Source organism: Mangifera indica, chromosome 13 (genome assembly GCF_011075055.1).
Source record: "Mangifera indica cultivar Alphonso chromosome 13, CATAS_Mindica_2.1, whole genome shotgun sequence".
Lineage (NCBI taxonomy): Eukaryota > Viridiplantae > Streptophyta > Magnoliopsida > Sapindales > Anacardiaceae > Mangifera > Mangifera indica.
In genome coordinates this window covers 13,133,652-13,255,547 of record NC_058149.1, presented here as the reverse complement: position 1 = coordinate 13,255,547, position 121,896 = coordinate 13,133,652, and the positions used below count along the sequence as shown (strand labels likewise).

General features: G+C 35.1%; 17 protein-coding genes, 1 non-coding gene and 2 pseudogenes across 28 annotated transcripts; 11 read left to right on the top strand and 9 right to left on the bottom strand.

Annotated features, from left to right (window-relative positions):
* Positions 1-1,467: 1,467 nt before the first annotated feature.
* Positions 1,468-8,227, top strand: LOC123195018 (protein EMBRYONIC FLOWER 1-like). The gene is made up of 7 exons (XM_044608570.1): positions 1,468-1,719; positions 2,625-2,823; positions 3,279-3,694; positions 3,779-3,895; positions 4,007-5,484; positions 6,012-7,698; positions 7,817-8,227. Exons 2-7 carry the CDS (start codon positions 2,666-2,668, stop codon positions 7,825-7,827), a joined length of 3,867 nt encoding a protein of 1,288 aa, XP_044464505.1. The 5' UTR covers positions 1,468-1,719; positions 2,625-2,665; the 3' UTR covers positions 7,828-8,227.
* A 1,815-nt stretch (positions 8,228-10,042) lies between these two features.
* Positions 10,043-13,667, bottom strand: LOC123194448 (L-gulonolactone oxidase 3). The gene is made up of 3 exons (XM_044607644.1): positions 12,905-13,667; positions 11,419-11,674; positions 10,043-11,020 (listed from the first exon to the last, which is right to left on the bottom strand). Exons 1-3 carry the CDS (start codon positions 13,571-13,573, stop codon positions 10,191-10,193), a joined length of 1,755 nt encoding a protein of 584 aa, XP_044463579.1. The 5' UTR covers positions 13,574-13,667; the 3' UTR covers positions 10,043-10,190.
* A 912-nt stretch (positions 13,668-14,579) lies between these two features.
* LOC123194818 (ER membrane protein complex subunit 1) lies at positions 14,580-21,256 on the bottom strand. Its single transcript, XM_044608251.1, has 12 exons — positions 21,033-21,256; positions 20,827-20,954; positions 20,653-20,715; positions 20,063-20,184; positions 19,607-19,722; positions 18,707-19,511; positions 17,345-18,067; positions 16,526-16,747; positions 16,343-16,438; positions 16,070-16,264; positions 15,830-15,943; positions 14,580-15,077 (listed from the first exon to the last, which is right to left on the bottom strand). Exons 1-12 carry the CDS (start codon positions 21,125-21,127, stop codon positions 14,817-14,819), a joined length of 2,940 nt encoding a protein of 979 aa, XP_044464186.1. The 5' UTR covers positions 21,128-21,256; the 3' UTR covers positions 14,580-14,816.
* A 1,081-nt stretch (positions 21,257-22,337) lies between these two features.
* On the top strand, positions 22,338-26,413 carry LOC123194915 (probable beta-1,4-xylosyltransferase IRX9H). Of its 2 annotated transcripts, none has more exons than XM_044608421.1 (4): positions 22,338-24,086; positions 24,816-25,065; positions 25,610-25,818; positions 26,078-26,413. In XM_044608421.1, exons 1-3 carry the CDS (start codon positions 23,194-23,196, stop codon positions 25,778-25,780), a joined length of 1,314 nt encoding a protein of 437 aa, XP_044464356.1. In that variant the 5' UTR covers positions 22,338-23,193; the 3' UTR covers positions 25,781-25,818; positions 26,078-26,413. The 2 variants fall into 2 exon arrangements, with proteins under 2 accessions (XP_044464356.1, XP_044464355.1); XM_044608420.1 differs by having other exon boundaries at positions 22,340-24,086; positions 26,017-26,413.
* Positions 26,414-26,740: 327 nt separating this feature from the next.
* On the top strand, positions 26,741-26,822 carry TRNAS-CGA. Its single transcript has one exon. It is a non-coding gene; the product is annotated as a tRNA-Ser (tRNA).
* Positions 26,823-27,369: 547 nt separating this feature from the next.
* On the top strand, positions 27,370-31,216 carry LOC123194913 (tocopherol cyclase, chloroplastic). Of its 3 annotated transcripts, none has more exons than XM_044608417.1 (10): positions 27,371-27,744; positions 27,846-28,090; positions 28,164-28,243; positions 28,879-28,955; positions 29,092-29,261; positions 29,401-29,504; positions 29,954-30,061; positions 30,380-30,496; positions 30,671-30,820; positions 30,904-31,216. In XM_044608417.1, exons 1-10 carry the CDS (start codon positions 27,479-27,481, stop codon positions 31,078-31,080), a joined length of 1,494 nt encoding a protein of 497 aa, XP_044464352.1. In that variant the 5' UTR covers positions 27,371-27,478; the 3' UTR covers positions 31,081-31,216. The 3 variants fall into 3 exon arrangements, with proteins under 3 accessions (XP_044464354.1, XP_044464352.1, XP_044464353.1); XM_044608418.1 differs by having other exon boundaries at positions 27,377-27,744; positions 29,401-29,498; XM_044608419.1 differs by lacking the exon at positions 29,954-30,061 and having other exon boundaries at positions 27,370-27,744; positions 29,401-29,498.
* Positions 31,217-32,634: 1,418 nt separating this feature from the next.
* On the top strand, positions 32,635-37,527 carry LOC123194912 (tocopherol cyclase, chloroplastic-like). The gene is given in 11 exon segments (XM_044608416.1): positions 32,635-32,998; positions 33,261-33,286; positions 33,289-33,504; positions 33,760-33,839; positions 34,847-34,923; positions 35,081-35,250; positions 35,402-35,499; positions 35,970-36,077; positions 36,570-36,686; positions 36,906-37,055; positions 37,202-37,527. Coding segments are annotated over 11 exon segments (1,359 nt in total). The 5' UTR covers positions 32,635-32,858; the 3' UTR covers positions 37,379-37,527.
* On the bottom strand, positions 37,506-39,778 carry LOC123194911 (protein NRT1/ PTR FAMILY 1.2-like). The gene is made up of 4 exons (XM_044608415.1): positions 39,621-39,778; positions 39,330-39,547; positions 38,491-39,044; positions 37,506-38,405 (listed from the first exon to the last, which is right to left on the bottom strand). Exons 1-4 carry the CDS (start codon positions 39,715-39,717, stop codon positions 37,532-37,534), a joined length of 1,743 nt encoding a protein of 580 aa, XP_044464350.1. The 5' UTR covers positions 39,718-39,778; the 3' UTR covers positions 37,506-37,531.
* Positions 39,779-40,080: 302 nt separating this feature from the next.
* Positions 40,081-44,255, bottom strand: LOC123194910 (protein NRT1/ PTR FAMILY 1.2-like). The gene is made up of 4 exons (XM_044608414.1): positions 44,040-44,255; positions 43,717-43,934; positions 41,529-42,079; positions 40,081-41,002 (listed from the first exon to the last, which is right to left on the bottom strand). Exons 1-4 carry the CDS (start codon positions 44,149-44,151, stop codon positions 40,135-40,137), a joined length of 1,749 nt encoding a protein of 582 aa, XP_044464349.1. The 5' UTR covers positions 44,152-44,255; the 3' UTR covers positions 40,081-40,134.
* Positions 44,256-46,167: 1,912 nt separating this feature from the next.
* Positions 46,168-48,845, bottom strand: LOC123193851 (annotated as a pseudogene).
* Positions 48,846-59,056: 10,211 nt separating this feature from the next.
* LOC123194637 (splicing factor 3B subunit 1-like) lies at positions 59,057-63,391 on the top strand. Its single transcript, XM_044607957.1, has 2 exons — positions 59,057-59,182; positions 59,266-63,391. The coding sequence occupies exon 2, from the start codon at positions 59,291-59,293 to the stop codon at positions 63,071-63,073; it is 3,783 nt and encodes a 1,260-aa protein (XP_044463892.1). The 5' UTR covers positions 59,057-59,182; positions 59,266-59,290; the 3' UTR covers positions 63,074-63,391.
* A 692-nt stretch (positions 63,392-64,083) lies between these two features.
* Positions 64,084-70,664, top strand: LOC123194639 (casein kinase 1-like protein 3). 5 transcript variants are annotated; one of them, XR_006497312.1, is made up of 18 exons: positions 64,084-64,364; positions 64,467-64,507; positions 64,961-65,030; positions 65,108-65,256; positions 65,458-65,553; positions 65,649-65,719; positions 66,542-66,603; positions 66,692-66,755; positions 66,947-67,031; positions 67,410-67,536; positions 67,679-67,761; positions 68,210-68,276; positions 68,843-68,973; positions 69,155-69,331; positions 69,457-69,566; positions 69,850-69,913; positions 70,025-70,132; positions 70,568-70,664. XR_006497312.1 is itself a non-coding variant. In XM_044607958.1 (15 exons), the coding sequence occupies exons 1-14, from the start codon at positions 64,289-64,291 to the stop codon at positions 69,326-69,328; spliced, it is 1,296 nt and encodes a 431-aa protein (XP_044463893.1). In that variant the 5' UTR covers positions 64,085-64,288; the 3' UTR covers positions 69,329-69,331; positions 69,457-69,745. The 5 variants fall into 5 exon arrangements, 1 of the variants encoding a protein (XP_044463893.1); XR_006497311.1 differs by having other exon boundaries at positions 69,782-69,913; XR_006497310.1 differs by having other exon boundaries at positions 64,085-64,364; positions 69,457-69,694.
* Positions 70,665-72,440: 1,776 nt separating this feature from the next.
* On the top strand, positions 72,441-75,091 carry LOC123194640 (VAN3-binding protein). The gene is made up of 8 exons (XM_044607960.1): positions 72,441-73,123; positions 73,230-73,286; positions 73,457-73,525; positions 73,602-73,974; positions 74,162-74,326; positions 74,432-74,481; positions 74,672-74,729; positions 74,809-75,091. Exons 1-8 carry the CDS (start codon positions 72,866-72,868, stop codon positions 75,003-75,005), a joined length of 1,227 nt encoding a protein of 408 aa, XP_044463895.1. The 5' UTR covers positions 72,441-72,865; the 3' UTR covers positions 75,006-75,091.
* LOC123194641 (probable lactoylglutathione lyase, chloroplastic) lies at positions 75,069-78,859 on the bottom strand. The gene is made up of 9 exons (XM_044607961.1): positions 78,618-78,859; positions 77,814-78,018; positions 77,495-77,619; positions 77,261-77,325; positions 76,949-77,161; positions 76,800-76,847; positions 76,138-76,245; positions 75,835-75,975; positions 75,069-75,339 (listed from the first exon to the last, which is right to left on the bottom strand). Exons 1-9 carry the CDS (start codon positions 78,802-78,804, stop codon positions 75,298-75,300), a joined length of 1,134 nt encoding a protein of 377 aa, XP_044463896.1. The 5' UTR covers positions 78,805-78,859; the 3' UTR covers positions 75,069-75,297.
* Positions 78,860-85,417: 6,558 nt separating this feature from the next.
* LOC123194199 lies at positions 85,418-90,429 on the top strand. Its single transcript, XM_044607354.1, has 6 exons — positions 85,418-85,637; positions 85,746-85,987; positions 86,087-86,458; positions 89,134-89,266; positions 89,487-89,728; positions 89,901-90,429. Exons 1-6 carry the CDS (start codon positions 85,511-85,513, stop codon positions 90,276-90,278), a joined length of 1,494 nt encoding a protein of 497 aa, XP_044463289.1. The 5' UTR covers positions 85,418-85,510; the 3' UTR covers positions 90,279-90,429.
* Positions 90,430-94,427: 3,998 nt separating this feature from the next.
* LOC123194528 (protein JINGUBANG-like) lies at positions 94,428-96,171 on the bottom strand. Its single transcript, XM_044607763.1, has one exon. The coding sequence runs from the start codon at positions 95,958-95,960 to the stop codon at positions 94,608-94,610; it is 1,353 nt and encodes a 450-aa protein (XP_044463698.1). The 5' UTR covers positions 95,961-96,171; the 3' UTR covers positions 94,428-94,607.
* Positions 96,172-99,516: 3,345 nt separating this feature from the next.
* Positions 99,517-100,749, bottom strand: LOC123194198 (putative RING-H2 finger protein ATL12). The gene has a single exon (XM_044607353.1). The coding sequence runs from the start codon at positions 100,747-100,749 to the stop codon at positions 99,517-99,519; it is 1,233 nt and encodes a 410-aa protein (XP_044463288.1).
* A 1,664-nt stretch (positions 100,750-102,413) lies between these two features.
* On the bottom strand, positions 102,414-105,840 carry LOC123194196 (annotated as a pseudogene).
* A 4,812-nt stretch (positions 105,841-110,652) lies between these two features.
* On the top strand, positions 110,653-115,168 carry LOC123195092 (probable glycosyltransferase At5g03795). 4 transcript variants are annotated; one of them, XM_044608694.1, is made up of 5 exons: positions 110,653-110,869; positions 111,714-112,450; positions 112,549-112,679; positions 113,500-113,848; positions 114,275-115,168. In XM_044608694.1, exons 2-5 carry the CDS (start codon positions 112,166-112,168, stop codon positions 114,938-114,940), a joined length of 1,431 nt encoding a protein of 476 aa, XP_044464629.1. In that variant the 5' UTR covers positions 110,653-110,869; positions 111,714-112,165; the 3' UTR covers positions 114,941-115,168. The 4 variants fall into 4 exon arrangements, with proteins under 4 accessions (XP_044464629.1, XP_044464627.1, XP_044464628.1 ...); XM_044608692.1 differs by having other exon boundaries at positions 111,518-112,450; XM_044608693.1 differs by having other exon boundaries at positions 110,653-110,997.
* A 633-nt stretch (positions 115,169-115,801) lies between these two features.
* LOC123195094 lies at positions 115,802-120,036 on the top strand. Its single transcript, XM_044608696.1, has 4 exons — positions 115,802-116,115; positions 116,549-116,662; positions 116,770-116,840; positions 119,583-120,036. The coding sequence occupies exons 1-4, from the start codon at positions 115,948-115,950 to the stop codon at positions 119,830-119,832; spliced, it is 603 nt and encodes a 200-aa protein (XP_044464631.1). The 5' UTR covers positions 115,802-115,947; the 3' UTR covers positions 119,833-120,036.
* Positions 120,037-121,896: the final 1,860 nt, after the last annotated feature.

Genomic DNA, 121,896 nt, shown 5'->3' with positions numbered 1-121,896 from the left:
GAGGGCCCCTATCCTTTAGAATGTGGAAGTTGTGGCATCCTTTTCAGTTTTCAGCCATTAGATTTATATTTAGATCTGTGTCATATTTCACTAAATTCAACACAGATCTCAATGGCTTCACTGACCTGCCTCCTGTACCAGTGATTATATACAAGAGCTTCATTATCACATTACAAAATACTTCTCTTTTTTCCCATTTCACTTTACTAACTCTTTCTCTTCTCTCTCTCTCTCCCCAAAAAGCTTGCTGTTGTATCCATGGCTGAGTAAAAATGAAGCTCTATCTCATCACCCTTTGGACAGATTTAAAGAGAATTCAATGTTTGTTGAATGTGGTCCTTGTAAAACAACGGAGATTGTGGACATTTTGCTAGAAGTGGAAAAGCAGAAATAAACAAAAAATTAAAAAAAACATATATACAGAGAGCGACGTTTGGCATATTAATTTCTGAGTTCTGCAATTCTTGCATAGAAATTTTTGTCTTAGTATAAGAAAAATGCAACTTTGGATTCAACAATTAATATATGCATGTGATAGTTATAATTATATCCATATATCTTCACATTTATATGACATTATTTTAGGGATTTGTGCATGCAAATTCCCCTGGATTTTATTCTTCTTTTACATTTTTTTTATCAACCCCTAATTTGAGCTTTTTAAGAATATGAATATTAAGTGTGCATTCTTATATGTATAAGTTAAGGTATTATCTTTTAATAAAATAAACATTTATATCTATTAATCATAAATTATTATATTAATTTGTTAAATTTATTTATACCCATAATTTTGTTCGAATTTAAAATTTTATAACCTATTGTATGCATATATTTTAGATATGAATAATATTATATATATAATTTTATATATGATCAATAATATATTATTATATAAATTATTAAAAATTAAAAATAAAATAATATATAATTATATTATAATATATTATTTTTTATATAAAATTATACGTACATAAATTTATTCTTTGGAAAGAGTTGGAATTACTATTTGGCTAGGCCAGGCGTGGGGGGCTGGCTAGGGTTAGATATTTATTTATGAAAAAAATTGGCTAGGGTTTCATGTGCCAGAATTTTACTTAGGGTTTTATGTCAAACTAACTCCACTTTCTAAAATAGTGCGTTATGTACACGATCCAATCACAGCCTGTTTATGTGATAAGGCATATTTGATCTAAGATGACACGACAAGGACTATTAATTTATCCTTGCCAACAGAGCGTGCAAATGACGCGTGGTGAATAGTACTTGCCGACTATTCCTTTAGGGTTTCCTTTGTAAATGGATGGTGATAAGAACCGCACCTGCCTGCCACGTGGAAGTATTTGATTAGTTGCTTGTGCTTTCTCTCTCTAACTTTAGCACATGTCTGTGTGGTATCATGACATGGCATGTCATGGTGAATTGATGATTTTAATACAACAAAACCTTCTTTCCAAGGACAAAAGATAATAAAACTCTCTCTTTCTTTCTATACTCTATCTCTCTCTAAAGAATCGCAACCTTCCTTTCAAGGTCTAGGGTTTATCTGAAATTCGCACTCTAATTCTACTGAGCCTGCTTTGAATCTATTGTCACTTCTTATCTCTTTGGCTTCTCCGCCAAATGCTCTATCTGGTGATGCCATTTTCTCGGCTGGCCGTTAGGAATCGGAGCCCCGTCGATGTGAGATTGTTTTGACTCTTTGTTAATTGTGCTCAGGTAAGTTTCTTACTTTAATTATTCGTCTGTGCCTTCTTTAAGATGTTTCTGATTGGTTTCATGTTAGATTAGCATCGGTTTTATGAGTTTGAGCTCGTTTGGTCGAGATATTTTGGTCTTTTCACTGTTTTTTGTACGTTAAGTTCAGCTAATTCTTTGTATTCTCTTATCTGGGCTTTGTTTTGTTGATGAATCTATTCATTTTTTCTAGATTTATGTATCATTTTGATTGTTTTGTCGTGTTACTACTGGTGTTAGCTGTTCACTGGTTGTGAAATCGAAACAAAACAAACCCTAACTATTTCATTTCCGGATCGATGTGCGTGATTGTACCAACTAGAAGTTTTTCGAGTGAGTCGAAGTGGGTATGTGCTTTTTAGCATTTATATTGAGAGATTCAGCACAGCTTTTTCTTATTGTAGAAAAAGTCTATTATTTGTGCTACGAAACCCTAATTTGTGCTTCATCTTTCTTTTGTTATTTCATGATTTACTTTAATATTAAATGGGTGGGTTTTTTTCTATGGCTTATAGTTGTATGATTAAAGCATGAAAGCTGAGATTCCAAACATCTTTCTGTTTAATTTCGTCGAGAACTAGGGTTTTAGATTTTGTTCCCTTTTAAGACTATGTGCTGGTTTACGCTAGAGTTTATTATTTTATGTGCCAAATCACTATTCTTCGGTGTACTTCAGCTTCTTTCTCTTTCAATCTCAATTTTAAAATGAAGTTCTTATCTCGGCTTATGCCTACCAGGAAGTTGTTGGTTAACACAATTATTGTTGTTTGAAACTTTGCCTTAATTTAGACATTGTTCTTTCCATATATGTGTATTCAATCTAACCGTATCTTATTATGCCTGTGGTGATGATGCCACTAAAGATAATATTTGGATTTGCGTTCTAGGAAATTGTACATTGCTTGTTGTGCTGTTGGTTGCTAATAAAATGGAGAGAAATGCTGTGGTGGTAGAGAATCAGCACACTAGCGATTCAGATCTTGTCTTGAAGTCTGTGGGATCATCCATCAAGATTGACTCAATATCTATAGATCTTGCGAGCAATAATGAGATTGATGCAGGAAAGTGTGAACATTTTTCTATACGGTAAGCCTTGATCCTAATATCGAATAATCTTTTAGGATTACTTTGAAATTCTCTCTCGATTGCATCTGTGTAACTGCATGCTTCTGTGAGTTTGTTTGTGTGTACATGGATGCACATGTGCATTCTGGTGTGGATTGATGTGTATTTGTTGGGATTTCTACCTTGTAATGACAACTGAGCCTTGCTAGCAAGTGTGTGCTGGATATATATATATATATATATATTTTGCTTTCTTAATTACAACTTTGAGGGTTGGGTTTAAGCTAATGTTGTAAGTAATAAGGATTATCATTGAGAAAACAAATAGTTGACAAGCTGCTAATCTATTAAAGACAACATGAAAGCGTTACTCAGTTATCTTGATAATTACTTTGCCAATAACTAGTTTGTGTTCTATAAAGTGTGTTGATACCGCATTCACACTGTCTTCTGTGCGTATTTTGATATTGCTGCAGTGGTTATGTGTCTGAAATTCGCAAAAAAGACTGGAAAATTTGTCTGCCATTTGCTTTAGATGGTAGTCATGATAAATTTGAGGAGCAAGCATGTACACTTCCTCCGTTACCTGTTTCGAAATTCAGATGGTGGCGTTGCCAGAACTGTTTACAGGAAGTTGGTGCTGAAAGCATAAAAATTAGTAATGGAAATGCCTTTAATTATTGTAGTGCTGCAAGATTTAAATCTGGTGGCACTTGTTCCCTTGCTCCATTGCAGCAATTGGATTTTCAGCAAGGTCCAAAATTAAACATTCTTGATGGAACCAAGGTTAATGGTACGAATGCCACTAATCTGAATGATAATGATTGCCATCCTTCTTCAAGTAATGATAAGAAAGAAAAGAAATCTGATTCTGCAAACACCCCCATCAGAGGTAATGCTCCAATCTGATTTTCATTATATTCTTTTATGTGTTTACTATATCGCAACAACTGGTACATTTCTTGTGTTTCTTCAGAGCATGAGATTGTTTCGGAAGATAAAACGAGTCTGGAAATCCTTGTATCAGCTGGTGCTGTAACAGGAGGTATTTCTGGAATGACGACAGCTGGAAGTAAAAATGCTGATGACTCAGGTCAAATTAGTTATCATTAATTAACCTGCTATGCTATATAACAAATTATTTGATTTGAAAGTAAAGTTGGAACTATATTTGACATAATGTTAATCTTTCTAATTTAAACAGCAATAGCACTTAAAGCCTTTTGCAATGGATCTGTTGAATTAGCCAAGCTCGGCTGTGGAAGTTATGAAAATACTGATGTTGAACAACTTGCTGATCAAAATCTCAAAAGCGTAGCTAAGAATTCTTCAGGAATTTGTCAAACAGGAAAACAGCCATCAGCTGAAGTTGAACGCTTAAATGTAGTGGTAAGTTGTGGGATGTCAGAGGTAAATGAAATGGTTAATGATGTGATTGATGCTGTCAAGAGCACAAATGAACATCCTTGCCTGGGATTTGATGAGTATGATAATGCATCATCTGAAAGTGCTGAGACATTGCCTGGAAATGATCTTGAGGATCATCATGATGACTCAAGTGGTTCACATCATAGAAAAACTCGAAAAGTGCGTCTACTGACTGAGTTGTTGTCTGAAAATGGAGATGCAAGCACTAACCTAACCAGGGATGAAAAATTTTCATCCAGTTGTGCTCCTGATGCATCTGCTGAGGTAGCTGCACCATTTACACCCCAATATCAGGTGGCTGTCCAACGAAATGTTTCTCAGGTTTTTGATCAAAACAGGAAAAGGAAGTTCCCTCATGACAAAGAATGGAGGCCTGTAGAGGTAAGCTCCCACAATAATTTCTATAAAAGAGATAAAACCTGCAATGAAGTTGCGGAAACAGTTGGTCGACTTGCGAGTGTGGATTCAGATGAAGATGCTGGACCTGGCGTACAAATTGGTGAAAAGAGCCGTTTGTCTAAATTCAGGCCCGTTAGAAGTCCGACTATGAGTAAGAAGAAAAACAAAAAAGGCCAGGCTGTTGATGATTTTTTGTCCCTGGCATTACCATCCCAAGAAAATGTGCTGAAAGAATATCAGAATAAAGCTGGGGATGTTAATAAGGTCAGGGTTGCTGATGCTGTCTTGTCTGAATCTGGCCACACTACATTTACAAGCGGGGGGATACATCCTTTTCATTTGCCTCCCCAGAAAACAGAGAGAAATTCCAGTTTATGCAAGAACAGAAGCAAGATGCCACTTTTTGATGATGGGCAAGCCTCTCTAATTTCTTGGAGTAATGATCTTCTCAGAGGAAGTCCGTTAACAAGGAAGGATACAAAAATCATACAAATGCCATCTGTGACTGCTCCATTTCAGTCAGTGCAAGATGTATCCACCGAAAAGGGACCACATCTTACCCTAAACAGCTGCTTGTCCACCCAAGGATATGACAGAAGATATATTTCTCCATTTGAAGACCGCATATTGCTTCGGCAAGGGGATATCTCAAAAGAAAACCAGGTCACGGGGAGAGATACCCAGATAAACTACATTGGAGATTCTTATTTTCCATCTAAGTCAGAGCCAGATGCATATCAAAGAAAAGTGAATTGTGATCTCAGCACTAATACCTTTAGAACATCTTTTCTGAATGAGAAGCAAAAGTCCATATCGCGGGCTGAAACAGGGAGCTGTTCCCTCATGCAGCAAATAGTATGACCTTTTCTTGTCCTCATCTACTGCTTGAGAATCATTATATTCTTGCCTATATGTGTGCAGAAGGACATTTTCGTTTACTTCTCTTATGTTCTTTCTTAGCTTTCATGCTTCAGTTATGATATGTCAGTCAATTCTCAACATTGATAGATATTGGCAGATTTTGTCTTCTAAACCATTTTGTGCTTTAGAATCTGCACAACTGATGGTGCTGCAACCCCTCATAAAAATTACCTCTGATTTTGATGCATTATAGACCAATAAAACTGACTACAGCAAGGCTATATATAAATCTGTATTTTAGTGTCAGATTGCCTGATTTTCATCTCATTTTGTTCTAACAAACTAGGGTGGGTAAATGTTGTTGCAATACTTAATCCTTTTTTTGTTTAATGATAGGATGTTGAAATTTCATCTTTTTCTATGAACTGTTGCCTTCCACAATTATCCTGTATCTCTGTCTCTTTGGAGTTCACATACTGAAGTGCTAGATAGTTCTGTGAAATAATGCCAACCTTTTGCAGGATTTTTCTGGTAGACATAACAATGTGAAATCTACAGAAACACTGGAACATTCAGCACTTACTAAGAAACATTGTGATCAACATGCTGATGAGGTGTCTGAACAAGGCGTTATCGATGACATAACCATGGAAATTGTTGAACTCATGGCAAAGAATCAGTATGAAAGGTGTCTTCCTGATGTTGTCAATGATAATTGTCAATCAGCAACAACCAGTAACACTAGTGACGCTCAGATATATGCAAAGGGGGAGTTTAACTTATTGTTGGGGCAGACTGCTCACAAACCAGAACCTCAAGCTAAAAGTAGTAAAAATGGCAAGATACCAAGAGTTGGAAGTACCAAAAAGAAGTCAGTTGATTGCTTTTCTCATGTCAATAGAGAACCGCTCAAGTTGCACCAGTTGGAAACTAGTGCCCCTACAGAGTTTGGGGCATTTCCTCACTGTCAGGAGAGGCTACCAAGTGGAGTCAAATTTTCTGATTACAATTTCTGCAAGCATGGAGATTCTCAAAATTGCAATTGGAATGGGAGTATATTGGGGTGCAGGCCCTCTCAAGCTACTGTGCAGACTTTAGGAGATTGTAGCACATACCAAAGTGTTCCACAACAGAATAAAGGAGCAGCTCATCTTTTGTCATCCATGGTGCCAAATCACATGCCATTTGTATATAGCATTGCTCAAAAACATGCAGATCCATCAAGCAACATAGATGCACTTTCACATTATCCCAACAATCTGTCCAAGGGAAACTTAAATGGAAATCACAGTTTAAACTTCCTGAATCTAAATGCTACTAGCTCTGAAAAGCATAATAGAAACTCTGATTCTGAAAATATCAGCAGGCCACAAGCTGAGTATCCACTTGCATGTAGACATAGCAGGATGGGATCACTAGATCTGTATTCTAATGAAACTATATCAGCAATGCATTTACTGAGTCTCATGGATGCAGGATTGCAGTCCGGGGCACCAACTGATACTGATGGGACACCAAAGTTCCACAAAAAACCTTCCCTTTTTCCTGATCATCATTCCAAGGACTTCTCTGGGCTGTTGTCTGGCGCATACAAGACCAGCAGTACCATGAAATCCCCATTATATGATTTTTTTGGTAAAAATCACCTTACAGGGAATTCTCATGGATACATTACTTCCATGTCAACCGTTGGTTCTTCTGGTTTTTCACTTCAGCATGATAAAGGTGTCAAGAAGACCACTGATTTTATAGCTCAAGCGTCACTTCGGTCCCAAGAGGACGAGAAAACTAATGGCTCCAATTCACCTTCAAAAAATAAATGCCATAGATCTCAAAAATCGGTGCTTGGAACTGGTGGTTCAAGCACAAATCATGGGTCCATTCCTTTTAATAAGCAGAAAATGTTCCTTGGCACGTCAGATTCTATGGCCTTCCCCTTACAGCGCCATGTAATGGAAAGTGCATCAAAACGTAAGTTGGAAGCCTGCAATCGTACTAGTGGTGTTTTGCCTCTGAAAAGCAGTTCCAAGACTGATATATGCAGTGTTAACAGAAACCCTGCTGATTTTAGCATGCCAGAAGCAGGAAATGTTTACATGATTAGAGGTGAAGACCTAAAATTTAGAAAGCCAGACTTTTCTGAGAATAAATCTGGCTTAATTAAATTGGATCGGCACAAGCGACAAAGGAAGCTTACTGCTGCAAAAGGTTGAAATTCACCTCTTCTTTAAACTTTTGATTGCAGGGCTAATCCTTCTAAATTTGGCACAGAATTTTGTTATTTCTCCTTTATTCATTCAGAAATTGATTTTCTTACTGTGAGCAGGTAAAGTCTGAAGTATCATGCTAGCTACCTCAATACAGGAGCATTGCAAAGGTCAGATAGCAAATATTGTAATCCTGTGCTGCGCAGAAGCTGATATTTATAAAAAAAAAAACAATAATTCCATTTCCACCAACTTTTGATCAAGTTGGCATTTTTAATGTCCAAAGCTGGCTGTGGGGTGAGGCCTGTATATACTTACATAGACCTTAACCTTTCAAGAATACATATAGATGCATGTACCTTTGAATTTGGTGTTGTATGTTGTACTGTAGTAGGGTTTGTAAAAGCCAACAGCGCTTGTTTGTTACTTTTGACTGTTTATTTCTGTGCTCAGTCCCGGGCCAAGAACTGGAATTGAAGAGAAAAAAGAACAGGGGGTTTCTCAATAAACTGATATAATATTTGGATGCATATTTTGGAGTGCTCTAGCTAAGGAGTGTATCAATAAGTCTGTAGTTGTTGATTATACTTCCTACAGGGGGAAATTGAAAATATGTATCTGAAAGCCTGAAATAAGACTGCCAGATACCTGATTCTGAAAACAGGAACACGTCTAAGTTAAAGTTAATATGATTTTCCTTTGATGATCTTGTTGAGGAAAATTATGTTGCTGCTTGAATTGCTCTTGGGCGATTTGTATTTCGACATTTCTCTATTGAAAGATCTCAAATACTAGTCTCAGAGCGTAATATATGTATCTATAAAACAATGTGATGTGAGCTACTAGGTTGAGCTTAAGTTGTGTTTTGTATAAATAGAATGACAAGAAGGAAACGGTGGTAAATTAATAATGGGTATAGTATGGTTAATGGAGTTTATGTGGCTTTGATAAGTGCTTTCCCAAAAAGTAAGTTGGAAAGTAAAAGTTTATACTTTCTTTCCATTACATGCCGTTTTCTAATCTTCCAAAGAAAATGGGTTGCATGCTTTCCACATTCCAACAACATTAAACTGTATATTATTTTGTATACCAAACCATATTAATACTCATAGTATAATTTTATTTGATGGGTTTGAATTGAAATAAATTGTTTAAGTTGTTGAGAAGGATAGATTGAGTAATTTATGATATGCATGCATAGAATGTAATAACAATAAAATTGTGTATATCAAGTTTTGAGTATTTAATTGAGTATGTAGATAATGTATCATCATTTGTTGGGATGATTTTTAATTAAAAATAAAGTAACATATAATGACATATCATCTGAATATTAAAAACTGGATATACAATGCATTGCTCATAGAATAATTGGTGAGATGGTAGCCACCTCTAGCTCTTCATCATTATACTATAGATAAAATTGGTTAGCACTTTATGTTAAGGCGACAAAATAATTAGAGTAATGTTATGTGTATCAAATTGAGTACTTAAATTATGTATCATCATATAATTAGGTGTTAATTTATCTTTAATTTAAAATTATATAATTACATAATAACATTGGGTATTCATAGTTTTATTGAAATAATTAATAGCTCTCAACAACACAACAACCACAAGGCTCATTTATCATTTTGGCCATGCCACAATTAAGTTACTATGCATCTCTTGAAATCCCACTTAAGGTGGGGAATTAATTATAGAAAGATGGATGATGTGGAAGGCTAGCTGTTGTTGATGGTTCGGCCATGGTTGAGTTGGGCATGATGAAGCACAAGTGAAGATCACCTTTCTGCATGCATGCCATTGCCAACCTAAAAACCCCATAAATGGTTTCCTTTCTCCTGTAAACTAATAAAGTGAATCATGGTTGATTAGATTTTAAAGTTGGGAAAAGAAATGCTAGCTGCCGGAAGTATTGCTTTATGCATTGAGGTGTGCCATAATTTTAACAAAAGTAGCAGTATATCTATTTATCACATTCTGCTACATCAATTAATGCATTGGTTCAAAGTTGATGAGGAAGTGGAAGATCCCATCCAGTTTTCGGTTTTCCTCGTCAACTAAATGGAATTTAATACACAAACTAAGCATTAATTTGAGATTCCATTGACATTTGATGAACTAGTGTTAGTTAATGTTGAATACATGTAAGGTTTTTTTTATACAAATGTCTTTGTCTGTTTGTGAACGCATTTCTTCTCAACACGCATCCATGATTCAAATATTCAATTGTTAATGGTAAAGATTGAACTTCTACATCTCCATGGATCCATCTCATGCTTGTTTTTAACCATCTTCTCCTAATATATGTATATATATATATATATATGTAGTTATACTGACAAATAAATCTTATGAATTTATTTATAGTTGTATGTTGGGATTGCTTTCGAGAAAGTTTGTATGAATGACTTGTCCATGGTCCAAGGAAAAAAATATATCTTGACAATGGATTAGAATAAAAATATAGGCTGAAACATATCAATACTACACCACCAAAGCGGAGGAAGACGATGAATATCTGCAAACTCTGGCTTCACTGTAAACTAAACCCGGTTTGCAAAAGTACCCTTTGCTTGGGCTGCAATGTCTGTCTTCTGAGCAGATGCATTGTCCCTCCAGGCCACATCCGTCGCCTTTACCGCCTTCTTTTCCTAGCACTATCTCATCCGACCATTCACTGGAGAAAATATTTTCCGGGTCCAGTTTTTTCTTCACTGCAAGAAACTTGTTCAACTTCGGATACTTCTCATTCACTTTCAAGAAAGCTGCGTTCCTATTCTTAGCCCAGTGAGGCCTCGCTCCATACTTGAAAAACGCCATTTGTTCTATTTCTTCCCATACATCTTGATTCAATCTCGGAGTTGCAGCATCATCAGCACGATAGTAGTTGAAATCAATCACCACTGAATCCTCAGGCTGACCCAGATAAGCCTGGGAGGCCTTGATGAAACGGATTAAAATCCCATTATAGATATCGATCCCACATAGATTGTCTGAGTGAATCAGGTCTCTTAGTTTCTTCACGTCGCGGATGAAATCTGCAAACTTTTTAGCAGGAAATATGGCTGTCGTCTCGTAGAAGAAGAGGCCATTGATTCTGGGATCCCAAGCACAAGACGAATCGATTCTGAAAGGAGGGGAATATAAACAGGAACCAGATGTCTGCATTTTTCCCTGGCGACCGACCACTGGATAACCAGTAAAAATCACACCATTTTTCTTTAATCCATTGCCGATTAATTTCTTGAACCCCACAAATGAAGCTGCCATTGTACATTTTCCATTCACGTTTCTTGCTGCCTCGAATCCTTTCTCTGCAATTCATACAATTTTCAGCTATTCAATATCTCTACGTTAGGAAACTTAAGCCCAATACACACTTAAAATGTTATGATAGACAAATAACATTAGTATGGTTTAAAATTTATTGGATCTTTTGATTAGACTTGATAACATATTCTACGTTGGCTATGTTCTCATTTTGAAACCATGTGTAATAATTGTTATTTAGCAAGATTTTAGAAGTACAATACCAATTACTGTAATATAGATAATTTTGAGAGTTTTTATAGATTCAGATTATATAATGTTTCAGATATTTTTATAACCATAAATCAATGCCTTCTATTCCCGTTTATACAAAATAAATCTAAAACTTGCAGAAATCAGATAGAAGATGGTAACGGAGAGAGAGAGAGAGAGAGTTGTATACCTGTTGCTCTTGTTGCTTTGGAGACCAAAATAGAATTGGACTGAAAGCCAAGGAAGTCGTAAACTCCATCGCCAGGTGTATCGAAAGGAACTCTGTTGTCGTATCTGTAGACAGACGTATTTCTTGATGGGTACCAGGTTATATCTGCAAATTCATATTTCTTTGCATGGTCCATGAATAAATCTTCCATGTGAGCATCATCAGTGAAATTGTAAGTTATGCTTCTTTTGAATCCTTTCTCCAGCGACAGCTTCACCTGTAATCATAATTTGTTTCAGATAAAGTCTTTCAAATAAAGCCACCCAACAATGCTAGAGAACATTAATTAATTAATTTATAAGCATAATAATATTTTAGTTTTTAGCATGTTCCTGCTTCTACGCAAAGGTATTATATATATATATATATATATATATATATAGAGAGAGAGAGAGAGAGAGAGAGAGAGAGAGAGAGAGAGAGAGAGAGAGAGAGAGAGAGCACAATTGATCCTCATGTTCAAGATATATATTACAAAGTCGACTAAAGTCGAGTATTCAGCCAACTTTATTCTCGTAATTTATTTTGAATATATAAATAGATACATATTTAATATATATCATTAAATGATTAGATAATTTTATATTAAAAATAAGGTAATATTCAATTACATAATAATACATATGTGTGTATATATATATAATATGAGTAATGTTATGTGTACCTATTTTTTGTGCACAATTCATGTATACAGTGATGTGTCATCATGTAATTAGATGATTTTAAAATATGTGTCATCATATGATAAAGAAACATTCAATCACATGATAACACATCATCTATGTACACAAATTGTATATCAAAAATAAATATACATAGTTTTATTGATATAATATTACTCATATTCCCTTTTAGTTATGGTTACAATCAATAGTAGATAGGGATAATAGAAATCACTTTATAAAAACACAAACATTTGGTTACCTTAATAGAATCATAGTTAGTTATTTATTTTAAGCAAAAACAATAGAATTATTGTAATGTTTTATTTTAATTAAACAGTCAGAATTTTCTTCATACTTATCATAGTAATTAAATTGTATATTGTTTTATATATAAAAAATCTAATTTTTTAATTATATATTATTTTTAAAAAATAATAGAATAAAATAATAAAAAATTATAATCAAACACTTAAAAAATTTTAATATTTTTAGATACACCATTTGCACGATATTATTTCTCTGAAAAATATTCTACAGTACACCAATCGTATATTATTAATTAATTCCATCGTATGTATCATGCTTTAGCATAGAGGAGGATACTAATATCTAGCCTATGGTCCCTGCCAGTACTGAATTTGGCCCCCTAAATAATCCCATTGATGGTCAGGCCATCAAAATGTTGGAATAAAGCATTTATGTCGGTGGCTGGCGAAAGAAAGTTTGGCAGAAATCGGCATCAGAAACTGTAAAAATTCACAAAAGAGACTAAAAAAACTGACCTTGGAGATGACTCCCAGCAATCCTAAAGAAACTTTTGCGGCATTAAGGAGTGGATCCTCAGCTCCAATTCTCAAGACTTTGGCGAAGCCTTCAGATTCATTAGCCGGAACGATAAGGCTGAGGCCGATAACATGATCATGAACAGCTCCGCCTTTTCCCCACCAAGAGCTGCCGTGTGCCCCCGTACTAATCAGTCCTCCAACACTCACACCTTCCCAATACGGCGCCGCCACCAAACTCAGATTGGCTTCTTCGACTCGATCAATCAGCTGGCGCAGCGACACCCCGGCGTCTGCCGTCACCTCCAAATTGTCCACATCGATTTCAATGCCGGAGTTGTATTTCTCCGTGCTTATAAGCAACGCGTTTCCTGAATGTGGACAGGCGAGTTTGGGTATAGTGTGTGAGAATTTGCTTACGACTTTGATTTTGAGCCTTTTTTTATTCGCCTGTGCGACGGCTAGGCTGAGGTCTTCTTCAGTCGTTGGATATGTGACATTTGGGACATGACAGTCGATTCTATCTCCCCATGCGCCGTAAGAGTTGGACAGGATGCAGCCGGTCTCGTCACATTTAACCGGAGGCGGCGGTGGCATGGCGTAGATGGTTAAACTTGAGCCCCATATGAGCAGAATCCACCAGAAAGAATGCGCCCATCTTGGCACCATTGCTTTGTCTGGTAAGCTGATACAGAAACTTTGAATCGCAATGCTTTGAAGGGATTCAAGGGCACAATACTTGAATTACAGATTAAGATATACAATAAAATACAAATTATAAAATGTCATAGTAATTCCCCAATAAAATTACACAAAATAATATATTATTATATAATTAAATTATTTTAAATTAAAAATAAAATAATATTTAATTATATGATAATATATTATTTATATATTTAAATTATATATTAAATATATATATATATATAAAATATTATTTATAATTTATTTTACATTCGTAGATAATAAATTGTAATTAGTGGTTGTTTTGGTCATGAAAGATTACCTTTCTTGATCATGCCAAATTGCTGAATATACATGTCAAAAAATTATTTCCATTACCTTTAGGCGTTCATACTAGAGATCCCAAAACCTTAAGTTTTGCGTGTGAGATTTATTTTGTCTAGATTGCACTTTTCCATTATTTTGACCAATTATTTTTATATTGACACTCTTTCAACAGATTCAAAGCTTGGTTTCTTTTAACTTATTAAAGTTTCTTCAATAGTTTTGGGGTACTTGAACCTCTTTCTTGACTTTTGTGATCAATTACGAACCTTCTCAATATGGGCATCTTGATTATTAAGGGCATTTTAATTATTTACCTTTCATTTGGGGTGATTTTTATTTTTAGAGTCAACCGGTCTATCATATTGTTGATGTGTCATACACTTATCTGCAATAGTACTAACAAATTGTCTTGTAGTAAATGTTTGCATTTGACAATTGTTTTCCTCTTTAACTTATAAATGAATTATCCTTTGAAATTCTCCATCACATTGCGTTATGGGAAGATCAAAACAGGAAGATACTCAAGTGTAGAAGGAGATTCAAGTCCAACATACATACTTAGCATATATTTTTCCACTGTTAATTTAAACTGCTCTATGGCTATTAGTAATATGATGATAAAAACGAAATTAACTTATGGCATGGGCTTCCAAACCAGAGAGAAATCAATGGATAATCCAAACAATTTGCCGTTGTAATGTTAGATTTACAACATGAGAAATAAATTTAAATGTTCCAGGCTAAAACAGCGACAAAAATGCTTTTTAAAGCAAAGATGCTACAAGATTATGTAAAACTTACGAGTCAAGAGTGAATCATCTGATCTGTATTCAATCGAAAGTAACTTATGATGAAAAAACCTGTTAGGGGTACAGACATGCTTACTGTAATGACTATCTCACCTCCACTTATCCTGCAGTTCTTTCCTCTCTGACAAAACCCATGTCACGAAGATAGCCCCGACAAGTGCAACAATTGTGATGAGAAGTAGAGCGTAACTAAAATCCTCTGTGAGCGAATCATAGGTCCTTGAGGGTGCAAGCTGTGTTAAAAAGAGATCCACTCCATATGCAAAGACAAGGGTTGTCGATTCCAGCTTAGCAGGCACTGTCACTATGTTTCGGAGACCTTCCACTTTAAGAGCATGCGTAACGTACGACTGCCAGAACAATTTATGGATCAATATTAGTGAATGATCGACCTTCAATAATTCACGTATATAAAAAAGTAGAAAGGAAAAGGGTTACTATCAATTGGAAAACACTTCTAAGAACTAGCAAAAAAAGCACAAGTTTCATTTGCATCAATAAACAGGCACTTTTACAATCAATTGAAACTTTCCTATTAATAAAGGACATTTTTTTTTTACACTTTTAATCAATAGGCAAACTAAAAAGTGTCTTTTGATTGATAAAGATGTTTGTTTATTGATACAAATGAAATCAGTGTCATTTTAACTTGAGATTTTTTGTTTCTTTAAATAGTGTCCTCCAATGGATAATAATTCCAGGAGAAGCACTTGACATGCCACAACCAAACTCCACTATAGCAGCTTACTTGCTCAGCTCGCTCGGATGGATTTAATTAATATACAATTTGAGATGCAGGAGCAAATTGCAATCCCCAATGTACCAACAGATGATGGGATCCGTTCATAAACATGTCATTAAGTAGTAAAATCATCAGGCTTTTAGTTAAACAATCCTGAACCTACCCTCTCTAAATGTACAAATAATGCACAAAACTGACAAATCAGAAATAATATAAGCATCTTGAGCTAGTAGAATTGGCATACATATAACAACATAAATTTTTAATGCAGAAATGCAGTAGACGGACAGTCTTGGGAGAATACATTGAACAACCGTCTTAAAGAATATGATAATACAGAAAAAATATATGAGAACTGACCTGAGGAATGATTGGCAATGAATCTGTAAGGGGTATAATTCCTTCTTCTTTCTCAGCTTGTGAGGGGTTCACTGTTCGGCGAGGATCCAGAAAACGCTTATCAAGTGCCAAAACCTGTAAAAGTATGAAGTGGCATTTTCAAAAGGCCCATTTTTGCAGGAAAAACCACAGAAATAAAAACATACAAATAAATAATAAAATAAATTCAAGGCATCTGGCTTTTTCAAAATCTTAACCAACCTGATCACCTATTGTCCCAATAAGAAGCTGCTTTGAAGTTATACCCTTTGCCGTCAACGTCACTGCTATAGCTTTCACAGAATGGGTGAAAAAGTAGGACTGAGACTTTGTTACAACCTCAGGTCTCGAATAAGAAGACACAGGTGCCGTAAGATTATGCTTTCCTACAACAAGCTTCCAAACATCTTTGTTTTCCTGTAGATATTCAACTAGCTTAAGTATCATATGCAGCAAATGTACACAAAATTGCAAGATTCAAGTTCATAGGCTTACCGCCCTAGATTGGTCATAAATCTCAACGACTGACATCTCATATCTGTGTGCTCTAAGATTGAAATAGTGGTACACAACCCAGTTTTCACTAAAAACCTACAAAAAGGTGCAAAAGCATAAACCAATATATATGATGATATTTGATACTGACAAGACATATGTAGAAATAAATAGGCAACTCACGGCATGAACAGGACCCTGTGCACCATGATGAGTCATGCGGTGCAAAATACGGCCAGTTACAGTATCAATAAGATATGCAACCAACAATGCCTCCTCCGGGTCAGTAGATCCAATTTCACCACTGGCCTTTGGAGAAACAGTTGCCACAAAGAGCAAATTTTTTGATATATATTTATACATCACATCCTGGTCTGATGTAACCTTGGCTTGAGTATGAACCACCTGGTAAACCCACATTAAAAAATGTTACAACTCATATACATAATACTGAAACATTAATAAAACTTGCAAAAACCTACAATAGATCATTGCCAATTCAGAAGCGGAGGGAAGACTGCTGAGAGGAACATATTTATCCTAAATGAGATATTTATTTACCATATGGCATTGACATGATAATAAAGTCGTCTATCACTGGACTTAGAATTAACTATCATTCTTAGGCAATGATTTAAAAAAGAAGCAACAGATAATTAGACATTCTAAACAATTAAGGGAGATTCAGAACCATGTATAGGAAAGATCAACATTCTAATTGAATGAATTAATGCCAGAGAAATGGGGCAAGATCAACGATAAAATTTTATAATTGTTACTAGTCAAATTCCTGTTGCTGTCTAAACAGCTTTGCTGCCTTCCCCTCTTTAGCACCGACTGACATAAAATGTTGAAGTTACCAAAAAGTGAAATATAATAATTAAAATCACCATGATAATAAGATTATCAATTTTTTGAAAACAATGAAATGTCTATTAAGGCCTTGGCTGGAAATTTCCTATATAAAAAAATCTACAAGGATGATATTTGGAAAAGAAATACCTCATTTGATTTTCTTGATACAGTTGCAATGATCTTTTCTGACTCCAAAGGAAATACAATTGACCATAAATCCCCAGACTCAAAGCAGAAATCATCACCATTGCAGTTTCTCTTTATCACATGACCTTTTATAATGCCATGATCAGCCTCAACAGAATACCAGTATATGTTTGAAAACTCTTGTTGAAAAATATTTCTAGATTCAGGAGTTCTGGGATATAAATGCACTCGCCTATTTGCATCAACTAGTAGATGGAGGCGCTGTTCAGTTGAATCTGTAAATGGCAGTGGTATAATTTGCACAACAGAATGACCAAGATCCAAAGAATTAAGCTCGTTTCCAGTGTAAGTATCAACAAATGATAGTACAGCAGGTGAATTTGAACTATCTCCGCACTTGCCAACAACAAGAACAGATGGATTATTATCCATTGCATGATGATGGGGAACCTGCCACTGAAACAAATTTAGCCCAGTTGGACAATCACAAACTTCTGACTTCCGTAAAGATGGCAGTAAAAGAGACCAGACAACCCGTCCATCTCCACTGTGTAAAGCAAAAATTTTCCCTGCTTTAGTAAGTACTATGAGTAGCTTCCGGAAACCATTGTGGTCTCTGGTCAACTTGCTCTTCTCAGAACTTTTTAACCTAATTGCTTGTATGGCCACCATCTCCTCAGGACTTGCAAGCATTAGCGTCCCTTTAAGCTTCAGAAAATGTCCCTTTCAACACCAACACTATGTTAAAATCTCATTGACAGAAAATCTATATATATGCATCATCGATTTCAAGGAATTAATGAAGCAGTTAAGATATAAGCTGGGGAGATAAATAACACAGCAATGTCACTCTTAGATTCAACAAAATATATTCTTTTTAAAAAGGTCATATATAATTATTTAGGGAACTGGTTAAGGTTCTGATCTTGTCTATATCATTAAACATGGGAAACTAAGAAGTGGAGAAAAAATATAATAATAATTCATTCTTCATTTTCCTTCATACATTAGAAAAGGACAACAGCACATCTTAATCCATGACTTCATAGCCAAAACAAAACAACATCGACCAACTAGACAACAAGCTTTCTTTGAATCCAACTACAATAAAATGTCACTAATAGGTCAAGTAAAGCTGTTTCCTCTGCAAAATGCAAGAGCACAACAAATATATATATATATATATATATATATATATATATATATATATATATATATATATATATATATATATATATATATTTCTGCCTCCATTTAAGTTAAAGTGGAAAGATATGGTATTTCACAATGAATATTTAACAGTTAACACATGACTATACAATCATAATTTTATTGAAAGCATTTAAAGTAAAAAGTGCATACCTTAAGCCAATCAATGAGGTTATGCTCCACTTTGGACACTGAAACAGCTTTATCCACAGGGAGTTCTGATGTTGTGACATCTATGATGGAGGCAAGTGCATCCTCCCTATTCCAAACAATCTTACCCTGTTGCAGCAACAAAAGTGAATGATCTTCCATGACAATCAAGGCCCTAAATCCGTGAGACCTATCTGTCCTAATATAATTGTTTATGAAGACCTTATGGACAAGCCCCCTTTGCTGGTCCATTTCAATGCTTTCTTTACCCAAATCACTGTCCCAGTCATCACTCAGCTTTACTTGAAGGTGAATCTTATTGCCTCCATGCTGAACCACTGCAAATGCTTCTTTGTCTTCAGAGATTGAGAGAATATCACTAACTACAGTTGCATGATCAAAATTTTCCACTACCTCCAACTTGTCTTCACCTGTCACTCTTATAATTAGCTTGAGGGTATTGAGTTTTAAAGTAAACATCCCTGTTAGTGTTGAAGGTAATATCATTGCTATCCCTGTAGAATCCTTCACAAGGCTTGAAATGTATGTTTGATGAAAGTTAATTCTCCCATTTTTTAAGCTTATTGTCACCAAAATTGACCGAGTGGTATCCAATGCCACAAATGTCTCACTTGAAATTAACGCAAGTTCCCCAACAAAGCCACCAGAAAAATCTGCAGTTTCATGCTTCACCAACTCCCCATTCATGGCATTGATTTCACATACATGAATCTTAGTCAAACTGGAAAACCCGACCACATATATTTTATCACTATCAGGAAGTGGGATCACCTTCTGAATCTCTATACTGCAGACAGAAAGACCACAAGATATCAGTGGCACTCTGATGTCCAACAAGTTGAACTTAAAGAGACAGTTTGAGAGATGAAACACCAAACTAACCTTTCAGCCGCAAGATCCTTTGTCCAAAGAACCTCACCATCTATACTTGAAACACCATGAACACATCCTTTACCAGAGACAATGATCACATTGTCCTTGTCAACTTTCAAAATTTTCTGCATTATCAGTTTCAATTACATTATTTTCCAAACTTTGGCAGAAATTAGCAATAAAACTTAATAGATAAGTGCATACTACCCTAGGGAATGCTTAGAAGAAGCAATGAAATTCCAGGGAGGTTTCAATAGAGAAGGTCCTTATGACAAGTTGATAGCATGTATATTCTCCACATGACCCATGACATTTTTAAGTCAAGGTTTGGACAGAAATAATAAGATTCAAGAACAATTGGCTCTGAAAGAAAGACAATAAGAGGGACAGAGAATTCACAGACAACAGAGCATTAATTTAATAAGTTCTAATTGATGTAACATTCACTCAACGTTATTTACTGACCAGCACCATTAATGATGACTTTGAGTGCTTTGGGCCATGAAGAAAAGATTCCCACACCATCTGCCCATCGGGAAGGTTCCATGCTCTTAGAATACTTCCATCTGATGAAAGGGTGATAACATCTGAAAAAATAGGATGAAACATTCAAATTTCAATGACTCTTCCTTTTCAATACTTGCACCTCCCTTCAATAATGCCAAAAATGAAAACACCATAATATTCTAAAACAGAAAAAAGTCTGAAAGAGTATCACTGAATGACATTTAACATCATACATATGAAATAACCATAAAATATTGAAATTCAGAGGTCTAAAATTTGGGGATAAAAGTGATCATCCTCCACTTTCCATTCATCCTTCTAACAGCTAAACTAATGAGCAAGAGATGCCAAATTAAGCATTATTTTCATTCAATAAAAAAAACCCCATGCTGCCTCCATATTTTATACGAGGAAATTAATCTATGGCCAAGTAACTACTTGCAGAAAGCCCCTTATTCATATCACTCATATATATAACTAGGAAAAACAAAACATAAATAATTTATACCATAAAAATAAAAACAATCAGAATCCGTGCGACGACTTACATTTACCCAACGCAATATCAATTCCATCAATAGCATCATTAGTCCCAAGAATATGTCTCCAAACTGAAAAAGCACCAGCGAAGCCAATTTCAGTGCATTAAAAAATTGATAAACAGCTCTCATGTATCAAGATGAAAACAGCATTAGTTCACAAATCGGGGAAGAGAAACTAACAAATCTCGCCGTGACGGAGATCAAGCGAGGCTATAACATTCTCTTCAGTGGATACCACCACACGCTTTCGACCGGTCTTTTGTGTGTGAAACACAGCGTGCTTCACTTTGCCTATGTACTGTTGATGCCTATATTAAACAAAATCAAAACGTAAACCTAACACAATCAACACAGATAAAGATTTGAAGTACAATTAATTGACTTACCAATCCATGAGGCCGACTTGATCTTCGTAAAGCGAAAAGATGGAAGTTGCACATAATAAAAAAAGTATAACAAGAAGAAAAACTCTAGTCGCCATGGATATGGCAAATTACTCTCTTCTTCTGTTTGTACCAGTGGAGAAGAGACGGATCTGAGAAAACGAGGACGAGCAGTGTTAAAGCCGGCCGCTTCTTCTAATGAAATTTAAAAAAAAAAATCGACAAAAAAATTTGGATAATCATAAAACCCCCCTTGGTTTCAATAATTTCATTTGTCCCCTCCTTAATCTTGATGTGTCGTGCATGTTCAAAGCCAATATTGTTGCATGTTCGAGCTAGGGATGACAACAATGAGGGGCGGGAGAGATCTCTATCCCCATCCTCGTTCCTATAGAGATATCAATCATTATTCTTGACTTGTTACGGTGATAAAAAAAAATTTCTATTATCTCCCTATAAAAAAAAAAAATCTCCTTTTCGTTCTTATTTTTACAAGAAAAAACTCTCTTTCATATCCTTTAAACATAATATAAATAAATTAAATAACAAAATTAACTAAAATTAAAATTAATTAATTATTTTAAATATTACAAATATCATACATTAACCATCTTAATATGCATAATAAAAATATAAATAAATTTAGAAAACATAAATAATATAAAACTATAAAAATATGTCAATAATTTAAATAAAAATATTAAATAAAAAAACAAAGATAAAAACAGGACAGACTAAGAGGGAATGACACATATATTTTTATCTCTGATTATATAGATATTTTTTATTTTTTATTTCAATTTTTTTTTATTTGAGAATTCTTTTTCTATTATTGTTGAAGGGGATAAAAAATTTTAAATTTATACTGAAATTATCGTATCTAATTAGGGCACATTTTTCATTGAATGGTCAAATGGTGCTACCAAAAGTTCATCACCAATGCCATTTACCTTTTATTTTGTTTGGGGTAGGATATTTGTAAACAAAAATTTGTAAATACATCAATTTCATTCGATATATGAATTTTTAAAAATATTTTTTAATTATTTTCTATTCAATTAATTTTTAACTAACAGAAGTATTATCATTTGAAGTAGAAAGTGTTTGAACCATTTTTTAAGAGGACAAATCCGATTCCAACCTAAAAGCTCAACGTATTTATATGATTCCTATGACCTTATGATCAAAGCTTATCCACAGGTATGGTCCAATGACCCGTTGCCACATGGATCATTATTCTAAGTGGCACACAAAATCCATTAAACTGCTGGTGGAATAATCATCCAGATGAAAAGGCAAAACAAAAATCTATTGTTTTTACTTGTGTCTGTATGGTGATTGGGAGAGACTCGGCGGTGAAGTATCACTGTCTGTTTGTTTCTTTTTTATGCCACTTGAAAAAAAAAAAAACCCCTCTCTCAGATTCCAAAGGAACCTTGCAAATGCTATTTTTACACTCGCTTTGACCTCAAAGCTGCGAAAAGTCTCGGCTTTACTCAACGGGACGATCCAAAGCGTTGACGCTTGTTGCTGGTGAGCAGAGCAAGGCTGTCATTTTCGCCGCCGTTAGTGATGCTTTGTTCTAAAGATTGAAGACCCTTTTTGCCCTGTACGGTAATCTGGTTTCCCATTTCATTTGAGTTAGACTTTTAAGTGTTTTGCTTCCGAATCTCGTTGTCTCAGGGTCGTCATTGATGGTGTTAATGTTACTGTGGTTTGATTTGAAAAGGTATTGAAGGGTCCTTAATACTCCGATTTGTATTAATTTTGTTACGTTTGTTGTGAATCAGAGCCTGTCTAGATTCCCAGCACATTGTTAAGATAAGAGAGAAAAAGTTTCGTTTTTTTAAGAATGAGTTGGATTGAGTTTTTGTAGTATTCTTGAGAACGTATGCAATGGGACAACTTATGTATTACCAGCACTGATGTATTATTGAGAACGTAGACAATGGGACAACTTATGTATTACCAGCACTGATGTATTATTGAGAACGTATACAATGGGACAACTTATGTATTTGAGAACTTTAGTTTATAAATCAAGTCAAGAGCGATGAGAATGTGATAGATTTGAATGTTTTTCAGTGCAATGATAATGTTAAGATGCTACTAGGAGCTATTGAGTTAGTGAGAAACTAGGATTGGATTGGTTTTTTTTGCTTTGATGGCTTCTATTAGAAGAACCTTGTCTCCGGTTCCTACAGCCGGAACTTTATTGAATGGGGATGCTTGTTCGGTTGCTTCACCTTTATCAAAGACCTCATCAAGTACTCAGAATCACCCTCCAGCTTCCAGTGGACTGTTATCTTCTCTTTTCAGTTCACTGGATCCTCAAACTTCGATTCTTGGTGTGTCCTCACCAAGACCTTCCAGATTCCTTGACAGATCAAAACCAAAGGGGCAAATATGGAGGAGAGCTGTTTCTCATTTCTTGATTTGTTTTGTGGTTGGGGTTTTTGCTGGGCTCACCTCATTTGTTTCCATGAATTTGTCAACAAATCTTATATCAGAGCAACATGCGTTCACCTTTGATATGGTTTCTGCTGTTGGGACATTTCAAACATACAATGGTACAAGCAATGAAGGAGTGCTGATAAAAAGTGATGGTAATGAGAGAGATGCAAGGATAGAATCAGAAGTGAAGGAACTCAAATCAGTAGATGTTGTATCTAATGATAACTCTGCTAATCAAGATTCAGCTTTGGTCCATCGAAAGCTTTTAATAATTGTGACCCCAACAGATACTCAAGCATTTCAAGCCTATTATCTAAACCGTTTGGCACAGACATTGTGGATGGTCCAACCTCCTCTGTTGTGGATAGTTGTGGAAATGACCTCCCAATCTGAGGAAACAGCTGACATCCTAAGGAGAACTGGGGTTATGTACAGGCATCTTGTTTGCAACAAAAATCTAACTGATGTGAAAGATAGAAGAGTCTACCAAAGGAATGTGGCACTATCTCATATTGAAAATCATCATCTTGATGGCATTGTCTACTTTGCTGATGAGGATAATGTATACTCTCCTGATCTTTTTGAGCAGCTGAGAGAGATCAGGTACTTTAATTTGCTAGAGGGCTTAAGATTATTGTTGGGACCCTTATTTGAAAGCTTGCACTTTTAGATGAAATAGTAACTTGTTATTAGTATTAAAGTTGTTGATTTCAGATCCCCTGTACATGATCACATGTCGGCGTATGTATTTGCATTTTTAATTGCTACTGCATCTGTCTGTTTTGTCTGAATTTAGGCTGTTAGCATATGAGGGAGCTGTTAGAGGCTTAAAACTATTGTCTGGGTAAGGCTTTTGAGTGAAGTGGTAATTGATAGTAAAAAAATGGATGCCTCTGTTGGTTGATACTTACTAGATTACTGTTTTGGGTACAGTGGACCTTAAGCATGTGCTCCACTATCCCACAATCTCCATCATATAGCTGAAAGTATTTTATCTCCAGAATTTCAAAGATTTGTTTCTATCATGTGGTTTAATCAGCTTTAGTGGGCATATCTGTCCGAACCTGTACGCATGTGCATTTGATTCATAACTTCTTTGAAGTGATTGAGTTTCTCTCTACACATTCTTCTAATTAACTATATGTGGCTGTTGATGTTCCTTAGGAATTTTCTCTTTAGCATGGTTCCTAGTTGTCATTCTTTGCTCAGAGTCTCATTGGTTTTAGGTTCTAATGCAATACCCTCTCATCTGAAACGAGATAATCTAATACAAATGCATCTTTTTCTGGTGCATCTTGCCTTCAGTAAGGTTCATTTTTATTTAACTTGCAGGCGATTTGGAACATGGACGGTGGCCAAATTAACAGAAAACAGAGTCAAAGCTGTCTTGGAGGGTCCCATTTGTAATGGAACTCAAGTCATTGGGTGGCATATAAATGAACCAAGCAGGAGTTTTCGAAGATTCCATGCTGAAATGCAAGGGTTTGCCTTCAATAGTTCTATTCTCTGGGATCCAAAGCAATGGCACCGACCTACCCTTGAACCTATTCGGCAGATTGATACAACTAAGGATGGGTTTCAAGTGAGTGTATCTTTATAATCTTGGTCGCTTATTATCCATTCACTTGGCAAGTTGACTATTTGTCATGGGACAAAACAAGAATCATCATACTACCATCACAAAGAGTGTTATCATATAAAATAGCGATTAACTTTTCAACCACAAATGCTAAATGAATTTAGTAACCTGCTATACTGGTTTGTGGGTCTTTGGTTGCATGCCTTTATTGTGCTAGGTCTAGATGTAACAGGCATTCTGTTTCCCTTAAAGAGATTTCTGTTCAAAAGTATCATTATATATTCATTATTGAAAATGAATATGGAGGGGTTTATTTTTCCAAATAAAGTTCAAATTCTGGATAATTGCAAGCTTACTCTTCACTATTTGATTGTTGGTGATTTCCAAAAGAAGCTAAGATTGAATCTTCTCCTTTCATGAAGACAAAATTCAAAAAAGAAAAAGGGAGAAAAGTTTATCTTTTGAATTTTAGTAGGCTCACAATAATTACTCCTTAATTTAATATTTGAAATTTTCAACTAGTAAGCTTATTGGTTTCTATTTTCAGGCAAGCACATTCATCGAACAAATTGTGGAAGATGAAAGCCAAATGGAAGGCTTGCTGGAGAACTGCTCGAGAATCATGGTTTGGCTTCTTCCTTCAGAGTCATCTAACTCATTCTATCCTCAGAAATGGTTCTTGAAGAATAATCTTGATGTCATTTCCCCACTTGCATGAAGTTCCAGACATGGAAGAAGTAAATTTGAATGGTGACAGTAAGTGATTTCATTTGACATTTATTTTGCATCTCCATACTATATTCATCTAAATTAGTTGGACTTGATATACATATCTTCAGATTTCTCACTTTGAGATGTTTAGTTGCTGAATGGAAAAGAAGTGACATTTCGAACATGAATATGTTCATATGCTAACCCAATTCGACATTTCTTTTAATTTTCATGTTGTGATAGGATAAATCAGTTGAGTAGTATGGTCAGAGACACTCCTAATTGTGGTTACAACTTGTCCCAGATTTAGGCTGGCCGATGCTTGCTTAGAGTTCTCACTAACGTCAGCACTAAGGCTGGTTCATACACCCCTTTTTTAGATTGTCGAAGAACTGCAAAAAAATTGCTGAGTAATCTTTTTTTTTGGTACATGTATGAATTGCTCAACTTGTCCACTGAGTTGCAGCCTATGTTCAAAGAGGTGAATTTAATGTGGCTTAAGTTAGACAGGATGGACCCATCCACTGTTTATGAGTTGCATAGATGTAATTATTTTGTACGCCCTGATTTTCATGTTATACTTTCCGTGGGGTGAAAGCTAAAGCAGTACGCTTAGTAGTTTGTTCTCGGATTCATTCAAGATAACAGAGTGTCGGAATTTGGATTAGGCCAGACCAGTGAGCTAAACGTTTTAAAAATTGGATTGGACGAGTTGGTTTGATCAGAAATGGAGAGCTAGTGTGATCCGGAATTGATTAAAACTTCTTTTAGATTTTGAACCACGGTCGAACCTTTATGATGTCATCATAAAAAGTTGCAAATTAAATTGTAAATATCATTTGAAATCCGATAAGAATTGAAAGTTTGACTATGATCTTCCATTTGAAGGAAAGGGAGGGCGGCAGTCGGCGCGAAAGCTCAGACTTATCAATTTAAATATTCAGTATGCAGGAGTTGTTGTTTAGAGGTCGATATGTCCGAGTGGTTAAGGAGACAGACTCGAAATCTGTTGGGCTTTGCCTGCGCAGGTTCGAATCCTGCTGTCGACGTTTAAAAATTTTAGTAAAATTCTGGCTCTATGCCATATACCGAGTGCATTTTACTTGGTTCTTCGCCTGGAATTACTTTCTGTCCGTCAACAATCCATGATGATAAACTCTTATTTTAGGCAGCTTGTTTTTCTTCTGCTTTTCTTCCTCAGCGTCATTCTCCGTATCACTCTTGTCAAATTGATTTATACACAAATTTTTCCGGTTTATTCTTTTGTGTTGTTTCGGTTTCAGAACCATGGCTGCAACGCATAGTCCTCGAATCCAAAGAAAAGGCCAGACCCGCATGAATGCTTCGCTTGTTAAGGCTTGAAAATATGAATGAAGTTCTTCAGATTAAATAAACTTTGCTTAATATTACTCGATGATTGCAGGGCCTTGAATTGCTGAACAACTTTGGTCTCCATCGTTGTCAGTCATATGCAAACTATAAGCTCTTCGTTATTTGCCTTTGACTATTTACTTGTCTATTAGTTTCTGAGAGGAGCAATATAGATGGTAAAGAAAGTAACTTTACGAAACGGTACCGTTTGTCTTTTGCCCAAATTTGGGCGCCACCTCTCAGCCACCTGTTTCACTACGAATCCCATCCATGCACTTGTTTAAATCCAAACGCAACTTCCATCAGTGTTTCTTCTTTCTCTTGCACAAATCCGATGAAAACAAGCCTTTGTTTCTCACAGAACCTAGGGTTTCCAGCTCTACACCCTTGCATTACTCTTAACCCCTCTCTATCGTCAAAACGATGGAGTTTTGATCCAGAGTTTGGGTCTCGAACAACAAGTATTAGAGTCTCGGCTTCCAGTTCTGTTATCAGAAATGATTCTTCCACATCTTCAGCAGAAACAGAGAGCAGAGTCTCCGTGAATCCGGTTTACTTGCCCACGCCGCCCAATCGTGATCTTCGGACTCCTCACAGCGGGTCTGTTTTGTTTTAATTAACTCAAAAATGATTTAAGTTATCTACTTGTTGTTACTGGTGTTTTGAATTAATGCTTTATTATACGAAAAAAAAAAAATCAGGTATCATTTTGATGGGACCACTCGCAACTTTTTTGAGGGATGGTACTTTAAGGTCTCAATTCCAGAGAGGAAGCAAAGCTTTTGCTTTATGTATTCTGTGGAGAATCCGGCATTCAGGGGAAAACTGTCGACATTGGAAGTGGCACAGCACGGCCCTAGATTTACTGGAGTTGGGGCTCAAATTCTTGGTGCTGATGACAAGTATATATGTCAATTCTCTGAAGAATCTTCTAACTTTTGGGGAAGTAAGTTTTTCCCACTTATGTTTATCTCAGGATTTAATGTTGCCGTCGCTTAATTGAAAAATTTATGTGTTAGGTAGGCATGAGCTAATATTGGGGAATACTTTTGTAGCCGAGAAAGATTCACGACCTCCTAATAAGGAGGTTCCTCCTCAGGTTAGGATAGGTTTTTTGTGTCCTAATCTTTCAATTATAATGTGATGAATTCTCATCCTTTGTCAATTTTCATTTAAACTTAAATTCATTTTTTTTAACACTTGTATCAAGGGAGCCTGGTGGCCTATATGTTGACATCACATAGTTGGTTTAGATTTGTCAGAGTAAAAAGAAAATGCCTCCATAAAAGTTGCCACATTAAAGCCCATCATGTTTGAAAATGAAGTTTCTCCTTATAAATATGAAGTGATAACAGTGAATTACATTATTTAATAATTGCTTTGAAGGCATAGGTGACAACATGTTGATCTCAATTATTATGGATCTGGCTTCGGCAGTGCCTCTTTATTGATGTTTGATTTGTTGCATTACTTGCTATCTATCTACTCTGAAATCGAAAGACTATTGTCATTTTTCTTTCCAACCATTTGAGATCACTGAGGGTAAACATTTTATTTTATTTTTCTCCCTTTTTATTTCTCTCACAAAAGAAGTTAATATCTGCATAGTAAAAGAAACCAAGCAGGATGGTTTAGTTCTGTCATCATCATTTGTAAGATATACATGTTATAGTTCATAATTTGGATTCTCAAATTTTAATTGCTTTTGGCTGCGGTTTAATGGTTGTTATGCAGGAATTTAACAAAAGAGTATTAGAAGGTTTTCAAGTTAGCCCATTATGGCATCAAGGCTGTATTTATGATGATGGCAGGTACATTTTTTTTTGCATATATGTGGGGTTTTAATATCTTGCATTAAGTTTCGAAACGGGGACATGTTCTTATTAGAAGAGCCAAACCTTAGTTGACCTGTTGGACTCTGACATGACTGAGCATTTCTACTTGCAGAACAAATTATGTTGAAAGTGTGAAAACTGCAAGTTGGGAGTATAGTACTCGCCCTGTTTATGGATGGGGTAATGTAGGGTCTAAACAGAAGTCTACAGCTGGCTGGCTGGCAGTTTTTCCTGTATTTGAACCCCATTGGCAAATATGCATGGCAGGCGGACTTTCAACAGGCATTCACTAATCTCCTTCTAACAATTTAAAAAAACATTGCATTTGTCAGCTAATTTTCTTGCTTTGCAGTTGAAAATCATTGGTACGGTTTTTATATGCACTGTGCTATTTGGCTGAAGTTTTGACTTTGGATTACAGGTTGGATAGAGTGGGATGGTGAAAGGTTTGAATTTCAGAATGCCCCTTCTTATTCAGAAAAGAACTGGGGTGGAGGATTCCCCAGAAGGTGGTTTTGGGTAAATGTAACTCTTGACAGCTTGCTGTGCTAATTTTCAACATAGTAATTAATTATTTTCATGGGCTATAATATTCACTCTCGCTTTTTGTCTAGTGATATAATTGTGTTTAGGATGAATATATTTTCTAGTTATTGAATTCTGGATATATTACTTCCTAAAGGTCCTCTTTCAAATTCTTCTCCTCACATTTTGACTAAGGTGGATATTAAATTGTTTTGCTTTCTTTCACAAGATTCTGTCTTTGATTAAGAAGCCTGCCTTTTTGTTACCTAGCATTGCTGCTTTTAATGACGATATGTCTTCTGTCTGCTGATCATGGAAGTTCATTCTCTGTTAGATTCTTTATTGGATGCAAATTATCTAATTTTGATATCCTCACAGTCATAGCACTGTACTGAACTACCGACATGCTGTAATTTTCTGCATCTTCCATTCTTCATGTGGTGCTTCAGGTTCAATGCAATGTCTTTGAAGGTGCAAGTGGAGAAGTTGCTTTGACTGCAGCTGGTGGTTTGAGGCAACTACCTGGACTGACTGACACCTTTGAAAATGCTGCATTGGTATTTTTTTTTATGGCAATATTATGGGTTCCTTTTCTCTTGCTCAGTAATATGAAACTGAAAATCTAGAGACACACTGCCTCATTTTTTTGTCCTTATCATATTGCTATGACAATGTATCTTCTTCATGGGAAATTAATTGAGGATTGATTAAGAAATTTGGAGATCTGTTTGTGCTAACTTAACATTCATTGTCATATTGCATACACCGAGCCTCGATATGTATAGAGCTAATCTTAGAGACTCTAGTGTGTTGGAACCATGTTTTCCTTCATATTTTGACATATGTATTATGATCTTTGATGTACACTGATGCAGATTGGCGTGCATTATAATGGAATTTTCTATGAATTTGTGCCATGGAATGGTGTTGTAAATTGGGAAATTGCTCCGTGGGGTTACTGGTACATGGCTGCAGAGAATGAGACACATATGGTAAGTTTCTTTTCTTGTTATATTTTCTTCCTTGTGAACTAGTCTAAGAAGTCTCACATCATATAACCTGCTCCTTGAAGTGACCTTTTTGTGATATTTCTATTCATTGATATGGCCATTTAAGACTTCACATATTGAAATGATTTAACAGACTCTGATTGTTTCTGTGGCCAGGTTGAGTTAACGGCAACAACAAAGGATCCTGGTACTACCTTGCGGGCTCCAACCAGAGAAGCTGGCCTAGCTCCAGCTTGTAAAGATACTTGTTTTGGGGAGCTTAGATTGCAATTATGGGAACGAAGATATGGTGGCAGCAAGGGGAAGGTTTTCGCCATTTTCTCAGGCTGGATTTCACATTTACTATTTTACCAAATAGATTTCATACTTGGAATCATTTTAATATGCAGATGATATTGGATATTACAAGCGACATGGCAGCGCTGGAAGTAGGAGGAGGACCCTGGTTCAATACATGGACAGGGAAAACGGCTACACCAGAGATTCTTAAACGCGCTCTTGGTGTTCCTCTAGATGTGGAAGGGCTTTTCGGATTAGCCCCATTCTTCAAGCCTCCTGGTCTATAACCAGTTGCTACACAAGGGAAAGGATACGTGATATTTACGTAAATCAATGCCCATTTTGTAAGACATGTCTGGGATAATGTACTTACAGTGCAGGGGTGTGATGTTGAGGAAAATTTATATGAAAATCAATTACAGAGGTCCGCGATGCTGAGGTAATTACGAATTTATGAAGAATAAATGCCCAAAATATTAATATCTATTTAATTAGGTGAGTGTAGAGGTAGCAGCGGACCGGTTGGGCCATCTAGGGCACTGGACCCATGTGTTGGGCTAGGCCAAGGCAGACCTCCATTTTGGGTCAGTCTGGAAAACTCAGGGCCCCCATGGGTCTATAACGTGCTAAACTACGTGTTTTTACATATCGATCAACTAAATTATAAATTTTTAATATTTTTAGTAGGCCAGCCCTTGAACCTTATCTCGCTGGTTGGGACACAATCTTTTTTTTTTCCTGTATCGAGCCAATACAAACCGTGCTGAATTATATGATTATTGGTTTGACTTATTTGACATCTCTATATAAGTAAATATTTTATACATACAACTCATTGTAATTTAGGAAATTTATAAATACGAAAGCGATGCAAAGGCAAGAGCTCAATCATAAATAAAAAATCAACAAGTTGTCTTTTTAATAATTTTTTTGTATTAAATTCGAGCTCAATCATAAAGAAGAAATCAACAAATTGTTTTTTCCAGCAATTTTTGTTATTAAATTTGAGTTAAATCGATTTAAGCTGAGAGTGAGTGAATTGGTAGATAATATTTTCATACTTAAAAGAAGAAAAAGATTATTCAAACTTAAAAAAAATCTATTAATAAGAAAAAAATTTCCTTGATATGCAGTGGGTCTTGAGTTGAACCATCCTCTAAAGCGTGGATCGTGTCCCTCACTGCTATTTTATGGATAAATTTTTTGATTTACGAAGTCTGGAACCTAGATAGATTCATTAAATTTGATTTTTGATGTTATTGGGATGTGTAATAAAATTATGTATATATAATTAAATATATATATATATATATATATATATATATATATATATATATATATATATATATATATATATGTGTCATTATATGATTGGATGATCTTAAATTAAAGAAAAAATAATATTTTATCATGTGATGACACATATAAATATGTACATATTTATATACTCAAAATAAATATACATAGTATTACTCCTTATATGTGTAGAGAGAATTTTATTTTTCAATTTCGGTCATAAATATATGCTTAAAAGGTTGAGACGGGTGTATAACCGTATATTCTCTCTGTATTTGAGTTTGGAAAGTGTATTATTTTTCGAGTTTAAATATTATATATTATCTTTTAGAATATATTAAATTAAAATTAAAATTAATTTCAAGAAAACAAGGAAAATAAAACCAAATTTGAGGGGCCTAAATTTTTGTACATATTTGAAAGATTAACAATGTGTATTTTGTATATATACGTATATATGTATATATGAATTGAATATGTTATTTAAAATATACTGTATACAAGGAAACTAAATAATATATAGGTCAATAAATCGGAGACTTTTCTTCGTTGGCAATGCAATGGTTTAGCTGCAACCGTCCAACATGCGCCATCGGCATCTCAAAGTCGTGCAAGTAATAAACATTCGTTGGATCTGGCGGTCATCTTGCTGTTGTACGTGTCTTTCATTTTCAGCTTGCGTTTCAACTGTTGCCTGAAACTGGCCTCTCTGTTTTCCTTTTATCTTCAACTATTAACGTAATCAATCATACACAACTCTGTGTTTGAGATGGAAACAGTCATCTCTTTGCCATGCAACTCTTGTGTCACTAAAAATTTCAAGCTCTCTCAGTCTCCAAAACGCGGTTGTATCTCTGCTAATTATGAGCCTACACCGCTCAACAGGCACCTTCGAACTCCTCACAGCGGGTCATTTCCTCTCTTTCACTTGGAATTCTCTGCGTTATGAATTTTTCATTTTGACTGTTTCATAAATTATGATACTTTTGCCTTTCTGCTTAACGTTTTAACAGTTCCACTTTGACTGTCATGCAATGCAAATGTTCTAAAAATGAAAAAATAATAGGAAAGAATCAAACACATTTTGAAAGTTCATAGACATTGGACAAGTGCCCGCTTATAGCAGTTTTCCAATGGCATCTTTTGTGATTTTTATTGATATTTGAATCAGGTACCATTTTGATGGGACTGCGCGGAAGTTTTTGAGGGTTGGTACTTCAAGGTCTCAGTTCCAGAGCAGAGACAGAGCTTTTGCTTTATGTATACTGTAGAAAATCCTGCCTTCAAGAAAAAATTGTCAGCATGGGAAGTTGGACAGTATGGACCTAGATTTACTGGAGTTGGGGCTCAAATTCTGGGTGCAGATGACAAGTACATTTGTCAGTACTCTGAAGAATCTTCAAATTTTTGGGCAAGTGAGTTTTTACCTTACCATATGTTATGATTTTTAATAATATAATTTATTCCATTTTTGTAAATGTTGATTAGTTATCATACAGTCTTATTCTTACTAAGATAAGGAGCCAAGGCCTAATAGATCATGGGACTTTTCATGTTTATTAATCTATCATAAGTCGTGACAGCTTTTCTGGAACAGTAATCTTGTCATTCTATTTTCTGTTTTCCTCCTTGTCTAGTTGAATTCTTAATTGAATTTTGCTACTGAATAGGTAGGCATGACATGATCTTGGGGAATACTTTTACAGCTGAGAAAGATTCGCAGCCTCCAAATAAAGAAGTTTCTCCACAGGTACATACATCACTCTGATTCTACTCTTCAAGTGTAATGTTAGGGACATTTTACTGTTATACTTTGATTTTTGTTGCAAATGCTGTTTTTTAAATTCTCGTAATTCCAATTATGATAAATTGAGCCCAAATTTTTGGGTGTTCTTGAAGGTAAGTAATTACTTATAGCATGCTGTATTCTTTACTTCTTGTTGACCTCTGATATGTTGCAGTTGATACTCAACAACCATAGGTTGAACAGTTCAATGGATTATCGTGTATCGTTCAGAGTGTCTGCCATTGGTTTCCAACTACTTTGCCGCACAATAAACTAGTAGAAGGAGTTATCTAGATGACAGTTGGTTTTATGTGCTAAATTTAATATCTCTGTTTTTTGAAAATTTTTCCTAGAATAAAAGTTCTTCTCATAACACTCTTAGCACATAGAATTCTTGAGATTGAATTTTAAGACTTTTAGGGTAGAATTTAGAGATACAGGCTGTATAGAAACATCTATGCGTCCTTTGGAGAGGTTTAGAAATTTAGCTTTCTTTATTGTGGGTAGTGAGTTGTTCAATTGGTTAGATTTCGAAGTGGTTATATTAGAGGACTTATGAGGTCAAATCCTTCTATAACAGGGTTTAATGGGTTTGGTTCATATTGTGGGTAGTGAGTTGTTCAATTGGTTAGATTTCGAAGTGGTTATATTAGAGGACTTATGAGGTCAAATCCTCCTATAACAGGGTTTAATGGGTTTGGTTCATATTGGCAAAAGGTTAGAAAATTATAAAAAAAAAAAAAAAAAGACTAGACATCTGAAAATGCAAGCCAACTCTCATTGTTTTTACATCACTGTTGTGGACCTTTGTGATACCCAAGTGGAAAGTTGCCTTAACATTTGGGAGAAGAGAGCTTGGAAGCTTATTCAAACACCATTCAATATTCTATTACCTGCTTATGCCGTTAATGTTATCTGTCACAACCACTGAATACTTCTTTACCTGTATGTACATTGGTCCTTCTTTGCAGGAATTCAATAAAAGAGTATTAAAAGGTTATCAAGTCAGTCCACTGTGGAATCAAGGTTCTATTCATGATGATGGCAGGTATCTTTTTCTTTGGACAACATATGGTTTTTAATTTCTGAATCAAGAGTGACCAGGCCACAATATTAATCAGGTTGTTTTAGTATTTTGGAAAAACAGATTCACACAATTATATTTGATTAATTCTATTTTGAGATAACAAAATTTCTAATTGCAGGTCAAACTATGTTGAAACTGTGAAAACTGCACGTTGGGGGTATACTACTCGCCCTGTCTATGGATGGGGTAATGTCGGTTATAAACAGAAGTCTACAGCAGGCTGGCTTGCGGCTTTTCCTGTGTTTGAACCCCATTGGCAAATATGCATGGCAAGCGGACTTTCAACAGGTGCTTGCTATTTAGTCTCTCCTATGAAGAGCATTTTCCATGGCTTGGATTTGCCATATTTTGAGTAAAAAACATTCTAGATATGAAATGACTCTTGTTAGCAACCTGCCTGCTGTGTGATTTTAGCTCAGGCGTTTACTTTGGATCTCAGGTTGGATAGAGTGGGATGGTGAATTGTTTGAGTTTAAAGATGCCCCTTCGTATTCAGAAAAGAACTGGGGCGGAGCCTTTCCCAGAAAGTGGTTTTGGGTAACTGTTTCTTATTTCTTAGTGTGATTATGTTCAACTTGGTAATTAAATTTACTGTTGGTAATAAATCTCGGTCTTGCATTTTCCCAGGGATAAAAAATAGTGTTTAAGAAGGATAACAAAACTATTCCATTCTTGATTTTCAGAAACCTCTTAAAGGCCATTCAATAAATCAATCCTATCAAGTTTTGGCATAAGTGGATATAAAGTTGTCCTGCTGTCTTGTTACTTGCATAAGACTCCATCCTTGATTAGGCAGCCACTTTTTCTATGCAGTGCGACAACATGATATACTGATGCATTGTTTGCTAGCTGAACCTCTTCATATGAAAATTTGTCCTTGGGTTTTTAGTTGTGTGCAGCTTATCTATTTTTATTAGTCCTTGCACTATAACGTTGTAGATGTGTACAGCTTAACTACTCACATTTTATTATTCTCTGCATCTTCAATTTATTGATGCATGCTTTAGGTTCAGTGTAATGTCTTTGAAGGTGCAAACGGAAAAATTTCATTGACTGCAGCAGGTGGGTTGAGGCAACTACCTGGACTTACTGAAAGCTTTGAAAATGCTGCATTGGTACTTATCTATGGCAATTTCTAAACTCAAGTTGTTTTTCTTTATCCCAATGCTGTCAAAATTTATTTATGTATTGAATAACTTCCTTCTTCAATTAGAACTACGATTTTAATATGATATATAAAGGTGGAACCGGGGTAATAGAAAAAAAAATTGTGACCATAATCACATCTCTGTGCCACAATGCAAGCTGACTAGACTAGATCTCCTCACCATCAAGTCCATTTATTTGTAAGAGCGTTGTGGCCAAGACCCATCCTCCTTCATTCATGTCTTTATTATTGTGCCATGACAGTACCAATTCTCTTTTCTGGAAGGAAAATTAATTAAGAGCTGATAAAGAAAACTGGAAATTAAGGTTGCCAATATTTCTCATTCTATGTCAATTGCACTTGATAGATTAAGAATCAGTCTTATGTTGAGTCTCCATCTCATAGAAACACTTTTTCCATTTACATATTAACATATGTACTTTATCATACCTTGATGCAGATTGGAGTACATTGTGATGGAATCTTTTATGAATTTGTGCCATGGAATGGCGTTGTAAATTGGGAAATTGCTCCATGGGGTTACTGGTACATGGCTGCAGAGAATGAGACACACATGGTAATTTTCTCTCTTGCTTATATTTTCTTCTTCAGAGAAGCTATTACTAATAAACCAATCTCATATTACGAAACCTTCTAGCTGTAGAAGTGACCTCCCAATGAATTTATCATCAAAGTTTTGACATGGGAGAATTTATGCGTTGGAATCAAAATCTGGAATTCAATCTGGACTTTCTTTCAAATGATTTAATTTTTAGTATTTGTTTGTCTGTGATAGGTTGAATTGAAGGCGACAACAACCGACCTAGGTACTCCCGTACGTGCTCCAACTTCAGAGGCTGGCTTTGCTACAGTTTGTAAAGACAGTTGCTCTGGTGAGCTAACATTGCAAATATGGGAAAGAAGATCTGATGGCACGAAGGGGAAGGTCTGCTTTTCACACTGAACTTCTTCTCTAATTTATACCTATACATATTGTTGAAATAAAAATTGTCTGCCTATATTTCTTTCTGCATATGGTGCACATGGTGCTTCCATGCTTTTCGAAGCTAATTAAATATTTTCAATAAGTAGGTCATTTTGGATGTTACAAGTGACATGGCTGCAGTAGAAGTCGGAGGAGGACCATGGTTCAACACCTGGAAAGGTAATACTGCTTCACCGGAGATTCTTAAACGAGCTCTAAATGTTCCTGTTGATGTGGATGGGTTCTTTAGTTTGGTTCCATTTTTCAAGCCCCCTGGTCTATAGCCATTGTCCATTGTTCCAAAAAAAAAAAGTGCAAGGCTTAAGGGTTCGATGCTTGCAATAGTTACTTAGTTCGTATTTATAATTTTTTAAAAATTTTTTGTAGTACATAACCTATTGAAAGAATTAATAAACTTAAAAACTAAAAATCATCTCTCATTGCAAGCCTCTTGATCGAAGGGCACATCTTAATCCTTTCTCCTTTAAAGGGCCATAAGCCTTGCAACAAGAAAGGAAATAAACAAAATTAAGCAAGCTTAACCCTACAAGAACAGAAAAATACCAGTCATAGTGACCCCTGTTGATATTGCTGGAAACCCAGCTCTCCTTTCCTCCTCTTTTGGTAGAATCATCAACAATATTCAATATAAAACTGGACACCAAGCTTGCTGCTGACATCCCTGCTCCAGCAAGTGAGGAAGCTACACTTGACATACTTTTAGGCAATTCGGAGTAATAGAATTCAATCTGTCCTACTATATTGAAAGCCTCTGCCAAACCACTTAGAATATGGTATGCTAGTAGCCACATTGCTGACATTTTAACAACACCATGTGGGTTGTCTGAAAATCCTTCCTTGATCGCTTTTTTGCGTCGAATGGTCTCTATTATTGCCAGTGATGCTATGGATGCACTGGATAAAATAAGCCCAGTTCCCATTCTTTGTTTTGAGCTGAGAAAAGTTGGTTTTCCAACAATTTTTGATGCTAGAGGGATAATGATACGATCATAGAGAGTTATCCATATTGTTAGTGTGAAAATCATAAAGAAGCTGAAGGAGCCTGCAGGAATTTGGAAGGTTGGTGTAATGTGTCTATCCATTGTACTTGCTTCAAGTACTGCAATTGAGCTTTGACCAAGAGTCACACACAACATGATTCCTGAGGACCACAGTGGAATCACCTTGATTAGTGATTTCAATTCTTCAACTTGATCTATAGTACATATACTCCATGGATCTTCTGAAGCTCTTCCATCTGGTGACAAGTCTTGTTGAGGATTCCTAATTATGCAGGCTCTATTAAGAAACCTGGACAGAGAGGACACAAAAGAGTACTTATGAACATATTTGTCTTGTTCAATATGAATAGCACTAAACCCAGTTGATACTACACCTTAATGTCTCAGTTGGTTTTACAAACTCAGCTCCTTTCTTGTAGTGGTAATTTTCATTTGTGGCCTGGGATGATAATTCAATATGCCTGTTTCTGTAACTGGCTACAATGACTTGAGCGAATCCGGTAAGCAAGCTTTTGTTAGCCTTCAATTTGACATAAAAGGGAGAAGCCAGGAAGAACAGAGCAGCTGACAACAACATCAGCATGCAAGGAACTCCAAAACCCACCTGCCAACCCAGCCTATCTTGAATGTATACAATACAAGTTAATGCAATAATAGCTGAAATTGAGACTGCACCATAGTACCAGCCAAAATAGCTCCGTAATATGCCTTCACTGTTTGGGTTGCCTCCCCTCGACTGCAACTGATCTGCACCAAAAGCTAATGAGGACGATCTAATGCCACCAGCACCAAATGACATGAATCCAAAAGATGAATATAAGAGCAGAAGCTGTGCTGTTGTGGGCGATATGCAGTTTTTACTCAATTCGTCGCAGTGAGGAAACCTTGCTGGTGGAAAATTGGTTGTAAACCATAATAGAAACATCCCCTGTAGCAAGACAAGTTTAACTAATTTTAGCTGTATCCTGAGAAAAACTGGCTTCATACACATGGTTTGATCAAGACATGACACTAAGCTATATTTAAACTCATAACTGAAGTGGATTAGAGAGGACACTTCTGATCACTGTCTAGTCTCTACTCTTCAACAAATCTTTGCTTTTGGTAAGGAGGACAATTTAATGAAACAATCTAGAGACTGTACACAGGTGAAAAACTGATGATGATAAGAAAATTAAGATCAAATTAAACATGAATTTCCGAAAAAGAATACCAGAAGGCTAGCAATAGATCCAAAGCTGATCATGTGGAACCGACCCACATAAGAATCTGCAAGAAAAGCCCCAATAAGTGGCATGAAATTGGTGACAGCTGACCAGATGAATAGTATGTTGATTCCTCTTGCAGTTTCCATTCCATACTCTCTTGTCAAATACAGTATCATGTTTGGGAGCAACCCAATACTTGCCATCCTCTCAAATGCCTCATTTGCTGTCATCATCAACACCAACATCATCATCAAGCATATAAATGACTGCGTTAATTTGTATGAAACAATTCCCACCTATGATGAAAGGCAATGTTTGAAAGCCACCCCTGGGATTTGAAGTTCCCAAGAGTGTCTCTCTGATCATTTTCTTCTCATCCGAAGGACTTCCCATTTGTCCTTCTCTTCTTTGCAGAGACTGGAATTTGCAAAACAAGAAACTGCATTAAACACTGGCAATTTCACACCCACCAAAAGTGAGAAGCTGCCAGATTTAACTGGCGGTAGTTACTTACTCAAAGACAATTGTGTGATTATTTAGTTGATAAACACTGGTTAAGCCTCAACTTAGTGGTCTAATTCAAGATTGTCTTCTCTGTGTGGATTAATGGTGTTTAGATAATACAAGAAAGATAATTCATATATCATTTATAATAAGTTTCTCGTTTCTCATTAAATTCATGTTGCATTTAATGATAAGGACTGGGTAAACATCATATCCGGGATATGAGGCATTTTTCATGGGAACAGATTTAACTGTTTCAATGCCCTCAATTATATGAGGACCAAATTTTATAGATACAAGTTAAAATTATTGTTCCTCAGTACTCATGTCATCCTTTTCAAAGGCTTCTCCTTTGCAAGGGCCATAAGCTTTGCTACAAACCAGGAAGTACATAAAATTAACCATGCTTAAACCAGCAAGAAGCCAATAATAGTAATCATAATGACCCTTGTTGATATTGGTTGAAATCCAGCTCTCCTTTCCTCCGCTTTTGGTAATATTATCGACTGTGTTCACTATGAAACTTGATACCAAGCTTGCTGCTGAGCTTCCTATTCCGAGGAGAGTGGAGGATATGCTAGCCATGCTTTTAGGAAGCTCAGAGTAATAGAATTGGGACTGTCCAATGGTGTTGAAAGCCATGGCCAAGCCTCCCAGGACAAGATGTGGCAATAACCACATCCAAGACATGTGAACCACAGCTCGTGGGTCGTCGGAAAAACCTTCCTCGATTGCAATTTTTCGCCGGAAAATCTCCACGATTGCCCATGTTGCCATGGATGCGCAAGAGCAAAGTAGTCCAATTCCCAGTCTCTTTTTCAAGCTTAGATAGGTTGGTTTTCCACTGATTTTAGATGCTATAGGGATGATGATATGTTCATAGAGAGCAATCCATACTATTACAGTGATAATCATGAATATGCCAAAGGACCCTGAAGGAATTTCAAAGTTGGAAGTAATTTTTCTGTCCATTGTGCTCACCTGGATTATGGGAAAGGATTGTTGATCCAGAGTCATACCTATCACGATTCCTGTAGACCAAAGTGGAATAACCTTGATCAAAGCTTTGAGTTCTTCTACTTGATCTACTGTACAAAGATTCCAGGGGTTTTTAGCTCTTCCATCTGAGGTCAAGTCTAGAGGATCTCTCACAATGCAAGCTTTGTTTAACCACCTGCACAGACAACTTCTACACTTAATATAAAAGAATAAAGAAGATAATTCAGCCTGCAAAACTGAGTATTTGGCCTACCACTCCCCGTTTAGGATTCCTCGATAAAGAAAAGAATAAGAATGGTTAAAGTCGTTATAGTCAAGAATGAGGATAAATATATCCCTCATCGATCCCCTCCCCAACCCATCCCCTTGTCAGTTTCTTCTCTCTCTTATATATTCCCAAAATCTTTATACATTAAATGTTTTGAATTATTATAAATATATCTTGAAACCTAATAAATATTTCGAGAATTAAAAAAAAAAAGTGTAAAAAATTTTCCCCGTGAGATAAAAAGGGAAAGGGATATAGAAATTTTTTTCATAAGAAAAGGATGAAAATTCTCTATTATCCTCGTATCGAGGATGTAATAAGGACAAGGAGAGGTTCCCCTACAGGGATGGAGACGTGGATCAAAGTATTTGCACCCTATCTAACCCCTTTGCCATCCCTATATAAGAATGCTAAATTATCTATCTGTTAATACCTTAATTTTTCACTGGGTTTGAGAAGCATTGATCCTTTCTTGTGATGGTACACTTCATCAGTAGCTTGAGATGACAGCTTCACATTTCTATTTCTGTAAGAGGCTACAATGACTTGAGCCAGCCCAGTGAGCAAGCTTGTTTTGGCCTTCAACTTGACATAAAAGGGAGAAGCCAAGAAGAAAGAAAGAGCCGATAAGAACATGAGCACAGCAGGAACTCCCAAACCCACCTTCCAACCAAGGTTATCTTGAATGTACACAATACAAGTTACTGCAACCATAGATGCAACCGAGACTGCAGCGTAGTACCAGCTGAAGTATCTCTGTAAAATGCCTGCATTTTCTATGCTGTCTTCCCTGTTCAACTGATCAGCACCGAAGGCTAAAGAGGACGACCTTATGCCGCCTGCTCCAACAGACATGAAGCCTAAAGAGGAATACAAGAAGAGAAGCTGGGATGTCGTCGCGCGTTCACAAATTTCACTTGCTGGGTCACAAACAGGAGGCTTTGCGCTTGGAATTATGGCTGTCAACCATAACAGAACCATCCCCTGTAGCATGCAAAATTAAAACTAAGCTGAACCTCTAAAAACTTTCAAAATAGTTACTCACTTAAGGTAGAACTGTTAACGTCAAATCATGTAAAACCCTGAAAATGTCAGAATTTTCAAAAATTAAAATCATCGGCGTCAAGCCATTTGGACTGAAGTTTTTCATTCTCGATGGCATCTTGAATAAGTGTTTTCTTAGTAAAATTAATAAGCATTCGTAGAAAGCTTTAGTTTGAATTTCTGTCACAATCTGTGAAACCTGACTTGTCCAATTCAAACAGGCTCATTAAAAAAAACAAAAATTCCTATGTTTTTGTGTACTTGAAGAAAAGTCCAACCAGTTCATAAATGTTAGAAGGAAATTGCTCATCAAGACATCAAGCTGGGATAATTTAATCGATAGTTAGAATTTCTAAGAAATCCATCCACTTAAATTAATCATTCTCTCACTACTAAGAGTCATTTCTGTTTGGAAATAACAAACGTATAATTTTCTTGCCCCCTGGTCTTGGGTTAATTGGACTTTGGCGTAAAAGAGACGTTGATGGTGGCGACTGGCGATAGGAACCACAAGGCTGACGTTGTTTAAAATTTGGAAATGACAATGTTGCAGCCCACCGATGAAGTTATTGTTAGCCCAAGAGAAATTTGATCGAGAGTTGAATTAATTAATATATACAAGAAACAATAATAATAAGGCCAAATGACTTGTGTTCCACCCAAACTTTGATGAACTAATTGTTTTATTTTACATTTGAAGAATTTATTTTCTCACCCATTTCAATCTCAGAGACACCAAAAACTAAATTGCAAGTTATAAATTTCGTACCAGAGTCAAGGGAGCTTTGGGCTCTATTAACAGGAAGAGTTGATGCATTTCTTGTGAGCTTGGATTGAGAAAATCAAGAATCCTTAGTCCATGGTTGGATGAAAGTGTAATCTAAGAGAGAAATTCTTTGAGATGAGAGTGAAAATGCTGACAAGTGAATATGTCTCGTTCACCAAAGATCCCTGGTTTTGCAAACGATGATGGGTGGGTTGCCATTTGTAGGTATTTGGAAGCATACAAAATTATGTTTGAATTAAACACAAAAATCATCTTGTTATTATGTTGTAAGTGAAACCGAAATTAGATGATATAATTTTTGTCGAGGTGTTCGATAGTCAGTTGCTTAGTTTTGTTAAAGGATGATTGCTTATGATGATTAAGGTTAAATTCTTCTTGTTGTTTCAAATGTTTTGCACATGTTTGTTCATGCTTTTGGTGAATATTCTATAAAAAAATAGCACATGAAAGTTATAAATTTTTAGTTTGCTAATAGGTGTGATTTGGGTGAAAAATGGGTTTTGTAAGTTCGTTTATGACTGTTAACCAATTCGAGAGAAAAAAAGATTAAAAAAAAAAAGAAAAATTTAATTTTTTTAATACTATTAACCATGTAACTAATATTAACCTTATTATGTAGTGTATATAGTAATAAAATTACATTTTGACCATTAAATCAAACTCTGCCCCTGATGTATGGATACGATAATCAACTTTTCAAACTTAAAGGGTATCATAATAATTTCATCAAAGTTTGAGTGGGAACTCATTTGCCGTTATGATGATGTAAAAGTGAGATGGAAGAGATTACCGCGAGGGTAGCAATAGAGCCGAAGCCGACCATCCGATAACGACCGGCGTAGGAATCTGCAACAAAGGCCCCTAGAACTGGCATAAGATTACTAACAGCAGACCAGACGAAGAGTATATAGGCTGCAGTCATAGCTTCCAAGTTATATTCTCTCGTCAAATACATTATCATGTTCGATTGTAACCCTATACTCGCCACCCTTTCAAACGCCTCGTTCGCTGTCACCATCAAAACCACAGAACCCTTCATTATTCATGAAAATTTGTACTAATAATTAAACAGCATGCATGCATGACCAACGTTTTGATTCATGGAAGTATTACCTATTATAAACGGCATCGTTCTGAGGCCTCCCTTTGGGTTCAGATTATCGCCCAAGAGGGGCTCCATGGCCAGCTTCTTCTCGTCTGAAGAGGAACAGCTTTCGCTTCCCATCTGGTTCAGTATCTAAGAATTTCAAAGGAGGAGGATTATATAGAAAGATTAGGGTTGGCTATATATAATCTTGACCGTCAGGTGCTGAAGATGCTGCATTGAACGGTAAGTGAAAGAAGATTTAAATAGAAAAAAATAAGCACCATGAGCTAATGGCTTTGGTCATGAATTTAAGCAACATTGAAAGTAATTGTATATATAGTTGTATGAATTCGAGTATTACTATGTGTATTCAGTTTTGAATACTTAATCAAATATTAAAAAAATGTATCATTATATGACTGTGTGTTACTGAATGTCCAATTATATAATATTTTCTTCTGCATAAATTCTCAACCTACTTGTGGGCTCATCTTTCTTTTTAAAATGGTTTGATTATTAAAACTATATATATTGGTTATTGTGTATTGATGATAACTTTTAACATATTTTAATTATAATTACAGTGATGTAATTGGTCCCCGTTTCTTAAAATTATTTTTAATGATAATTATTAGAAGTTTAAACTTAATTAGTCATTTTTAATTGTATTTGTAGTGTAATTGGTCCCCGTTTATGATTATATTATAATAGTGTAATTGTAGTGCAATAAGAAGATTTTGTAATTCAAAATCTTTATTACAATTTCCCACCCAATATTTAGCCGAAAACACTTTTCCACTTAATAAATGTATAAATTATGTTTTCGTACTTAAAACTTAACTATGTTAAAAAAGAAATTTAACTTATAATTACATATTACTCCATATTAAATCCTCCTCCTTCCTCTTTCACACTCTTTTGTTTTCATTCATGATTGTTTTCTTTTTCCTTTCCATCTTTGTCACCATTGTTGTCACCACATCAACTAGGTCACATCCCTAACATAACATCATCAAAAAACCCATCTTCAGATGTGTCACATCTCTCACCATTACAACCACCAAATCCATGCATCTCTCTCCACCACAGCCACTAATCCTCAACCCCTTTTCATCTCCATAAAGACTTTTGCCCCCTCTAATTCTGCCAACCTCAGTCCAAGCATCGATTCCCTCAATTGCACCATTGACGTCCTCAACGATTACACCTCCCTCCATGTCAACCCCTAAGATTGTCTGAACAAATGCTCATATACTTTGGAATGGTAAAAGCTCATTCATGAATAATTCGACCCTACGAGACAATATTGGAAAAAGAATAGTTTTGAGTAGAGTGGCATGGGTAAATCTATCTATTGAACCGGACCCAAATTTTTTTGGCCCTGAGCTTCCAGCTTACCTATTTTAAGTTCAAATTTTGAGTTCAAACCCGATTTATTATATATTATTGGACTTTGGGCCGAAACCAGACCCAATATCAAAGCACCTTCTCTTTTAAATTTCTCACAGTAGTATAAGCTCCAAATTGCATAATTTAAGAATCTGCCGGTTATCATATGGAAGCACCTTCTCTTCGTCATTGCAAAATAAATAAATAAATAAAATAATTCTCAACATTGCACAAGGCACTATTTGGAAGTTTATAGGACAACCTACTCGAAAACTGGACCCCGTTCACTCGATTTCATCTATAAGGGAAAAGGACGACCGTCTGATTTTGCTATAAGACACTCATCTGAAAGATTTTGTTATATCTACATTCAGATACGTTTCACCGTATTAAAATGTCGCCATTCTGATAGATTGTTAAGGAAGTCAACTTGGAAAAAATCTTTGTGTAGGTGTAACATGGCTGATGGTCCCACTCTGTTTTCAAGCATAATATTTGCATCTTTATCATGGCATCATAGTCAGAGTTAGGCCATGGGTATGGAGTGTGACAGAAAATAATGACAAGCCAACTCATATTTTAATTAACAATTATAGAGATATTTACTGAAGTTAATTTACAAATTAATTAACAATTATAGAGATATTTCTATAACAGGAAAGCTCGTTCCATGAGTTAGTATATGAGTTCGCCATTCTCTTCTTTTATAAGATTGCAGATAACGAGCTAAAGAATAGGTGAACCACCATGGGCACTACAGCTAGGTAAACCTGAACTCTTAGTTTTTATTACCATAACTAACTTCGCTCATTAATATATACATATTTATGGAACTTTTTAAAACTAATGATCCTCGCTCAAGGTATCCTTTTCATCCACTTCTTCTTTACAAGGACCATAGGCTTTGCTGCAAGCCAGGAAGTACATAAAATTAGCCATGCTTAAACCAGCAAGAAGCCAATAATAATAATCATAATGACCCTTGTTGATATTGGTTGAAACCCAGCTCTCCTTCCCCCTCTTTTCGTAAAATCATCGACCATGTTCATTATAAAGCTCGATACCAAGCTTCCTGCTGACATTCCCACCCCAACAAGACTGGAGCCAATGCTAGACATAGTTTTGGGTATTTCAGAGTAATAGAATTGCGTCTGCCCTATGACATTGAACGCCAAGGCCAAGCCTCCCAGGACATGATGGGGCAGTAGCCACATTGAAGACATGTGCACCACAGCTTCTGGGTTATCCGAAAATCCTTCCTTAATTGCAAGCTCTCGCCGGAAAGTCTCAACGAGTGCCCATGCCGCCAGGGATGCACAAGACAGAAGTAGCCCGATTCCCAGTTTCTTCTTCAAGCTTAGATGAACTGGTTTACCATTGATTTTAGAAGCCAGTGGGATAATTATGCGATCATAGAAAGCAATCCATAAGATCATAGTGATGATCTGAAATATGACGAAGGAGCCTGGAGGGATTTCAAAGAAAGGAGTGATGTGTCTCTCCATTGTGCTCAATTGGATCACTGGAAAGGTGTTTTGAGAAATAGTCACAGCCATCATAATTCCTGCAGACCAAATTGGCACCATCTTGACTAATGCTTTTAGCTCCTCTACTTGATCTATTGTGCAAAGACTCCATGGATTTGAGGCTCTTCCATCTGTTGTCAAGTCTTGTTCAGGATTTTGAACAATGCAAGCTTTGTTGAAACACCTGGACAGAATGTGGAACAAAGATCAAAACACAAAGCTGAAGAACTATTTATCAGCATAATGGTTATTATATGATCAATACCTTAACTTTTCACTTGGTTTGAGAAGCATTGACCCCTCTCTCTGATGATAAATTTCATCGGTGGGTTCAGATGATAACTTCATACGTCTATTTTTGTAAGAGGCAATGACAACTTGAGCAAGCCCAGTGATCAGGCTTGTTTTAGCCTTCAACTTGATATAGAAGGGAGAAGCCAGTAAGAATGAAACAAATGAAAAGAACATCATCACAGCCGGAACTCCCAAGCCGATCTTCCATCCCAAGTTATCTTGAATGTACACAATACAAGTTACTGCAAACATGGATGAAACTGAGACTGAAATATAGTACCAGCTGAAGTAGCTCTGCAAGATGCCTGCATCTTTGTGGTTGTCTCCCCTGTTTAACTGATCAGCACCAAAGGCTAAGGAGGATGACCGTATGCCGCCTGCTCCAATAGACATAAGACCAAAAGAAGAATACAATAACAGAAGCTGCAATGTCGTCGGGGGCTTACAAATGCTACTTCCTTGTTCACAAGGAGGAGGCCTTGCTTGTTCAAACATGGCCGTCAACCATAGCAGAACCATCCCCTGTAACATGAAAAACAAAAAGTTCAAACAAACTCCTATAATTTGTTTTCATCGAGGCTACCTTAGAAAAAACTAGAAGTTGATAAAGTATTCAGAGCCGGTTGTGAAGGGCAGTTTGTCTTATCCAAAGAAAGAGACATTGAATTGAAGGGCTGGCGAAAAAACCAGAAAGAAAAGAGGAGACGTTTAAAATCTGGAAGAGAGAAAGGGACAACCTAATCCACCAATACCAATTTTCATAGCAACCAAGGAGAAGATTGGGGAGATTCAGCTAAGTATACAAGAAATGATGAACACTAAAACTGCGCTGAAAAAATAAATGATTACCAGGAGGGTAGCAATGGAGCCGAAACCGACCATCCGGTAGCGACCCGTGTATGAATCGGCGATAAAGGCCCCAAGAACCGGCGTAAAATTAGTGGCGGCAGACCAGATGAAGAGGACGTTAGATGCTTGTGTAGTTTCCATGTTATATTCTCTTGACAGATACAATATCATGTTTGCTATCAAACCAACACTCGCCACCCTCTCAAATGCCTCGTTAGCTGCGGAAATCACAGTAAACACTTCATTAAACCATGAAAATATACATCAGAATTCAAATTGAAAGGTTTCAATTCATGTTACCAATGATGAAAGGCATGGTTCTGAGGCCGCCCTTTGGATTTAGGTTATTGCTCAACAGTGGGTCAGTCATCATCTTCTTCTCGTCTGAAACAGAATCACTCTGACTTCCCATCTGAGTCTGCCCTGCTCAACAGCTTTTAGCAGTAATAAAACCGGAATACTGTAGGAAGCGTGAGAAGAAGCGTGGGTGGCCTCCGCATTCAGCAATAAAAGATTAATATAAGAAAGATACCTGAAACTGAAAGATTAATATAAGAATTATATATTCTCCTTCAAGTTTACACAATATTGCAAGGAGAGCGAAGCAGAATTAAATATAAAAAAGAAATCAGCATCATGAGCTCAGATGGGCTGTGGGTGAGGACACGCTTCTGTTCATGAATTTAAAGAATTCAAAGGGAATGAGGACAGCCATTGTTATTGGAAATATCACCACCGTTTCAGCTACATCATGGAGCATTTTTATAAAATCAATGAAAATGAAATTAATTTTTGATATTGTCTTGTTAATATTAAATGTAAAAAAATTATGATTGGCCCTGTTTTATATGAATAATAACATCATAATAGCTACGTACTGCCACTTTTAATGATGGATAACACTAAATTGAATTTTACAAATTGCCATAAATATTCAATCCAATGTGGTATTTGTTACGTTGATTTTATTTTACTTTAACCTGTATTAGGATTGAAGGTTACTCGCTTCAGCAGGTAACCAGGCGTCACAGTTCCGGTCCAGATCGGTTGCATTGATCCAAGCGTATGCGGTTGCATCACTGCTCTGCCGTTGCCATTGACTAAGGTTGTGTTTGTCAAGGGACCCAAAATTTACTTTAATGCCTCTTTTATTATTTATATTTTGTTATTTAGTTTATTAATATAATTTTTTATTATTAACTATAATATTATAAATAATATATATTTGTTGCATATCTGGTGGATTTTCCACCACATGCTGTAAATGTTGACAAAAGCATGGGAATGCATTAAATTGGCTTGGAATTTTGGCTATAAATTTAGCCATTTTCTTTGACTAATGGGGCAGCCAAATGTCTATAAATAGCCCCCCTCTCCTCACTTCAGAGTCACTCTTCTTCTTCTTCTCTTCATCCGGATCTGATATAAAATTATTCTCTCAGTTGTTTTCTCTCCTCCTCAATTCTTCTTTAATTATTTATTTTTTTATATTTGTGTATTAAATTCATAACACATTATCAATATGATCAGCTCAGATATATTATATCTTTCTATTATGTTGTTATGCTGCTTAAATATTATAAATACAGATATCCTAGTTGTGATGTCTCAGTTGACTTTTAATATTTGTTATATTTCTGCTTAATTTTTATTTATAATCATACAATATTTGCAATCTGAAATTTACAAAATTGTAAATCTGGACCTGAAGTCTTGAAACTCTTGAATCTGGACCTGAAGTCCTGAATACTATTTGTAACCTGAAGTTTACAAAATTATGAATTTAGACATGAAGTTTAAAATAGGCCAAACGACTATTTCCCACCCAAGGTTTGATGTTTTCTCAAAAGTCCCCCCTTTAACTATGGAAACATCAAATACCCACCCATGACCGGTTAGATTTAACAAAACTCTAACGGTGGTAAGGGTAAAATGGTCATTTTTGCTATAATATTAAAAATAAACTAAAATAGAATCTAATTTTGCCCCCCTAAACTTTAAAAACTAAAATTTTCCCCCAACCTAAGTTTTAAAAAATGGCAGTTTCACCCTAGGGTTTGGTTTTGAAATCTCCGGCGACCGTTCCGACTCCATTGCCGACGGCCTCTCCCTCCCGAAGCAGCCTCTCCTTCCGACGAATGCTTTCCTCCCATTTGGAGGCTCGATCGGCGTCGGAGACGCCTTGGGAGATGAAGAACCTCGTTGGGTCCCCGGAGATTTCAAAACCAAACCCTAGGGTGAAACTGTCATTTTTTAAAACTTAGGCTGGGGAAAAATTTTAGTTTTTAAAGTTTAGGGGGGCAAAAAGAGATAAAATTTTCAAGCATTAGGGTTTTGTTAAATCTAACCGGTCATGAGTGGGTATTTGGTGTTTCCATAGTTAAAGGGGGGACTTTTGAGAAAACATCAAACCTTAGTGGGAAATAGTCATTTGGCCTTTAAAATATCATAAATTTGGACCTGAAGTTCTGAATATTATTTATAACCTGAAGTTACAAAAATTATGAACATGGATCTGAAGTCCTAAATATGATTATGATATATAATTTGTAACCTGAAGATTACAAAATCATAAGAACATATATAAGGCCTGAAGTTCTATATTTCACTGAAATATTTACATCTCACTTGCAACTTGAAGATTGCATAAGTGATGAAAATAATAAAATAGAAATCTAAAATATTATGTAAGTTTTACATAATATAATATTATGAATATGAATCATAAAACCAGAAGTTTTGTGAATATATGATAAATATGAACCTGAAGTTCGCACATAATTTTTCTTTATTATATCACTAATTGTTATTTATTTCATCAACCTGCAGTTGGTGAAAATGACAAATCTTATAAAACTTCAATATGTTGCCCTTCGATTGGATGGAGAAAATTTTTCTGAATGGGCTTTGGACACAGTTCTCCATCTACAATCAATGAGCCTTGGAGAAACAATAAAAGAAGGAAATGATGCATCCCAGCAAGATAAATCTAAAACTATTATTTTCCTTCGTCATCATATCCACGAAGGGCTACGAGCAGAATACGTAGATATTATGGATCCACTGGAATTATGGAGAAATCTGAAAGAAAGATTCGATCATCATAAATCAATTACATTACCAATGACCCAATATGAATGGACTCATTTATGCTTACAAGATTTTAAATCTATAAGTGAATATAACTCTGTCATGTTCAGAATTGTCTCCCGAATGAGACTATGTGGAGAAAAAATAACTGAAGAAAATATGTTAGAAAAAACATTCTCCATATTTCATCCTTCAAATATGCTCCTGCAGCAGCAATATAGGGAAAGAAGTTTTAAAAAAATATTCTGAACTGATATCCTGTTTACTGGTGGCTGAACAAAACAATGAATTATTATTAAGAAACCATCAGACTCGCCCCACTGGTATTGCACCGTTCCCTGAAGTGAACGCAACTACTAGTAGTAATCGTGGGTGTAGACGAGGTCCTGGACGAAATAAGTTTCGATCCAGAGGTGGCCATAATAGAAAATCTTTCCACCTTCAAAGGACCAGAGATGAAGCAAAACAGGATAAAGGGAAAATGATACAGAGTAAACCACATAATCATGATAGTAAATGTTATAGATGTGGTTCAAAAGGTCATTGGTCGCGTACCTGTCGTACGCCAAAACATCTGGTAGATTTATACCAAGCATCTATTAAAAATGCAGACCAGAAGATTGAATCAAATTGTGTTGAAAATCCAGACCCTGTCGATCTGGCAAACTTTGATCTTTCAGAATTTCTTCAGGACTAGAAAAATTATGTATATTATAGTGTGTAATTATTACTATATGTTTCTTCCTTTCAAATTTTGTAATAACTAATATAAATTTTAAAATGAAAGGAAATGAACTCCAAACTTGAAGCGTTAACTTCAAAAGCTGGTGATGGAAACCTATGTTTGGTCGATAGTGCAACCACCCACACTATGTTAAAAGAAAAGAAATTTTTCTTAACTTTATCACCAATAGAGGCTAAAGTAAATACTATATCAGGATCAATCAATCTGATTGAAGGCTCCGAAAGAGCTACAATTATGTTAAACAATGAGACCAAATTAAATATCAATGATGCATTATATTCAAGTAGATCTAGAAGAAATCTACTCAGTTTTAAATATATAAGAAATAATGGTTATCATATTGAAATCATGAGTGAAAATGGTGTAGAATTCATTTGTATAACTAGTAATACCTCCGGAAGAAGGCTTATACTAGAAAAATTGCCTACTTTATCATCTGGATTGTATTATACAATCATAAAGGCAATTGAAACCTATGCAGTATCGAACCGGAAGTTCGTTGATCCAAAAGCATTTATACTTTGGCATGATAGTTTAGGCCACCCAGGATCTACAATGATGCGTAGGATTATTGAAAATTCACATGGACATACATTACAGAAATCATAAAATTTTATTGTCTAGTGAACAATTCTGCACCGCCTGTTCTCAAGGCAAATTAGTAATAAGACCATCCCCCTCCAAAATTGGAGGTGAATCCCCATCATTCCTGTAAAGGATTCAAGGGGATATATGTGGACCCATTCATCCATCAAGTGGGTCATTTTGTTATTTTATGGTCTTAATTGATGCATCTGCACGATGGTCTCATGTTTGTTTATTGTTTACCCGAAATATTGCGTTTGCTAAACTGTTAGCACAAATTATCAAATTAAAGGCACATTTCGCAGATTATTCGATCAAGTCAATACGACTAGATAATGTTGGTGAATTTACATCTAAAACATTTGATGAGTATTGCATGTCTATGGGGATTGAGGTTGAACATCCAGTCCCACATGTCCACACACAGAATGGATTAGCTGAGTCTCTTATCAAACGACTCCAGGTAATTGCACGCACTTTATTATTAAAAAGTCAATTACCTACTTCTATGTGGGGACATGTTATATTATATACTGCAACGTTAATTCGCTTGCAACTTTCTTCTTATCATCAATATTCTCCCCTACAATTGGCTCTTGGTCACCAACCTGATGTATCTCATTTGAGAATATTTGGTTGTGATGTATATATCCTCATTGCGTCTCCTCAACGCACAAAAATAGGACCCCACGTCGTTTGGGAATATATGTTGGATATAATTCACCATTCATTATCAGGTACCTGGAACCATTAACAAGTGATCTTTTTACTGCACGATTTACAGATTGTCACTTTGATGAGACAACTTTCCTATCTTTAGGGGAAAAGAAAATGTCTCCTGAAGTTAGGCATGAACTTACTTGGTATGTACCTACCATGTCTCATTTAGATCCTTGCACATCCCAAAGTGAAACTGAAGTGCAAAGTATAGTGCGATTACAAATTATTGTCAACCAAATGCCCGATGCATTTGTGGATATGGCAAAAGTGACAAGATCACATATTCCAGTTGCTAATGCACCAGCAAGAATTAATGTGACTACTGAATAGTTCATTCGAGCCGTGACTGATCCATCTACCTCACGCTAGAAGCGTGGTAGACCTATTGGATCAAAGGACACTGTTCCTCGAAAAAGAAAGGCAAATAATCAAACAAATAATCAAACAAATATTCCTCCAGAAGAGGTTATGGTCCCTGAAGAGACTCAAGCCCCTGAAGTGGCACAAACCCCTGAAGTGGTACAAAATCCTGAAAAACAGGAAAATGAGAATATTGAAATATCTTTAAATTATGTTTATACACGAGAGATATGAAATTGTGAAACAATTATAGTTGATGATATATTCTCATTTGCAGTAGCTACTGAAATTCTGAATGATGATGATTTTAAGCCACATACTATGGCTGAATGCAAACAAAGACATGATTGACCTAAATGGGAAGAAACAATTCAAGTAGAATTAGCTTCTCTAGCAAAACGTCAAGTGTTTGGGCATGTAGTTCCAACACCTCAAGACGTACAACCTGTTGGATATAAATGAGTATTTGTGAGAAAAAGAAATGAGAAAAATGAAATTGCTATATATAAAGTCAGACTTATAGCCCAAGGCTTTTCCCAAAGGCTCGGTATAGACTTTGATGAAACATATGCACCTGTGATGGATATAACCACATTCAGACATTTAATCAGTTTAACAGTCTTTGAAGGATTGGATATGCATATAATAGACGTAGTTACTGCTTATTTATATGAAAATTTAGACACTGAAATTTACATGAAACTCCTTGAAGGATACAAATTGCCTCAAGCAAAAAGGGTCAATTCAAGAGGCATGTGCTCAATTAAATTACAACGATCATTGTATGGATTAAAACAATCTGGACGTATGTGGTACAATCGTCTCAGTGAATATTTGAAAAAAAAAGGGCTATGTGAATAACTCTATATGTCCATGTGTCTTTATCAGAAGGTCAGAATCGAGATTTGCTATTGTAGCAGTTTATGTTGATGACATGAATTTAATTGGGACCCTCGAAGAGCTCTCAACAATTGCTGAATATCTGAAAAAAGAATTTGAAATGAAGGATTTGGGGAAAACAAAATATTGTCTCGGCCTGCAGATCGAGCACAATTCAAATGGAATACTTATCTATCAATCAGTGTATATTAAAAAATTATTAAAATGTTTTAATATGGATAAAGCTCATCCTTTGAGCACCCCAATGATTGTTCGGTCTTTTGATCCAAAAAAGGACCCATTTCGTCCTAAAGAAGAAGATGAAAAGATACTTGGTCCTGAAGTACCATATCTTAATGCTATTAGAGCCTTATTATATTTGACCCAATGCACGAGACCGGATATATCCTTTGCAGTAAATTTATTGGCCCGATTTAGCTCTGCACCTACCCGTCGCCACTAGAACTGAATCAAACATATACTTCGTTACCTATGTGGAATTAGAGATTTGAGATTATTCTATTCTGTCAAATCCCCTAAAAATCCTAGTTTGGTTGGATATGCAGATGTTGGTTATCTTTCTGACCCCCATAAGGCCTGCTCACAAACGGGATATGTTTTTACTTATAATGACACAACTATATCATGGCGTTCCACCAAGCAGACCTTGGTTGCAACTTCTTCAAATCATTCAGAAATTTTAGCTCTCCATGAAGCCAGCCGAGAATGTATATGGTTACGGTCTGTCATCCATCATATCCGGAATGCATGCAGTCTTCCTTCTACAACAGACACTCCTTCCATATTATATGAAGACAATGCAGCATGTATAGCCCAAATTAGAGGTAGGTACATCAAAGGAGACAGAACCAAACATATCTCACCGAAGTTCTTTTACACTCATGAGCTCCAGCAGAGTAAAAAGATTGATGTCAAGCAAATCAGATCATGTGAGAATCTTGCAGATTTGTTCACTAAGACACTACCGACATCAACATTTGAGAAGTTAGTGTATAACATCGGTATGCGGCGGCTCAACACGCAACCAAGTTAATCGTACTACAAAGAGGGGGAGCGTTCATCAGGGGGAGCATTCATCAGACAAAATTTTGAAGTATTGGACAAAAGGTGCACTATACTCTTGTTTCCTTCACTAGATTTTGTCCCACTGGGTTTTCCTAGTAAGGTTTTTAATGAGGCAGTTTAAGCATGTTCAACGCCAACTTATAGGACATTTAATAATTATGTTCCTTTGCTTTGATTTTTATCCCACTTGGGTTTTTCTTAGCAAGGTTAATATAATTATCTGTAAGTGGTGAAAATCCAAGGGGGAGTGTTACATATCTGGTAGATTTTTCACCACATGCGGTAAATGTTGACAAAAGCATGGGAATGCATTAAATTGGCTTGGAATTTTGGATGTAAATTTAGCCTTTTTTTTTTTACTAATGGGGCAGCCAAATGTCTATAAATAGCCCCCCCTTTCCTCACTTCAGATTCACTCTTCTTCTTCTTCTCTTCATCCGGATCTGATATAAAATTATTCTCTCAGTTGCTTTCTCTCCTTCTCAATTCTTCTTTAATCATTTATCTTTTTATATTTGTGTATTAAATTCATAACAATATTATAATTTTATTATCACATTCATTTTTACTATTAAAAAATTATCTAACTAACTTTGATTTTATTATAATTATATTCTTATTTATTAATTTTTTAAACAAAAATAACCTTAATTTTAATTAATATAACAAATAATATAAAAAATATTTTAGAATAATTATATCTAAGGGTCTTTTAAGTAAATTTATTTACTAGTATTATTTTATTACCTTTAACTAAACATAATAATTATTTATACCTACTATTTTTACTAAATTTTATCAAATATAATAATAATTTACACCTAATAATCTTTTAAATAATCGTAATATTTCAATTTTAGTAATAAAATATTACTCAAACCAAACGTCTCCTAAGTAATATAATTAACATTTTCATTTTAAGTAATTTTAAGTATTAAAATATTACCTTAAAAATCTTTGATTTTGTTACAATTAAATAATTGTTTATTAATTTTATTATCTATGGGCATTATACAGTAATAATTTATATTCGGTAATATTTTAATTATTATATAATATTTTATTTCTCAACTAAATACATTCTAAAAAAAAAAATTATGTTCTTTTATCCAAGATTTAGGCGTACAACACAATACAATAGTTTACCCATTTTATAGTTTTTCTCTAGCTCTATAATTAAAATTTGAAAACCTTGGGAATCACCCATAACATATTCAAACCTAAACTCGTGATAATTGTCACTCATCCAAACTCAAGTCTATTAGAATTTTATATGATGAGGGAGACATTGACTGCTGGAAGAACTGTTGTCCTTTTCTGAGTTAGCTTGCTGGACCATGAGATGGTCACTCATATAGGATTGGAGGAGAAAATTGCCAGGAGAGGTTAGGAAAACTAAGGGAAGATTAAAATGTTGTTTATTATCATTAAACATCAAATCCAGTGTTACATCACATCAAATCTTGTGTTACATTTTGAAGTTTGAAATATATAATCCGGTTTCTGCAATTGACACAAGATTCACGTTTATTAAGCATCCATCTGGTAAAAGCTAATTTAAAACGTGGAGCAATCATTCTCGGTTCCTCATTTTCCAAGACTTATATGAAAAACATTCCTATATGTCCAATTCTTAAACGCAAGAGTACATTTTCCCTACCTACCAAAAACTGCATATCAAAATTATTGCTCTTGCAGTCTCCATTTCGTGAAATTGTATTTGTTGTATGTAGAAGGAGTTCTCAGTTTCAACTAATTGCACCTTTCAAAACGAGACTCTATGTACAAGATATGTTTTTAATTCTGATAATACTTTGTACATATATAATATCAAAATCTCTAGATTTGAATTCCATCAAAGATAAGAGTGGACATATATATCACATTTAATCTTTATATGAGATAATAATATAGTATCAAAGTCGTTAGGGTTTGAATCTTGTCAAAAGTAGGAGTAGACATATATACAAAATAAGATTCACATTTAGTCTTCATATGAGACAACCAATATGGTATTAAAGTCACCAAGGTTTGAATCCTATCGGAGGTGAGAGTGAACATGTATGTAAAATAAGACCCATATTTAATCCTTACGTGAGAGAAATAATGTGGAAACGTTATCTGACCCGTCCGAGGAACATATAAAATATTGAGGAATTTCTCTAATTATCAACTGATGGTTCCTTGTGCGCATGTGTCCTGTGTGAATACAAGAGATAACAGCCACTACTGCGGCTGCAAGACCAGTAGCAATGGCAGACCCTCAAATCTAAATGCGAGGAGAAGCTGGTGAAGTTAACGTTACTGGTGTACTCTTCTTCCTGTTAATAAGCTGGGAAATGAGAAGACTGACTTGTAGGAGCATTAAATCTGTCTTGTCTTTGTTTAGATGAACTAAGCAAACGTAAATTTATGCGGCCTGTTAGATAGATAAATAATTCATCCAAAGTCAATGTTAGCGTAGGCTAATTTGCCTATGATAAGGACTGGTTAAAAGTGATTTACGAGATCTGATGCAGATTTTAGGGGAGAGATTAATACGTTTTCAGTGACGCCAAAAGAGAGAAGGTAGTGTAGGCCTCGAAGTCTGTTGAACTAATGACTACACAGCTGAATACTAATCTTCTTCAGTCATGTCAGCTTTAATTTTCATGGATTTCTCCATTTTAAGAACCATAAGCATAAGCCTCCTCTTTCAGTGAACTCAATGTGAAACTTAATAGCAAGTTTGCCGCTGCCTTTCCTACTCCGGCCAAGAAAAAGTGGCGATGATGGTGGACATACATGCATTTACTAGTTCGGCATAACAGAACTCAGTCGCTTCATCAAGAAAAACACTGCAAATAGATGGATCAAACAATTTGTTTCCAGAGCTTATTATTTTTCAAAAATAATAAAATTATACGTATACATTTTTTATATAAAAACGAAACGAAAATAATTATTTTGTTAGACCAAAAAAGAAAAAAAAAAAGTGATAGGAGAATCTGTAATACTTCAAAATTTAGTTATAAGTAAAAATTATTAATTTTTTAAATAAATAAAAAAATTAATAAAGTTTTATGATTTTACTTTCAAATCTAATTGATTATTTAATTTTAACCATTTACAAGTGTGAGTTTGGATCAGAGCTACAACAACTTGGGGTGGGAGTAAGCCTTTTAGCCTATCATTTATAAATATTTTATTATATTCCTATGAAATGAAAGGTTAAAAATAAATAAAATATATATATTTACAATAAAACTATGTGTACCCATTTTGGGTACACAAATATATACACATTTATATATGTCATCATGTGATTGGATGATTTTAAATTGAGAATAAAACAATAACCAATTATATGATGACATATATGAGTATGTATATATTTGTGTACTCAAAGTGGATACACATAGTATTGCTCATATATTTAATATCAACCACCCAATTTGTAGATTTGGGCCAGATAAAAATCAAGCAGCCCAATGATAAGCAGGCTTTTGCACAACCTGAAAACCAAACGGACCTTCCTTTAGTCGGTGTTCATTTATCTCAAGCCCAAAATTTATATGGCCAGGTCACCCCTGTCCCCAAATTTCGTCAAGCTCACCTCAAAACCCTGAAACTGGCAAGCTCCCTCGTTCTTTTCGACTCAGCTCAGGTAATCTTAATTAATTGTTGTTATTTCGTATTCGTCTCTGTATTTCATTTTTCATTTAGTTTCGAATTCATTGAATCTTGTAGGGTTCGAGAAACCTCATCGATAGTCATGGATACAGAAATCGCAAAGACGCAAGAAGAGCGTAGACGAATGGAGCAAGAACTTGCTTCACTTACCTCGTTGACTTACGATCGCGATCTCTATGGCGGTGCTGATCGTGATGCTTACGTCAGTTCGATTCCAGTTAACGACGATGACGAAGCCAACAATCTCGACGCCATGGACTCCGAGGTTGCACGGAAACTCGCATCTTACACGGCTCCCAAGTCGCTTTTTAATGAGATTCCTCGTGGTGCTGACGATGATGATAGTAATCTAGGGTTTAAGAAACCGGGTAAGATTATTGATCGTGAAGATGAGTACAGAAGACGGAGGTTGCAACGTGTGATTTCGCCGGAGCGGCACGATGCGTTTGCTGCTGGAGAGAAGACTCCTGATCCGAGTGTAAGGACTTATGCTGATGTCATGAGAGAGCAAGCGTTGCAGAGAGAGAAGGAAGAGACTTTAAAAGCAATCGCGAAGAAAAAGAAAGAGGAGGAAGAAGCTGCAAAAGCTGAGGGACCTAAGAGGAGGAATAGGTGGGATCAGTCTCAGGATACTGATGCTGCTGCTGCGCCTGCCAAAAAGGCTAAAGCTACATCGGATTGGGATTTACCTGATGCCACGCCCGGTATCGGTAGGTGGGATGCCACTCCCACGCCTGGTAGAGTTTCTGATTCTACTCCTTCAGTGGGCAGACGAAATAGATGGGATGAGACCCCAACACCAGGACGTGTAGCGGATGCTGATGCCACTCCATCTGGTGGGGTTACTCCTGGTGCCACGCCAGCTGGAATGACTTGGGATGCCACTCCTAAAGGTTTGGCCACTCCAACACCAAAACGACAACGGTCAAGGTGGGATGAGACTCCTGCCACCATGGGCAGTGCCACTCCAATGGCTGGAGCCACACCTGCCGCTGCTTATACACCAGGTGTCACTCCTGTGGGAGCAATGGACGTAGCAACTCCTACCCCAAGTGCTATTAATCTGCGCGGTTCTATAACACCTGAGCAGTATAATTTACTGAGGTGGGAGAAGGATATAGAAGAAAGAAACCGACCCCTAACTGATGAAGAGCTTGATGCTATGTTTCCACAAGAAGGGTATAAGATTTTGGAGCCACCTGCATCTTATGTGCCAATAAGGACTCCTGCAAGGAAGCTACTTGCAACACCTACACCTCTTGGGACTCCCCTGTATCAAATTCCCGAAGAGAATCGTGGGCAGCAGTTTGATGTGCCAAAGGAAGCACCTGGTGGATTGCCATTTATGAAGCCTGAGGATTACCAGTATTTTGGGGCTTTATTGAACGAGGATGAGGAAGAGGAATTGACACCCGAGGAGCAGAAAGAGAGAAAAATTATGAAGCTGTTATTGAAGGTGAAGAATGGCACCCCTCCTCAGAGGAAGACTGCCTTGAGACAGCTTACTGACAAAGCAAGAGAGTTTGGTGCAGGTCCGGTATTCAATCGTATTTTGCCTCTACTTATGCAGCCCACTTTGGAAGATCAGGAGAGGCATCTTTTGGTTAAGGTTATTGATAGGGTGCTGTACAAGCTTGATGAGTTGGTTAGGCCTTATGTTCATAAGATTCTTGTTGTTATTGAGCCTTTGTTGATTGATGAGGATTATTATGCTCGTGTTGAGGGAAGAGAAATTATCTCTAATCTAAGTAAGGCAGCAGGTTTGGCTACTATGATTGCTGCTATGCGTCCAGATATTGACAACATTGATGAGTATGTTAGGAACACAACTGCTAGGGCCTTTAGTGTTGTTGCATCTGCTCTTGGGATTCCTGCACTGTTGCCGTTCTTGAAAGCTGTGTGTCAAAGTAAGAAATCCTGGCAAGCACGTCACACTGGGATCAAGATTGTACAGCAGATTGCTATCTTGATTGGCTGTGCTGTTCTTCCACATCTTAGGTCACTTGTGGAGATTATTGAACATGGTCTGAATGATGAGAATCAGAAGGTGAGGACGATTACTGCTTTGTCTCTTGCTGCCCTTGCTGAGGCTGCTGCTCCATATGGTATTGAAAGCTTTGACTCTGTCTTGAAGCCATTGTGGAAGGGTATTAGGTCACATCGTGGTAAGGTATTGGCAGCATTTTTGAAGGCTATTGGTTTTATCATTCCCCTGATGGATGCAATTTATGCTAGTTACTATACCAAGGAAGTTATGTTTATTCTGATACGAGAGTTCCAGTCTCCTGATGAAGAAATGAAGAAAATTGTGTTGAAAGTGGTAAAGCAGTGTGTGAGTACAGAGGGTGTAGAAGCTGATTATATTCGAAGTGATATTCTTCCTGAGTTCTTTCGGAATTTCTGGGTTAGAAGAATGGCTTTAGATCGGAGAAACTATAAGCAGCTTGTAGAGACAACTGTAGAGATTGCAAATAAAGTCGGAGTTGCTGATATAGTGGGGAGAATTGTTGAGGATCTTAAAGATGAGAGTGAACCTTATAGGCGAATGGTTATGGAAACAATCGAAAAGGTGGTTGCTAATTTGGGTGCATCTGATATTGATGCTAGGTTGGAAGAGCTTCTTATTGATGGCATTCTTTATGCCTTCCAAGAGCAGACCAGTGATGATGCCAATGTCATGCTTAATGGTTTTGGTGCAGTTGTGAATTCTCTTGGGCAGAGGGTGAAGCCATACCTTCCCCAGATTTGTGGTACCATAAAGTGGCGCTTGAATAACAAGAGTGCCAAGGTGAGGCAGCAGGCAGCAGATCTTATTTCAAGGATAGCAGTGGTGATGAAGCAGTGCCAAGAGGAGCAACTGATGGGTCATCTTGGTGTTGTATTATACGAATATTTGGGAGAAGAATATCCTGAAGTTCTTGGATCAATTTTGGGTGCACTCAAGGCCATTGTGAATGTTATCGGTATGACAAAAATGACTCCTCCAATTAAGGATTTACTTCCTAGATTGACTCCAATTTTGAAGAATAGACATGAGAAAGTCCAAGAAAACTGTATTGATCTTGTTGGTCGCATTGCTGATCGTGGAGCAGAGTTTGTGCCAGCTAGGGAGTGGATGAGGATATGCTTTGAACTTCTGGAGATGCTTAAAGCCCACAAGAAGGGTATTCGACGAGCCACTGTGAACACCTTTGGGTATATTGCTAAAGCCATTGGGCCGCAAGATGTCCTGGCTACTCTATTAAACAATCTCAAGGTGCAGGAACGTCAGAATCGTGTGTGCACTACTGTGGCAATCGCAATTGTCGCAGAAACTTGTTCCCCTTTTACAGTTCTGCCAGCCCTAATGAATGAGTACCGTGTGCCTGAGCTCAATGTCCAGAATGGTGTTTTGAAATCTCTCTCCTTCCTGTTTGAGTACATTGGTGAAATGGGCAAGGACTATATCTATGCAGTGACTCCGTTACTTGAGGATGCCCTGATGGACAGAGATTTGGTTCACAGGCAGACTGCCGCATCTGCTGTCAAGCACATGGCTTTGGGAGTTGCTGGATTGGGTTGTGAGGATGCTCTGGTCCACTTACTGAACTATGTCTGGCCAAATATTTTTGAGACTTCCCCTCATGTCATAAATGCAGTCATGGAAGCCGTTGAAGGAATGAGGGTTGCCTTGGGTGCAGCCATTGTACTGAACTACTGTCTGCAGGGGCTTTTCCATCCATCTAGGAAGGTTAGGGAAGTTTACTGGAAGATTTACAACTCACTATATATTGGCTCTCAAGATGCACTTGTGGCAGCTTATCCTACGCTGGAGGATGAGCAGAATAACATATATAGTAGGCCTGAGTTGCTGATGTTCATCTGAGGTGCAGCCTTTTTGCAGCTAGAGAAGAGATGATGCATTCATATTAGAGATCTATATTTGCATATTAATGCAGTAGTATGTTTAGTGGTATCCTCAACTGGGCTGGTTTCAGTATCAGAATTTCTGGTGCTTCATCTGGTTTGTCACATTGTTTAATAGTTTGTTAGTACTCCACCTACGGTGTAATTTCTAGTGATCGTGGATTCTCTGATTTTGGTGGGTTCATTTAATTGCAGATTGGAATCATGTTTTCTTACATAGCCTTGGCTGTCCACTTGAAGGGTCAATGAAAAATTGTTAGAAAACTTTTTCGCTGAATTGTCTATTTATTATATTTTAATGCATTAACAATTGATGTCTAGAAAATTTTGATGTTGGAAAAGGTGACAAGGAATCACGTTTTCTTACATAGCCTTGGCTGTCCACTTGAAGGGTCAATGAAAAAATGTTAGAAAACTTTTTGGCTGAATTGTCTATTTATAATATTTTAATGCATTAACAATTGATGTCTAGAAAATTTTGATGTTGGAAAAGGTGACAAGGAATCAAGGTTGTGAATTCATATTACAAGGAAGTTATTTAGGGACGGCAGGCGGAGGGCGGCCGAATACCCTAATATATAGGTCTGTTTATATAGAGAAAATCTTTTCCTATTCTTGCTATGGGACTATAAGGATTCTTCATCTTATTCTTGTGAAAATCTTTTTACCTTTTCTTACTTATAATAAAGACATTTTAATATTTAAATAAAAAAAGGTAAATTAAAGATATATTTATTTTTATTTTTCTCTTATTTTATTTTTTTATTATAAAAATTTTAGTTATTTTTAATTCCGTTTTCATCCATATAAAAAATATTTTTTTTTTCTGTTAAAAGATTAATGGGCTGGAAATTCGATTTGGTGGGTTGAATTTTATCATCTCCGGTGTCAATAATTTTTGGATTACTTGAAAAAATATCCAAAGGATCTAAAGAAGCCGTCATGCAAATCTCATGATCTAAAAATTTAACAATGATATGTTGTCACAAAGCAAATTTTAACCTAACTACCTTCCGAGTATAGTTTCAAAGGATCAAAAATAAAAAAAACCCCTCATTTTTTAAACGAACGCTCTCCCTAATACTCTTCACTCAAAACCCTAAATCTCTCTCTCACGTTCAAATTCAACTCAATCCTAAAGCTTATAGCTAAAAGAGAGAGCTGATATATACACATGGAGAGAATCATCGGAGAGAAGTACAGGTTAGGTCGCAAAATTGGAAGCGGATCTTTTGGTGAAATATTTCTTGGTATATTCCATTATCTTGTATAATTTTCATTTTCTTGATCATTATTAACTATTCAAGATACTGATTATTTTTTTTCCTTTATTCTTTTCTTAATTGTTTCAGCCACTCATGTCGAATCCAATGAAATCGTGGCAGTTAAAATTGTGAGTTGCTTGGACTATAATTGTTTGAAATGCATGAAGTTTAAGCATATTGGTCTGTGTTTACGGACAACTTTCAATATGAAGAATAAGACTGAAGTTCTTGGTGAATCTTTTTGTATAATTCGTGGATATGATCTGTTTTCGGTTGACCTAAAAGTTTTGCGGTCACTGATTTTGCAAACTAAAATACTAGACAGGACTGCCTTCTCATTTAAGTATCAAGCCTTAGATGTTTATCACGATTTGGTAAAATATGTCATAAATTTCGCTACACAGCTTTGTTTCCTTTGGCTTGTTAAGCTTTTAGGTTATTAGTTTCTTTTTCCAAATTTTGCACCAAGTTGTCATAATTTTTTCTGTGTTTACAATTTTAATTGGCTGCAGTTGTATTTAAATACCTCTAAAGAAGTTATGGGCATGGATTACATTTTGTGTTCCCTTTTGGTCTTGCAGGAAAACAACAAGACCAAACATCCACAGCTGCTATATGAAGCCAAGATATATAAGCATCTTCAAGGAGGAAGTATGAGACAATGGGATTGTTTGTCTGTGTTGATGTGCTATCTTTTTTGCTGGTTTGACATGTTTTTTCTGCTTCAGGTGGTGTTCCGAGCATCAAATGGTATGGAGTAGATGGGGATGATAATGTTCTAGTTCTTGACCTGCTAGGACCAAGTCTTGAAGATCTGTTTGTCTATTGTGGGAGGAAGTTTTCACTGAAATCGGTGTTGATGTTGGCTGATCAGATGGTAATTAGCAAACTTGTTTCTTGTTTTTTGGGGGTGATTGTTGTTGTAGTCAGCCTATATATAATCAGTATTTTGGGGTTTACTATTACAAGTAAGATGAGAGTTTTTTACATGAACCTGGATAAAGGGAATAATAAAAAAACAAACAATCAGAAGGCAGATATTCTAATGCACTTGATTATTGGGTTCACCTTACTGCAGATTACGAGGATAGAATTTGTGCATTCCAAAGGGTTTTTACATAGAGACATCAAACCAGATAACTTCCTCATGGGTCTTGGCAGGAGAGCAAATCAGGTAATTGTTGTGCTCTGGCATATTACTTGATTATCCGACTTGCATGAATTGCTCTGTTATCTCATATTTTATTTCTCTTTATATGGTATCTCCAGGTCTATATTATTGATTTTGGACTTGCAAAAAGATATCGAGACCCCACCACAAACCGCCATATTCCTTACAGGTGAATATTTCATTGTGAGGTCATATATATGCGCTCTTAGGTTTTTGCATTTTCTGTTGTCTACTTGTTGATGTTGATTTTGGGTGGTGCTCTAGATACAGAAGTTAATGTTATGTACCTTATTTTTAAAACATTTTTTGGTTTTGTTTTCCCAAAGATTCTATCACTGGTAAATTCGTTTGGACTAAATTTACCATTTGTTTCAAGAAAGTTTTTCACTGTTTATTCAGTTTCTTTAACTTGTTTTTATTTATTCAATTTGGCACCCTGAAATTCTACTAACGTCACTTGCATGTGCACTGCATTATTTATAACTATTATTGTACCCTAATTTTTATTAGTTAGGAAATATGTAGATATGAACTTTGGACTTTTTGTTTAGAGACGTAGGATCATACTGTAATAAAAAATAATCCAATTATAATAAGATAGAAGAGGAACTACTTTAAAATGATTTTATAAAATTTCTCTTAAAAAGTTTCTGAAGAGTTGTATGGATTACTGAAATTAATTCTGCACGTGACTGATATTCTGAAAGGATGTGATTTGTTGGAACAGATAGGGAACTATAAGGGCTACACCTCTGGTGTATGCTATAGCTTATTATCCTATCTGAAAGTAAGGTTTTTGTGGTCTTGACCTTTTACTTCCAGCATATTTCCCAGGATGTTCATTTTGCCTAGGCAGCTTGGGTATCAAAAGCTGTCATATTTCTCTATATATTGGCACTCTGAGCTCAATGTGACAAATCTTCTAAGTTAAATATTCCTGCTACAAGTTTTAATGTTTTTTTTATCTCCCCTTATTCTATTACTCATTCAGAGAGAACAAAAACTTAACGGGGACTGCTCGTTATGCAAGCTGCAATACTCATCTAGGGATTGGTGAGTACAGATATTTTTGTTATTCTATTTCATGGACTTGAGAGGTATGTGGCTATTGTCATATATTTTTCTTTTTATCTCTCTCTAGAGCAAAGCCGACGGGATGATTTAGAGAGTCTGGGCTATGTTCTCTTGTACTTTTTACGGGGAAGGTACGTCCATTTATTTTCCACTTTTGGGAACCCTGTCTCTTAATTTTGGTCCATGTGAATTCTAATTGCTGTAGTGAACCACGATTTTATTTGGTTTGTAACTGTTGTTTATATAACTCAGGGAGTAGGATGTTATGACTATAAAATATGATTCTCACCATATGACTCTGATAGAATGATTCTTCTTTTAGCCTCCCTTGGCAAGGTCTGAAAGCAGCTACTAAAAAGCAAAAGTATGACAAAATATGTGAGAAGAAGGTATCGACCCCTATTGAGGTATGTTGTTGTTTTCTTATTTTATTCCTGGCTCAAATTGGAGAAATAATACATCTTCAATTCTTCATATTATATTGGCTCTGGATTTTTCTTTCCTTACTGCAAAACTCTATTAGTTGTAACTGTTCAATTTTTACATCATTGTTCTAGTTTAACCTTTATAGGGTATGATTCTTTTTTGTGTTTTTTCTTTGGAATTGAATTGTATTTTCACTTTCATTTATTGGAAAAAATCTGGTGGACTATTGATAGTATCTTTAACTTTTACTTTCTGCAATGCTGTTATTTGTGGGTGAAGCAATTTTTGTTTTTTAAAATTTTCTGCTTGAACGTTACTACTTTGACAAATTAAGCCGACATGGAATCTATATTCTAAAGGTCCTGTGCAAGTCTCATCCTGTGGAATTCGCTTCCTACTTCCATTATTGTCACTCTTTAACATTTGACCAACGACCTGATTATGGGTTCTTGAAACGCCTGTTCCATGACTTGTTTACTCGAGAAGGTAATTGACTATGCAAATTTATCATGTTCATATTTTCCTCTTCATTCCATGGCTTATCAAGTCTCATACTGTGGGCACACTGTAAATTTGAATGTTCTATCTCTTGGAGTTATATTTACATTGTTATTCCCATATCCGACAGGATTTGAATTCGATTACATCTTTGACTGGACCATTCTGAAGTACCAGCAGACACAAAAGACAAAGACACCGGCTCAATCTTCTGTTAGTTTCTTTACAATGTGTTTTTCATCAGTTATTTTTTTGCAATTACTTTAAAGGCTTGTCTGCATAAGCTTGCATTATTTGTCAAAGTTCTCTGAAACACTTTTCCTTCAATTTTTTAAAGTTCTCCCAATAAAAGTTATTTTGACTTGTATTTGACTTATAGATAAACCCAAGGGGATAAGCCCTTTCTTCCAAGCAAGAATTCTTATGCTTTAATACTTTTCGGCTGTCTACTTGGGACAGAATATGTCTCACAAGTTTTTTGGTTACCAGGGTTGTAGGGGTTTCAAAGTATTCCTCTGCTTTGAACTTGATCAACAAAATAAGTGAGGTCAAATGATTTTTGGGCATGAACAGAAAATTCTTTATTATTTATGAATCACAGTTAGACTACTTCATGTTTCTATTGCCTTGTGGTTTGTTTTTAACATATGAAAATTTTCAGGATTTGCTGCCAGCTTCTAGGGTGATTAGCAGTCGAGCAAGGCCTATTGATACTGATAAACTTAAGGGTAAGCTCCCAGGCTGCCTTGTTTATGGTTCAAAATTTTTTGTTTGGTAGAGCATTAGTAGATGGTTCTAAATTTTTTCATTAAATTATATAAATAACCTTTCTTTTTGTTGTTGATTAAAATATATAATGCTGTTAAGTACTGATTATAATCAAGGAAAGAAAATCATTTTAAGATCTTCTATTTGTAATTATCATGGTATTGTATCTACCATTAGATAGGAGAAGCTTTTGTTTTGTACTTGATGATGACCAATACATTTATGCATCTTAAAATCTGGAAACACCAGGCTGCCAGATTTGTTAAAAAGGGCTCCTCCCACGAGGACCCCTCACCCAGTTTAGTAGATTGCACAACTTTCAAAAGAAATTCACACTGTCATTTTGGTTTTATGTTTGGTGTGCAATGGTTATTTTCAACCTTTGTTTAATGTTGGTATTTATTTTTATATCCATGCTATGTATTATGTGATTCTTTATAATTGGCAATATCATATTTGATTCTTAAGTGTTTGAAATCTTATTTTGCAAAATCCATCATACTTTGGCTTCATTCTTGGATTTTAGGAGTCAATGATGCATCATATTCTGGTGAGGTTATGGAGCAGGGGGGATCATATAAGCTCACTCGTCCACATGTGGATATGCATAGATCAATATCTCATAATGTGGGTTCCAGTAACCCGGTTGAGAGGCATGTAAGTCATCAATGCTGTAAAACTTATGTACATAACTTTTATGCCTGTTGAAGTTGATACTACATAATCATTGAATTGAGCATGTTCTCTATTTATAAGTTGCATTTAGAAGTTGAACTGTGATGGGGTTCTCTTTATATCCAGTAATTATAAGTCCTGGCATAAAATGTGCTTGTTGCAGAACACGAGCAATGTACCAGTGCCATCTACTTCATTGACCATGCCCAATGCTTTCAAAAGAAATTTCCCTGAGGGGCAAGAAGAAGCTGCAAATGTTGGTCGTGCAATCGGAAACAGAACTGGTGCTTCAAGCAGCTGGATGCCATCATTATACCGGAATTCTTCTGCTAAGTAATTGGTATTGGAACTTTTCATCTTTTTGTGTCTCTTTTTTTTATGGTTATTTGTTTGGCAATATCTTGTGGTATACTATAGACTTCGTGATATTCATCAGCCACTAAGCATTGATGTTGGTCTTTTCAGCCATGATTTGAAGGAATCTGGAAACACAATGTTGCAAGTTTTGTGAAGTTTGGGTTGCTTGAATTCTTTGTTGCAAGAGCTGACAGATCGTATCATGTAATTTTTATAAGGTGACTACAAGCACAGACACATTGGATGGTGCCAAGGCCTGGCCCATCGAAGCTTGGTTTTTCATGCTTGCATAAATGGGAAAAATGAATGAAGGCAGATTCGTGTTTAATTATTCAATGGATTATATGTAAAGTTTCTTCCATTCTTCTGTTAATAGATGAAAAAGTCTGTTGAGTTATATGGTTGTTTTGGTGATGTATTTCATTTAATTCAGGATTCTCATGCTCTATCCTTGTTGCTTTTTGTTTTTGGGACAAAATGCTGGATGTTTACCTGGATCAGTTTGAGTCTAGGTACCCACATCCTTCAGAATCTGAAAAATGAAAGGATTTATCCAGCATTTCAGGTACTGGATTATCTTGCTAAGTTTTATGGGATTTATTTTAATTACTACTATCATTTTACTGTATATTGAAATTCTGTGGAATTTGTGTGCTTTGTGTGTCTTGTTTGCCAGATTTATATGATTCAGATTTGGTATGAAAGAAGGTTTATATATAGAAGGGAGGAGCCCACCTTGCTTGTTGAATGGATTTCTGAGACCTAATATCTTAGTGGCTATAAGGTATTTGATGCACTTACTATTGCTAGCTCTTCTTTTTTTATTTTATGGCATTGCATCATTCATATGGTTAAAAATGCGATGAAGAATTCACGAAGAAATTTTTATTTTTGATTCTTCCAATGTAATATTCAGGGAACAAATACTATGAGCAATGTTATGTGTATCTAATTTTGAGTATCCAATTGGATACTTAAGTGATGTGTCATTATGTGATTAAGAGTTATTTTATTTTTAATTTAACACTTAATCACATAATAACTCATCATTTGGATATTCAAAACTAGGTATTCATAATTGTATTGCAAATAATATTCCTAGTTTTTCTTTTATTAAATTTTGCTAGGCCTCGGTTGTTGCAAGACTGCAGGAACAAGTCTTTCTGTAATATTTTTGGCTTTGGAAATTTATGGTCACACTATTGTGTATCTTTTTCAGGGAAAATAAATCTGGGATTTCAACGTCTTCTAAGACTTTTAATGTGTACGAGATAGCACTAATAGGAGTTGATGCAAGACACGTACGTTTCTTATGACTCTTTGTCCATGCGTAAGCTGTTAAAAGACCAAGATAATCTTAGTTTTCTAACATAGACTTCCCGAAGATTAAAAAAAAAAAAAAAGGGCTGCCAAATATAATATAATAAAATAAAAGCAGTGGTTTCATCTTGGAATTCTAAATTTCAATGATTGGACAACTATTGGTTTAATAAAGTACTAAACTTGTACAAGTTTTAGTGCTTAATTAACGTGATTCGACTTAAAGCAAAGATAAGAAGGACTTGACGCTTTAGGTTCTACTCAGAAAAAATATTATTTTTATATACGATTGGGTTTTGGTTCATGTGGTAGCCTTGGGATCATTAACTTTATTTTGAAAAGAAAAGAAGTCCCAATCAGAAAAAGTTTTCAATATGAATTACATACCAAACCCATTTGCCAAAATGTATCTTTTTCTCTTGGGCCAAAAGACTACTTCCCACCAAAGATTTGCCGACATCATTATCATTAAGTGAAATATAATTTACCGTAAGTTTAAAAAACCATATTTTCATATATTATTTATTTTTATTAGTGAATTATTTTAAGTGAAAAGATAAAAATATTTTCTTATTCTTTGTATTTTTTCTATTTATTCTTTTTCAAAAGTTTGAGGAACAAACATAATTTTTGAAAATATTAGGGGCATTAAAAAAATTTTAAGGGGTTTTTGAAAACTTGAAAAATTTTTGAAGGTGCTTTTGAATTTATTAAAATTTAAATGTCTCAATAGTTTCAAAAATAACAAATATACCTTTAAAAAATAAAAAGCTTACCACAATTTAATGTTCTAAAATTGGTTAGGACTTTAATATTTTTTAAGAGTTTTCAATGATAAATTTTTACATTGGTAACAATGTATTGATAATTTGATATTTATATTAAGTGTTAATGTTAATTTGGTAATTTTAATAAATATTTATAATAAATGTTAATATCATTCTTGTAATTTTAATAAATGTTAATATTTTTTGGAAAACTAAATAGACCCACTAACTAATAGAACTAGAAAATTTGACTTTTTAAAATTTTAAATGATGAAAATTTGTTCGTTCATCAAATTTTGGGTGGGAAATTGTCTTTTGGCCTTTCTTTAACGAAACCAAGCTACTTGACGCCATTTGGAGACCGCTGTTTAAGGTCTACTCCACTAACCATAAAAGAATAAAAGCTTATATAAAGAGGTGTTGGTAATGGCTTTCCCAATTGATTACATTCCACTTCTTTAACTCTCTTTTCTCGTGAAAAAAGACAAAAGCAAAAATGTGTAAGAGTCCTATAGTCGTGGCAGGAGCTTGCCAAGGAACAGAAGTTTGCTATGATATTCATCAACTTGTTTTTGGGAAATGAAGATGACGATACTTTTAACAGTTTTTGTTCTTAAACTTGTCCAATCACACATCTTCCTTTGTGTTCTTTATAAATAATCTGATAGAAATTTAACCCTTTTTCTCCAAAGCTGAAGTGATCATATTAAATAAATAAAATTTAAGTTTATTGATTGATATATTATTCGTGAGTTTCAAACTCATACTCTCACGTTTGAACACATTATTTTTACCTCTCAAACTATCTCTTGAAACATTAGTGTTAATTTATTTTTTTCATAACAAAAATTTTTTATTTAAATTGAATTATTTTTTTGAAATTAAATTGATTATGTTAAACTAGTAAAATTTCAAATTTAATAATCAATTTTATAATTATTACATTAAATAAGTAAAAATTTTAATTTTAAAATATCATAGAAAGGATTTAAAGTTTTACTTCTATGTTCGGGACACTCAGTCCGTTGCCTAGAGGGTGTTTTTGGAGTTTACAGGAGCCACAAGGACCCCCCAGTTTCTTACTTTAGACAGAGAGTGTTAATGGTGACAAAAGAGGACCAAGTCATGATAATCCCGCCGCTCAAAAAACTGGCCTTCATCTCTTTATGTATAAAAGCACAAAAGAAAGATAAAAAACAAAAGGTTCTCCATTCTGGTAGTTGATCAGAACAGATATGATTTCCCTTTAATGAGGGCCATTTTTCTGCAGTATTGAATACTGTTTCCACCTTTTCCTTGACTAATTTTTCTCAATAAACAAAAATATATGCAGCAACTTAGAATGTTAAATATCTGACTCACCATTTCTTCCTCTTCATCTTCTTATTCTTCCATTGCCTCCTTTCTTAGCATGAAAAGTTGCATGCAGCATGAAAAGCTCAACGCAGAAGCTGGAAAATATAGATGAAAATGGCCCTGCTAGGTGGCTACCTTCATCAGGCGCTGCACCCGAAACTCCTACCGAGTCCATGGAGTTTCTGGCTAGATCATGGAGCCTCTCGGCCATGGAGCTCTCCAAGGCTTTGTCAGGCACAAACATTGCTAATTTGAACCCTATTGATAAATCATCTTCATCTTCTGTCAGCATTCAAACACAAGATGCAGGCTCCACAGCTTTCAGGGAATCTGTAAGAACCCTTATTTAATTTGAAGAATTCTTTTCACTTCCGAACTCAAACATTCATGTTCTATTTGTCAATCATAACCTGAACGTTATGGCTTCTTTACCAACAGCCGGTAACTAATGAAATTAGTCCTCCGATTTCTCCAAGAGACAGCGAAGAAATGAAGGTATGTTTTCTCCTATGCTCTTTCGTAAAAGATTCATGTCATTCATAAATTAGTTCAAATCTTAACCCTCCATTAAACTGGGATAGAAAAGGGTATTTGCTCACTGGCGACCGAACTGAAAAGTTTGACCTAACCAAACACAAGTACTGCCTGTTTTCTAATCTGTACAGGAATTGTTTTTACTTCATCAAGCACTCCATCCGGAACTTATTTCCAATCAACAAATGCTCAAAAATGGGGTATCTCATCATTCCACGTCCTCTAACTCAGTTTAGCCATTGCATTGCCATCCTTATTGTTATCTATGTGCTACAGCTATACAAGAGCTTAGTGCGTGGGCGAACAGTGGGAAGATGGTTGAAAGATCAGAAGGAAAGGAAAAAGCAGGAGATTCGGGCTCATAATGCCCAACTTCACGCAGCTGTATCTGTGGTAGGGGTTGCTGCCGCCATTGCAGCAATTACTGCCTCAGATACAACCTTACAGGAAATGGCAACAGGTAACCAGAAGAAATCTTCCAGAACATCAGCTGCGGTTGCATCTGCAGCAGCATTAGTGGCATCTCATTGCATTGAGATTGCAGAGGACATGGGGGCTGATCATGAGCAAATCTTAACAGTTGTCAACTCTGCAATTAACGCAAGGACTAATGGCGATATCATGACCCTAACAGCTGGAGCAGCTACAGGTATATGCATAATTCTTCAGTTGCCTCTAAAACATTGCTACCTTTGACACGTAAAGTTGACTAAATTTAGTAAACTGCACACTCAGGCTGCAAAGCTTCAGATTACGGACACAATCGAACTTTAACTTAAAATATAACATTCCTAAATGGTTGCAATTGTCTATTTAAGAAAAACTTGATGGTGCAGCCTTACGAGGAGCTTCCATCTTAAGGGCAAGGCTGCAGAAGGGGAATGGGATGACACCCTTTGGTCTAGCTGATGAAAAGCGGCAAGAAAGCAAGGAATCTAACATCCCAACGGCACTTAAATTTGTATCTAGTGGGGAGGAAATTCTCAAACGTACAAGGAAAGGTATATTTTCACAAGAAGGAAAAAGAAAAATAGTGCCAGAAACTATTATAATGAAGTAATATTAGCAAACCATACAACTAAGTATTTGTAAAATGTGGAATGCAGGAGATTTACACTGGAAGCAAGTTTCTTTCAACATTAATACAAATCTGCAGGTAAAATGCAGAAAACCAACAAATCCAAGCAACTAGTCCAAAGAACTTTAATGAATGAATTTAATCAAAGTATTTGAACAACAACAATTATGAGCTTTCTCTCTGGGATCTCAACACAAAGCATTTATTTTTTACTTTTAGGCATATTTGTACTCTTCCTCAGAAAATGATTTCAATTTTTGAACAACAGGTGGTAGCTAAAATGAAAAGCAAGCACATGGCAGGAACATTCACAAAAAAGAAGAAATGTATGTCCCGTAGCCATAATTAATCAATTACCTTATTGAATCTGTTGGTCAACTGAGTTGAGCCATGCTGTGGTTGCAGGTGTAGTCTCTGAAGTCTACTGTGACATTCCAAGATGGTCCGGAAGGGAGAGGGAAGACAGCAGCGGGCAGAGAGAATATTTTGGGATAAAAACAGCTGACAGGATAATAGAATTTGAATGCAGAAATAAAGGTGACAAACAGATGTGGATTGATGGTATCCAGTATATGCTGAATATCTGTGCCAACATAAGATAATTCTAAGATGAAAGTTTACATTTGGATTGATGGAACATTAAAGTTTCAATTCCGCAAAGCAGATAACTTGAATATGTGTTTCATTCCTTTTGGGTGTGTGTTGATCAAAGGGCAATAATAAATTTACAACAATTAATACAAAACAAAATTTACAAAATGGAATTACGAATATTCCATCATTAGGTCATTTTGGAAATATAAAGTTTAGCAGAAGGCAATTTCTAATAAAAAAAACTGTTATGAATCTCCATAGATTCAATCAAGTGATTTAGCAGCTAAAATGATGTCATGGTCACTCTAGCTCCTTCTGAAAATCAATATTGTCAACAAAGACCTACAGGATAAAGAGAAAAAGAATGAGACTAAACCCAGGATGACTTTAGCAAGTACTGGAAAAAAAAGCTAAAACCCTAAAATGCATGTATTGCTTAACAAATGTTTGTCATCTTTTAATCATAAAACTTAGAATTGACCATATAGTCATTTAATTGATATTGAGATCACTATTAGAAAAATCAATCAGGATTAGTTCACTAGAATGTGAAGTTACTGAAAGCAACCCCATCTGTGAGAGATAAAACAAGTTCTGCCTCCTGAGTTCTCCAAAAAAGCTCATCAATAAGAGCTCCTGAGGAGCCCTAGTTTAGAAGGTTCTGTTTCTTATCATTCCATTTCTTTTATTTAAGATCTTTTTTCTTGAAATCACAACTATGCCTTCAAGGGCTTCAATTTTGTAGAAAAACTATTACACCTAAGCCACAGAAACTGTCACTATGGAATAAATGAACTTCTTTTAGTTAAAAGAAAGACTGCAAGATATAAACCCTACCGATTTCCAACCATCAGGATCCAAGCAAGCAGTAATCTTGGTGCTGATACCTGGCAATGGCCCAGGTTCACGAGTAATCTTTCCACCACACAGTTTGATTGCTTCGGCAGTCTTGTAAACATCATCTGTACCTATTGCAATCTGTTAAAATTCAAATAATTAGACTCCATATAATGATATTGAATAAGCCTGATGAGGGATGAGATGTGATTCCGATAAAAACAAGCACAATTAGCAAGAATCACATACATGCTGCTCAAATTCTTTAAGAAAAATATATAGCAGGAAAGTTGAAGAATTGACCTGAGCATAACCATTTCCTTTGTCGTAATCTGTGACCCCATAATTATATGTCAGTTCCAGCACTGCATTTTTATCTTCAGGACCATATCCCATCATGGCAATTGTGTACTGAAACAAAACAACTTAAAATCAATCAGAGCACCAACTAGCAGATGATAACCTTAAGACTGGGCAGATGTTGCAAGCAAGAGCAAACATGTCAGAACACAATAGACTTATTAGGAATACTACCTAATTTTGCAGCAATATTAAAATTCCCATCTTTCAAATGACTGGGAACCCTTCTTGGTTTCATCACTAACAAAGACACAGCTGTGGGAAACATTCAGCACACAGTACATGTTTACAGGAGAAAAAGGAACAAGTATGAATGATGGGAGTGAACAAATACATCAAAATTTTAAGAATAAAAAACGTAGGACTAACCAATCTATCAAATTCATCCAACATTGATTACCTCTCTAGAAAAATAACTGGGATAATTGAAGATGGTACGGGATCCAGATTTTGATGAATCTTGCTTATCACTTTTGTTGCAGGGTAAAATTCATGAAGGGAACCATGTACTTAGACCAAAGTGGACACATTTATCCTTAGAATAAACAAATAACCAGAAAACTTGAAAGATACTGGAGTCTGTTAGTGAGCAGTTGTAAATTTACCTTGTACTCAGGGTTATCTCTTTTGCGGAGAAGTTCCATGCCAAAAGCCTTCAGTAAGCAGGAAATACAAAGACCAGAACACAAAGCAAATAAGAGTCCTAATATTTAATAAAGACAGCAACTACTAAAAGGCAAAGAATACTGTTCACCTTCTTGTAGAAATTGATAGAGCGATCAAGATCACCCACTCTAAGCATTACTTGACATAGGGGCTCAGGCGTTGGCTCCCTCTCCAAAAGTTCAAATTTATAACCATCTGGATCTTCAATAAAAGCAATTATTGTTTTGCCACCTTTAACAGGACCAGGTTCCCTTGTAACTTTGCCTCCCTTTGCCTTCACAAGATCCACTGTTTTTGCAACCTACACAACAACATTTGATTGCAAAAAAGCGAATGATTAATCAATTACCTTAGTCTAACTTGACAAGGAATGCAATCATTTCATGTGAGGGGAACTCACATCCTCTACTGCAATGCCAAAATGGCCAAACCCAGTGCCAATGTCATATTTATCAACTCCATAATCTGCAAGCATCACCAAATTATATCCAAAAGAAGAAAAAAATGAAAATAGCACACATAAAAACATAAAAATATGAAAGCCTACCTCAAGGATTGGAGTATTTGAGAGATATCATTGACAAACAAGATCCATATTAGCGTTAAAATACAATGATATAGAAATATAACTTACTGTAAGTGAGTTCAACAACAAAATGGGAATCTTCAGGCCCATATCCAAGAAAAGCATTTGTATATCTCTCCTCTGGTATGTCACGCTTTCTTAAAAGTTTCATTCCCAAGCATTCAGTGTAAAATCTGCAATATTATAAAGCTATTTAGTAATTTATTAAACTAAATAATCCCCACGTTGCTGAAAAGAAATACATAAAATGGGAATTATTTAAACAAGTGGGCATTCACAAGCTATTTAGTAATTTATAAAACTAAAAATCCCCATGTCGCTGAAAGGAAATACATAAGATGGGAATTACTGAAACAAGTGAGCATACTTTATAGTCTTCTCCAAGTCTCCAACACGGTAAACGACATGAAGCATTTTTCTCTTGTCGTTTTTAACCCACTCTAAAGCATTTTGCTCAGTGACAGTGGTGCTTGTTGGTGCCATATTTCCAGATGTGCTGGCCTCTATTGTACTTCCATCTGCTCTTAAGAATCTAGATGCTTTAGCATCAAACAACTGTGATTGAGGGATAGCTGGATAAATGCGACAAATTTATTAGAAGGAAGAAACTAAAACTTAAAAAATGCTCAATGTCAAAAATGCTCAATGTCGTTCCTTCAATTAAAAATTTTTAGTTTGTGCAAGAACCTCCATTACAAAGGGCTAACTGGAACTATTTGGCTCGGTTGAATTTATCATTCAGCAGTTATCCCCAGTTTCAGTTAAGCTAAGTCAAAAACAAACAAAACTCTTTGGCAAAAAAAGATTGTGCTGACGCACCCAAACTAGTAGCTTAACAGAGCCAGCTGAATAATCTAAGATTCATATCCACATTCCTTTTTCTTCTAAAAATATTTCATAGACACCAGAAACACATAACCCTGGTAACCAAGACTACAAATTACCATATGAGAGAAAGTATTAACCTTGCAATTAAATTAAATAGATTTGCATCAATATCAAATTCTCAGACATTGATGCACAAATTTTCCTAGATACTTCAAAACTTTTCGCTATGCTTAGCAAACGAAAAACAGCAAACCATAAAAATAAAAATAAAAATCTCTTATTCAATGATTTACCAATTAAAAATATGAAAATCAAGAGATTTGAGATTGTGTGTAGTGTTTACCAGTGCCAAGTTGAAAGAGAGCAAGTCTTCGAGAAGGATTATAAGAGGAAGAGATATTTTTGTCATATCTGTAATTGCTGTTGTTGATGATGCAAACTGAAGAGAATTTGAAGAGCGGGTTTTGACGAAGAAATGCCGGAATCGTTAAAGAAGAAGAAGATGAAACAATTGGTAATATTGTCAGCATTGTAACTTGCTACTGTGATTCGAATCAGATTGTTTCTTATGTTTGCCTAATTATCCTGCAATTTCTTGGCCTACCCTTTGCTTATCGTGTCGTTTCCGCATTTGGACGTCATTGTGGATCACATCGGCCCATCAGCCCATTTAAATGTCAAGTCTGTGTAAATCAGTTTTTGGGCAACAAAATTACAAGTAATATTATGTATATCTATTTTAGATATATAAATATATATATATTATCATATAATTAGATATTATTTTATTTTTAATTTAAAATTATTTAATCATATAATAATATATATAAATATATATTTATTTGTATGTTCAAAGTGTATACACAGAGTAATTATAAAATTATATGTAATTACAATAGTAACAATGTGGTACTAATGATAATATGTTCCTGATTGAATAATTCTGATTTAAGAATAAAATAATATCTAATATTTTATTTGATACTCATTTGAAGTGTACGTAATGTTGCTATTATTAAAACTGATTGTAAATTCGATTAATAAAGTGTAAAAATACATTTTCCACCCTAGGTTTAGGGAAACCAATATTGTCTCGCCTAATTGGTAATTCTTTAATTTCTAGAATAAATGTAAATATTATAATTACTATATTATTACTATCTATTTTACTTTTGGAATTTATTATATTACCCTTGATAGTGGTTATCATCAGATCAAGGTATGATTCTAATAGACCGATCGTCCACTCTTTATCTTGCACACACAAAAAATGCAAAGCCTTGCACACTCCCTTGCAAATAGAACGATGCCCTATTCTCAATAAACGGTAACTCAACATCCCAGAACCCATCTCTCTGATTTCCCCCAACAAAACAAATCCAGTGAATAAAGGTGTTTGCCTATGAAAATTGGTTTAGGCTGAATTGGTGAGGATGGGGGTGTGGTTGCACTGTGATTGTGTTGAGGGGCTAACGTTAGGCTGAATGGTGTTGGTAGAGGGTGATGGTAAGAAGGAATCAAATGGAAAAAAAGAAATAATGAAAAAAAAATAGACCCCTAATAGAGACGACAAAGAGACAATTAGTTTTATATTTAAAATGTCAGTTTTGCAATTACAAAAGAACGAGAAGTAAAACCCATAAAAACATTTTAAAGTAAATAAATATATATATATATATATATATATATATATATATATAAAATATAATATAATGAATAAAAAGTAAAACAATTATTTGTAAGTAAAAAATAGATAAAATTAGTTTCAAGATATGTATCCATCCTTATCATGATTATTCGTATACTACGATTACGATATATAAAATGTATCTTATGATACGTGATGATACAAGTATAAAATAATATAAATCATAAAATGTATCGAATTAATATAATACAGTAGATATATCATATGATACGATATATATTATCAGTAGAGATCAATATATTATTTTAGAGAAAATAATAATATAGTATAAGTATATATAAAAAATTTTAAATTTTTAAAAATATGAAATATTTGTAATATTTTTTAAAATAATAATATATCAATTAAAATTTTTTATTATTTTATTGATAATTTAATATTTTATTTTTTAAAAATTATATAATATAATATTTGATAGATAATATAATAAATTAAATTTTTAATATATAATTTAACTATTATACTGGAATGTGTAATTTGGGGGTTAAGAGGTGATTATTGTTAGTTTTTATCATTAAACAAGTATGTTTTGATGTAATGACTATTGACTTTAAAGATTGAAAAACGGGAGGAGAGCTTGGTTTGAATAATTATTGATTCCTAGTATTAGTAAAAGGACGAATAAAATAAATAAATAAAATATTAAATTCATACGGACCTGCCACGTACGTACATGATAGTATCCACCACAAGTAGTTCTGAATTTCTTTTAAATTACTATTTAAAGACCAAACCCATTGCCTTCGCCCACTGCTCCCGCAGCAGGCTGTTTGTTTCTGAAAAATTAAAAATTATCTAAATAATTTATTTTTTATTATTTATATTATTTTATTTTATTTATTAATAATAAAAAATTATGATAATATTTTATGATCAATATTAACGTAATAGATAATATAGATATTAATCTGATTATTATATTTATCTTAGGTATTAAAATATTACTAAATTAATTTTGATTTTATTATAATTATATTATTATTTATTAATTTTTTGAAACAAAAATAAATTTATTTTTAATTAATATAAAAAATATTTAAAAATAGTTATATTTAAGATCATTTAAATAAAATCATTTACTAATATTCTTTTATTATCTTTAACTAAATATAATAATTATTTATATCTATATAATTTTATCAAATATAATAATCATTTATAACTAATAATATTTTAAGTAATTTATAATTAGGCCAAACAGCTATTTCCCACCCAAGGTTTAGCATTTTCTCAAATGTCCTCCTCTTTAATTATGAAAACATCAAACACCCACCCATGACAGGTTAGATTTAACAGAACCTTAACGCCTAAAAATTTTATCTCTTTTTACCCCCCTAAACTTTAAAAACTAACATTTTTCCTCAGCCTAAGTTTTAAAAAATCGCAGTTTTACTCTAGGGTTTGGTTTTGAAATCTCTGACGACCTCTCCGGCTCCGTTGCCGACGACCTCTCCCTCCCGAAGCAACCTCTCCTTCCGGTGATCTCTTTCCTCCCATTTGAAGGTCCGATCGACGTCGGAGATGTCTTGGGAGACGAAGACGACAGCTTATTTTAGTTTATTTTTAATATTATAGCAAAAATAACGATTTTACCCTTACAGAAGTTAGGGTTTTATTAAATCTAACTGGCCATGAATGGGTGTTTGATGTTTCCATAGTTAAAGTGGGGACATTTGAGAAAACGCTAAACCTTGGGTGGGAAATAGTCGTTTGGCCTTATAATTAAGATAATCTCTCTATTTTAATAATAAAATATTACTTAAATCAAACATCTCCTTCAAAGAAAGAATAATTGCTATTACATATTTATAGATTGTAAGGATAAAAAGATTATTTCATAAGAATTAAATAGTTAGTTTTGAAATTGAATTAATTATATTAAGTAAGATAAAATTTAAATTTAATAATTAGTTTTATAATTATAAAATTAAATAAATTAAAAGTATAATTTTAATATATTATTAAAAGATATGTTAAAATGATGTTGATAAATAGTTTTCATTGTTAAAATTGAAAAATAATATTTTATTTTTATATTTTCTTAATTTTGTTGGAAAAATAAGGAAATGAATGAAAATAACCTCAATTATTGCCTTTTTGAAATTAAAATATTAAAGTAATAAGTTTAATTATTTTTATTACTTTAAACTTTAAAATCTTCCTATTTTGCTTTCTTTTCCTCGTCTCTTTGCTTTTCTAGCTTCTGAATTTCCATTTGCAGACTTCAACGGCAACTATGGAAAATTGCGGGATGGAACTTTGCTGTGACTACGGTCACTAAGCTTTTGATTTGCACAGACACGATTTAAGCGCTCAACCGTAGTGCCTTCCTCTTCTCGTAAGTCATCATAGTCGACAATTGTGGCATGCTTCAGTGGCTACGTCTTCGCCAACAAAAGGCAAGCTCAACCCCTCTAAAAGACTTACTGAAACCAACTTTTCCTGGTGACTTTGTTTCAAAGTTTGGCCAATGAAAACTATTAAATCCAATTTACTTATGATAGGTTGATCTTTGTAACCCTTGTAAAAAAAATGATTTTATTGTCTTTGGTAATTATAAAAGTTAATTATAATTGAGATTTTAAAGTTTGAATTTTTAACTATTTTTTATATTAATTAAGAAGTTACATAACTTTTATAGATTACGCTCTATTTTTTACCATTATTTCTCTGTAAAATTATTACAGAATACAAAAGTACAATTAAACAAATTGTGTTGTAAATTTATAATTAAAATGTGTGGATCACCGATTACTTTTAGAGTACAAAAACATCGAATCCAAATATATTTTTTATGGTCTTAGAATTATTTAATTTTCGCTAACAAAAACACATGCATAAGCCTCGAAGTAGGCCATCACCACTGCTATTCATAAACAAATTATCACCACATTCAACAGTTTAAGTGAGAGAAACCCTAAAAAGATATATTAGAATTATGAAATGGGAAAGAAGCTCGAGAAAAGTGGTAGGAAGTTGTCACCGATTTGCTTCAAAGCCCTTTTGAGAATAGAGTTGAAATGACTAGAACAAAGACAAAGTTTATCATATAATCTCAATGAAATGACTAAAATGTCATAAATATCTTATCTATATAGATTAAATTGATAATATATGGATAGAAAATATAATTATTTATTTTATCTTTTATTTTAAAATTATTTAATCATAAGTTTATATACGTAAATTAATAAAAAATGTATAAGAAATTTTCCTTTATAATTTCAATAAAACTGCTTGTTGGCAAAATCTCATGCATAATTTTGAAATTTTCTCGAATTTCAATAGATAGAGATTATTGATATTTGCAAAATAAATATAAAATATAAAATATTTTATATTTATATTGAGATTATATCCTGCCGCACATGTTAAGATTTGTTAGCCATATGTTACACGTTTTACGTTCTTTTTAACTTTTTTATATTTTTTATTTCTTTCTCCCTTTTTAACTCGAGTCTTGACTTCCCAACAGCAATGAAGCTGTTGTTGGATTAGTATTGACTCCCTTGCTTCAGTACTTGTTATGTGCACTCTAGCTTTCAGCTTATAAGCATCAATGGCTACCGTGCTTAATTTCTGCACTATTTGCTTTATAAAATTGTCAAGAATATTTATTGCAACATGCATAAGCACATGGTGATGGGTGTCAATCACCGAAAGCCACGCCTCACACTACTAGCAAGAGGAAGATTAGGGTTTTTAAAGGGCTTGAGATGATGGGGATCCAGCGGATCAAAACGACATGTGGTTTCCATTCGACGTAAATCAGCCAATTCCATTGTTGGAACGTGGCCTTGCTTGATCTTTTATTGGTTTAATAGTAGATTTTAGCCTTATAAAATTATTGCTATAGACTCCACCAGTCAAGTTGGTCGACTCATCATTAACTACAAAACAAAACGAAAGTGCTTGGCTACTTTGTTTCAAACTTAAATCTCGATTCCTTACAAATAAACAATGATCAAATCGAAGCCATTAATGTCAGTATCCAATAACATAATAGTTAGCATAATTGTAGCCAGCCCGGCTCTATTTTAATGTCAAAAAGAAATAAGATAGAGGATGAAAAAGACAAGGCTGCAAAGTCCACATTCAAGAGCATACTCATTTAAATGTGACAATTTTTATGCTATAAAATTCAATCACCAACCACCCAGCAGTGAGAAGCAATCATACATCTCATCCTCTTTGCGATGTAAAAGCACGGTGAATGATTTCAGTCAGACCTCACTTTTCATTTATTAATATAAAGCTATCCAATATCAAAGCTTTTGCATAAAATTAAATGCTTCGTGGGGGGTTTCTGGCTGTTGACATTGGACGAGACACCCCGAGAACTTCTAATTATCGATTATGCTGTTCTTGTTTGTGCTTGATGGATCCATGCATATTATTATGGGTGAGAATGTGAACTCACTGTTTTCACTGTGGCCTTTTTTTAAAGGCCAAAGGACTATTTCCCACCCAAGTATGTTATTTTTTCAAGTTTTTCCTCTTTAATTTAAAAAATTTCAAATACCCTTCTATGAGCAATTAAAATTAACGGTAGTAAAGGTGAAATCATTATTTTATCTATAATATTAAAAATAAATTAAAATATAATCTCTTTTTCCCCCCTTAAACTTTAAAAACTAAAAGTTTTTCTAAGCCTAAATTTTAAAAATGACAGTTTCCTCCTAAGGTTTCGTTTCTAGATCTCCAACACCATTGCCAGCGGCCTCTCTCTCTCAAAGTTTCCTCTCCCTTGGATGGTCTCTCTCCCATTTAAATGCCCAATCGGTGTCAGAAGGGTCATGGAAGATGAAGAGCTTCATCGAGGAAGACAAAGCTCTTCGTCTTTCCAAAAGAAGACGACAGAGCTTTGTCTTCTTAGATGAAGACGACAACTTTGTCTTCATCTAGAAAGACGAAGACTTTGTCTTCCCTAACTCCTTTGATGTCGATCGGATACTCAAATGGATGGAGAAAGACCATCGAAGGGAGAGGAAACTTTTGGAAGGGAGAGACTGCTGGCAATGATGTCAGAGATCTGAAAACGAAATCCTAGGGGAAAACTATCATTTTTTAAAACTTAAGCTGAAAGAAACTTTTAGTTTTTAAAATTTAGAGGGATAAAAAGAGATAAAATTTTAAGGGATTAGAATTTCATTAATTTTAATTACTCATGGATAAATATTTGAGATTTTCAAAATTAAAAAGAGAAAACTTGATAATGCAGCATACGTTGGGTGGGAAATAGTTTTTTGGCCTTTTTTAAATCTTAAATTTTATTTCAAATCATCTATAGACGACGAAAGCAATAGTACTATTTTTGTTTCAACTGTACTTGTGAATTAAATTTTAAGTGAAGTCAACTGGAATTAGGGTACCCATGTGATTTGGATCTCAGACTAAACATGGTGACATGTGAAGCCATGTCAATGGTTATATATATCATCATGATGCTTCTTTTAGCATTCATAACATTTAGCTAATTAACTTATCCCTTGTACAGAGAATCTCTGATTCTCCGGTGAGAATTACTAATGGCGAAACTCGCTTTAGGAAGTTACCTTGAAGCCACCCAGACCGATTGCCTCAAAGCCCTAGTTGTTGAGTTCATTACAACCTTTCTCTTTGTGTTCGCCGGAGTTGGATCTACCATGGCTGTTGGTATATTTATATATAGACTTCCAAACTTTCGTTTTTGCCGTGATTTCTTAAAATTCTGATAATTTAGAATTTTAGGGTTAATCATGCGAGTTGTGATTGAATGAACAGATAAGTACTCAGACGGAAGTGCCCTCGTGGGGTTGTTTGCCATAGCCGTGACACATGCTCTTGTGGTGGCCGTGATGATATCTGCCGGCCACATCTCCGGCGGTCATCTTAACCCCGCTGTTACTCTTGGCCTCTTTGCTGGCGGCCATATCACTTTATTCCGATCCGTCCTCTATTGGATAGACCAATTGTTAGCATCTTCAGCAGCATGTTTTCTTCTCTATTATCTCACCAGTGGAATGGTAAGTCCAAATATAACCTTAAGACATCGAACATTATTTTTACATTTTTTATCAGTTGATTTCGAAATGGCAATTAATTTGTTCTTTATTCTGATGCAGACTACGCCTATTCATTCACTGGGAAGTGGCGTGGGCTACCTTCAAGGCGTCATATGGGAGGTCATCCTTACATTCTCCTTGTTATTCACCGTGTACGCAACCATTGTCGACCCAAAGAAGGGTTCTATAGACGGTCTGGGTCCAACGCTCGCTGGGTTTGTAGTGGGAGCCAACATCCTGGCCGGTGGAGCATTCTCAGGCGCCTCCATGAACCCCGCCCGCTCCTTCGGTCCTGCCTTGGTCAGTGGCGACTGGACCGACCACTGGGTTTATTGGGTTGGTCCCCTCATCGGAGGCGGGCTGGCTGGGTTTATCTATGAGAATTTCTTCATCGTCAGATCCCATGTTCCTATTCCGTATGAAGAAGATCAAGCTTTTTAAATTTATTAACTTGTAGTTTCAATGTGTTTCGTGTTATGTTATGTACTTTGTGTCTAGTTGGCCTTTTTTATGTTAATAATGGAATAATATAATTAATTGCAGGTTTAATTATTTTAAATTGATTGAAGCGGTTTCTCTCATATTGTCTTTATCCATGAGGTATATAGAGCTAGCTCAGAGAAACTATTTTAAGGTCAAATGGAATCACAGGAGAGAGTTAGAAGATGAAAAGGCCAAACCAAAGGACTATTTCCCACCCAAATTTTGTCTTTTATCGTAAAATCACATTTATAGCATATCAAAAATTTAAATATTCACTAATAAACTAATTTTTGTTAAAGGCAAAGGTAAACTCATTATTTGATCATTAAACTCTAAAATTCTAAAAAATTATATTATTTTTCTTTTTAAATTTAAAAAACTAAAATTTTTTTCTTATAATTAAATTTTGAAAAGTTATATTTTTTCTTTTAGGGTTTCAATTTTTCAAATGAGCTAGAATCTGACCACCACGAAAGAGGAGGGTCAATGAAGTTTCATAGAGAAGAAGCTTCCTCCCTTGAGACTCCTCCGTTGTTGTGGCTAGATTCTGGTTTACCTGAAAAATTAAAACCTTAGAAGAGAAAATATAATTTTTTAAAGTTTAATTACGAGAAAAATTGTTAATTTTTTAAATTTAAGAAAGAAAAATAATATAAATTTTTAAATTTTAAGATTTAATAATAAAATGATAATTTTAGTTTTTTTGTCTTCATCAAATTAATTAATAAGTTAGCATTTTAATTTTTAAATTATCATAAGTATCCTGTTGTTTACTAAAAGTTGGGTGGGAAATAGTCCTTTGGCCAGATGAAAAAGACAACGCACGTCAATTGAATATGACACCATCCAGTGAGAAGTGGTCATACAACTCCCTTTTGGACTGGCGGTGAGATGTAAAAGCATGGAGAATGCTATCAGCCTATCACTCAATCCTAGACTTCGTAATTTCAAATGTTTTTAAGAGGGAAAAGGACTATTTCCCACCCATCTTTTAGTCCATTCACAAACTTATACCCACGAGATATCAAAAACCCTTTTTTCCACCCATAACTAAACTGCCGTCCATTTTTTCAGTTAGAGATAGGGTCAAAATTGTCATTTTACTGTTTAAAACCTTAAAACTTTAAAATTTCACCATTTCCCCTCTCCAGGTTTTAAAAACTAACAACTAACATATCCTCACAGTTTAAAAAGTTTAGATTTTACCCCTAGAATTTGCTTCCTTTTCCGGCCACCACCGACGGCCGACACATTCGACCGATCTCTCATCTCCGACTACAAAGGACGACCCTTTGTTGCCTAGATCTGGACGACGAAACGTCGTCTAGATCTGGAAGAACAGACAAAAGACGACGCTTCATCGTCGTGTCTGGACGACGCGACGAGCAACGAAGGACGACGAAGTGTCTTCCTTCGTCGTCTGGGTGGAGCGACGAAGAGAGACCTCTTCGTCGCACGGTGGTGCAACAAAGAGATATCTGTCTCTTCGTCGTATCGTGTGACGAGGAGATGAAGATCTCTTCGTCACACCGTGCGACGAGGAAATGAAGATCTCTTCATCGCACCACCGTCGTTGCACCAGGAGAAGGAGGAGGCCGATGATGACGTCGGAAGATGAAGTTGAAGAATAGGGGTAAAACTGCTAATTTTGAAAGTTATGGGGGGCAGCTACGTTTTGAAAAATATGGAAACCCTAGGTTTGGGGGTAAAAATGTTAGTTTTCAAAGTTTAAAAACTTTAGGTAAAGATGAAATGTTAGTTTTTAAAACCTAAGGGAGGTGAAAAGTAATAAATTTTATAACTTTTTAATATAAACAGTAAAATAACGATTTTACCCCTGTCCCTAACCGAAAAAATAGACGGCAGTTTGATCATGGGTGAAAAAAAGGGTTTTTGATCTCCTCCGGATATAGGTTTAAGATTGGGCTAAGAGATGGGTGGGAAATAGTCCTTTTCCCTTTTTAATACTTTATACTTGATCCTCCTGAAAGGCCATTTTAGACTAGTTAGATTGGTTTTGTGTCACTATGAAGATGACAGAATAAACCTGAATTAAGTTTCGTGTAAAGCAAGCAAAGATGAACCATTTTGCATTAAAATAAATGCTGTGTGGGGCTCTCTGGAGCTACTTTGAGAAGTTTTTATTATCTTCGTTGTCGTTCCTGTTAGTGCTTGGGATTATGACTTAGAAGTGATCAGAAATGAGAATGAGAGATTCCTCCCAGATGATATTCTCTGTTATGGTTTTGAAAATTAGGAAGACGACTTCCATAAATATTCAAAATTTTCTTTCCTTTCAGTCCCTTTATATTTATGGGGACATTTATTGAATTATACGATCGATTAATGAGGTATTAGTCGACGAAACCATACCTTATATTCCTTATATATATCAATATGATTCGAATGAGATTGTTGATATGAAAGAAAAAAAAATCCAAGAATTATTTTTGGGCTGACCTGTAAAGCAAATGCCAAATTATTTAAATTGACAGGGTGGCCACGCAATTTGGACCTCACACCACTTCCTAATGCTCTATCTTTATAGCAGTGCTACTTCCTTCCATTGATAACTTCAACTTGCCATCCCAGATTGCAGACAATCTCTGGTTCTCCGGCTATAATTGAAAATGGTGAAACTCACTTTAGGAAGTCACCATGAAGCCACCCAGTCAGACTGCATCAAAGCCTTGATTGTTGAGTTCATTACAACCTTCCTCTTTGTGTTTGCTGGAGTTGGATCTGCCATGGCTGCTGGTATATGTACTTGTAGTTAAATATATATAGACTATCTTGATGATCCCGCCTGCGCATGCATTCGTGGATGATTGAATTTTTTCTGGTTATATATATGACTTGATCTGTTTGTTTTAATTATTTTACAAAATTTTAACATGATCTTTTGCTATTTATTAGAATATTTTAGGGTTGAGTTGTGGTGGTTGATGACTTAATTTTGAGATGGTTGGATAAGCAGATAAATTCCCTGATGGGAGTGGCCTGGTAGGGTTGTTTGTTGTGGCGGTGACACATGCTCTTGTGGTGGCTGTGATGGTATGCGCTGGCCACATCTCCGGCGGTCATCTTAACCCCGCTGTTACTTTTGGCCTCTTTGCCGGCGGCCACATCACTTTATTCCGATCCGTCCTGTACTGGATAGATCAGTTATTAGCATCTTCAGCAGCATGTTTTCTTCTCAATTATCTCACTGGTGGAATGGTAAGGCAAATATCTCCTGTTTCTATTATTATTCTTTCTTTTCCATCAAATTATAAAATAGAAACAATTTCTTCTTGCATTATTGTACCAAACAGAGACGGGGGTGCCTTTAATTTCTTTGTCGTTTTGTACATATTTTCAAATGGCCTTTTCTACTTTATTATTGATGCAGGGTACGCCAATACACTCACTTGCCAGTGGGGTGGGGTACTTTCAAGGGGTGGTATGGGAGGTCATCCTCACATTCTCTCTATTATTCACTGTCTACGCAACAATTGTGGACCCTAGGAAGGGTTCCATTGATGGTCTGGGTCCTATGCTCACTGGGTTTGTAGTGGGAGCCAACATCCTAGCTGGTGGGACGTTTTCAGGAGCCTCTATGAACCCAGCGCGATCCTTTGGCCCTGCTTTGGTCAGCGGTGACTGGACCGATCACTGGGTCTACTGGGTTGGTCCCCTTATCGGAGGTGGGCTGGCTGGGTTTATCTACGAGAATTTCTTCATCATCAGATCCCATGTTACTATTCCCTATTCGGACACAAATTTCTAAATTATAATGTGTATTGATGCCTGTTATTATCCATCTTCATCGCTGAATGTATCAAATCTGTCTGTTTCTTGTCATCTGGTTTCCTCTCCATGTACTATATATAATTTGAGGACTCATTTTTATGTGATCCTGTGATATGTTCTTCAGCCAATACAGGTTTTTATTTATGGAGCATAAAGTTTTAGAATATGATGATCATATGAAGTAGTCTCTTGGTGAGTTTCTTAATTGGGTTGGTCCCCGGCTTATCTGACCAGGTTATTGATGGTTCGCCAACTTTATTCGAGGCGTGGAAGTAGGGCCAGATCCTAACCATCACGACTTTGAGCCAGTTGGGTTTAGTTAAATCCAATTTAAATTTATTTAGTTTGAATTTATAATAAATTTAAATTTAAATTTAAATTTATTTTTAAATTAATTAAACTCAAATTAGTAGGTATTTAGCTTGATTTATTTAGCTTGATTTAATTAGAATTCATAAATCAAATCTATAACATGATAGATAAATTATATATTATATTGTGTATTAAAATACTAATTTTACGTATCATATATCAAATATCATATCATATGATATAATTTTCAAAAAATAAGATAATTAAATAATTAAAAATATAATCCACAAGTTATCATTTTAAAAAATATTACAAACATTTTTAAAATTTTAAAATTTCTCATATGTACTCATACTATATTATTATTTTCTCTAAAAAGTGTATTATTTTTTATCAATCATATGTATTATATCGCACGATACGTTTATTGTATCATATTAATGATGATACACTTCATAATACGTAATATTTTTTATCTGTATTATATTATATTATAAGATACATATTATATATAGTAGAATATTGATAATTATAATTTAAATTAGTGATTCAAATTATATTTGAATTTATAATTTTAATAAGTGATTTGAATATATGGTTCTGAAGCTACTCATTTACAAAGGACATTGTTGTATGTATTATCTGGCTCCATCCCTACGATAAGAGGATGTGGAACTAAATGACACCCAACACTCCAAATCTTTGGATCGTTTAGTGACCTTCCTGAGACTCTTTGGATTTTCCTAGTTAGCCAAAAGACTATTTCACATCCCAAGTTTAAGGGTGCTCTCAAACTCATACGTATGAGGTTTGAAAAGTCAAAAGTCTCATCCATCTATTAAAAATTTCAGTTGATCAAAAATAAAATCTTTATTTAACAAAAAACTAAAATTATATTCTTTTACCCCCTTAGTTTGAAAATATCATAACTCCCCCTATCTGAAGTTTGACAAGTCAAAATTTTTTCCTTAAGGTTTACAAACTGTCACCGAAGACATTGAACTTCACTGTCTCCAACTACGTTAACTCTCTCTCCCAGCTTAATTCTCTCTATTGATCACATTTCAGCCACCAATAAAGTCTATTTTCTCTTACGAAGATGAAAATTATTTTTGTCTTAGATGAAGACAACTATCGAAGGTTTCAGATGGTCACGTCGTTTTTGTCTGAGACCTTCGACGGTCGTCTTCATCTTTGACAAAGACGAAATCGTCTTTATCTGAGATAAAGACATTCCAATGAAAATGATTTCATCTTCATTGAAGGAAATAAGTTTTATTAATTGTTAGGATGTGATTGGTAAAGAGATTTACGTCAGGAAGGAGAGCCAAGACAATCGGAAACAACCGTCTCCGATGATGGTTTACAAACTTTATGAGAGAAATTTTGATTTTTTAAACTTTAGGTGAGAAGAATGGTGAGATTTTTAAATTGAAGGTGACAAAGTAATAAAACATTAGATTTTTAAAATTTTTTATTAAATAATAATTTTATCTCTAATCATAACTAAGATTTTTGATTTTTCAAATCTCATTACTGAAATTTTGAATATACACCTAAACTTGGGTTGAAATTGGTCCCTTAGCCTTTCCAGTTCTCCTTTTAAAGCTTCAGTCTTTCGTGGTTTTGCTTTCTTTCTTCTGGGCGCTGCTCTTCCAGTACTCATAATCTAATTAACTTACTGTCCAAACAGTGAAAAGTATGAGAATAAAAGTTTTGAGCTTGAGATTCTCATCTCGCAGTCGCTTGTTGCCGCCATTTCTTTTCTCTGCACGCTTTTTATCTTTTTCTTTTAGTTAAGAAGATGATGTTTGACAATTGACGGCAACATATTTAATGTTTTACTCCCCTACTGGGCTCGCGTACCGAGTTCGCGCATTGTATAATGGTTTCTTATTTTCTTTTATTTTTTTCTCGCCCCATCTCTTCCTATACTGCCACGTGTGCTGCCGAAAGCAACTCCCACCCCACCTCACCGTTAGAATTGGCCAAGAGACTACTTCGGACCGACTTTTAATGTCTAGATAAATATATCTAAAATATTTAAAAAATTTAAAAATTTATTTAAAAATTAAATTTTTTTAAAAATATATTTATTAGAGGTAAGTGTAAAATTATTTATTAATAATATTAAAAAATATATAAAATTTATTATATTTTTTTTAAAGTTGTAAAAACTACTCATTTCATTTTTATGTAAAATTTTTTAACTTTGAAAAGTAATATTTTTTTATCAAAACTTAAGATTTATTTTCTTTCCTTCTTTGACCACTATCTCTAGTCATCGACAATGATGTTTTTAATTAAAAATACATCGGCCAATGCATCTTCGAAAAAAACCCCTCTTGAAGATGTTTTATCGTTGATGAAAATACTTGTCTTCATTGATTATAGATGAATCAAGAAAGATGAGTCTTCATTGATAAAAAAGAGCGTTAGAGAGATGAATAAGCGTTAGAGAGATGAATACGCGTTAGCTAGTGTTTTCTCATTGAAAAATATCGTCACTAGTAGTGAAAGGAGAAAAAAAATGAACTCTAAATTTGAGAAACAAAATATTAATTTTTAAAATTAGAAAACTTTAAATAAAGTAAAATTATTAATTTTTAAAATTAAAAAAAATATATAATAAATTTTATATATTATTTTAATATTATTAATAAAATAGTAATCTAATTTTTACACCTAAATTTAGTTGGGAGTAAAGTTTTGGCCTTTAAAATATTTTGGGTAAGCAGATAAATTCTCAGACGGGAGTGGCCTGTTGGGGTTGTTTACTGTGGCGGTCATTTTAACCCTGCTGTTACTCTTGGACTCTTTGCCGGCGGCCACATCACTTTATTTTGATCCGTCCTGTACGGGATAGACCAGCCGCTAGCATCTTCAGCAGCGTGTATTCTTCTCAACTATCCCACTGGTGGAATTATTTGTCAAATATCAGTTGTTTATTTTGGAAAAAGAAAATTTTCGAAGAAACAATTTTGAATCTCATTATTGTACCAAAAAGGTGACGTGGTGCACATGGTTTCTCTAATTTTTTTGTCATTGTTTACGTCTTTTCAAATGGCGTTTTCTTCTTTATTATTGACACAGATACACCAATACATTCACTTACTAGCCGGGTGGGTCACTTTGAAGGTGCGACATGGGAGCTCGTCCTCACATTCTCCTTGTTATTCACTGTTTTCCATAGATGGTCTGGGTCCAATGCTCACTGGGTTTGTAGTGGGAGCCAACATCCTAGTTGGCGCGGCGTTCTCAAGAGCTTCTATGAACCCAGCTCGCTCCTTTGGTCACCGGTGACTAGACTGATCACTGGTTTTACTGGGCTGGTCCCCTTATTGGATGTGGCCTGGTTTTATTTATAGGCCTTAAAGATTTAGAATCTAATAACATATGAAGAAGTTTCTTTGTTAATTGGATTGGCCCCTGGCTTATCTAACTGGGTTATTGATGGATCGCCAACTTTGTTAGAGGCATGCAAGAGATAAATGATAATTCAAGTTTGCAGCAAACTCTCACCTTACAAATTTATGGGCTAACCACTTAGCCATAGAGTAGTTGAGCAAGTAATGCCAGCTTAAATTGTACATTCATGAACCAGAAGCCCATATATTAGTACAGTACAGATTTTTTTTTTTAGGTAAGAAAATATTTTTTAAAAAAAAGGAGGAAAAAGAACCTTCAAAAGAAGAGCACAAAACAACTAGAACTCATCCTATCTCAAAACAAGGGCAGCAAACCAAAAAGAAAGCTAGTTAGAAATTCACACAATAATTATAGAAGAATTTACTCTTCTTAAGAGTCAATCAAAGTTCAAATAAAAATAGGGTTCAAAAAGAGGGCACACGCAACAACAAAAACAAGGAAGAGAAGTATGAGCACAGAGTTTGAGGGCTGATTACAAACTCCATTGGATTTATTTTTGCTATTACTTGCACTTGCAACTTCTACAACATATAACAAAAAGAAGTATGGCTGCTAATTTATTAGTTTACTGAAAATAATTACTTGTAATCTTTCTTTCTACCCATGATGGAGACAATACAGGACTCATGTCATACTCCATCTTTGTCTTTGAGTCATTGCGATCGAAATAATCGAGGCAACTTTTCTCTTCAGGCATGACTTTAACTCTCCATACCTTAAAAATTTGATCCAAACTTGCGCTATATACCAAATAACCCATCACTACTTTTTCCACCTCTAAACAAGCAGCCAAACATCTCACAGGCCCTCTATGCCCATCTAACACAGCCAGACACTCATGAAAGCAACTTCCTTTTTCTCTTCTCCACACCCTGATGGTCGTATCCTCTGAGCCACTAAATATCAGCTTCTCTATAGCCACTAAGCAGAGAACGGCAAATCGATGGCCTTGTAAGAAGCCACCATGATTAAACCTACCAGACATCTTTTCTTTCTCCCAGAAATTGATGGTACCATCAGAAGAACCGGAATAGAGAAAGCAACCGCTGAAAGATGAGCTTAAGGCTAAGGCATTTACTGGTGATTGTTGGAATTTCAATGTCATTGTAAGTGTATGAGAGTTTTCTCTATACACTCTCCTCCATATTTTGACCGACCCATCAGAGGAGCAAGTGAAGACACATCCATCATCTTGGTTCACCACTAGTGCATTTATATTGCTTTCATGCGCCACAAATGAGTCAACACATCTTCTATCCAAAACCCTCCAAACTTTAACAGTTCTGTCATATGAGCCAGTATACAAAAGCCCCTCAGCACGGTAATAAGCAATGCAAGATACACATTCTTTGTGTTGTTGACTGTTTGTTCTTAACGAAAGAAATGAGCTTCTCTTGGGCATGGTTGAAATCTTTTTTGTCTTAAAAGTTGTGTCTGGGACTGTGAAGCTCCAAACTCGGATTTTGCAATCTCTATGTGAGGTGAAAAGCATATTACCATGAGCTAAAATGGCTCGGATTTCACCCGAACTTGTTTTGATGCAACCGCTCTGCATGCAGTCCGGCTGCCGCCATGCGCGAATACGCTTACTGTCTGAGCCAGTGAAGACTATGCCCTTTGAGACTGATATGGAGTAGATGTTTCCTTCATGGCGATGAAGTGAGGCAATGCAGCTGTAGAGGATAGAGGGAGATGGAGTTTGGAGAGGAGAGAGCGTCCATGGCGATTCAGGACTAGGCGGTGGCAATAGTGTGACAACAGTGGAGTGGCCAGGGCTAGAAGCCCTTGGAGGGCTAAATTGGAGGTCTTGGTTTGACATATCCTGGTGTGTTTTGATGGTAAGATGAGCAGGTGATTGTACTGGGTTTCTCTCTTCATCCATGAAGCTAAAGAGAGTTTTCTTGCCATAAAATTCCATTGTATGAATGAGATGTGAAAGATAAGAGAAAATGGAGCTCCCTTGAGAGGATTATATTGAGATGTGTATATATGCTAGAGAGCTAGAATTATAGATTTGATGTTGAGCAATTAAGAAGAGATCGAAGTGTTGTTCTTTGCCATTAAGAGACAGTACCCCAAGTGAAAGCTTTGGTTGGTGTAAATCTATCAGTAGCTAGAGATCATAATACAAGTTAGTTGTGTTACGCACGCCATGACACTGCCCACCATAAATTTTCGTTTCTAAACTTTCTTTAGTATCTATGATGAGCTCAAACACCTCAAACTGCAGATTTTGAGAAAAGTTTAACAATATTACTGCCATAAAATTTTCACCTTGTAAGCCAATGAGGGCAATTCCCCTTTTAAACATTTGCTAGTTGGCTCTCCTTCCACTGTGTTTCACTTCCTCCCATTAATGGCTCCACGAATCATGAACCAAGCTACAGCAGCAATGAACCTACTGCTCATTAAGTTGAAAATGGTAGCTAGAACTCAAATTAACAGCCCAGCTTTATGAATATCCAGCATTTCACTGCAAAGGTACACGGATTCATGTTGCTATACTATACATGTGAAATCAAGAAGGAAACACAAACTTCTCATTTTTGGTTAAGTAAAATTGTATTAAACGTAAAATTAGAGATTGACACAATTCTTCACTATAACTAACAAAACAAACTTCCCACTTTGCTGAATTTTGGTCTGTTGGAAACAAATTCAACATGCGAAATCAAATTCTGTAAATTACAGTAAACATAAATTTGTATACCTAACTTCAAGTTTGCGATAAAATCCATTTGAATATAATGCAAAATGTTGACGTGAGTCATTTCCACAATTCCATTTGCCCATGTACTGCATTCTTTTTCGAAGACTTGATCTCTTTGTGTTTTTGGTTTTGCGTGAAAAAAGAGAAGAGAAAAACTTCTTCTGTAAAATATTGGGTTCTCCATACTTAGGAGAGACAATTTGAACATTTAAATATATATCTAACTGCTAATAACTCTCCTATATTAATTGTTTTTCACCTACACTAATTACCTTAACAGTTAAAATAAATCAAATTAGATCGATCCGTGTCCATTCCATTTATTCATATACAAGTACTGAATTGAAAGTAGAGTATATTAGAAGCCTCTAACGTGTATCCTTAAGTTTTGTCTGACCAAAATGGGGCATGACCCAGTCTTAGCAAATCTTGACATCCAATTTCGCACTATGCAATCGCCTGGCTTTTCGCAAAGCCACGTGAAGTGACTCACTATGCTACCAGGGAGGGTACGGTCATTCATAAATGCATATAGATACATTTCATTTCACTCTCTTCTCTGCTGTCTTATATTAAGTGTGTTTTAGGGAGAAAACCTGATGGGTTTCTGTATATGAAAGAGGAACAACTGTAATGTAAAAGAGGAGGAAGTGCCATTGAAGCGAGTAGTTATGGCGTTAGGTATAGAATTGATACGGGTTCGGAGTGGCTCGGAGGGACGTCAGTAATTGTGAAAGTAATAAAAATGGGTTAGCGGTTAGGTTGGATTGGTTGTATGCAGCAATTACATTTCATCAAGGAAGACAGCCACTTTGTTGGAATCTCTTGGCCCAAAGAAACCCCAACAAAAACCCCCAGCATTCATATGTGCTTACAAATTTACACACTAAATTAGTGAATGACATTTCTGACTCGAGATTTTTTTTATTTTAATTTTCTCAAATATGCATCCGTAGTTAAAGGGTTAATGTCGAGTATACAATTACAGTTATAATGAACAGAATATTTTCCCTATCCATCAATCATCTTAAATTGCAGATAAATATTTTATGTGGAGACATGACAGGAACTTTGTATGATATCTAATTGTCCAGTTTTTATGATGTCGTGTTTATAAGGAAAAACTACTATTTAATTTCTTATCAAATTGAGATTATATTGTTAATATCATTAATTTTTTTAATTTAAATTAAAATAATAATAGATTTTAAGAATTATGATTGAATTAAGAATACCCAGATTTGATTTTTTGAAAATAACTCTTTTTCTTCTTCGTCATATAAATACAAAGACTAATGCAGAAAAGGAAAAGTTAAAATAAAATCCTTAAAAAATCTAACTACTCTCTCTAGACTATTTTCTATAATTAAGTTATTCACAAGAATATAGGTTTTCAGGTGAGATCTTAGGCGGTGCAATTTCGGCAAAATTGCATTATGACAGTTGTGATACCCACAATTCTTTTCTTTATCCTTCGTGAAAAGTGAACTTTGCACCCTTCGTAGCAGGCATTTTTGTAGCATGGCAACAACCTTTATTTCCGAGTGAGATGCATGACTTTCATGGAGTTCATCTTCTTTTTTTGGCGGACGATTTGTAAGTGATGATGCTAAACTTTAACCAATTTCTGTCATTAATTAAGTTCATTTTAATTATTGTATTCCTTTAATTACTTAAATATTCCTCTATGTAGAATCAGCTGGAATTTGGAGACTGGAATTGGCGCAGAAACAAGGACTTCGAGCATGCTCTGCAGCAAAGGCAACTTAGAAATTGGGTGATTCTTACTTGCTAATTTTGCTCTTACAGCATTCCATTTTCTAACTCTAGGCATATATAACTCATAAAAGAATCCTTGTAAGCATCATTCCTTCAGGAGAAAACCCGTGACGAAATTATCCATAGTTACACGTAAATTAATGAAAAATGATGAAATTATGCCACATTGGAAGGGATGGCAGGAGTGTTAGTGAAAATGATTTCTGTTGGGGGAGGCATTGGCTTAAAAAATGGGCATGGAGGGAAAGGAAAGACAAAAATGGAAGCCCCAATGGTAGCATCAGTCGGGTTGAAGAAACGCAGATGATGAAAAAAGGCAGTCGCCATTCTGCCAGTATCTCAGACCTTGATAGCCCTGATCAAGGGGGTTATCATCTTCTGTAACATCAGGAAAATTGGAAAGCGACAAATTTAATAAATTTACTCTCAATGCAACACTTATATAATGTAAATTTGATTTCTGGGATGAGACGAGAGTGTGAAGACAGGGAAATAATAGTTTAATCATTTAAAAACTGCGTAATAGCTCATACAATAAGAAAAAACTAAGAACAAAATTGCCAAATACATTCATACTAATGTTATTGAAAGCAACAAATTTTGCCTTTTATTATGATCAGGGACCAATTTTTAATCAAGTTAACATTGACCAAGCAGCATGATCCAGAAAATCCATCAACCTGGGCAGCTACTTTGCCTTTAGTACCCATGAATTGCAAGGTAGATGCAATTCATTGGGTCTGTAAAATTCGGCTTAATTGAGCCATCCATGATTATGGATGAAAATTTGATTTTCAAGCTGCCCACTTGAGAATTTTTAAATTCACTGGGGAAATCCTTATGGAAGAGAAGAAAAACACAAGCAGAAAAGTATCAAAGACATATAAAGTTTGAATTCATCTTACCTCTATTGATATTAATGATGGGATAAGATTTAACAACTCAGGAATTTACTTTACAGCGTGAAGATTTGTAAGTGTTAAATTCAGACGTTTAAGGAATGGCTTTTTTCCTCCAGTTCCTGTAAGTTTCTTTCTCGACCTGCAAACCATTGAACTGTTCTCTGCACTATTGGCAACCAAAGTCTTCTTATTCTCTCCTCTTTTCTCCCACTACTGCCACCAGGTGAAGCTTCTCTAAATTTGTGTCTTAAACTGAAATCCCTGAACCTTGCAAAGTTGATGATCTCAGACATTGATCTCTTCCCTGTGGCATTCAATACTCCTGATGAATTTGCCTCATTATACAAAGTAGAACGAAAGCTTGAAGATGAAACTGAATGGTTTCTTTCAGCTCCACCGAACTCGGACTCATATAATCTCTTAATCTCTACATCCTCCCTAATCTTTAACCTATTTTCATTTCCACTTGTTGAATTGGAACAAGAGATTCTATTGGTTGACACAGCACGAAGCATCTCAGAGTTCAAGAACAACAAGTCGGAAGCATTAACATCACTCCATCGGTTCTTGATAACAACATCAGAGACAATGATCTTATGATTGAACTTATGCAAGAGATTTTGGTGATTCCTATTGCCCTCTTGAATAAGCAACTCTTCTTCTTTCTCACCTTTGTCAGTACTATTTCTAAAGCTGTTTCCGAAGTTGAACCTAGATGAGGCTTGACTGTCTTGCTCTCTTTGCACAAAAATTTCAACATTCGGATCGTCTGTTAGATTTAAAGGGTTTCCCTGGAGTCTCAAACTGTTTGAGTAAGACAAACTCCTCAGGTCTCTCATGTCAAACTTGTACCTGCAGAGAGGACAGCTAGAGTGGCCTTCTAGCCACTGGTCAATGCATTTGACATGAAATGCATGCCGGCACTTAGGCAATAATCTAAGAATTTCACTGTCTTCAAATCTTGATATGCAAACTGCACACTCAAGGCCTTCTTTCGCACCCTTTAGCGAAGCAAATCTGAAAAAAGGAAGTGACTCTATCAACGCTCTATCAATTCCGGAAGATCTAGACGATGATCGAACAAGTTCTTGGAAATTTTGAGGTTGGTGGTGGGGTGGATTTCTTGGGCAAAATTTTACAAAAGCAAGTGCTAAAAGTAATGAAGATAACACTACAGAGATGACCCCAATAACTACCGCAAGATTTGGTTGGAGAGGATGGAGGACATTGTTGGGGTCAGAGTTTGAATTGACTTGGGCATTTCCATGAAAGAACAAGCAAAGAACTATGATCATGAGAACACCTAGCTGGCTCATGGCTAAATGACCAAACTGACTGCCTCTTCTGTTAAATTTATGCAGTTCTCCACAGAATGTCTACCTTTGTGCAGACTTTACCTGGACTTTGGTTCAAGGTGTTCAAAGATGAGCAATAACACGTGCATATATTTTCACAACGGTTTGAATATTATCTTATTTTTAATTTAAAATTTTATTTATATATATATATATATATATATATATATATATATATATATATATATATATATATATATATATATATATATATATATATTTTATATTGAAAAGTGTATTCTTATAATTTTATATTATAAAGATTTTTTTTTTGTTTTATAAATAATAAAATATTTTAATAACACCGTTATCAATAATAATCTGATAATTAATATAAAATAATTTGATTATTTTATCTATTTTAGATATTAAATAATTATCAAAATAATTTTAATAGTATTAATTTTTTAAACTAAAAATACTCTCATTATATAAAAAAATTAAAGTAAAATAATATTTTAGTATTATTTTATTACATTTAACTAACATTTAACTAAACATAATAATTTTTTATTTTTATTTAATATAATAATAATTTATAATTTTTTTATTTTTTATAATAAAAAATTAGCAGAAGCAAACCCACATTTTTACCTTTATAAAATTAGAATATCTCCCAATGATCAGGTCTTTAAGATACAATTTCATTTATTTGTATTTATTTTAAGTATATAAATATATATAAATTTATATGTATTATTATATGATTTGATGATTTTAAATTAATAATAAAATAATATCTAATTATATAATGATATATATAAAAATATGTATATATATATATATATATATATATATATATATATATATATATATATATATATATATATATATATATATGGATGATATTGTTACATGAGTTTAACTACTGATGTGGGTTCACGCAGGGGAGGAGGTATCTCTTCTGTTCAAACTTTCTTTTCTGTCCCCATTTGCCCCAACTTGATAGATAATTCCAACCGGCAGTCTTAAGTTCAATTTCTTAATCATCAGAAAGTTTATTAAAATCGTGTTTTGTCTTATAAGAATGGAGGATTCTGCAGATCTTTCATCTTGTCCGCAACATACTACCCTTTTGTTTATGATTGAGGCCAAAGTTCATCTGGGCTTGAAAGGTTCGTAAGGATTATAAAACCTCCGCTGGTTGGCAATTCTTGGGTTTTGCCGGCCAAATGGCCTTTAGTTTTTTGTTTAATTTAGAGGTGTCCACATCGGGTAAGCTGTGCCGTGTCTTATTTGGTGTGACACACCAAGCTCAGAGCCATGTTGGGATGCAAGCTTTACAGGCTATGTTGGTCCGTCAAAATAGCAAGACAAGAGGTACGACCTATCACCCCCTGAGTCATGCTTCTGTAGACCTTAAAAATATAATATCATTTAAGCAAGGATTATACGAGGTTTTCTTTTATCATTGTAATCCATTTATTCCTTTTTCATTGGATTGAGATTCCTTTTGAGAATACACTATCTGTATAAATTGTGCGATTCACTCTTAATAAAATACACAAGTTTTCAACATTCTTCACCCAATAATTTATGATGAGACAATGTCAACATGCTAAATTAAACACAAGGTAAACTAGGAATGTAGGCAGAAAATTATGACAAAACTATATATATAATATCTAAGGATGACTAGGAATTGGTATAAAAGTTCCATGAAAACCATATGGCACCCTCTGTGGCAGTAAAATTTTGGCAACTGCTCCACTTTCCAGCTTCTTTGCATCAATTACATGAACCTGCAATTAAGAAATTGCCATCCTAGTAAATCAGACTCCTAATGGAACAATTTAATTATAATTGTGAAGACCTGGCTGAAATCTTTTTTGCTTCAGAGCTGTGCACTTACTTGTGTCTTATCAGTCTCCTCATTATGGACAAAAGAGACAAGCCAGCCATCATCTTCTTCACAAGCTCCATGCTTAGCAACAAACGCAGTTCCACTGCAAAAGTTGTTTTCCCCAAACCTGTGGTACTCCACTTTTACCAGCTGATTACCCTGATCCCCATCCTTGTTTCACGGAGATGGAGTCATCAGAGCAAGCATTTTATGTATAATAAGTAATAACAAAAAACTTATAGAATATGTATTAGTTTATCATTACCTCTGTGGGCTCTGGGAGAGCTTGTGGCTCATCAAGGTGTAGCTTTGCCAGGCCACCATACTTTGGAAGGGCTGATGTAAAGGGAAACACCAGTTATAAATATTATGTGACAATGTTTCAATGCCATAGGAAAGATTTTGATGAATTTTTTTATACCAGCCATTGAGCTTGCAGAAAAATCTATCACCTGGGTGAAGCCATACTTGTGTTTTAAACCAGTATATTTCTCATTGATATTAGGGAAGTCCATGGAAAAGTCCGTACCAGAAAGATTTCTCTCCTTTACCTTTCCAGTTTCCATGTTGAGTCTCCATTCATTTGCACGAGAAAAAAGAAACCCATCTTGTGTCAAATTATGAGGATTTTTTTCAGCATAATCTCCGAACTTCAGTCCCCTGGAGAACCACTCAAACCTGTCTTCACCCCAATCAGGACCTGGAACGATGGCCTGGAGAGACCTACATCCCCTCACAATAACCTGCTCTTATTTGGGAAAATGATAAACATCAATATATATTTGAGACCAATCTTATCCCGATGTAAAATATGTATACAAATCTAATATTTCTCATATGATTTGTCGATATGAGATTTGACTAAAAATGTTATGAAAATCACTAACTAAATTTTCTGTCAGAAATCAAGACGAGTTTTTTGATCTAAAGGGCAATTTGAAGTGTGACACTGACCTCATTGCCATCGTCAAAGCAGTTGATCAGGTGCAATGAGCAATGGGGTTCTACTTCAAACCATTTTACTGAATCTGCGTTTACATAACGAGGCATCACTCCTATTCTTGATTTTCCTTCCTTTTCAAACTTCATAAATCTGCATGTCATCAGATTTAATGATTTAAGGATTTTTATCAACAGTAGATTGATTTGTAAATACACCATCCAAGCAAAAGATCTGTACTCACGGTCCACCACTGATAAGTCTATTAAAGTTAAGTGTAAGAGCATAATCCATTATAATATTGTACCTGAGCCACAAGGAATCACATTTAGAAAAAAAAGATTGTGAATTACAGAGAAGAAAATGAATCAAAGGAATAACTCACTTCTGTGTAATTCCAATTTCATGGCTAAAAGTACTCCTATTGAACTTCAAATCAGCCTTATGAGTTAGCTTAGTTCCTTCAGCTGAGTGAGCAAAAATGTAATAAACAATTTAATTTGCTGTTATCATCTTGTGACTATTTGAAGAAATCAAGAATATCAACATGCAGCCAATTACCAGAAATAACTCCCATCACATAGTAAGGCTTCATTACATCAGACCCCATAATAACTAGCTCTCCTGTCACTGGATCTTTCTGCATCACATGATATAATACTTGGATGGCAATGTAAATAAATATACCAACAGCATCAACCAGTGTATTGTTATGGCAAGATTGAAAATAAATAAATAAATAAATAAAACCTTTGGATGGCTAGTGAATGGTTTATCCCAAGCACCATTGACAGTCCAATCATCATAAGTTTCTAAGGTAGAAATGTCTATCTCTTGAGGAATGTAATTCTCTGCGATGGCATAGACCTTCCCTGAATGCTCAAACACGTTTGTGTTACTGATATGTCCATTTGCTGCACCAAATCTCAACTGGGAAATTATACAAATCAGCTGAGTTTCACGTTTATTAAAATATATCATAGCCAAATAGAATAGAACACCATGTACCATATTCAAAAGAATTCCTGATAGTACAGCCATGAAATCTCCCTCTACTGCGGGAAGGAAAGTGGGTTTGTTTCTTTGTTTCTGAAGCTTAAATGTTCTAGTCTCAACAAATCTATTGTTGTAAGATACAGTCCAATTTCCAGAAGCAGTCTTTCTGAAATATAATGCATGAACCATTCCTTCTCCCTCCACCCAAATTTGGTTTGATCTTCCAAACATCGAAACTGTTGACTTCAAGCTACCAAATTGAGGATTTGCACCTGCACGTGATACTCATACAGTTTGAATAAAAGAGAGCAATAATGCGTTAGAAGTTCAATGGATGAGTCTGTACCATTTCTAATGTAAAGGCCCTAAGGGAAATCAGCAGGAATTTCACCTTCAATGCAAGTGACCTCAACTTGTTCTCCGATCTCATTAACCGGTTGAAAGTTTTTCTGCAACATGAACATACCATTTTATGTGTGAGTGATATGGCACCATAAACAGAATAATAGTATTGTTGCTGTGAATGCGAATGATATATACCTGAGAGGGTGGGTATGGTATGTCCACAAATTGGAAGGCTGAATCCACAAAAGCATTCAACATTCTGACAGAAGTATGTTTTATGGCTTGAGAAACATCTACCTTCATCGCCAAGTTTTGCAACCCTTGAAGAAAGGGCTGATAAGTGATAAAAACATTTAAAATCAAATGGGTAAGCCAAACAATGTTGGTACCAAGTTAAAACATTAATATTTGGACGTCTGTAATTCGAATTAATGAAGAGATTTGTATTCATAAGCGTTGATAATGACGTTATTCATATAACAATATGCTTTACGTCACTGCATATTTGTAAAATATTTGTTAGATAATGATGCTTTGCTCACTTGGCTGCTCAAAGACCTCATGAACATTATCCTGCAACATATTTATCTGCGATTTAATGCTTTTCTATCCTTATTTTAATTAGCAAATGTGGTTAACATGCATGTTCTATACATTGTTCAACCTGAGACAAAAACCAAACGTTATCAAGGCAAAATGTCATTCCAAAATGAAGATGTTTTCTTCAAGAAATTCTGGGTTGCGACTCTTCATTGAAGATACCAAAGTGGCAAAATGAAGAAAGAAGAAAGAGAGCGAGAGCGAGAGGTTCCCGTACCTTTACAGACGAGGAAAGTGAGGTTTTGAAGTGATCAAAGCCATAAGAGACTGAATGCTTGTGAACAGATCCAGAAGCATTTACTCGTAAAGCACAATAGGTAGAAGCCATTGTAAGTTCTTCTGGATCGCCAACTTTTGATGGGTATAACTGGCACTAAACCAAGGTTCTATTTATAGAGAGGAAAAATCTATCATGATGTCAAGTCCCATGGATACAACCAATGACAAAAATGATACAAGTATTTTATTAGTAACAAGTAGAGAGAGCTGACACCAGCCACGTCAAATCAAGACGTAAAAAATGAACTTTAATTGGCCGCTATTAACTGCGCAAGCGACTGGATGCATACTCTATTCAGCATAAACCTTCCACTGAAAAAAAAAAAGAAAAGAAATTTATGGCTTACTTGATAATGAAATCAGTATATTTTGAAGTCATAAAAAAAACCCTTTCATCAAAGAAAGGTATCAAAACAAGTCTGTAATCAGTAACAAACGACAAAATGAAGGAATCATTCTGATCTATTTTCACATGCATACAAGCAACGTGGAAACTGGAAATCGTGATTTAAATTTAAGATGTAATAAGATCTTTCCCAGTGATGCTTTTCAAAGCTTGGAATTGGATGCTTGCCATGAAAGTACAGTGGAAACCCTATGGAACTCTCTGGCCAAACAACTGCAATTTTGCCAAAAAAGCATTCCATTTGAAAGAATGTAGTTGAATTACTGTAACATGCCACAGATGGTGTAGTTCTGCTGTTTTACAAACTCAAAAGGCGTTTTAATAACGTGGAAGTTGACAGACTAGACTATTTAACCAGACTTATTTTTATATTCTCAAGCATATATAAAATGCAGATACATACTCAACATTTTTCTTATGCTTTGACACATTAGATTTGTCTAGAACTATCAATTTAGCAACATGCTAACAAAATGGCAGTTAAATCGCCTTTGAAGATGGCAATTTTCTTACTTTTCAATTTTTACTTTTCTTGGTAAAATTGCAGGTCTGCATTATTCTAGGCTAGTACATCTTCAAGACACCCTTGGCTTTCCGTTGGAGACTTGGAGCTGTCCTTATCCTGGAAATCAAATTCTGGTGCTGCTGTTGTTTTCCCCTGCTATGTGTTTTTGGGTTGGAAAAGCAAGTCTTGACATTCAAAGTTTTCTGCAAGTTTCTTAATGCCCAGTCATCTATCCTCTTGCCTTGTTTGCTGGTCTTTAGGAGTACCTTGATATCCCCCAAATCTGTCTCCTGGAAGTAATATGTTGGTTACTGGTTTTGTCATAACATTAATTATACAGTTGATGGGCAGGCCTGTTTTTAGTTAGGTGTTTGGGCTTGGTTTTCCCCTGCTTCCCTTCTCTTGAATTCTATCTTTGTAGAGACTTTGACAGACCTTCAAGAATAGTGGTTTGAAGCTTGCTTGTTTGGTGCAGACTGATGCTTTTGGTGTGCTATCCTTCCGGTTTGTGGTTGGATGTGCGTAGACTGTGTCCGGACCTCCTTTATAGGTCCCCATTTTGTTGTTCATATATATTTACTTACCTTAAAAAAAAAAAAATTTCTTACTTTTCCTAACTCAAATGTCTCTATCCCGACATGCCTGTTATTGTTAACAACAATCCAGCTTCCATCAGTCTATTTGTTAAAATAAAATTTCGTTGCATCTGCAAAATACCTGGGGATTCATGAGCCAATAACAAGGCTTTCCTCTCTGGTCTGTCTGGAAATGATCTACTTGATTCCATATGAACAAATAGCTCTGTTTTTAGATTCGCTTTATGTCACGATCTATATGTTTTATTTACAACAAATTGACTCTTCAACTTATGCTTGATAATTTTACCTTGATTGGGCGTTCCATACTTGTATGGAAGCAGCTACTCGTATATAGCAAGAGCCAAAAAATCTAAATATTTTTTTTTTTTCCTCATCATTGGTTTTTCTTGCATTGACGTCAAAATAAAGAAGCATACATCAATAGATTCCTGTACTTAAAAACAAGATACCCACCACATGCTGACAATAAGGAACAGAGTAGCGACTTTTGGGGGAATTATATATTTAGCCTAGCCATGGCCCCATGGGATTTGAAAGGCCCGTGTGTGAAAAAGACTTGAATTCATATAAAGTTCTCTTTTACCATTCAAACTAGCTTTTCAGAGTGCATATAAATGGGAAAAAAGTGATTGTGTAGAACAAAGAACCAGGCATTTGCTTTGTTAAGTGTTGATACTTCAAAGAAGCATTGAACAATTAAGACATCTATAGGAAACTGATTTTTAAAAAGAGTCGAGTACTTTGTTGCTGCAAAGGCATGCAAGAAAATTAAATGTATCATATAGAGAACTGCTTGTTATCTTGAATTGCATGATTGGAAGTCAAGTCAATATATGAAGACGTAGCAGAGGAATCATATATTTGCCCCTGATTAGCGGATTCCTGTCAGAAAATTCCAGTAGGGCAAGATGGGATGAAAAGTGGCGGCTTATGAATTATGACCACCTAGCTCTGACTCTACATTCTTTTAATTCGCAATGCATCATCGGTGACAGCGACCTGGTAGCTAGCTATATCTATGTTGACAACTTATCGGCGGAACTGTCTTCTTTGGAGGACTAAAGTCGACAATGATCATGGTCTTCTTTAAATACCCTTCTCAGAAAATCAGTGGGCTAATTCAAAAACTTCCGTTATGGTATGTCAATGAAACTTGGAATCAACCTTTTACCAGCCACCCGAAGGTTAATCTTCGTAATCCTGTGCAGAACCTGTCTTATAATTATTAACTTCTACTTCAGTTTATGGGATTTTCTGAATTCCATTTTCTTATGAAACAGAAAGAGCCAGATACAAGGGAGCTTTTTATTGTGGGGATTGATGCAGCTAAGCCTGTTGTTGAAAAGGGATTGATTTCTGGTATGCTATTCATTTTAAGAACAACGAAAATTGCACAATCCTATATAATTAAGGCATGCAACATACAACATTCTGCTGTATCCAACTGGTATCTTTTCTCCAGCTGCAAGGATCTTAGATAGGTGCAACCTTGCCAAGAAATGAGAGTTGCTGGATACATGTGAAGTATTTTTAAAATGCTTGAATCTTATATTGTTAATTCTGCTGATTTATAAACACTCCTAATTACTTCATGGGCTTGTAAAGACTAGCCAAAGGATTGGTCTCCTACCCACAAAAATTGGACTAAAAGTTTAATTCATGTATAAATGGTGGATTAATATCAAGTGATCAATGGATTTCCACGACCTTCCTCGTTTAAATACAATAGTTCGAACAATATTCAAAAACACGTGTGATACTAGTCGTTTATTTGCCAGGTAAAACCTAAACATCTTATCAAAACCGATTATATGTTAAGTTCTTCCTCAATAGGTCCATGGGCCGTGATTATCTCATGGATGTTCTACCGTTCACATATAAATACATGACACTCATTTTAACACCCAATTTTAGGGGTGGATTCGAAGCGAGCTTGTTCGGGCTCGAAACGAGCTTTGTTCGAACGAGCCCGAACCCGAGCTTGCCTTGAACAAGCCCGAGCCCAAACACGAGCCTGAATTTTGAGCAAAAATGAATACGAGCCCGAACACGAACATTGATTAAGCGAGCCGAGCACTCAAATAAAAAAACATTTATTTCAAAGAAGAAACGACACCGTTTTTCCTTGGAAATACTGCCTAAAGCGAACCCGAGCCCGAACACACGAACCCGAACACTAAAATTATGAAACGAACCAAACACGAACATTTGTTTAGCGAGCTCGCGCGAGCCCGAGCCCGAGCCCGAGCTTGGCTCACTGAAAACGAGCCGAAAACTAGTTGGGCCCTGTTCGGGCTCGGCTCGGCTCGTATCCAGCCCTACCCAATTTAGGCCAAATGACAATTTCCCACACAAGGTTTGATGTAAACTCAATTTTTCCCTATTAATTATCAAAAATCTAAATATTAACTCATTGTTAACAAAAACATTTTTAAAAACTAAAAATTTATCATATTTCTACCTTCCAAATTTAAAAACTAATAAATTCCACCAGCCAAATTTTGAAAAACTTACATTTTTCCCTGAAAATTTTTTTAGCATGCTATCGGAGGCTGGAGATGTGGGCAACGATAATGTTCTCCTTCCCTTCTGGCTTCTCTCTCAGTCGAGCTCTATTTCTAATCATTATCAACTGATGAAATAGATCGTTCATCTTCAGACAAATTACATCTTCGTCAATTGATTTCATGATTCGATAATGGCCAAGAATGGAACAGGAGGGAAAGAGAAGCTATGAGGGAGAGAGAATGTGGTCATCGTCGCCACTGACTGCCAACAATGGTGACTGGAAAAACCCTAGGGGGAAATATTTATTTTTCAAACTTTGGGTAAAAGATATTTCTTAGATTTTTAAACCTATAGAGGAAATATGATAAATTTTTAGTTTTTTAAATATGTTTATTAAATAATAATTTTACCCTAATAGTAATGATAAAATTTAACTGATGAATAGGTATTTAGATTTTCGATAATTAGCGAGTAGAAAATTGAGTTTACACCAAACCTTGGGTGGGAAATAGTTATTTGGCCCTCAATTTATAAGTTTTTTCAAATTAACTTTCATAGCGGTTCAAGAGTTTTATAGACACCCTTAGCTCATTACTTTGTAAGCTTTCGTACATGTCCCAGTTTCGGAAGTTCATTTACCATCTACATCCTGTTGAATGTAGGGGTTCCTTTGTTATTTCAAAAAATTCACAGGGTTAAGTTTAGTAAACCTTTGGGTGTATTCTGTCTTTATCCATAATTTTATTATTACGGTTCCTCTGATTGCTGTAGAGAAATTTTATACAACCAGTCAAATTTGTACACATTATTATGTAGTTTTTTAATTTCCGCTTAACCAACATTGTCCAAGAAAGGAATATAAGAGCGATTTGCGTACGCAGCCTAAATGCGCGTGGACGGTGCAGCTGATTGCTCGAGTCAACAGCTGGGTGGCGATTTACGTAATATCAGAGTGGACAGAACCAGCTATCGGTCTGGATAATCTCCATTGCCAAATCATTTCTGAACTTCTACCCACTTCTCGATTACCCCAAAAACTAGTCACCAAGTACTGCCTCAGGTACTGTCTTCTCTATTTCATTACACGATACTACAAGTGTTAATTTCATTTTAGAATCAAAGTAGACGACGAAGAGAAGAAATCTCATTCTCCAACTAATTAAATCTTCTCCAGCGATTTCTCGGACTGTAAGTGTTAGCTGGCTCTAGTTGACTGCTAGTTGCACTTCCAATCATCGATTTCTTTTACTTCTTTTCGGTGGATTTGTTTGTGTTGTATAACTTGCATGTTTGTTGCCGGCAAGCAGTAGCGTTTATTTGATTGCTGTAGGATTCCGTTCTTTTTTTTTATTTCTGATTAATATGAGGGTTTCTTTTGCATGTTATGGATTTTTTAAGATCCTGCATTTCGTTTTTGTTGGATTAAGTTATACAGGTCTTGTTGCTTGATTTTTGGTAAATTTTGGTTTTTTTTAATCAACGTTGACGAATTGTATGAACTTGGTGTGGGAATATGTTTCAATTTTGAAGAGTTTATGCCTTTTGATGAGTTTTGTGTTCTGAAACGGATTATCGACTTTATAAATTTGGTTGCATGTGAAGATTTGTTTATGAATTATGATGCGATTGAGTCAGATTTCATGTAATAAGTCAATACATTTAGATAGAGGATCTTTTGCTGAATTCAGATATTGGCAACAATGTGCAGGGATGGTAATTTTGGTTGAAATTCTGAGGCCAGTGTATAAAATTCCTCAATGGGTCATGAATTTCCATCTGTCTGTCATGGCATAACCAGGAGATTACTTTTGCTTTCAGGAATGATATTTTCTTTGATTTTAATCTTCCAATATCTTGAACTCCCGTATGATAATGTTTTTTCTTCTCTATTTTCGGCTGCTAAGGTTCCAGTAGCAGAAAACGCAACTGGTCCCTTAGCTAAATCTGGGATGGTCAGTGATGTGACTCATTCAAATGGCCTGATTTCCAGGATACATCTCAAATACACGAGTTTGCTAATAATAATACTGTGACCACCGAAGCAGAGGAGATAGATCCAAATTATGATTTTGTATCAGAAAATGATGATAGAGGTGACGACCCTGCTGAGGTGTCTAATACAGAGAAACTGGAGTGGGTAAATAAGAACTCCACATTGCAGATTGTCCAGAATGCAGATAATGGGCCTCTACCGGTGGAGGCCAGAAACTCAGAACATGGCTTTGCTCAAAAAGATGAAACAGTGGGTGGTAATTTTTCAAATTATATCAATGAGAAAGAAAATAATACTTTGGCATCAGGGTATAATGAGAGTTCAGGTGGGGGTGTTCCTTTCCCTTTTCCTGTCCCTCAACCAATGGAGTTTTTTCCCAACAAAACCCTGCCAAAAAAAAGTTTTGAAACTCCTGTTGGACTGGTTTATTCCAACAAATCTTCAAAGGATAAAGATACAACATCCATTTTTCACAAGAATGAAAATTCAGGACAACTGCAGAGTGATTTCTCTAATTTAAACAAGAATCATTCAGCGACCTTTGTTCCCATGGAAGACAAAGAGCCAGATATTACAACTTCTGCAGTGATCTCCATAGCTGAGATGAATGATTTGTTGCATAAGAGTCATGGTTCATATCGTTCAATGGTATGTATTATGCTTCATCGGTCAGTTATGTGAGGAGATTTTGTTCTGCATACATAGTAATTGCTTCAACTTATCTTCTGGTTACAAATTGTTTGCAGACACCAAGATGGTCTTCAGCTGTTGACCAAGAGCTCCTATATGTAAGAGCACAAATTGAAAATGCACCCATGCTTGAGAATGATAATGAACTTTATTCTCCTCTTTATCGAAATGTTTCAATGTTCAAAAGGTATGCTTACAAAATCCACAGAATATTGGACCCTTTTTTTCCTTTTTATGTTTTTCTTTTGTTTGGAACAATTTTCTTCAATGTAAATGTTGGAACCAAGATTTTTTATTTTGGTTTGGGTAATTTCCATATTCTATTGTAACATAGGCAGTGCTTGTGGCAGTGGATCCCTCCTATTTTAGGCTTGCTAATAGCTCCCTTTCCCTCTACCCTTGTCATGCATACGCTTGGGTTTTGTCTTTTACACTTTTGGTTGTGAGCAAGAGCACATAAGTCTGGTATTTGCCATTGGTATTCAATGTCTATGTAATCTGATTTACATTCTATTATGCATTTTGTATTTGCCATGATAGCATTGATAAAGGTGGTGTGAGTATTCCTTGTTGCTAATAACACATGTTACAAAATTACGTTTTCTTGGCTTTGAGTTTGGGAAAAAATCTACACCATATATAAGTCCAAGATAAGGAGGTCCTTTCATTGACTTCTTCAGTTATGCTTAGTGGTTAAGGTTGTACTGGTTATTGCCATTTCTATCTTTTTAAATCTAAGCTGGAATATATATGATATGTGTCTTATTTGTTTGCTGAAAATTCAAACAACACATTAATTTGTAGTGGAACTGCTGTTATTATTTTTGGGAGTGTTCCTTTTATCTTCAAAGATACTTGAGCTCCATAGGAGGCTAGAAGCTATGTCATTTTCAAACTAATCAATCAATTAGTGGTGCTCAAGTCAATGCTTTATGTATATTGATGTTTTGGCCCATCACATGTGTTGGAGCAACGAATTGATTGAAGAGATACAATCCAATTTGCAGGAGCTATGAGTTAATGGAACAGAAACTCAAAGTATATGTTTACAAAGAAGGACAAAAGCCCATATTCCATGAGCCAGTACTCAAGGGAATATATGCTTCTGAGGGATGGTTCATGAAGCTGCTGCAAGCTAACAAAATAATTGTTACTAAAGACCCTAGAAAAGCTCAACTGTTTTACTTGCCATTCAGTTCTCGAATGTTAGAAGAAACCCTATATGTTCAAAATTCTCATAGTCATGAAAATCTTATACAACATTTGAAGAACTACTTGGACTTCATTGCAGCTAAGCATCGTTTCTGGAATAGAACTGATGGAGCAGACCATTTTCTTGTTGCTTGCCATGACTGGGTACATTTTCCATGCTTTGGCTGTTTAAGATATTCTAATTGCAATGGCTAGGTTCTTATGATTTCTGGGCTGGGATCTATATGAATTTCTCAACTATTCCATTGTATTATTTTACTTGGCATTAAAAATAATTCTATTTATTTTTTGTAGCATTTTAATCAAATCAAGTATGTTTGTTACTTTCCTGAGGTCATGGTAAATTTATCTTTTACTTCAATCATGATCTATTTTTCCTCAGCCTACTAAAATATTTAGGTTATTAGACTGATACTTTCTCTTGAGTAGTAACTAGTGAGTAACAAAAGTCTTAAACAATGGGTAAGTAATGTGAAATGCTTTGTGTAATTGTAGAAAATGATTTTAATTCTATTTTCTTCTGGCCACATATCAGTTGATATGTTTTTTGTTATGAACCCTGCTTTTCAGGCCCCATCTGAGACAAAACGAAATATGGCGAAGTGTATCAGAGCCCTTTGCAATGCTGATATTAAAGAAGGTTTTGTCTTTGGCAAGGATGTCTCTCTTCCTGAGACATATGTGCGCTCTCCTAAGAACCCGCTTAGGACAGTTGGAGGCAAACCTCCTTCGAAGAGGTCAATCCTGGCTTTCTTTGCAGGGAGCATGCATGGATATTTACGACCCATTCTGTTGCAGCACTGGGAAAATAAAGATCCTGACATGAAAATCTTTGGTGTATTGCCTAAGGTGAAGGGGAAAATGAACTACATTCAGTATATGAAAAGCAGCAAGTACTGTATTTGTGCAAAAGGTTATGAAGTCAATAGTCCACGGGTAGTGGAGGCCATTTTCTACGAATGTGTTCCAGTGATCATATCTGACAATTTTGTTCCTCCATTTTTTGAGATTTTGAACTGGGAATCCTTTGCTGTTTTTGTCTTGGAGAAGGATATTCCAAATTTGAAAAATATACTGCTTTCAATCCCGGAGAAGAGATACCGAGAGATGCATATGAGGGTGAAGAAGGTACAACAACATTTTCTCTGGCATCCTAGGCCTGTAAAGTATGATATATTTCATATGATTCTCCACTCAGTTTGGTACAACAGGGTTTTTCTAGCAAGAACCAGATAAGCAAGCAACATTGCAATTGTGCAGATACATATCGGTTGTACTTGTAGAGGTAAAAGTCGGAAAAGAAAATGAATTAGGAAAATTTTCCGGGGTTATGGCATTCATTACATTATTTGTTGTACATAGACTTTGATCGAATCAAGTTGTTCTTGTCGTGTATGCTTATTTCTTTCTCTTGTAGAAACCTTTCTATTTTCCTAATAAAAGAACATTATTATGGGAACAAAATGATCTAAAATTCACTTGGCTTAATGTTATATTCAAATCTGTGTTTGACAATAAGTTTGGTCCAAATAAATTTGAAAAGAAGTTTAATTTAGGCAAACTTAAGTTTAAGTTATAAGGGTATTCAATTTTTTAAGTTTACGAATAAAAAAAATTTAATTTGAATTAATTAAAACGATATTATTTTAATTAATATATATAAAAAATAACTTCTTTTTTTCAACTGTAATATTAAACTAAATCTAATGTTTAGATTGTGTTCAAATTTGAATTGAATTTAAACTCAAACAATTTTGAGACAAGATTGAATTCAAGTTCAACTCCAATCAAATTAAGCACCCCTCAAATCCAGCCCTAAATTGTCCTGACTAATTATGGATTAGTTTTTGTTCTTGACTTTTTGGCGGCAATAAATTTAGTTATTCAGTTACATGAAAGTCAGTGCGATCTATCTACGACCCGATGATGATGATATCTAAGCTCTCAATTCTTAATCTAGACCGTCTGATTATGAGCTTCCAGATTTTCTTAACAAAATCGGGTCCCACATATTTCCACTTAAAAAGTCAAGGTTAAATCTGTACTTTCACACACAAGCTGTAAGAAGGTACAACCTAACAAAGCATTGTTTATCACCTAGATAACCTTAAAAGCCGTTTAACGGCAACAACCGGCCGCTTAAATTTTTATTTCCCCATCTGTGCTATCTTCGCAGACATTAAATATTTACTAGTCCTGAATTTCAATTAGCTAAACAAATCGATCGATTGACAGAAGAGTTTATGGCCACGGAGACCAAGGGTAGTGTGGGGAAGGTGAAGTCCAGCAACCAAGATGGTTCTTCCAAGGCAAAGGTTGATGTCAGCAAGAAGAAAATTGATAGCTCAGGCAAACAGAAAACGCCTGATTCAAAGCAAAATAGATCAGTCTCTATTGCCACAAAAACAGAGGTACCTATCTCAAAGCTCTGTTATTCTTTTCGCTTGTTGCTTGACAAAAGTCTGTTTTTTTCCTTCCATGGAATGCCAATTTGTTGATTTTTAAAGGTGGGACTTTGCCTTTTCTATTTATGTTTTGGTAATTTGGGGTTTTCAGTTTCTGAATTGTTTTTTTATTTACCTTTTGATGAATTCAGTGATGTGGACTTGGTAATATTCGGATTGTTAATAAGAAAATTCTACGACTGCAAAGAATTAGTTGATCTGGGCAGGGAGCTTTCTGCAATTAACTAATCTGTAATGAATTGAAGGATTATGGTGCATTATTTTGGTTATCTTTTGTTGAGATTTGGCTCTGGGCATCTAGCATTTTTTTAAATTCTGTCATTTGTATTAATTTTGTATTTGCTGTGATAATTCCTATATGTTTTTCTCAATTGTGAAGATAAAATCGAAACCGAGTTCAAGTTCCTCAAAGACCACTGTTACAACAACCACTAAAGTAAGAGAAAAGAAAGTGTTCACATTGCCTGGACAAAAATATGATCCTCCTGAAGAGGTAGAGAATATAATAATAGTAATTCTTGGTTCTTCTTCCGAAATTATTATTATTTTTTTGGTTTAATGCCACTCATTCTGTCATCTTTTGCTGGTTTGTATCAACAGAGAGAGCCATTACGGATATTCTATGAATCATTGTCAAAACAGATACCATCAAGTGAAATGGCGGAATTTTGGTTTGCTTTCCTTTTAATTTCACTGCAGTTATTTCTTTGTCTAATTGTATTGTATTTGTAGGGAGAGCAAAAATATATATATATATTTTTAAATCAGTCATTCATTGCTTTGAAACTTGCTTAAATTATTTCTGATCCTTTTTCTGTGGTCACATGAATAATTTCGCATAGAAAGAGCTTCTATAATTTCCCTACTGAAAATGCATGTTTTGAAGTATATAACTTCTTAGAAGGACATTCTTTGGGCCTTAACCCATTCAAACCTAGATGACCTCTTGGATGCATTTAGAAACTTATGAACGTAATCTGCTGACTAGTTTTTTGCTGTGGTTGTGAGCTGAAACCAACTTTTTATTTTGTTGGATTCAGTAAAATAAACAGTTAGCTGATTATGAAGATGCTGACTAGTTAGTGCATACTAAATTCTGTTGGTTCAATTGAACAAGCTAACGATCAGTATATGGGAAATAACAAAAGTGATGTGTAGGGGAAAAAAAGCTCTCTCTCTTGCTTGTTTTCTCACAGTTGTTGGATGTTATCTGTACTTCCCTGGTAATGTTCTGATGAGAGTTACAAAATTTTTATGTACATCTAACTAATGGCTTGTGATAATAACAGTGTACAAGTTTGTAACTTGATAGGTAGTTAACATGTCATATATTTGGACTATCAGATGTGATATTTGATCAAAGTGTAATCTGTGGGTGCTTGTAGCTTCTTATGATTAAAGATTAGAGGCTTTACTTTTACTGCTTCAGCACTGGAGATTTTACAGATGGAATATAGTATGGTGGCACTTGAGGGTTTGGTAGGGAACTAGTAGCCTTATGTAGATGAAAGACAATGAGGAGAAAGCTTGTCGGTTGGAACAGATACTGGAATTGTTGGGAAGTAAATGGAAGCTTCTTTCCCTATATCAGCTGAGAATATAGATTTCTTTATCCGGGGAAAGTGAACACTTTAGACTATCTTGGCTTGATTAGTAGGGAATAGAACCATCATTTCACCACATTGCTTGTGCCCACATATTGTTTGCCATATAGGTAGAGTAGGCATTGATGAAGACGTAGATTCCAGTATAGATAATCAAATTGGCCTTGTTTGTTTCAACTCATTCATAAACACCAATCATTGTACTTCAAAGAGTGAGATGCAAGTCAGTGAAGTGAGATTCTTAGGGATGGCAGCTGTGTTGGCTAGCCTTAAAGAAGAGAAGTCTCTGGGCCTTGGCTGTTTATGTTTTTGTTTCACATATTTTTCAAGTTTTAAAGGAAGATTCAACCAGTTGGGAGTCAGGACTCATCCACCTGTTATGAGAATAGAATGTTAGTTTTAGATTTGATTTCCTAGATCATGTGTAACACAATGCTTTTAAGAGTTGCTTCTTCTGCTGCTTTTAGTATCTTTCAGTATAGGTTACTGGTAAAGAATCACATTAAACTTTCTATACATTCCTGCATTATGCTCTTTTTTTTCTTGAAAAAAATAGATCTACTAAAATTTACTATTTGTTTTTATATTCTGAATAAGTGATTGTTAGCATAGGTGAAAATAATTCAAGACATGAGCAGATTTAAAATGGATTCGGTATGACATTTAGGATTTTTCACCGAGCAGTTGGATCGCTCAGATGTTGGTCATCTGTAGCGCTCAATATACACCTTCAGTGTGCTGATCTGCCTAGTTAGTAACAGTATCCTAAAATCCTAGAGGAAGCACCATTTCGTTATGCTAAATTGAAATCAAATAAATGATTACACCAATGCATATCCACTTGGTTGGGGAACTTGATCATGTAATTAGCTATATTATTACTGCTAGTGCTTTGTTGGGCATATATTACTATTTGTCCCTATCTTATTTGTGAAATCAATTGTGTGTTTGGTATATTTTGAGTATTTTGCTTTGGGCCTTGGTGCCTTGACATTGTGAAATGATGTTTTGTTATTACCATGTGGGAATCATTTAAGACTTGCAATTTGTTGGCAAATCTTGATATGGAATAATAATATTCAGTTCGGGCTCTTGTGTAAAACTTAAGAGCAGCCTCTATTTGTTAGAAAGTCATAGTGCCTCACTATCACTATCCTAATTCAATTGCATTTTTCTGGGGCCTCAACAATTGTTAGCCCAATTAAGCACATCTCTTCATCCTTCTGGTTCTTTTTGGCCCCTAGGTGAACTTCAACCATAGTTTTTTGATATAGAGTGGCATTTGGTGAAAATGAGATGCATCAAGTCCTTTGGTAACCAAATGAACTTGAGCCTGCTCAAGTGAACACAGGCATGTATACACTATATGCATTTATGTACATGCAATGGATTTATTGATTTTGAATTTTTCATCAAATTAGTCTGTTATTTTTGCCACACAATCAATCTTGGTAGATAAAAAATGAAAATTTACTTACCAAGAAAAAAAAAAAAAAAGAAACAACTTGACTGATGCTGGTAACTTCTTCTACATATGGTTTGGGGTGTGTTAGCCCTTTGGCATCAACTAGTCTACAGCCTGATTTGTTGAACTACTTTTAGCCTATCAACATATGATTTGGCGTAAGTTAGCAGTAGCTTAATAGGAACCCTTCCTACAATTTGGAGTTTTGATTATGACAATGTTTTTTTCTTCTTTATTTATTTATTTATTTTTTGATAAAAGATTATTATGCCAATTGTACAATTCTGAGTTTTTGTTTTACCAGCTTTATATAGCATTGCCTTGTAATACATGTCTTTTTGCAGGATGATGGAACATGGCCTGTTGTCCCCTGAGAGAGCCAAAAAGGCATATGAGAAGAAGCAGAGAAAACAAAAGCAACAGCGGATGGGAACTCCAGTTAAACCTTCAAAACCACTCATCAGTAGTAAACCTGAGAGTTCACAGAAGCAGCAACAGGCATCCAAAAATGGAGATGTTAAAGCCAAAAAACGATTAAAGGATGATAGTGACGACGATGACTTCATTTTAAGTCCCAAAAGAAGAAAGGGTTAACAAAGAAATGTCCCCTCTCTTCTTGTCATTTGTATTTCTGACATTTAACTGCAAAAAAATGCAGGAGTTGTGAAACAGTCAAAATGATAAAGCATGACATTCTTCATATTGTTAGTTTAATGGTGTCAATGAGCAGAAACAACTTTCTGAATTTATGTTATTTCTTGTTTATCTACCCTGTGATATGAGAATCTTCTTTCTACACTTGATTATGTTTGAGTTCTCAGATGATGTGTCCCCAGATGATTAGGTGTTAACTTATCCTTAGTTAAAATCACTCAATCACATGATGACATATCATCCGATATTCAATTGAGTACTCAAACTAGATATACATAGTTTTATTATTTTCATTATTTGATTATATATGGACTCTAGCAAATTAATACTGTTCACAGCACTAACTGCATTTGGTGCTAATTTAATGGACATAAATGATCCATGCACAGTCCATCTTTAGTGCAGTGAGCTAATAGTAATATATAAATATGAGAAACTGTCAGGGGTGCTTCCAGGTAATCTTCTTTCCCTCCTCAGGGGCCTGGGCACACAAAAGGGAAGTAGTTAATTCTTATTAATTGATTCAAATTTATAGGGGAGAGAAATGCGAAAGCACTTTCTTTCAGAAGATTTACTCTTAAGTTATATGGGTTTGGTTTGATTAGTTTATATTGAGCTTAGATTGAATTTAGATTTAATAACTTTCCACATATAGATAACATATACAGCCGAAACAAAATAAAAGTATAAAAGAATTTTTAAGAAAAATGTTTGAATTCAAACTTTTATAATATTTATGAAATCTTAATATACCTCATACAGTGGTTTTACAAAAATATAAAGGGCCATGAGCAAACACTCACTCTTCAATCAAAAAATTTCTAAATAGCCTATTGTTATATCTAAAATACACCAAGCATCCATTTTGCATCCCATTTGGAATAGTTCAAACTTCTTTTGGACCTTAAGGTTAGAATTTCTTCAACCTTTAATCTTGAAACCCCTTAAAGACTAGTTCAAAATTGTATCCCACAATCTGACCAATAACAAAAGAAACAAACAGAAAATATGAATGAAAAACTAAACTACAAACCAACAATGAAAATGAGCTTGACTAAACTCTAAAAAAATCTTGAAAAATTCTAATATCTGGTTAATTCAAAACAAAGGAAAACCTTAGTTTATAAATCCAACTCAAGCAAACAAAATGATGGCACATGTCCATATTGTAACAATACACTTATCAAAATAAATTCCCATAAAGACAAACAAATTTGTCAAGTGTGAATCATGAAAGAGTATTCAAATGAAATCATATAGTGCAACTTGTGTGCACACATTGTTGTGTACACATAGAAACACAATGGTTCATAGTTTGTCAAATACACTTATAATTTCTCATTTCAATAAAATTATGTATACAAACTTTTGAATACATAATTAGATACGCAAATGATATATTATTATGTGATTGGATGATTTTAAATTAAAAATTAAATTTTACTTAATTATATGATGATACATTATCTATATACTCAATTGTGTACTAAAAAATATGTACACGGAACATTACTCATCCCCTTTTGACAAACTTATGAACAAAAATTCTGATAATTCTTATAAACACACAGGTTAAAACGTGTAGCCAACATTAAACAAGCAAGTTACACAAAATGCATAACCAAGCAAGTTTAAAACTTGCATATAACCTGTAGTTCAAAAACAGAAACATCCTTGTATCACACAAGGAAAAAAAATTCAAGTTAAAAGTTCAAGCAAATTTAAAATTTTTTAGTTCCTGCAGAATATTATACTCCCCCTCAAATTTGCAATTGAAGTTGAAAAACTCACCCTCACATAGGAGCTGCTTTCTACTCCCCCTCTTTGACATAGAGTTTGTCAAAGCTCATTTCTTCCTATTTGATCTTCTAAGTGGTGTAGCAGTCTTTGGAGTTGTTTTCTTCCTCTTGGACTTGTTCTTCACCCTTTTTTACGAAAGCATTTGTATTTTCAATGGGAGCAATGACTTAGCTTGTGATGGTGGTGGTGGAGAAGCATTGGGAA

Excerpts from the sequence above, each read along its gene's own strand:
- LOC123194198 (XM_044607353.1), bottom strand. The coding sequence starts at position 100,749 with ATGAGCCAGCTAGGTGTTCTCATGATCATAGTTCTTTGCTTGTTCTTT.
- LOC123194448 (XM_044607644.1), bottom strand. The coding sequence starts at position 13,573 with ATGGTGCCAAGATGGGCGCATTCTTTCTGGTGGATTCTGCTCATATGG. Across the intron at positions 11,675-12,904 it reads TGCTGGGAGTCATCTCCAAG|GTGAAGCTGTCGCTGGAGAA; the intron begins GTCAGTTTTTTT and ends TTATGATTACAG. Across the intron at positions 11,021-11,418 it reads CAAAGCAACAAGAGCAACAG|AGAAAGGATTCGAGGCAGCA; the intron begins GTATACAACTCT and ends TATGAATTGCAG.
- LOC123194639 (XM_044607958.1), top strand. The coding sequence starts at position 64,289 with ATGGAGAGAATCATCGGAGAGAAGTACAGGTTAGGTCGCAAAATTGGA. Across the intron at positions 65,257-65,457 it reads TGATGTTGGCTGATCAGATG|ATTACGAGGATAGAATTTGT; the intron begins GTAATTAGCAAA and ends ACCTTACTGCAG. Across the intron at positions 66,756-66,946 it reads TTGTACTTTTTACGGGGAAG|CCTCCCTTGGCAAGGTCTGA; the intron begins GTACGTCCATTT and ends TTCTTCTTTTAG.
- LOC123194911 (XM_044608415.1), bottom strand. The coding sequence starts at position 39,717 with ATGGGAAGTCCTTCGGATGAGAAGAAAATGATCAGAGAGACACTCTTG. Across the intron at positions 39,045-39,329 it reads GATCTATTGCTAGCCTTCTG|GGGATGTTTCTATTATGGTT; the intron begins GTATTCTTTTTC and ends GTCTTGCTACAG. Across the intron at positions 38,406-38,490 it reads AAACCAACTGAGACATTAAG|GTTTCTTAATAGAGCCTGCA; the intron begins GTGTAGTATCAA and ends CTCTCTGTCCAG.
- LOC123194910 (XM_044608414.1), bottom strand. The coding sequence starts at position 44,151 with ATGGGAAGCGAAAGCTGTTCCTCTTCAGACGAGAAGAAGCTGGCCATG. Across the intron at positions 42,080-43,716 it reads GCTCTATTGCTACCCTCGCG|GGGATGGTTCTGTTATGGTT; the intron begins GTAATCTCTTCC and ends TGCATGCTACAG. Across the intron at positions 41,003-41,528 it reads AAACCCAGTGAAAAATTAAG|GTGGTTAAACAAAGCTTGCA; the intron begins GTATTAACAGAT and ends TTGTCTGTGCAG.
- LOC123194528 (XM_044607763.1), bottom strand. The coding sequence starts at position 95,960 with ATGGAATTTTATGGCAAGAAAACTCTCTTTAGCTTCATGGATGAAGAG.
- LOC123194818 (XM_044608251.1), bottom strand. The coding sequence starts at position 21,127 with ATGGCGACTAGAGTTTTTCTTCTTGTTATACTTTTTTTATTATGTGCA. Across the intron at positions 18,068-18,706 it reads ACCTCATTGATTGGCTTAAG|GGACATTTTCTGAAGCTTAA; the intron begins GTATGCACTTTT and ends TGGTGTTGAAAG. Across the intron at positions 15,944-16,069 it reads TTGGGACAATAGGTGATCAG|GTTTTGGCACTTGATAAGCG; the intron begins GTTGGTTAAGAT and ends ATACTTTTACAG.
- LOC123194641 (XM_044607961.1), bottom strand. The coding sequence starts at position 78,804 with ATGCTGACAATATTACCAATTGTTTCATCTTCTTCTTCTTTAACGATT. Across the intron at positions 77,620-77,813 it reads GACTTGGAGAAGACTATAAA|ATTTTACACTGAATGCTTGG; the intron begins GTATGCTCACTT and ends ATAATATTGCAG. Across the intron at positions 75,340-75,834 it reads ATCCTGATGGTTGGAAATCG|GTCTTTGTTGACAATATTGA; the intron begins GTAGGGTTTATA and ends TTTATCCTGTAG.
- LOC123195092 (XM_044608694.1), top strand. The coding sequence starts at position 112,166 with ATGGAGTTTTTTCCCAACAAAACCCTGCCAAAAAAAAGTTTTGAAACT. Across the intron at positions 112,680-113,499 it reads AATGTTTCAATGTTCAAAAG|GAGCTATGAGTTAATGGAAC; the intron begins GTATGCTTACAA and ends TCCAATTTGCAG. Across the intron at positions 113,849-114,274 it reads TTGTTGCTTGCCATGACTGG|GCCCCATCTGAGACAAAACG; the intron begins GTACATTTTCCA and ends CCTGCTTTTCAG.
- LOC123195018 (XM_044608570.1), top strand. The coding sequence starts at position 2,666 with ATGGAGAGAAATGCTGTGGTGGTAGAGAATCAGCACACTAGCGATTCA. Across the intron at positions 3,896-4,006 it reads TAAAAATGCTGATGACTCAG|CAATAGCACTTAAAGCCTTT; the intron begins GTCAAATTAGTT and ends TAATTTAAACAG. Across the intron at positions 5,485-6,011 it reads GTTCCCTCATGCAGCAAATA|GATTTTTCTGGTAGACATAA; the intron begins GTATGACCTTTT and ends AACCTTTTGCAG.
- LOC123194915 (XM_044608421.1), top strand. The coding sequence starts at position 23,194 with ATGGCTTCTATTAGAAGAACCTTGTCTCCGGTTCCTACAGCCGGAACT. Across the intron at positions 24,087-24,815 it reads GAGCAGCTGAGAGAGATCAG|GCGATTTGGAACATGGACGG; the intron begins GTACTTTAATTT and ends TTTAACTTGCAG. Across the intron at positions 25,066-25,609 it reads CAACTAAGGATGGGTTTCAA|GCAAGCACATTCATCGAACA; the intron begins GTGAGTGTATCT and ends TTCTATTTTCAG.
- LOC123195094 (XM_044608696.1), top strand. The coding sequence starts at position 115,948 with ATGGCCACGGAGACCAAGGGTAGTGTGGGGAAGGTGAAGTCCAGCAAC. Across the intron at positions 116,663-116,769 it reads AATATGATCCTCCTGAAGAG|AGAGAGCCATTACGGATATT; the intron begins GTAGAGAATATA and ends TTGTATCAACAG. Across the intron at positions 116,841-119,582 it reads AGTGAAATGGCGGAATTTTG|GATGATGGAACATGGCCTGT; the intron begins GTTTGCTTTCCT and ends GTCTTTTTGCAG.
- LOC123194640 (XM_044607960.1), top strand. The coding sequence starts at position 72,866 with ATGAAAAGCTCAACGCAGAAGCTGGAAAATATAGATGAAAATGGCCCT. Across the intron at positions 73,526-73,601 it reads AACAAATGCTCAAAAATGGG|CTATACAAGAGCTTAGTGCG; the intron begins GTATCTCATCAT and ends TATGTGCTACAG. Across the intron at positions 73,975-74,161 it reads AACAGCTGGAGCAGCTACAG|CCTTACGAGGAGCTTCCATC; the intron begins GTATATGCATAA and ends TTGATGGTGCAG.
- LOC123194199 (XM_044607354.1), top strand. The coding sequence starts at position 85,511 with ATGGCGAAACTCGCTTTAGGAAGTTACCTTGAAGCCACCCAGACCGAT. Across the intron at positions 85,638-85,745 it reads TGGATCTACCATGGCTGTTG|ATAAGTACTCAGACGGAAGT; the intron begins GTATATTTATAT and ends TTGAATGAACAG. Across the intron at positions 89,729-89,900 it reads ATTATCTCACTGGTGGAATG|GGTACGCCAATACACTCACT; the intron begins GTAAGGCAAATA and ends TTATTGATGCAG.
- LOC123194913 (XM_044608417.1), top strand. The coding sequence starts at position 27,479 with ATGAAAACAAGCCTTTGTTTCTCACAGAACCTAGGGTTTCCAGCTCTA. Across the intron at positions 28,956-29,091 it reads TGTATTTATGATGATGGCAG|AACAAATTATGTTGAAAGTG; the intron begins GTACATTTTTTT and ends TTCTACTTGCAG. Across the intron at positions 30,497-30,670 it reads CAGAGAATGAGACACATATG|GTTGAGTTAACGGCAACAAC; the intron begins GTAAGTTTCTTT and ends TTCTGTGGCCAG.
- LOC123194637 (XM_044607957.1), top strand. The coding sequence starts at position 59,291 with ATGGATACAGAAATCGCAAAGACGCAAGAAGAGCGTAGACGAATGGAG.